This window comes from Phragmites australis, chromosome 20, assembly GCF_958298935.1.
Source record: "Phragmites australis chromosome 20, lpPhrAust1.1, whole genome shotgun sequence".
NCBI classification, from domain to species: Eukaryota; Viridiplantae; Streptophyta; class Magnoliopsida; order Poales; family Poaceae; genus Phragmites; species Phragmites australis.
In genome coordinates this window covers 2,167,710-2,295,127 of record NC_084940.1, presented here as the reverse complement: position 1 = coordinate 2,295,127, position 127,418 = coordinate 2,167,710, and the positions used below count along the sequence as shown (strand labels likewise).

The 127,418-nt window shown below is 43.7% G+C and overlaps 13 protein-coding genes, 1 non-coding gene and 2 pseudogenes across 20 annotated transcripts; 6 read left to right on the top strand and 10 right to left on the bottom strand.

The window, feature by feature from the left end:
• Positions 1-10,187: 10,187 nt before the first annotated feature.
• Positions 10,188-11,321, bottom strand: LOC133902023 (BON1-associated protein 2-like). Its single transcript, XM_062343593.1, has one exon. It carries the CDS (start codon positions 11,074-11,076, stop codon positions 10,429-10,431), a length of 648 nt encoding a protein of 215 aa, XP_062199577.1. The 5' UTR covers positions 11,077-11,321; the 3' UTR covers positions 10,188-10,428.
• Positions 11,322-15,125: 3,804 nt separating this feature from the next.
• Positions 15,126-18,127, bottom strand: LOC133901612 (heat stress transcription factor B-2c-like). Of its 6 annotated transcripts, XR_009906741.1 has the most exons (4): positions 17,340-18,122; positions 16,355-17,235; positions 15,745-15,983; positions 15,126-15,535 (listed from the first exon to the last, which is right to left on the bottom strand). XR_009906741.1 is itself a non-coding variant. In XM_062343030.1 (3 exons), the coding sequence occupies exons 1-3, from the start codon at positions 17,796-17,798 to the stop codon at positions 15,505-15,507; spliced, it is 1,371 nt and encodes a 456-aa protein (XP_062199014.1). In that variant the 5' UTR covers positions 17,799-18,122; the 3' UTR covers positions 15,126-15,504. The 6 variants fall into 6 exon arrangements, 5 of the variants coding, with proteins under 5 accessions (XP_062199014.1, XP_062199015.1, XP_062199016.1 ...); XM_062343030.1 differs by lacking the exon at positions 15,745-15,983; XM_062343031.1 differs by lacking the exon at positions 15,126-15,535 and having other exon boundaries at positions 15,555-15,983.
• A 1,814-nt stretch (positions 18,128-19,941) lies between these two features.
• On the bottom strand, positions 19,942-22,259 carry LOC133902465 (UDP-glucose 4-epimerase 3-like). The gene is made up of 9 exons (XM_062344060.1): positions 21,936-22,259; positions 21,735-21,784; positions 21,506-21,641; positions 21,262-21,363; positions 20,901-21,128; positions 20,659-20,740; positions 20,478-20,560; positions 20,293-20,384; positions 19,942-20,164 (listed from the first exon to the last, which is right to left on the bottom strand). Exons 1-9 carry the CDS (start codon positions 22,170-22,172, stop codon positions 20,071-20,073), a joined length of 1,104 nt encoding a protein of 367 aa, XP_062200044.1. The 5' UTR covers positions 22,173-22,259; the 3' UTR covers positions 19,942-20,070.
• Positions 22,260-27,749: 5,490 nt separating this feature from the next.
• On the bottom strand, positions 27,750-30,816 carry LOC133901825 (protein LEAD-SENSITIVE 1-like). The gene is made up of 2 exons (XM_062343336.1): positions 30,306-30,816; positions 27,750-28,681 (listed from the first exon to the last, which is right to left on the bottom strand). Exons 1-2 carry the CDS (start codon positions 30,397-30,399, stop codon positions 27,966-27,968), a joined length of 810 nt encoding a protein of 269 aa, XP_062199320.1. The 5' UTR covers positions 30,400-30,816; the 3' UTR covers positions 27,750-27,965.
• Positions 30,817-48,057: 17,241 nt separating this feature from the next.
• LOC133902617 (small nucleolar RNA U3) lies at positions 48,058-48,277 on the bottom strand. The gene has a single exon (XR_009906941.1). It is a non-coding gene; the product is annotated as a small nucleolar RNA U3 (small nucleolar RNA).
• Positions 48,278-49,691: 1,414 nt separating this feature from the next.
• Positions 49,692-68,173, top strand: LOC133902200 (ras-related protein RABA3-like). Its single transcript, XM_062343797.1, has 2 exons — positions 49,692-50,353; positions 67,524-68,173. Exons 1-2 carry the CDS (start codon positions 50,082-50,084, stop codon positions 67,999-68,001), a joined length of 750 nt encoding a protein of 249 aa, XP_062199781.1. The 5' UTR covers positions 49,692-50,081; the 3' UTR covers positions 68,002-68,173.
• On the bottom strand, positions 61,537-62,521 carry LOC133902202 (uncharacterized). Its single transcript, XM_062343799.1, has 4 exons — positions 62,439-62,521; positions 62,075-62,348; positions 61,887-61,974; positions 61,537-61,781 (listed from the first exon to the last, which is right to left on the bottom strand). Exons 1-4 carry the CDS (start codon positions 62,448-62,450, stop codon positions 61,649-61,651), a joined length of 507 nt encoding a protein of 168 aa, XP_062199783.1. The 5' UTR covers positions 62,451-62,521; the 3' UTR covers positions 61,537-61,648.
• Positions 68,174-68,571: 398 nt separating the features above from the next.
• Positions 68,572-71,446, bottom strand: LOC133902201 (rhodanese-like domain-containing protein 14, chloroplastic). The gene is made up of 6 exons (XM_062343798.1): positions 71,129-71,446; positions 70,980-71,026; positions 70,612-70,704; positions 70,151-70,289; positions 69,967-70,069; positions 68,572-68,958 (listed from the first exon to the last, which is right to left on the bottom strand). Exons 1-6 carry the CDS (start codon positions 71,316-71,318, stop codon positions 68,841-68,843), a joined length of 690 nt encoding a protein of 229 aa, XP_062199782.1. The 5' UTR covers positions 71,319-71,446; the 3' UTR covers positions 68,572-68,840.
• Positions 71,447-71,667: 221 nt separating this feature from the next.
• LOC133902321 (uncharacterized) lies at positions 71,668-73,529 on the bottom strand. Its single transcript, XM_062343917.1, has 2 exons — positions 73,521-73,529; positions 71,668-73,107 (listed from the first exon to the last, which is right to left on the bottom strand). The coding sequence occupies exons 1-2, from the start codon at positions 73,527-73,529 to the stop codon at positions 71,836-71,838; spliced, it is 1,281 nt and encodes a 426-aa protein (XP_062199901.1). The 3' UTR covers positions 71,668-71,835.
• A 2,924-nt stretch (positions 73,530-76,453) lies between these two features.
• LOC133901854 (uncharacterized) lies at positions 76,454-77,864 on the top strand. Its single transcript, XM_062343388.1, has one exon. The coding sequence runs from the start codon at positions 76,505-76,507 to the stop codon at positions 77,615-77,617; it is 1,113 nt and encodes a 370-aa protein (XP_062199372.1). The 5' UTR covers positions 76,454-76,504; the 3' UTR covers positions 77,618-77,864.
• A 1,924-nt stretch (positions 77,865-79,788) lies between these two features.
• On the bottom strand, positions 79,789-84,598 carry LOC133901853 (uncharacterized). Its single transcript, XM_062343387.1, has 12 exons — positions 84,109-84,598; positions 83,575-83,703; positions 82,893-82,985; positions 82,582-82,661; positions 82,300-82,413; positions 82,004-82,077; positions 81,747-81,823; positions 81,513-81,596; positions 81,318-81,410; positions 81,134-81,241; positions 80,931-81,005; positions 79,789-80,643 (listed from the first exon to the last, which is right to left on the bottom strand). The coding sequence occupies exons 1-12, from the start codon at positions 84,394-84,396 to the stop codon at positions 80,197-80,199; spliced, it is 1,662 nt and encodes a 553-aa protein (XP_062199371.1). The 5' UTR covers positions 84,397-84,598; the 3' UTR covers positions 79,789-80,196.
• Positions 84,599-84,602: 4 nt separating this feature from the next.
• Positions 84,603-86,875, top strand: LOC133902320 (uncharacterized; annotated as a pseudogene).
• A 138-nt stretch (positions 86,876-87,013) lies between these two features.
• LOC133901855 (protein TILLER ANGLE CONTROL 1) lies at positions 87,014-90,961 on the top strand. 2 transcript variants are annotated; one of them, XM_062343390.1, is made up of 6 exons: positions 87,014-87,668; positions 88,569-88,799; positions 88,967-89,033; positions 89,120-89,736; positions 90,211-90,338; positions 90,709-90,961. In XM_062343390.1, exons 2-5 carry the CDS (start codon positions 88,788-88,790, stop codon positions 90,292-90,294), a joined length of 780 nt encoding a protein of 259 aa, XP_062199374.1. In that variant the 5' UTR covers positions 87,014-87,668; positions 88,569-88,787; the 3' UTR covers positions 90,295-90,338; positions 90,709-90,961. The 2 variants fall into 2 exon arrangements, with proteins under 2 accessions (XP_062199374.1, XP_062199373.1); XM_062343389.1 differs by having other exon boundaries at positions 90,208-90,338.
• Positions 90,962-100,909: 9,948 nt separating this feature from the next.
• Positions 100,910-103,189, top strand: LOC133902238 (probable 6-phosphogluconolactonase 4, chloroplastic; annotated as a pseudogene).
• A 3,464-nt stretch (positions 103,190-106,653) lies between these two features.
• Positions 106,654-111,656, top strand: LOC133901366 (rab GTPase-activating protein 22-like). Its single transcript, XM_062342723.1, has 5 exons — positions 106,654-107,145; positions 108,290-108,425; positions 108,593-108,642; positions 109,678-109,731; positions 110,077-111,656. The coding sequence occupies exons 1-5, from the start codon at positions 106,922-106,924 to the stop codon at positions 111,314-111,316; spliced, it is 1,704 nt and encodes a 567-aa protein (XP_062198707.1). The 5' UTR covers positions 106,654-106,921; the 3' UTR covers positions 111,317-111,656.
• Positions 111,657-115,956: 4,300 nt separating this feature from the next.
• Positions 115,957-118,095, bottom strand: LOC133902222 (cytochrome P450 78A9-like). Its single transcript, XM_062343828.1, has 2 exons — positions 117,016-118,095; positions 115,957-116,937 (listed from the first exon to the last, which is right to left on the bottom strand). The coding sequence occupies exons 1-2, from the start codon at positions 118,027-118,029 to the stop codon at positions 116,320-116,322; spliced, it is 1,632 nt and encodes a 543-aa protein (XP_062199812.1). The 5' UTR covers positions 118,030-118,095; the 3' UTR covers positions 115,957-116,319.
• Between the last annotated feature and the right edge of the window lie 9,323 nt (positions 118,096-127,418).

The following is a 127,418-nucleotide window of genomic DNA, read 5'->3' as shown; positions in this document are numbered from 1 at the left end:
GATTGAAATTAGATAGAGAGGTAGATTGCTCCAAAGATGCCTTAGATTGAGATTCAATGCACTCAAATTTTACCTTAAACTCTTCATGCACCTTGTTTAGCAAATTGAATTTGCTCAATAATTACTCATAATTAGAAACAAAGGTAGCATGAATGCTATTGAGGGCATTGAATTTCTTAAGTTATTTAGATGGTTTCTTAAGGGTCCTTTGTTGCTCATTGACCAAATAAAGATGTTCATCATAGGAGAGAGAATCCTTATCAGATTCATTATCACTTACATCGCTATCCATATCTTTGACCATAGGTCACTTGTGTGATGACTTGTACGATGATGACTTGCATGATAATAGCCTGAAGAAAGAGTTTCTCTTGAAGAAGTGGATGGCGGAGCTCTCATCACTTGAGCTTGAATATTCATCTTTACTAACCCACATTCCTATGCTTACAAATATTTTGACTCTTCCCTTTGTCTCCCTCTTACTCTTGGTCTTCTTATCCTTCTTGACGTGATCAATAATTTTGGCCAAGTTTTTTATGGAGATTTGATGATCAATATTGGCTTTGATCTTCTTGATTTCTTCTCCACTTGAGAGATGAGCTTGACGACTTCAGGGTCCATTTCTTTATCACTTGATGTGATTTGCTCATCATCTTCATTGCTCTCTTTATCTTCATCTTCATCATTTTCGCTTGAGCTTGACTATTGCTCTTGTCTTCTCATCTTCGCCTTTATATGTGTGCATGATGTTTGCTTGCTTGTAAGGGCAAGGTTCTTGACGTCGGATGAGATAGAAGCTTCAACCTCTATGTTCATGATCATCTCATGGGCGGTGATCTTGCCGAGACTTGACTTGAAGTCTTCTTCTTGATGTCGTTGTTGTCGTAGATGGTGGAGATTATTAACTTGTACTTTAGAAAAAGAGTTTGAAGTATTCTTCTCACCGCTTGATCACCATCAATTTGCGTCATACCTAACTCATTGATCTCATTGACAAGATCATTGAAACATGAGTACATATCATTAGCACTTCCATGCGGTAGTTGTTTAATGTTATTGAGCTTAGTAACAAGCACATGATATTTCTCATTGTGCACATTTATTGTGTTTTCATGTATTTCAATGAGACTATTCTAAATATCATATGCATTGGTGAAAGAATAAATACGATTAAATACATCAATATTTAAAGATGATAAAAGGATACTCTTAGCCAATACATCTAATTGTCACTCCTTGTTGGTAATGCGAGGTCTCATCCCTTCCTCAGTGACTCTCCAAACATCTAAACCTTTAGCTTGCAAATAACAAGTCATAAGAATTTTCCAACGTGAGAAATTAGTATCGCTGAAATGAGAAGCGCTATGAGTATCCATTCCAACCCCGGACGTCACAACTCTAGGATGTTAAGACTATCAAGAGCATGAGACTCTGATACCAATTGTGAGGAACGGTGATATCCTAAGAAGTGGGTTGAATTATGACACTTAGAAACTAATAGCTCCAAAAATTTTAAAAGATAAATTTATCTCAATTTCTATCTAAATATACTCTAAATTTATCTATTGTGTCTATTATACTGCTCAACAGGATTGCAACCTACTCTAGCAAGGTAAATTACAAGAAAGTAAATGCGGAAACGTAAATAAGGTAAAGGGATAAACTCGACACAAAAGATTTTTATCACGTGATATTGATGGCATAAATGTCTCTCCTAGTCCACGTTAGAGCTCCACCAAAAATATGCTCGCGATCGGCACCTGATCATGACTTCAGAGCTTGAGCTACCAAGGCAAGGGTCTTTGCGTCCCCGTACAAGTATCTTGCCGCCATTCCATACCAAGTTGGAGGATCAACAAGCTTGTTGGCGAGTCACCAAGACTTCAAGGTGCTGACGTATCTCTTGGTACAAGTTAGGATCACTCCGTGATCTACTCTTTAGGTAGTCATCACCTAGCAATACTCTCTCTAGGTCTACAAGCACTAATCACACACTAGTCTTATGCTTAATTGCCTTAGATGATCACTTTAAGTATTTTTGTGGTTTAGATGTCTTCGCAAGTGTATATGAGTTTCTCTGGACTCTAGCAGTATGCCACACCTTCAAATGACTGAGTGAAGAGATATTTATAGTCTCAAACCCGTCAACTATCCATTTTCCCAATAACTCAAAAAAATTGTTAACACTGAATGATCCAGTGAGAATATTGGTACTAACACTGGATTATTCTGTGAGTATAACCTTAGAAACTAGTTGTTAGAACTTCACTCAATGCCTTTGTGAAAACCGAGCATTCCAGTGTACCTTCAAATCTATCACCGGACCTCCCGGTGAGTTATCTTAAGCTATCCTTGCCTTTGCATCCTCTCTGTGTAAAATGCTCCGGTGCATTTATCTTCAGAGCACCAGACCTTCCGGTGGATTTGTTCTTCATTCTTTAACACTTGCAATCGCATATGCAAGAAATGCTCTGGTGCTATAATTTGATGTGCACAAATCAAACACCAGACCATCCAATGGGTTGATCTTCAGTTTTCTACACTGTAGAAAATACTCCGATGTTACCCAGTGTAGATCATCGGACTATTCGTTGAGGTCCTCAGCCTTCTCCCTTTTGTCAGAATACTCCAGTGACTTCAATACACAAAGCATCGGATCATCCAGTGAAGTCATTAGCCTTCACTTTGTCTCTAGACAAAATACTCCGGTGTTACCCACTGCAGATCAACAGACTATCCGGTGAGGTGCTCAACTTTCTCCTACTTTGTTAGAAATATTTCGATAGTCACATGTCCTATTAACTGGACTATCCAGTGAGGATAAACTCCTCTGTACCGAATCATCGGTGAGACAAATTTTTCTAGGATTTTTCTAACGATCAAACTTTGTTCTGACTACGATGACCCCTTGATGTATTACATCTATAAAACCTACTAATTTATATTCTTGATAAATATGTTAATTCTAACAATTATATTATCCATAATAAAAAAAATCAAGATCATAATCATATAGGAATTTCCCGTTGTCATTCCTATGTGCCACTCGCTGCCAGACGTGCTGTAGCGGTGGAAGAAGGAGGCAGACGATTGCTGTGGAAAAAAGCGTATGACACAGCGGTAGAGGGAGCTGGATTGGAGGAGGCCCGACCAGAAAGGAGGGCGAACGTGGCGGGGACTTCTCACTGGTGGTGGCTGGGTTGGCTTTGAATCGAAAGTGCCTGGAACGCCATACGATCCCCCCGCTCCCCAGCCCGCGAAATGGTTGCCCCTGCCCCCACGTATGGCGCGGTGGCGCTCGACGGATGGGGATCGGACAGGCGCGGGACGTGCGGCGCACGGGACGGGGCGGGGGCATGAATGGGTGAGCGAGGAAGTGTGGGGTGGGGTGGGGTTGTTTTTTTTGGTTCGACGTCCGGGGAGGCAGCTCGTCCGCGGGACGGACGGACGGACGGACGGATTGGGTTGGGCTGGCGCGGCGGTGGTAGTAAATGCTGCGCGCGAGCAGAAGGCAGGGGTACGGGCACACGGCCCCGCCCCACCGCAACCCGCCGCGGCGCGCCGTGCCGAGCCACCCCAACTAACGCACGGTGCCGGGAGGTGGCCACCGCGTGGGCGCTAGCACAGTGGCATGGCGCACGGGTAAGGCGGGGCGGGGCGCGGGCTCGTGAGGCAGGGCGATGCGCTGCTCGGCGAGCACGCGCGCGTTGCAGATTACGGGCGTTGCAGATTTCTCATCTGGCAAAGGATGATGTTACGACCAAGATGAGAACAAACATAGCGTCAAGTTTGTTTATTGTCTGTAGCTTCTTGGTTGCTCTATTCCTGTTATTGTTTTTTCTTTCATAACCATTTTTTACTTGTTCTTCTCATGTACTTGCTGATCACCCTCAGGTGCTACTCTTCGGTTCAATCTTCTTATAATCTTATTTTCTCCTATAATAAATGACAGAGCTCTTATCACTTTTTCGAAAAAGAACCATTACAGCTAAAATTTCAATTATGAATATGTCCTCCCAAGAAGTTTCTATCAAATTTATGATAGAGCTTGTATAATAATAACACATATAGATACTTACTTATCATCATGAAAAGAATAAACGTTTAAAAAATGATTATTTGTTGAATTATTGTGGCTAGATGATATGATGGAACTATATGCTCCACTACAACAGAACATACTATCAGTGACGGTTAAAAATCATTATCAGTAACAGATTTTTAATCACCACTGATTACTTGACATTGATAATCAGTGTCGGTTATGGAGCTGACACTGAATTTTCTATCAGTGTCGGTTGATGGCTCTCCAAAAAATCAAATTTTTTTTTTTTGCAACTAGAGGAACCCGATCAGCCACTGCTCACCCGATCGCACCCGAGCTCACAACAGCTCTGCGGTTTTCACTCGCATGCAGTTCCCAGGACTCGAACTCACGACCTCACAACAGCTCCACTCTGCGCGCATGACCGCTTTAACCATCTCACATCTCATTCGTTACGAACTATAATAACAAAATCAATCCTTTTGACATCTTCTAATCGAACGTTTGAACAGCTATTTGAACATCCAAATAGTCTTAAATGAAAAGTTATCAACTACAAAGTTTTATATCTCATCGAGTTCTACAATGTTCATAAAAAAATTGTCTCTATCCGACCCCATATGAAAAAGTATGTTCAATCCGTACAGTGTTTAGTAAAACAGTCGATCCATGCTATGTTCGATAATACAACCATACTTTTACATATGGAGTCCGATTTCAACATTCAATCTCTATTTTCGAAGCTTACAAGGAGACACATCCGAAAGACACATCCGAAAAATACACATATTTAGACATGTACCTTTTTTGACCTTAAAAAGGCTCGAAACACCCTCGACAAGACTTCTGAAGTTTTTGGCCGAAAATTGATCTTCTCCAATTTGCTTGAAAATATTAGGAGATATAATGCTATATCTGAAAGTTAGTATTGCACAGACGTTTTATCAATCTGAGTTACCAAACTCATACTAAAAATATTTAAATTTACAGTTTTCAACTTTATGACTTTGTGTGTGACTTTTTCAATTATTCATACTAGTGTTTAACACTAGATCAACAAATAGTTTGTGGTCAAGTATGTGTGGTTTCTTTGACAGTGTTTAGAGGTTTATTTATGCATTTATATGGCTTCAAATAGAAAAGGTGATCAACTACAAAGTTACAGAGCTCGATGAGAGCTATAATTTTCATATAAAGTTTTTCCTCATCCAATTCCGTATGAAAAGGTTGTAAATTATTTAAAATAAGCTTTCATCGACCACGGTGATCGGCTAAAACTTTATTATGATTATTTAGATATTTAAACAATCTCAAATTAAAAGGTTTTTCAACTACAAAGTTGTAGATCTCGTCAAGAACTATAATTTTTATATAAAGTTTATCTTCATCCAACTTCGTATAAAAATATTATGAATTTTTTCCAGCTCGATAGCAATCATCATTGGCGGTTCGTGGTTAGAATTATCACTGATGTATCAGTGGTGGTTAGTGACTATAATCAGTACCGATACTAATGTATCAGTGATGGTTGTAGTTAAAATTGGCACTGAAGTCAGTTTCAGTGCCGGTTCTTAACGGCTCAATTATTATTTAAGCATGGGAGGTTAAGAATCAACAGTGATATAGTTTTAGTAGTGATTTTAGCACAATCGATACTTATAACGTGACACTTAAGACTAGTTATGTAATAGTGCTCGTATATACGTGGGCAGGCCAATTGTAAGTAACGCCCATACATCATAATGATAGACAAAGTCAGGAACTGAGTGTGGTTTACTACACTGTGTGTCACATCCATTTTTCATGCAATATGCTATGTTTACAAAGTCGTCGTGCTATATGCATGGTTCATTCAAACCGGAGCAGCGCAATGTCTGTTATACACTGGTCACTACTGGACTTGCATATATAATTGCGCAGATAGCGAGCTCAGCTCAGATGAGTCTGAGATGCTAGTAATAACTTTGACAAGAACTTATTGCAAACATCTACCACACTTTAAGTGACACTGATATTACATTCATGATGCGTTCTGTACCACTCCTGGAACCAAAATTTATTTTCTCATTTGGATCGATATGGACAAGCTAGGAGTACTATCATAAGTTCATGTCACAAATGGACTACCTCCAACTTTCAAACATGTATACAACTTGTTCTTCAAGGAAATGATTAACGGATCGACACACATGATTGACTTTAAGTATGGATGGGCTGCTAGCCTGCTACTTGTGATCTTATTATACAGCAAACTAGTTCAGTTTAATAGAGCAGCTAGTCTCGTTGTAATATTTAGTAAGATCATATTTGATTAAAAAGTAGTAACTTTTTATTATCTATCATGTTTTATTTAGACTCTTTGTATATTTTGCTTTTTAAACCATATGAAAATCGAACTGCTAATTTTTATAATTTTTAATTTCGAATTTAGCTATTTATTAGTTGTATTTGATATAAACTCTTTACTTTAATCTAGACCGTTAAATGCTCATAATAATAAGTGGTCTAGATTTTTATTTTTTTCAATTAATATGATAAATTCGTGTTCTTAAGAGCAAAAATGGTGACTCTTTTTAACATTTAAATAATAATATAACTAGCAAGGTGCCCTGAACGAATAGCATGGTTAGTCTTGTTGTAATATTTTATCACTATAATCTTTGATTAAAAATTATTCTATTTAATTTTTTATGAGGTTAGTGTCATTTAGTTACAAAATGCATAAAATTAGAAGAAGAAATAAAAAATATGTTAGTGGAAAAGAAAATTATTTATGCTCCAAATTTGTATCCGAATCGTATACATGTATTTGTTCGATCCGTATATGTTTTGATCAACTATCAAAATTGTGCATAAGGTGTAAGTAGCCTAATCAAAATAAGAATAGGTTTACCTCACCTATGTGTTGTGACTTGCCTGCTGCCTACTTGATATGACGAACTTGAACTCACAGTGCTTCTTAATCTATTATCTTAATAAGAATTTTGAATTTTTTTTCATTATTTTTCATTGTGAATTTTAGCTATTGATTAATTGTATTCTACATAGACTCTTTATTTAGGTATTTGATTTTTATAATAATTTTATCCTTGATATGGATTTTTTTTCTATTCTTTCCCCAATTTTAATTGTTATTACTTTTATTTTATTTGGACTCTTTATTTATATATTTTGCTTCCCAAACTGTATAAAATTGAATTGCTATTTTTTCATAAATTTCAATCCCGAATTTAGTTTTTTATTAAGTCGTGTTCCTGCGAATATGGTGACTCTTTTTAACATTTAAATAATAATATAACTAGTAAGGTGCCCTAAACTAATAGCATAGTTAGTCTCGCTGCAATATTTTATCACTATAATCTTTGATTAAAAATTATTCTATTTAGTTTTTTATGAGGTTAGTGTCATTTAGTTAGAAAATGCATAAAATTAGAAGAAGAAATAAAAAATATGTTAGTGGAAAAAAATTATTTATGCTCCAAACTTGTATCCGAATCGTATACATGTATTTGTTCGATTCGTATATGTTTTGATCAACTATCAAAATTGTGCATAAGGCGTAAGCAGCATAATCAAAATAAGAATAGGTTTACCTCGCATATGTGCTGTGGCTTGCCTACTGCCTACTTGATGTGACGACCTTGAACTACATGGTGCTTCTTAATCTATTATCTTATTAAGCATTTTGAATTTTTTTTTATTTTTCATTATGAATTTTAGCTATTGATTAATTGTATTCTACATAGACTCTTTATTTAGGTATTTGGTTTTTATAATAATTTTATCCTTGGTATGGATCTTTATTTTTTTCTATTCTTTCCCCCAATTTTCATTATTATTACTTTTATTTTATTTGGACTCTTTATTTATATATTTTGCTTCCCAAACTGTATGAAATTGAATTGCTAATTTTTCATAGATTTCAATCCTGAATTTAGATTTTTATTAATCGTATTTGATACAAACTATTTGGTTTCCAAATTTAGCTATTTATTAATCATAATTGATTTGGGTTATTTGGTTTAATCTAGACCATTATATGTCTATAATAATAAATAATCTAGATTCTTTTTTCTCATTAATATAATAATTTCATGATCTTGATAAAGAACACGATGACTCTTTTTTCTTTTTGATAATAATATAATAGATAGATAGATTATCAATATGTTGTGCTCCACAACGCCAGGGTACATCGCTTTCAGGATGAAGCCGGTGTACGTGTATCGCCACGTCGCTCGCTGCAGTGCATTAAACTGCGAGAGCAAGTGTGTCGTCGCGTGGTGCCGCAAGTTATTTCTCCACAAGAAAAGAATTGATTTAGTTTATCAGATGAATCGAGCTCGAAAATTATAACACATAGTTAATTAAGAAAAACCGGCAAAGATCTCAACCGTGGTGCCGCAAGTACCAGAACGTATAGCACGTCGTGTTCATGCTGCCGAGAAGTGAATCATTCGAACCTCGCAGGATTCAATACAGGTTGCTGGAACGGAGTAAAATCACGAGTCCCACTTGCCTTTCGCGGCGCAGCAGACGCGACGGCCGGACGCGCGTGTTCAAGTGGCTGCTGGCTGTCCGGTCACGACTCGACACATCAAGTCCTCAGCTCGGCGACGAGATGCTGCCGGGGACGTGTCCCGTACGCGCGAAGATCGACGCGACGTCGGCGAGGTGAAGGGTGAAGCCGCCGGCATGTGCATGCGGCGAGGACGGTTGCGGTTGCGCCATAAAAGGGGATGGGAAAAGGCGGTCGTCTTCCTCGCGGCTCGGTGCATGCCCCATGCCCAGTAACGCCGACGACGACGAGCTCAAGCCGGTTGCTCGTTGCTAGCTAGCTCCCATGGTGTAGGCGTGTAGCCATGGCCCATGCATTGTGCATCTGTGCTGGTGACATGATCAGATCGTGACGAGCATGAGAAGACTTAACCAACAGACTGCAGAGACGAGCATGCAGCCGATTGATCTCGCTGTTGCAACTCCTTTTTTTTGTTGGTTTTTAACGGCATTGCTATTTGCGACTTGCAGGGAAGGAATCAATCCAATGCTCCGCCTCCTCCGATGCCTCTGGAGTGCTTGTCGTTGGTGTGCGTTTCAGAGATGAGACTCTAACAAAGGGATCATCAGCCTGTTGCAGCAGCCATGAATGTGCGCTTTCGATCGCCATTGATTGCATGTCTTGGAGTGCGGGGACTCATTTATACGCTTTTGCCGAAACAGAGCAAAAGCATGAAGTTCGTTGCGGTCAGCAGGCCGGCGTATCATCAAAGGCATCAAGACTGAAGAGTGACTTGTATTGGGGCACACCGTCAGAAGAACTCTACCTTCTTCAGATAAATTTGTTGCCCCAGTTCTCTACTGACCCCAGTGACTTGTATTGGAGCTGATGGAACTCAAAGTGCAGTCTTATCAGATCTTCATTCTGATCGAAGAAGAGATAGGCCTGCGGAACCTAGCTTGCGGTCTGCCGGATATAGCATAATTTCACCGAGACGTCTTCAGTTTTGTATGCTGTAATCACAACATTTGTAATATTTGAATTTTCCTTCTTCTTAAATGAAAGAGCAGTGCTCCTGCTCATGGCTTCAAAAAAATAAAAAGGCGAGAGCAGTTTGAGCTCCTCCCGTACCATGCATCTGGGCTTTGGCTGCCATGAATTTCTGAATCTGGAAACATATTTGGGCAGCTTCCCTGGAATCAGAACACCTGAGGACTCCACGTACTGATGTACAAATTTCAGGATTGGTTCGGGGATGGACTTCAGTGTATCTGAATTTTATGGAATGAAAGTGAAATTCCTCTCAAAAAAAATCCACAGATCGGTCAAAAATTAAATGTATATCTAGCGTTGACTTTGACCGGAGACCATGTGTCAACGCAAGAGTTTGGTCCAAGTCCAGCAAACTGGAGCAGTGAAATCACATGCTAATTTCTTGCCGGTGCACGAATTTGGTCCAACAGTCCAAGCCTAACGGGCCCAAGAAAACAACAACACCACATGGCAATTTCCATGTGAACCATACTAGGATGATAACGGGAAATGCAACCTATCATGTGGTATATGTCTCGTACTGATACTCATTCATCTGTTAATTCTCTCATCTGTTTCAGTGATTTTTCACACATCTCTCCAACATAAATCTAAACACAAATAAACAGTTCTGATTATTCAAGTTCAAACAAGAACCATGATGAATAATTCAACACGAGCTGTTCTTCCTATCATTCGATTGAATCATCCAACGCATAAAACAAATCCAGATGATCCTGAAACCCAGTGAACAGTGATCCGAGACAAGATCAGATAGACGCTGCAACCCTGAAACCAACATTAAATCTAGCATTGATCTATACACAACCCAAGTTGTTGGCATGCCCAGTGGCTAGAACCCGACGGGGTAACCCATCACCACACCAGTCGGCGGCGCCGTCTTACCCTGATCCGCGGCGACACCACAGCACGAACCACTCGTGCCTGGGCCGGAGTCCGCGGCCTTCCCGGTCGCCGGCACCAGCGCTTTCCCCTCTGCCGGCGCCGCGCCGTCGAGCCTCTTGACAGTGATGTTCACGATGCCGTTGCGGCGGCGCAACCCGCCGGTGTCGAACAGCCTGTAGCTGAGGCAATGCAGGTGCCCGGGCGGGCCCACGGTGAAGTCCTCGACCGGCACCCGCGCCTCCGCCACGGACTCCACCCGCCCACCGCTCTGCGCCCGGCAGATCTCCACGTCCAGCGCGCGCGCGCCAGCCGGCAGCGCCACGCGCACGGCCTCGGCCCAGTAGGGGTGGCCGTTGCAATCGCCGTCCTCGTCGGCGTGGGTGCGCGCGGACGACGACGCGGTGTGGACCACCGCGTAGGCGCCGCCGCCCAGGGCGCGGCCGGAGCGGACCCGGACGGACTCGCCGGAGACGACGGTCACCTCGAGGGTCATCGGCGGCATCGGCATTGTCCCCTTGTACGCCATGGCTGCGCGCGGCCTCGACGATGAACCCTGTGGAAGATTGCAGTGCACACGACGGAGATGGGAGAACATGGCTCACGAGTCGCGACTTATATGGATCGGATAGCAACGGACGGGACCATAGATCGAGTCCGAGTCGTGTCGTCTACTAATATTAGGTACGTAACCTTTTTCATAATTTAACAGGCAACACCTATAATAAATTGTCTTTTTAGCTGTTTCGTAGTAAGATCATCTCCAACAGTTACCTCAAATCTTCATCCTCAAAATACTATTACAGCATCCCCTATCACTATTACAGCATCTTCTATCCCTAACACTGTAGCAGTACTGTATCACTGGAGAGAGGATCCGTTGGAGATGGATTTCTAGTGCTACAAAAAAACCGCAAAAACACTGTAGCACTAGAATCTTCAAATTTGGAGACTCCGTTGGAGATGGCCTAATCTTATAATTCTTCAATTTGCACATATAAATAATTCAATATTATAAATTGTACGATAATGATAATTTGCATAATATAAGTAATTTTATAGTCTAAAATTTTAGTTTACGACATTATTGTTTCGCGAAACAAAATATTTTTCTCTCTCCTCCATATTACTTTAAATACTACTCTACGTGTCATTACATAAATCCTACTTGCGCTTACGAGTGATCATGGAAATTTCATCCTCAACTTTTTACATGGTATCAAATGGAGTAATAATAACAAAGGACCGGATTAGCGTGTGGTGTATAGAAGGCGGAAGTCTCTATTCCGATCATAACAAAAGCCAAGATGACGTGACTTTTGGTGAAAAGACACACGGTTAGAGACTTTGTACTTTGCCAGAGCAAGATTAGGCCCCTGGCATTGTTCGTCATACCAAAGCCACACGACCGCGTCTCTGGTGCTCGTCGGAAGAGATAACGATCGGAAAAAGCGTACGCGTCTCTATAGGGCTGGCCTACAAGTCTACAACGATCTGACGTCGCGTCTTTATCTGATCCACTCCAGCATGCAAACCTCATTTCGACAATTTGGGAACAAAGCGTGGCAATGGCGTCTGGCAGGGGCGAAGCTTCAGCTGAAATGATTTAGGTGTCTCTTCATTATATATTTAATAATAATACAAATTCATATGATTAATATAAATAGGTTACTGATGAGTTTAGGCCTAATCTGGAGCGCGGAAGTTTCGCATGAACCTGCACCATTCCTAAAGAATTCCTATGAAATTGTCGTGGAATTATTGCATCCCTAAAATGTCGTGGCAAGCGTGTCACTCTGACTCATGTCACAAATTTGGTGAACATGTGGTTCCAAGAAGTACCCTTGCAAATCATACATATTAATATTTGACTATTTCTAGCAACATAGAAATTACATAAACAATGGCACGCACGCGCAAACACACCAAAAATGTGCAATCGACAGTTGAGATGGGACTAGAATGAACATCCAGGAAATGCATCTTATCCCCCACAATCCACTAACAGCGTTTTACATGGTATCGAATATTATCAGCGTATTAGAACCAAATCATATTCGGTCAATGCATAATTTTAGCAGATTTGCATGGAACGTATCCAATCCAACGACGCAAGTTCCAAACCTATAAACCTATTCGTGGGTTTTTATCTAGCGGTGGGGTCCTCTTCTCCACGAGGTTTAGATTAAGGCTATGTACGTGGAATTCCATTTAAACAAAAGGTTATGTGTAGATAACGAGTCAGCTAGCTTTTATGCCTCAGATCGTTGAAGCGCGCTCTTTTTTGAAACCGAACCGAAAAGAGAGATGTGGACGAGTCAGCTGGCTTTTATGCCTCAGATCATTGAAGCGCTTTTTTTTTTTTTTTTTGAAACCGAACCGAAAAGAGAGATGTCTCTTATATTGGTAAGAAGAAAATTCCGATGGGTTGAAGCTCTCTTCGATGCAATGCCAGCTCATTAAAGCTAACAAGCTATGAATGGATCCTTAGCCGAGTATAGTTTGCTAAAGGAAGTGTGGCTAACTAATTCTTTGCCAAAAATTAAGTGTACGACATATGGGTTAGGAGTCTAATAAAGTATCACTTATCACAGTTGTGATAGTTAATTAAATAATTACCTAAAACCTATCATATAACTAATCTTAAACGCAATAACTAACCTTACACGTAATAAATTTAGACGTTAACTTAAATATGTCCTCAACCGGCTTGCTGAAAAGCTCAAAATGTCTCATTTGGCTTGCAAGCCAAGTAGAGTTCAATAATTGAACAAAGAAAATACTCCACATGTTTACAACCTGGTAGATAAGTAATCTTATTCACAACCTGGTTTTATGCACGTGAAGGCTCTTATTTACAACATCACATCTTTTTTCGATAAAAAAAAGTTTTTATCGATCTTAGATCATTACATCAAGATGATACAATTGCACTATGAATATTTTTTATCTCTATATAGTCTCGATGCACACAGCCAAAAAAGAAAAGAGAAAACATAAAAAAATTAGCATAGGTGTAAAAAGGAAATGCTAAGGCGCTCCGATCCTCCGACTAGACTGCCACCCATACACTTGGATAAAACACTCACTGACCACACCTCTAAATGCTAACACGCCATTGTGATCGTATATTGAGAGTCTGATTTCTATAATATAGCCTGGTACGGAACCAGTGAGTACAAATTTAAAGAATCTACAAAGGAGATAAAATATATTTTTATCAAATAACATATCATTCCTGTATAACCAAAGTGACCAACAAGTAACTGCCTCCCCCAATAGAACTTTCGGTTTCAAATCCTTCATAATACCACGTAACTAAGTATCAAACATATGGGATACACTACGAGACCAAAAGAGTACTGAAACCGCTTGTATGATAGACCACACAGTGCAGTCAAAACGGCATTCAAAGAGAAGATATTTAATTATCTCTTCTTGGTGATAAAAACAACAATTCTTACTCCCTAGTCACTTGCACTTTGCCAGATTATCCTTTATCAAGACTACACCTTGGCGTAAGTACTAAAGAAAGATTCTAACTTTAAGAGGCACTTTCAGTTTCAAAATGTGTTTATTTAGAAACATCATTATGCATTAAGACAAGATAGTGAGATTTCACCGAGAACTGCCCATTCAAAGTTAAATTTCAACGAAACTCATCTTGCTCTCGAGTAAAGACAATATTAACAATTCGAGGAAGTAAAACATTTCACACTATTAATTTTAGCCCTATAAGGTTCCTTCTAAAAGAAACATTTGAAGAAAAGGTTTGGAGTATTTCTGTTATAGTATCATGTTTATTATAGTATCATATTTGTTCCTTATAATATTATAAAGACATGGATATTGCTCTCGCATAGGTGAATTTTCTAACCATTGATCTTCACAAAACCTAATTTGAGTGCCATCTTTGACAGTGAAGGTTATGAAGTGTTGAAAATCTCACTTCACCTTCATAAGACCGGCCCAAAAATATGAATCCTAGCTTTTCACTGGATCCGTGAGAGAGGTTTAGAACTCATGTACTTATTACGAATTAATTGTTGCCACATTTCATCAAACATGAGCAACTTAAAAAACCATTTACTAAGTAAGACAATATTCTTAATATCTAGATCTTGAATCACTAGGCCTCCTTGATCTCTGGATCAGCATAATATGTTATATTTAGTAAGACGATATTCTTTCTTTTAACCGTCACTTTGGCAGTAGAACCTAGAGAAAAAATAGTCAAGTTTTTTAAGCACATCCCTTGGTATAGCGAAAAAAAGACATCATATACATGAGTAGACTGCTGAACACTGAATTTATCAATGTCAATCGCCCACCAGTTAAAAGAGATTTTTCTTTTCAACTATTGAGTCTCTTCTCCAACCATTTCTCAACCTCTTCCCAATCAGCATTTCTCAATTTTCTATAATGAATAGAAATAACTAAATATCGCAAAGAGAATTCACCAATACCACAACCGAAAAACTCGATGGACTGCTCAAACATGGATAGGACGTCGCTAAAGTAAAACAATTTGCTCTCGTGAAAATTGATATTAAAACCCAATAGTTGTTCAAAAGCACAAAGCAATATCGTCATATTGCGAGCTTTTTTAAGGTCATGATCATAAAGTGTATCGTGTCATCAACAATCTAAGAAATGAGGCACCACTTCATAAATTTATCCATCTGCTTTGACAAATTTGATAAAAACAGATAACATATCAACTACAATATTAAATAACATTAGAAAAAGAGGTCACCTTGTAGGAGGCCTTTTTTAGCATTAGCTCTTTTTCTTTCACCTAAGAATTCCATCTATATCTACTATTAGGATTATTTTTCCAGACTAGTGTCTCCCGGAATTATACTATGCTTTAGATGATTCGGAAGGGCGACCAGCTGGCCTTGCAAATGCAACCACTGATAGCAGTCCATCATCCATCCTTCAGAAAAGTAAGCAAGGAACAATCCAGAAAGACGAATGCACTTTATTTCGCCTCAGCCTGAGCTACACCGATTGGACGACGCCCCTATATAATCCCACGCAGCATCCAAACCTCACTTCAAGAAATCAGGACCAAAGCGTGAAAAATATTAGGTGCAAATTGACTATCTGGTGCAAAGTAAAAACAATATAGGGCAACCGTCAGATTGTGATCTAGCGACTCGAGTTCAGTGGACGTTTACCCAATGAACACTTTTAAACAACCCCACCCCACCCACAAGACGTCAAAATCTGGACAGCTGCATTTAAGTGAGATGAACATTACCCTTCGAATCAGTGGAAGTTTCATGTTTCCACTTTTCACTCGATAACGCATTTGCACCTAATATTTGCACCTAATATTTCCCCGACTTCTAGTTGCCAATGACGTCTGCAGTTTACCTGTGGGTCCCTATAAATGCTGAGTGATCCCTCTCCGAGTTGACCCATAACAAATTTGGTGAACACGCGGTTCCAAGAACCAGCACCCATGCAAATCACGGTTACTCGTATTTGCAGCTGTTCCTAGCAACAAACAGAACAATCAAACAATCACAAACACGCCCAAACCCACGATCAACAGCTTGGGATGAGAACTGATCGAACAGCGTCCCGGAAATGCACTTCTCATTTCCACGATCCACAGGCATAAATACATCAGGGGCGCCCTGATTTGTTGATGGATTCTGAGTCTGAGATTTTATACACAAGCATCAGGGAAAGGGGCGTACGGATTACAACAACAACAGAGAGGAGTTTCCAAATCCCCAACTAGCCAAGCCAAAGAAAAACATTATTATTATGTCTAGCAGTGATAATTAGCTGCTTATAATACATGGTAATTAATTAATTAACTGATGCTAGAAGCTTCTACAGGGTGGAGCGGGCGGACTCACCTGGAGTTGGATCCGTCTTGGTCGGACCCGGCCCCTGGGTCCGGTCCGATGCAGGGCCGCGTCGAGTGGTACACGGGCGTGGGCCGGTATATGGGCCAGGGGTGCTGGTCCGGCGACTGCTCCTTGCTGCCTGAATGCGGATCCGACGTCTCCGGCTTCACCTCCGCGCCGGCGCCGTGGTCCGCCGAGTCCTCGCCGTCGCCGTCTCGCGACCGCTTCAGCCCGATGGATATGCCGAACAGCCTCGCGGCCGCGTCGGGTCCCGCGTCGGCTGCGAGGCCGGCGGCAGCAGTGGCCAGGGCCGGGCACGAGGGCATCAGCTCGAGTATCGCCGGGGGGAGGGGTGGAAGAGGGGGCACGGCCTCCGATGACTCCCCCGAACAGTTGACGACGGAGGACAGCGCCGCGGAGGAGTCGAGCTGCTGGGAGGTGGCGTACTTGGACATGAGGAGGAGGATATTATTGCAGAGCTTCTTCATCTGCCCGAGCTCGCGGGTCAGCCGCGCGTTCTCGCGGCGGAGACGCTCGTTCTCCTCGCCCATGTCGCCGGACGCGGACCTGCTGCCGCTCCCGCCGGAGCCTGACGGCGCCAGCTGGTGCTCCTCCGCGGAGCCGGAGTTGGACGACAGGACCTGCTCGTCCGAGGAGAGCGCCGGTGAGCCCGGCCGCGTCACCGGCAGCGCCATGGGAATCGGAGCTGCGGCCACCGTTACCACCCCGGACGCCGCTGCCGCCGCTGCGGCCGTCGCCAAGCCCTGCGCGGGCGCGGCTGGAGCCGGCGCCACCTTCCGGCGGTGTATATCGCAGAGCAGGCGCTTCTCCCCTCGGCGGAAGCAGTCGTTGGCGAACTCCCACCGGTCCGGCACGATCTTCCTAAATCCCTACGTCACAACCAAGCAAATTCCACATCACCGCCATGGCCCTCTACATCAATCCAAGCCAAGCCCCAACCCAAGGAGTCTAGTCAATCGAGCACGTAACGTACGTATGTGTTGAGCTGCCGCACGAAGCTGGAGAAGTTGTTGTGCTTGAAGTACTTGGGAAGAAGGTCGCGCGCGAACTCCGCTGGCCGCCACACCACGAACGTCGAGCCGTCGTCGTTCCAGGAGATCACGTCGTCCACCGCCATGTCATCCACCAGCTGGTACGTCTTCGTCAGGAACGGCGTCAGCAGCGACCTTTGCGCCGGCGCCGGGACAGGCGCAGGCGCAGGCGGCTCACTGGCCGCGGCCTCCGCGGCGGCAGCGCCGATCTGCTCAGCCATCTGACCACCGCCGCCCGGCCGGATCTGAGTCGGGGAAACCGAAGTTTCCAGATGCGGGAAAGCCGCCTCGCGTTGGGTGGAAGGTACGGAAGAAGAAGCCTTCTGGAAGCTTCGATTGCGGATTAGGAATTTTTTATAGTTCAACGGGAGGCCAGCACGAGAAAAAAAAACCCGACCCATTTTGTGAACCGGGCTGCGACAAAAAAACCACTCGACCGGGACTAAGCTAGCCAGGCGGGTGGGGCCGGCCTCATAGATATCTCTATGCGGCGGTGTTTTTGGCTGTCAGATCAAGCGTGTGTGTGTGACGGACGGCTACGATTGAAGATAGAGAAGGATTTGGTTCTCCGCGAGGTGTGTGGGGGAGCGAAAGTGCGCGAAGGTTCCCTGGACTTTTCGCCCCCCTTCCTTCTCGAAGGTTCAGGTAGGCGCCGGGATGGCCAGGTTGGAGGGGACACGTGTCGACCGTAGGGCCACGGATGCTGGATGTGATAAGATTTTTGTGCTGTTTTTTTTTTTCTTTCTTTCTTTCGTCATCGTGCGGCCAACTTTGATCATGGTTTGCGATCAAGTGTTCGGATTCATCAAACTTGAAATCTCGCTAAGACGGATAGTTTGTGATCGGCCGAAGCTCGTTTAGCAAGCAATATCCCTGGCCATATTTTCTTTTTCTTTTTCTTTTTTTACTTAAATGAAAGAGCAGTGCTCCTGCTCATGGTTTTTCGAAAAAAAAAAAAAGAAACTTCGAAATTAGAGTATCCATATACAGAGAATGGTCAAGTTTAGATATATGAGAACTACCTCACTTAATTTGTCTGTAAAAGAACTTGCATAATATTATGTCTTAACTGATTTTTATTATCAAAAAGTTTAGATGACTAATAGTTAAAGTTAGATAAAGTAATGGTTACTCGCATACAAAGATAATGTAGTGATGGTTAAAGTTGTATTAGATTGTGAAAAATATCAACTCAAATATAGGGTAGTGGAGGAGTAACAGAGTACTTTTACATAATGGTTGCCAACCAACTAAAGTCCTTTTCTCATTTTTTTTAGGCATGAATGATTAACAAAAATATGACCTATTCATTATCATTATATTGTCCACAGAAGTGCACGATGCCAGTCCAATTTAGAACATGGGATTTAAATTCTACTTATATTTAGAGTGGATGTTCCCTCACCTGCATAGAATTTAAACTAGCATTGAAGAGTCAACCTCATTCTTTTAACCACTTTTTTAGAGAAAAAGAAATGTAGTGCCGAGGAGTATAATAAGAATACTTATTTTTGAGATGATAATATAAATACTTTAGATGAAATGGATGGTAACCGTAGGGATGTGACCCTTTCTAATCTGCCTTTAGTCAACGCAAAAACAAGATATCTTTCTGCTTTCTCCTCGCGGAAACAGGAGCCACTGCCATAACCTTGCATCTCACATTTGTTACCCAAGCATTGACTACCGGTTATGTCAAATTTGTGTGTGGCGCTAATCGATTTAGGGGTAACACCGTAACAGGCTTTTAACGAAATTATGGGTTGCAAGAGATTAACCGTGGGATGGGGTTACTGTGCCTCAAATTGGAAAACGGGAAGAGGGATTATGGTTTGGGTGCAAACCAAAATGCATGACCGCTTAATTGTGAGAGTAGATTCTTAAAGAGAGAGGATTCAAAGTGTTGTTTGTAGATGACGTGGAGGCTGAAATAGAGAGAACTGAAGACGGCTGGAAGTTGTCAGAAGTCTTTAGTCGTGTTGCACTAGGATGTCCAGGGTACATCATTTGAGTTTTAAAAAATCGTGTTTATGAACTAGGAGCAGGAACCGAGGGTAATCCCATTTGTTTTCTCATTATGGTTCTAACTTTTCTTTTCATTCGATGACAAGAGCTCTACGGATTTTATATTATAATTATCATCTCATGACTTATTGTGAATTTATAGTGTTTAGTAGCATGGACACACTAAAAAGAGGGGGATTTTTTTACAGATAATGACACACTCATATCCTAACCTCTGCAACCGAAGAAATACGTAACCAATGATTATCGCGAAGATAAAGTAAATATAACAAATAGCCAAAGTTCACCACAAATAGCTAGCCAAAGTTCACCATAAAAGCAAAGTTCACTAAAATTTTGCGTAGCTTCGCAAACCTAGAATTTGCATATATCCTCAGTATGGTGCTGCCTTTTCTTGTGAGTGGTGAACGCTTAATAGTGTGAAGGACCAAAGGAAGTATTAGCTATACCATTCGAGCCCAGCTTATGGGACGAGTCAGTCCAAGCCAACCCAAAATCGTCCAATTACTATAAACCGACTGATCCGGCAAGAAGATATACGATATGAAACTTTGTAGGTACATTTGAATGGTTTGTACTTATTACATCTTCCATTTAAAGGTTTCAGACAAATATGGACAATTCGGTCCAGAGTTCTGATAATCCTCTTTACTTCTTTTCAGCATTGCCACAATAGCCATACGGGTTCTTCTTGGCCCAGTTCCACTGGTCCCTGCACATCTCGTCTACTCCATACTGGGCTCTGCACCAAGAAGTTCAGCTCTCAGTTTGTATTTTGTTTTGGCAAGAAATAAGAGCATCAATAATCAATTACTGACAAGCTACAAAATTTGGGAGAGGACAGGAGCTGTCGCTGTTCATAGCAATTACCTCCAGCCGAGCTCCCTTTCGGCCTTCTCAGTGGACGCGTAAGCCTCCGTCGCATCGCCGGGCCTCCTGGGGCAAAACTTGGTGGTAATCTCCTGCAGTTTTGCAGCCAGAAACGTCAGTTCCATCCCTTTCTCCCAGGGACCAGGGTCAGCAAAAACATGAGCCAGCCATGCACGGATAAAAACCTTGCCGGAGGCCTTCTTGAACGCCGCCACCATCTCGAGCACGGATGTGCCTCGCCCTGTGCCCAGATTGTAGGCCACACAACCTACCCAAAAAAAAAAAAAAATCAAGAGGGCCACGAGACAGTATGGTTAAGTGGATGCGATTGAGCATGCGTGCCCGAAGTGTTCGGCAGCGCCGTACCGAGGTCAGGAGTGTCGAAGAGTTTGTTCAGCGCTGCGATGTGGCCGTCGGCCAGGTCGACGACGTGTATGTAGTCCCTGATCTGAGACACCAAAACCAAAAGAGATTACGGCCAATTCAACATACAAATGCTACAAACTTTCGGTTTCCAACCAAAACCATTTTGCAAACTGGGCGCTGCTGACAGTGGATGTCAGCGACTGTTTGTGACGATTTCGTACGGGAGAAGTAGGGGCACCCACCGCGGTGCCGTCTCGGGTGGGGTAGTCGTGGCCGTAGACGTTGAGCTCGGGCAGCCTGCCGACGGCGACCTGCTGGATGTAGGGCAGCAGGTTGTTGGGTATTCCCTTGGGGTCCTCCCCAATCTCGCCGCTGCTGTGCGCGCCGATGGGGTTGAAGTAGCGCAGCAGGACGATGCTCCACTCCGGGTCCGCGCGGTGGTAGTCCCGCGCCATGTCCTCCAGGATAAGCTGCGGCAGCAACCGATGCCGTCAGGGCTTGCAAAACCGGCACGCGACAAGAGCGTCGCTGTCGCTGTACATCGATCGCTGTCAACGGGGCGTGAACCACAACGCGATTGGCAGTTTGGCGTCGTGATTCTACCTTGGTCCTGCCGTACGGGTTGGCGGCCTGCAGCTTGGAGTCCTCGACGCACGGGGTCGCCTCCGGCTCGCCGTACACGGTCGCCGACGACGAGAACACCATCTGCACGCAGCACGCTCGACGTCAGAGATGTCGTGTCGACACTCGACACCACGCGCGTGCGGTGTATCCTTGTCGCGAGATGCGGAGCATCCAGAACCTGGAGAAAGGCTGGGTTGAATGAGCACGGAACTTCGATGACTACCTTGTTGCACCCATGCTTCTTCATGGTGTTGTAGAGGTTGATGGTGCCGACGATGTTGTTCTCGTAGTACATGTCGGGGTGCGCGACGCTCTCCCCCACGGCCTTCAGCCCGGCGAAGTGGATCACGGCGTCGTACCTGGACATGGATGATCACAATGGACAGGTTGAAAGAATGACAGCAAGTGCTGCTTGGTTTGTAGAAGGACACTTTGATGCATGGATCAGTCACCTCTTGGCGGCGAAGACCTTCTCCAGATCATCGATGCTCCTCAAGTCCCCCTGAAACCAGGAAAGCATGCAGTCAATCATCTGCTAGGTGGAAGCCACGCATGGAGGAGGAGGAGAGGATTGATTTGCACGCGTGACGATGGAGCAAGAAAGGCATCGACAGGACGGCGCTGCTTAGCCGCAGGGGCGCGTGGGTACGTACGCGAATGTCGTCGAGGCGGGCGGAGAGGGCGGGGCCGGCGATGCGGCGGACGCGGTCGAGCGCCTCGGGGACGGAGTTGTGGAAGTTGTCGACGACGGTGACGCCGTAGCCCTGCTCCAGCAGCCGCAGCACCGTGTGCGTGCCGATGAACCCCGCGCCGCCCGTCACCAGCACGCTCCTCCTGCTCCCCCTGCCTCCCCCGCCGGCGTTGGCCTCCGCCTCCCCGCCGTTCGCCATCGACCGATCGATCGATCGATCCACGTGCACCGCCGCTTGCTGCCCGTGTCGTGGGGTTCTGTTGCGCTTGCACCGGCCGCGCTACCTGGGCCCGAGCGGATATATACCGGGTCCGGTGCCGCTGGGGCGCGTGCCGTGGCGAAAGAGGCCAGCCAACGCAACGTGACAGGCTCACGAGGCGGAGCGGCGGTGGAGCGGCGGATCAGATACCCATCGGGTGGACTAGTGGGCCTGTAGGGGCCACGCTGTTTCGTACTAGCGTTTGCGTTGCGCGCGTGCTGTGTGCATCGCGGTCGTTGATTCCCCAGAGGTCGTCGCTGGCCTTCGCGTGTTTCAGCGAGGCAGAGGCGGATCTTTTCAGGTGGGCGGGACGGAGAAATTCTATGTAACTGTTATAAAAATTAGTTTATGTAACCGATTAACAAAAATATTATATTAGAAGTTATAAAAAAATCAAACAAAAATATTATAGTGTAGAACATGCTGTCATCTATCATCTCATAATTTTTTTAGCTCGCTAATTCAGTATCCGTGCATTGCTCCGGTACCTTTATTCAATCGTGTTTGGTACTGTTGCGATGATATAAAATAAAGAGAAAAACTAGACTTATAAAATAGTTGTATAATCAAAAATAACTTACATTACAATGATACTCTAAATTGTTTCACCTAAACATACTTACAAATAAATATTAAATTATTCGTGTCAAACATAAATACACAAACGACATTTTGATACTACAAAATCTAATGACGTGGAAAGCAAAATTGCCTCCTTATCATCTGGCGATCTTTCGCATGCATCATATAGATCTAAATATCTCGACTATTGTGTGAATTAAAAAAGTCAGCAATAAAAAATATTTTGATTATGGTGTAAGAACCTCTCTGTAGACGATGTTCTTAATTCACGTCGCACTCTGCTTTGAGCACTTCTTCTTTTTCTTATCAGTCAAATTCTCCATAATAAATCCACATATACAGTAGTGAGTTTTACTAATCTTAAGTTGTACTAATTTAAGTCGTGCAGGTAAATGTGATTTGAAGGTCTAAATCATCAGATTGATAATTGAGACAATGTCTAACAATTTCCAATTTGAAATAAGCTCAAGCACTGCATGACATTAAATTATCCAGGTTCTTTTGTCTCTGTCGGTGTATCAGGAACCGGATGTCCCTGAGTCCCGAAGCCAGGTCAGCCGTCCGCCACGTGTCACCATCCCGCGAGGTCCCTCCTGTGGGATGAGAAAAATATAAGTTCCGAGAGAAGGTGCTCGGGGCCACAGCCTCTGGTCCCCGAGCACCCCAGTTCACCGATGACCCGCAGAGTCCAAGTACCGGGAAGAAAGTGCTCGGGGCCACAGCCTCTGGTCCCCGAGCACCCCAGTTCCCCGATGACCCACAGAGTCCAAGTACCGGGAAGAAAGTGCTCGGGGAGGTGCCCGGTCGCCCCCGAGCACCCTAGTCCCCCGACGATCAAAAGAGCTAAGTTCCGGAAGAGAGTGTTCGGGGTAGCACGTGGCAGCCCCCGAGCACTCGATTCCCCGAGGGGTCAGTGCAAAAGTGCTCGGGAGAGAGTGCTCGGGGTTGCACGTGGTGGCCCCCGAGCACTAGGTTCCCCGAAGGTTCGTGCGAGAGTGCTCAGGGAGGTGAACAGTACCCCCGAGCACTCGGTGCCCCGATGACCCAGAAGGGCCCCTGAGGGGCCCACCGATGAGGTGTCAACCAGTCAGAGGTCCGAGGCCGCATTTAATGGGCGTGCGCGGCCTGACATCCCCAACTGCTCCCGCCGCAGTGTCAGTCCCTGCCATGCTTTGGCAGAGAGGCGTGGGGCCATTAATTGCACGGGTCCTGTCCCGTACCATCCGGTGTATCTCGGGATAACGTTGCCAGGATCAAGGCGTTCCGCCTGCCGCCCTGCCGTGGCAGAGGAACAAGACAGGGTGGGCACGCCGGGTGCCTCTGTGGCTGCCCGGTGGGCCCTCTCAACGGCGCCCGTCGCCAGGGCGTCCACAGTGACGAGTGACCGGACGCGCGCCGCGTTTTTCCACTGCCCCTGTCACTTTGCCCAGAGAAAATGATGACGTCTTTCTCAGTCGTGGTGTCTTGGAACTTATGCCCATTCCTTCCTGTTCGGGGTATGTCGCGGCCGACGAGTGCATAAAAGGATCGGCATACAGAGAGATTGAGATATTGAAACACTGGAGGAGAGAACAATTGGAAAAAAAGACAAGCCCAAGCAATCGACCGTGCCACACTCAGACGAAAACATTGCAAGCATGCCTGAGCAGAGCTAGAACAAGGAGCCTCAAGCTTTTAGTTAGGCAATATATCCTTGTAACCAGATATATCCCTGAGGGATCCCCTCAGGGTAAGTAATTGCATACATACAGGAGTAGGTTATTACGCCCCCGTGTGGTCCGAACCTGCCTAAACTCCGTTGCATTTACTTCCGCTTCCATTTATTTCTCCGACGAACTTATTTAGGATCATCCCTCCGACCGAATCTTTAATCCTCCGACAGTCTCTTTGCAAAATTATGAGTTATCTCTAATCAGAATGATATTTTTAATCACAAGACAAATAAAAACTTTAATCTTAAGAGGAATTTCACTTGGCAAGTAAAATTTTGAGGGAAACATGAATCTTTGCATTTCAACCTAGTATCCATTGATTTAACCGGAAAACCTTACTACTATTCCCCTGCCAAACTAAATTTTTCGGATTGTCCTTTAACTGTATATACTGTTGGCGCATCTGATAGTACCCCTCCAAAAAGATATCATAACCCGTTATGCAGTTTATCACCTCATCTAAAAATGAGCAAATAATTTGCAGCAAGATGATGCGGGAGTAGGAACCGAAGCGGAGTTGCGGCGGAGATCGTGGGAGAGCAGGCGGGCAGACGATGGACAGGGATGCAGGACATTTGGGCGTGTACGCCAGGTGATGCGGGAGTAGGAACCGAAGCGGGACGATAGGAGGCATTAGGTTATTTTTAAGTAGGAGAGAAACAATAACTTGGATAAAGATTTTTTTGTTTTTTTTCCTCCCTGCACAAGTTGTTGTTTAAGTTCAAATTTCATGAGATGGTAGATGATAGCTTTCTCTACACTATCATATATTTGTTAAAAAAATTTATAACCTCTAACATAGGGTTTTGGTTGAGTTGTTACATAAATTGATGTGTGTAACGGTTACACGATAGAAATTTTCGACAGGAGGGGCTCAACCCTCACCGTCTGCCACTCCCCCGTACTCCTCCAATTTTTGCAAAAGAAGTAGAAAAAGAGGGAGATATGATGGAGGAGGAGGAAGACGACAAGTCTCTCTGTGATTTCGTTGCGTTCACCACTGCAGCAAAGAATGATGTTGATGAACACTAAGACCTTGTCTATGTTGTAAACGAATCCGTATGAGACTTGTCTATTGTGATAAGAAGAAAATCAACAGACTGAGTTGCTCGGTCAATCCAGAGGAAACCGAACAAAAACTACTGAACATAGCGGGTAAACTAACTGCCTAAATTAGGCGTAGAGTACCGGAAAACGACCCCGACATTTCACGAGCTACCTAGCTACATGGTCGACACCGGCGCCTTGTCTCTGTGACCGTCGGCCGCTTCGCCACCGAGCGATAACGCCTGCACGGCGGTGCAGCCGTATTCCCTGCACACTCGTGCCCATCACTGAGGTACGTGGATAACCTATGCAAAAGAAGGTGCAGTGATGTACTACAAAGACAAAGCACAAATGCTATGTGCCTCTTGTCATCAGCACTAATCGACTTTTGTGTTTTGTTTATTTAAAAGATCCGCACTGATCGACGCTGTAGCGCCAAGAATGTGAACTGGACCTCGCACTCCTGTAAAGAAATGAATTATTATGTCCACCTTGAGAGGATTCAGAAAGAAAAAAAAATGCAAGTTTCAGACCGCTGGAACCTGAAGCCGGCCTTGCTTATTCAGGCAGATGCAGAGGAGTGCAGGAAACAGCCACGGCGTTAGTGCCCGCATGGCATTCTTGTTCCTATCCTTTGTTCTTTCTGTCTTGCACGGTTGGTATACCTCTATGGCTAGCTTTTTTTCTGTAATGGCTAGAAAACAAGTTGCAAGACGCAAGCTGCAAGTCTGTCACAATAATTGAAGTCCTTTGAAATACATTATCTGAATGTCTGTATATGTAAGAAGAATGCAGCTCCGCCAAACAAAGAACAAAAGAGAAAATGCTTCTACCCCATACCTAAAGTGCTCAAGCAATTTAAAACTTCCTTTATAAAAAAGAGAGAAACTAGATAAACTGAAGCATTGTAGACCAACTGTTGGTCAGGACACACGCCACCTTGCAGAGCTTCTCAAAACATTTGGGCCAATTTGAGCGGCACAAATGGGACAACGTTTCTGCTGTTGAAGTTCCAGTGAGGCAGTGACATAGACCGTGATCTGAATCCATACAGATACAGGCTTCAATATGCATTGGGCCTGGACAAACAAAAGAAGCGAAAACAAACTGCAAATGCTCTTTTCAATCACCACATGGCAGTCCAGTCCGCACACATTTCCGGCTGAAAATTTTGAGCTAAAACAAACTGCTAACTTCCAATTCTGGATCAGTACAGGGACAAAGAACACTGCTAATTTGATCCCTCTTGCCCGAGTGAGTTCAACTCTGAACTAAATCCCAGGTATTTGGATCCAAACCTCTTTGTCCACATATGCCAACTCCTCTCCAGGTTTCGCAACTCATTTTGATTGTTTCTATTCTTACCTAGAGTAACTTTCACTAATCTGAAATATCATAAAACTACACACCAGACGTGTCATGAGGAAGGAGACATTATTTGCCAATCGCTAATCCCATGCTCAACCATACAAAATGTATAATACTCCTCACGTGATTTCCAGTAGCATCCCGTACTTACACACCAGTACAATACAAGTCAACCAGATCAACTGACAAGGAAGCCCAGTGCAGTTGAAGATAATATTTTCTGACTACCAGTCTGTACTCTGAAACAATGGTCCAGGCACTGCCACTTTTCTGGCTCAATCGATGCCCAGATCTCAACACACAACGTGGCCAATGTGATCCAGATGAATGAGAAAACAAAGAAAAACAGGTTGGTGGAGGGTCTACCAGTACCAGATCAATGATTAAAGGTAGAACACAAAGAGAGGTAAAAGGAAAGGCTATGGATGCAGGTAATTTCCAAAGGAAACAACAAGCATCTTTGCCCTGTAGCTACAGAACCTCTTCCACATGCAAAAAGGTGCTGAAGTTTCCTCTGTGAGACTGTGACAACATCTGGTAGAATCCGAGCACGCTGTCATTATACAATCATCAGGTCAGGGCGAAAGATCTACTCATACATGATAACTGATGAAAACAACAATGCCGACAGTTTGCCCTTTCCAGTAACTCCAGAAATGGTGGTCTCCCAGAGTCTGGAAGCCATCATTTTACAGACCAGTAAAGAATAAAACTGGTAATTGCAGCAGGAGAAAAAGAGCAGACAACATGACTTGCATGTGGGCTATCACAGAGCAAACAAACATGGAACAAAATCTAGATATAGTGATTCAGTAATCCAATTTCCATCGCATATCTAGTATATAAAGTAGTTCAACTGTTCATGTGAGGTGTGCACCAAATCAAATCAGAGCACATTCTGCAGGTACACATCGATACCAATCTTATTACAACGAAATATACTCTATTCTGAATTATCCACAATTCTGCACCAACTATCTGTGAAGGGCAGACAAGTTTATACTCCCAAACTGTATTGTCACAGTCACCTTTCGCGTTTCCTCTTCATAGGGAGCAAGGTCTTCACCTTTTCTGTTTGCTTGTTCACTGATTCTTCATCTTCAACAAGGCGGAAACCAAGGTGTGATGATAAATTCTCCACTTCAACTTTCGCTAAATCCTTCCTTACTCCTATGTCAGTTATGTATCTACCAGCACAGTACATGCCAGCAGTGATGGTGGCCATTCCAAGTGGACCAGCAGCGAAAAGCTTAAATGGACTGGAGAGAAGAGCTGCCAATGGCACGCCGATGGCAGAAGACGTTTGCCCACTAGTCCCAATGCCAGGTTCCTCAACAGGTAGAAGCCCGGTCTTGCAGTAGAGTGCAAAGTCTTCGCAGTTCTTCTCAAATATGTCATAGTTTCCAAACCCGTTTTGAAGTAGGTACATGGCTCGGGGAACGACAACCTCCGGTGGGTCTGATTGGGCAATGGTGCAGGTTCCTCCACGAAGCTTTGCAAGGAAAACTGCGGATGGCACACCATACTCGAAGCAGTAGAGGGAACCGTTGCGGAGAAAGCAGTCCAAGCAAGTGAGCACGACACCACTATTGGGCAGCTGAAATCCACAATCAGGGAATGTTGGGCACTCTAATGGAGCCTCTGAGATCAGGATGGAAGTGGAGTCGGATGAATCTGTACCAGATTCAGCTTCTTTCTTTCGTGTAAAATGGACTACCTTGCTTCCTCCAACATAAATACCTGCACATGAACAACACAACAAAATTTTGTTAAGAAGCATTGTAAAGGAATTTCAAAACTGAAGATTAATAAATTAAAATTGCTTTAGATATTGCTCCGTTTGTGAATAGCATGATGGAAATGAAAAGGTAATCCTTGAAAAACATCCACAGCCACACAAGAGATGTTATGCAGGAGAATGGGCCAAGTGGGGAAACAGGACATATATTTCACAAATATTACAGCTTTTTGATGCAGGTAACGCAGGACCCATACCTTGTCCTCCCTAGATATGGGCCTTTTGAGTGTTATTTGGCCATAAAGGACCACTGCAATAGGTAAAACACTGCATCTGACAATAAAAAGAATAGATTGTGGAGACACACAGTCCACATAGCACATAGTGACACGGTGTAGAAGTGTCCTTCACGCTTCCTAAATGGAGATCAAAGATCTATGCTGAATAAAAGTAAAGCGATGCAAACTAAAAAGAACCGTGGTAAATGCAGCTCGGGGTAGCTAGGTATCAAAGACAAGTCCTCAGATAAAAAAGTAGCAAAGACAAAAGGTAACGTTGATCTAAAAATCTCAACTAGTCAACATGACTAAATATAATTCAACAAATTAGCATAGGATACTTTGGTGATATGAGTTCATAGTAACTAAATTCTAAACTAGTCACTTATCAGGTTCAGTAAAGTATGGGTCAGCCTTACATCATGCTTCTATCCTGCAAGCAACCTCGAATGAGCAATAAGTAGGCTACTCCACACAAGAAACAACGAAGCGCAGATACGGACAGACATGTTGGTTAGCAGTAGGTGAACGACAACAAGTGTCGTTTGCTCCACATGGAACGCAAAGGACGCAGCATGTGGCATCCTAGCCATCTGGAAGCATTTATGGACAGGGTATGGGAGCTTCAGCTGAGGCCTCAATTCCATGCCTAACAAACTGAGGTCAGATGAGATGGAGTAGAAACATGGCATCAATATCTATCTTGTGTATCCCCCGATTTCCCCCCGTTACAGCGAGCTACTGCCACCAAGCTGATACCGTGACAATTCGTCAATTTCACAGATTAATGGAAGTGAGCACAAGAATTGGCATGCGAACAGGTGGAAGGAGTCGGTAGGGGGTTCGAACCCGGTCTTGCACACCTCATTAAAAACCTCCGATGAATGCCCCGGGAAGAAGATTCGGTGTTAAAAAATAAAATAAAAAGAATTAGCATGCATGGTTGATGCCTTGATGCGCATCTGCTACCAAACAAGCGATCGATGCGTCAAGCAGAGGGCTTTGCAGAGAAATTCAGAAAGGAAAGCAGAAAGCAGTAAACTTCACAGATTGCCCAGTTGCGACGAAACATGGACGCGAGGACACGCGCACTTACTGGTCGTACCGGCAAACGGACCAAGCAAAGCACAACCCTGACCGAAATCACACCGGCGGCGGAAACGCGCCCACATTGACCCGGCGCGGGCAAGAAATCCGGCCTACTTCACTCTGCACACTCGACGACTGAATTCACAGCGCCGGTGGGGCAACTGGATCTGCACCATCGGCGATAATTCGCGGCAGGGACTCGAGAAGCGCAGGAAACTGCGTCGTCACCGGGGGGAAGGGGGCCGAGGAGAGGGCGTACCGTGGTGGGAGTAGGCGTAGACGGCCCTCCAGGTGTAGATGTGGTCGCCGGGCCTGATCTCCGACCGCTCCACCCTGTTCGACAGCAGCCCCATCCCCGCCCCCGCCGCCACCCAACGTGTCGGTGCGCACTCCGGCCTCCGCGCCGCCACTGCAGTCCTACCCGTCCATGGGGAGGGCGAGCAAGCGGGCGCGCGTAGGGGTGGACGGAGAGAGTGGCCGAGTGGGCTCTATATAAGGAGGCCGCGGTGGAGTGCAACGAGGGGCGGGGGCGAGGCGTCGGGGGTGGGGTTTGGGGAGACGGCACGGTGAAAGAAAAGAATGTCGCTGTCACGGGGTACAAGGCACCACCACCGCCGAGTGCGTCGCCCTCGGTCGTTGGCCTTCCGCCGCATCTGGCTCGAGGCGAGCGGAGCAAAAGAGACGGAGGAGATTGTCACATGCCGCGGCGGAGTAGGTGAGCGCGGGGATCGGGATCGGCACGTCGCAGCGGGCCTTGGGATCTGGCCGTTTTTCTTCTACCGTGCCGCGTTTTTTTTTAAGCGCTGAAGAATACACGCAGTCACGCACCACACAGCTAACACGTCTAAATTAAATTAGATTAGAGATATAATCTCAGGTAGCACCAGCAACAGCGCGCCGCGTTTCCTGCTGCGCATCTAAGTTTGTTGGCTTTTTTTTGACTGCTGCGACTGCACGAGTGCAAGACTGCAAGAGCAAAACGGCGGCGCGGTGAGAAGGTGAAGAGTGGTGAGACGAGGCGCGCTAGCTGGTGCGGGTAGAACGAACGGCACGGGGTGGCTAGAGGGTACAGGACCGGCCAGCAACACCGGGGCCGCCGTGGCAGTGGCACGAGCTCCCACCGTGCCGCCGGTCACCTGATGCCATCGTGGATCGCTCGTAGTCGTAGGCTTCGCTTGTTCGGTCGCTCGTCCGAAGCTTCATGGATGGTGATGTCACCGATAACTGATAGGAATAACCTTTTTTTAGGAAAGAAGTTGCTGGTAATGATGAGAGCATAATGCATTGATCCCATTTTCCAGACCAACTAGACGATGGCTAAGAGGTAATGTATGATTCTAGCACCTTTCTCTTTTTCGAATCCTAATTTTAGCATGTTGAGATGCCCGCGGATGGGATACCCCGTCAATAGTCAGTCACAGGGATGGCCCACGAGAATTTGATGTGGACTAGGGAGCATGGTCCAAAAAACTGGTCGTCGTCCATCTTCCGGGGAATCAATACTGTATATTAAAGCTCCAAGAATTGGAGCGATGCTAGGGGCTTAAGCACTGTAGTTACTGTTTATGTGGGCCCTATGTATGTATATATGGATATGTATATACGTGTATGTATGTATATATGTATATGTATATTTATATGTATAATACAATTTTTTAAAGGTATAATAGTTATATTGATAAATCAGCTGAAATAATCTAAAATGCACAGAAAAATATCTAAAACTCAAAAAAAATATGAAACAAATTTTGTTAGGTTTGTATTACTGTCGTCTACATATTAAAATTATGTGTATGTACAAAAATAATATTGTTTTTCCCATAATTAAATGCATGTGTTAAATATTAATAAATTCATAAATAAATATGAGATGCCCAAAATTGGTGAATCTAATTTTTTAATCTTCTTTTGTCATGTTCTGTGAAAAAAAAAGATGCAACGTAAGCGTGCCAATCTGCCTAGTTTAACTTTTTATCACCTACCCGAATGACGCATGTCAAAACGCCACTCTACCGGATTCCTTTGCTCAAATAACACTGGCCTCATGTTCCCCTTATAAACAGTATCTGAGAGCTCAAAAAATGCATAAAAAAATATGTCGATTTTTGTACATACTCTATAATTCATAAGAAACCTATTTTAACTAGATTAATCTAAAAATCTTGTGTAGAATTCAAACTAAAATTCCCCAAAAGGTGCTACTTTTGCAACTTATTGCAATTTTTAAGGGCTCACAAAAATTCCCAAAAAATCTGAACAAAAATCACTAATATTCCTCTAATATGATGCATTAATTTCTACAATTATCTCCCACCCTAAGTTATAAGTTGAAAAAGTGAGTTCCTTTGTAATGCCCATTTATTAGAAAATGAGCATTAGTACTAACAAATAGACATTACAAAGGAACTCACTTTTTCGCCTTAGAACCTAGGGTGAGAAATAATTTTATAAATTAGTACATTACATTAGAGTAATATTAGTGATTTTTTCCAGATTTTTGGGGAATTTTTGTGAGGCCTTAAAAATTGTTATAAGTTTTAAAAGTAGCACCTTTTGGAGAATTTTAGTTTGAATTCTACACAAGATTTTTAGATGAATCAGTTAAAATAGGTTGCTTACGAATTATAGAGCATGTACAAAAAGCGACACATTTTTTGGTGCATTTTTTGAACTCTTAAGTACTGTTCATGAGGGAACATGGGACGGGTGGCATTTGAGCGAGTGAATCCGATAGTGGTATTTTAACGTGCGTCATCTGGTAGTGTGGCAAAAAGTTAAATATCCTCCATCCTCCACACCAAATCCTCATTGGCACAGCGTTGAACCATCTAGGTCGAACGGTCAATTTTTTATTTTTTAAATAAAAAATTACAAATATATTTTTCTATTTTGAATTTTGCAAATTTAATTTTTAAATTTTTTAAAAATATTGCATTCCGGTGCTCTGAAAGTTTAAAACATTATCAAAATAGTTATGAAAAATTATATGGTGACATGAGTCTAGATTTGTAATTGTCGATGCTCTGCGTTGCACCCGCAATTCTAAGCGGCAACGATCGGTGCATCAAGGGCTTTGGGGTATGCACATGTTACAACTTGAACAAATCCAAACAGCATAGGATATCATTTTTCTTATCCTCCCTGTTTTCCCTAGTCAAAGCTTTGAGGCAGCCCTAGCAATGTGGCTGTTTTGTGTGGAGATGTATAAGATTAGGCTGATGGTTTAGCGTGTAAAGCTTACCGAGACTTCAGATTGCTGTAGAGTTATACCGGATTTAGTGGAGAGCAGTTTGTTGAGGAGTAGATATGGTGTGCCCAAAGTTTTGGACCGAGGTGCCAGTGTGACACACTGACACAAGAGCACATTGAACCTTTTGCTCTGTGGAGATTTTGATCTTTTTTGTTGCTGGCTAAATCTACTTTTGAAGAAGTGAGGAGTGCCTGTTTGATGGAAAATCATATTTCAAGTTCTGGTATTTAGAGCCGGTAAGAAAGAAGGACCTAATCACTAAAAAGAGTTTGAATAACGTGATCTGCTTGGTTTTGCTTAGGGTTTGCATGCCTTGTTTGGCATAATTGTTGCATGCACCCACTGGAAGTACAATAAAGGTGTGACAAGTGATTAAAGGAAGAGAGAGAAGAAGCTAGTGTCTTCCATAAGAAATAAGCTGGGTACAAAATCCAATATGAAGAAATAGCTAAGAAATGCATTGGAGCTTGAGCACACAATCCAAGAGGTAAGACATCGGCAAAATAATACATTTGAGTGAATGTAATTTCTACAAGTAATATCTATATTTATTGATAGGTTCTACTAATAGGCACTAAGTACTGTGTGAGTTTATATTTACACTAGTTTCTAAATGATGTGAAAGACTAAGATATTGCTTTGTATTGGGAGTGACATAAGTATCGTTCTATTGAGTGTGTGCTTTTTTCCTTGTTATGCAGCTTGCTGTATCCATGAGATTTTCTTGAAGGTTCAACCTTTAGCTTTTGTAAGTGTCAGGTTGCTATAGACTAGGTTCTGCCTATGCTAAAAGTATAGTTTCCACGATTTTCCAGCCTCCGTTGTGGTGTAAACCAGAAACTTGTGGCTCCAAACCTTCCTTGCCCCATAGAAAATACCAACTCAATGACAATACAAGACGTTGCATGCAGAGCTGAAACTGTTAAAAGAAGCAATCAGTATTGCAGATCCTTAATGCTTGCTAATGATTTAGCTTGTATGTGCTGAAGTATTACGTAGGCATTCAGGTTTGGATATGTTCCGCCAATCCAGAAATCTAAAATTAATGGGGTAAGAAATGCAAAACTGAGTAGAAAATTGAACAAAATTTAGTTGGGTATTTTAGTTTGGCTGAGGATGCATGCGTCATGCCACGTTGTTGTCAGGCACCTTTATCTCACAAACCATCCAAGTTGCAATACTATCGCTTATTGTGTTTTTAGTGTATTTTATTGGACCATGTGATTGCCTATTTTGTCGTGGTTTGAATGCTTTCTGGAAATTGAGCGTTATAGAATGCCACTTGCACATTGGTTGTGAATTATGTAGTGTGCATATATTTCGCATTTTGGTATGTTAAAACAACTTGAAATCCTCTCAGATGCCTTCTTGTTAATTTCCCCTTTCTAGATAGTAGATTTACAGTCATCAACATCTGGAAATGATCTAGGCAGCTCATTTGAGAAATCATCATTCATGCTTCTCATCCAACCTCATTTGTTTGTTCATAAGCGAATCTATCACCAACACCATTTGATTGGCAAATGTTGTAATGAACAACAAATGAAAATTACTTAACAACATATAAGTTGAATTCTTAAACTGCTGATCAAAATCTTTTTGAATGTGCTGATTGGTGATCGCATTGAGCTGATGTATTTGCTTACGTTGCACTTATTTCCTTTCTATTCTGGCGTGCTTCTTAAATGGACAGAATAAACTTCTTAAAATGAACCGGTCATGCTCTCATATTGTCTCGCTCTTTTACCGCTGAAATGGCTGGAACACTCAATCCATTTTGTTCCAAGACCAAACCCGGATGGAATACAAAGTGAAGACTACATTCAAAATTTTGAGTAAAATACATGCAATGTCATTCAAGTCCCTAAACTCTTGAAGTGCCGATTTGGGTCCCTAAACTTGTTTAGTGTGCCATTCGAAGTCCATATCTCCCTAATCAGCATTTAACTGCCTATGTGGCATGCCTGCATGGCCACCTCTCTCTTCGCCATTCTCTCTCGCCCTCCTCTCTTTTCACTGTGCGCTGCCACCCTATTCTTCCTCATGCTACTGCTGTCCAACTCCACTGCTGCTTCTCTCCTCTTCCCAAATCCATGGTGGAAAGGGTCGGCACTGGAGTTGGTGGCTGCAGAGTGCGAGCGTGTGGTTTGGGCTCGAGCAAGGTGGAAGCGAGATACGCTTCGAGGAAGGAGCTATCGGTGGTGAGAGCCAAAGCGACGTGGTCCTTGCTCGATATAGGGGCTGGTGGTTGCGGCTTCATGTTGTCGTTGTCGATGCCATTGGGGAGCAGGAGGTAATCTGGATTCGGTCTCAGGTATCTGAAGCAAAGATCAATCAAACAAGAGTCGCGTTAGTGATTGGATCGAACAAGAACAAGGTTGAACATTTGGAATGGAGGATGAAACGAACGGCTAAAACCTTGCTTTATACGAGAGTTTTAAAAAAGAACATCATGCTCACAAACTGTAAAAACCGAAAAGGCCAACACAAAAAAAAATGACAAAGTTCATAAGAACGGAGCCAACACACAAGATGAAATCGATTGGTTACTTGTGAACTAACCAAGGTATCCATGGAATGGGGGGCAAGAGAGGAATTTGATAGGGCGTTAGAGATAACCAAACAAAGTTGGCATATATTAACAAAATCCAGCTGCAAGACGAGAGAATCAGTGGAGCACACAGATCAAAAGGTAACCTCGAGCAATCGAGAAAATAAGACACATGAACAGAGAACAACAACAAGCAAGTACAAGGGAGAGACCTATTCAAATCAGTCGACAGAAACCTGAACGATGCAACAAACACACACCAAGAGTGGAAACAGAAAGAAAAAAATGCACCTTGATATCAAGAATGAGAACACCAGTAACACAAAACAAATCACCGCAACAACAACAATAGCTGGAGATGGGACTATGGATTCATGTGGTGCCTCGTCATGTCCAATGCCGAGGTGGGTTTCGACGGGCTCGAGGACACGACAGCCTCCACGGTGCCATGCATCAAATTGGCCGTCCTCTACTCATCTTCCCTCCCAGTTCTCTAGTCACGTACAATCTTTCTCCTCCTACCTCTGCGTGGACATATTGTGCTTTGTTATATGGAGCGTAAAATTTGGACATGATTTAGGTGCTAAAGTTGTAAACAATAGCACCTTAGGACATGATTTATCACACCCGGTTTTAACAGCCAAAACCAGATGTGGCTTATGTTTGTCCAGGATGTTCAACACACATAAGAACGTCACAGGTGAAGTAACAAAAGCAATACTTTTATTAAATAACGTTAAACTCTTACAACAATTGACATATATTGTCTTCTATGAAGATATCTACAGCGGAACAGAAGCACTGGTGCCCAACAATACCGCAAGCAACCGACCGAAAGACACGCGACTAGAACGTCACAACCTCATCTTGATAATCTTCAACATCTTCACTCACTGAGCAGCAGCACACATGTCGCATAACATAGGGAAAATAGCAAGTGTGAGCACATGACGCGCTCAGCAAGTGTGGGAAAGATAATGATATGCAGGCTTATATCAAGAATAGGCTAACACATGGTATATTTACGTAAATGCGAGTAATAAAAACATATTTGGACTCAAAAATATTAAACAATTATTAAGTGAAAGTAACCTATACAGTCTAACACACAGCATACAAAGCTCCTCACCTTGCATACAATAACCGTCTAGTACTCCCTGTACTATAACCAAAATCACAATCATCTAGTACTCCATGTAACAGAACCATAACCACAACCAAACTCATAACCATAACCAAACTCATAACCACAACCCATAATCACAACCCACTAATCATGTGAGGATTCAAGTCTCTCATAACCGTGAGCACGGCTGTTATAACAGTTTTTACACTCTACAGAGGTTGTCCAGCTTTCCCCACAAGTCGTGATTTCCATGTTGCCGTGTTAGCTAGACACTTAACACACGCCAGTGGTGTGTCACCCGGAAAGTCACTTCAAAGCCGTTACAAAGTTTCATCCAGTATGTGCATGCCCGCTAGGTTTCACCGTCGTCAAAGTGGCATTCACACCACCCAGAAGCCCCCTTTTGCGCCTTGTAGCTCCAGTAAGTTTTCGCCCTTCCCTTCCACTACACATCTCATACCACTAACCAAATAGTTCTGGCATTTGCCGTCCCCACACAACCACTCTTCCGTTTGGCACGCACAAAGCTGGGATCCACTAATTAGTAGGCTAGGTCTGTCCCATACCAGGTCTCATGGTTGGTACGATACTTCTTGGGTTATCGCTCCACGAACCGGTCCTTACTTAGGTCACTTGAGCAAACACTAACCCAACATCATAACTTCATCATCATCGATCCAACTTTGCTCAAGGCCTAATGTTCCATGTTGCTAAACCATTAACACATTAATAACCATTGTTGCATATGTTCATTAGTCAAGGTTATGACACTTCTCAACATCCCAAAAGCATGGCTAAGCAATCTACCCACCAAAAATACCTAACCATAAACTATCTAGGTTCCAAGGAATGATAAGGAAAAATCTAGGAAAAACCCTAACATAGGTGACTACCCATCATATTGACATTGCATGCAATTTTGTAAAATAAAACATTTAAAAACATAGGTTCAAGATGATCAAGGACACTTTCCTTTTTCCCAATGCTACTCAGTGTTGTCGAAATCTCGGTCTTGAAGTCCCTCGAACTGCTCTGGAACGTTATCGACTAATCGCGAGAATTACCGACAAACAACACAAAGCAAACACTAAGAACAACATACCAAACATCATTAAAAACACTTTAAAAACACTATGGTTGGATAGGGATGATTTTAGAAACATTTAGACACAAGAATCGCCTAAATCGGAATTAAGATGAAAAGAGAACGGGCTTTCGGAAGATGGATTAGACTGAAAGGAAATACTGATTTTCCGGAACTATCTTCCTATAGGAAAGGTTTTATCGTACAATCACTGTGTCAGGCTTGACAACATCATTGCGCAAGATTCAAGAAGTGTAGGGCAGACTAGACTTCACTGACTAGGCTAAGGAGAAAGATGTGGTGCTGACTTGGCATGCTATGCAAGTACCATCTTAGATTAAAGAAGGGATACGCTGTGATCTAGTATCGACCACCTATGATGGATCAAAAAGGTCGAAGGTTGCGCTTCTAGGTTAAGGATAGTACTGGTGATTCTATGTAGCGGTGGTGGTTCGGGTTTCGTCGGAGATGGCGGTCGGGCATGTGGCCACTGACATTGATGTCGGCTTCAGTGATGTTTCAGTGAAACGAGGGAAGCATGGCATACAGCGTGGAAAGATTAACTCAGTGGTATGGTTGGTTTTGAAAAGGCTCATCCAAATTAGTGGCAAAACAACGATGATTGCTTCTAGGTTTGGTGGTGACCGCGAACAGATGCATGAACGAAGACGCTAGCGTTTCCATAGATTGGTTATGAATTTTGAGGAACCGTTTGAACAAGGATGTTCATATAACCCGATAACACAATGCTATGGCATGAGTTTTGGTAGATCATCCACTGAGAGGAAGAACGATCAGCATAGATGAAACGGGTGATGGCTGCGACATGCTGTGGTTGGCAATGGCGTCTTGGTCGTGTCGCTGCACAAATGGGGATGGGCTCCTAGGGTAACGTAAAAGACTCCATGGGACACGCCGTGACGTGGTTGGTGCATCTATACGGTTTTCGGATTGATGGGGGACGTGAATGCAAATCCGGTGCGCGCGCAGAACGCGTCCAGAAACCAGACAGCGGGTACGTCGACCTTGATTTCGATAGTTTGGCTAATCTACTGGCCAACCTGGTTGGTGAGGGCGTGGGGAACATCATGGGACATGCACCGGTGAAAGGGCTTGGTGATTTGACCTCTGGTCGGTCGGGAACGTCGATGCCAATCGGCTACAGCGTGGCTGTCCACGACGGCGACGAACGTGGCGGCGTAGATCGTGCTTTGGCCGGGGCTAGGGCTTGGTTAGGGACTTAGTATGATGTTAAAACAGTAGTAAAGGAGGAGAAGAAGGGGTCCTCACATTGCTTTGATGATCGTGGAAGGAGGAATCGCGGAGAAGACGATGTAGCGCATCACGGGCGGCGGCTCCAGCGACATACGGATAGAGCAGCAGCGACTTCTAGGGTTTGGTGGCGTGGAATAGGGTTAGGAGAGGGCGTGCAACTCATATTTATAGGGCTAGGACCGGCTGGTTGAGGTGGAGTCCAAACCAAACACGAATCGGATTCGAGTTCGAGTCGGTTACGATTTCTTTTTTCGCAGCTCTATATTCCGAGGATGATATCTCCATCGTCCGGACACCAAATTGGACTTTTCTTGATTCTAAATTATAGTACTCGAAAAGATCTACAACTTTGGTAGTCATTGGAACTTCTGAAAATGTCATTTTAATTTCCAAAAATGCACCACAAGATAAAGTATTTGAACTCGGACTTCTCTGCGCAGCACTGATTTCGGGGGCTGTCGGAGGATGAACTCCTATCGCAGGGATCCCGAGAGACCTCTTTTTAAAGATTCGGCCGGGGGGATGATCCTGAACGAGCTTGTCTGGGAAATAAATGGGAACGGAAATAAATGCAGTGACTGGTGGTGGGAGATGATCGACCTAGTGCAAGAAAGATGGGTGCACCGGGATTTAGACAGGTTCGGGCCGCACGGGGGCGTAACACCTTACTCCTGTGTGAGTGTTATATCTCTCCTTGAAGGGAATTCTTCAAGGATGTATCTGGTTACAGGGGTGAGCTGTCTACAGAGAGCTTGAGGCTCTCGTGTTCTAGCTTGGCTTGAGCTTGTTTGTGATGTTCTTCGCCTTTTGATCTGGGCTTCGGGTGCTTCTTGAGGGTTGTCGGGGCTTTCTTGCCTTGTTCACCTTGTTTTTGGTCTGTCTTTATGTGTTCTCCATTCTTTCCTTTTATAGGCGCGCCGACCTCGACTTATCTAGAATGGGAAAGAGGGGGCGCGAATGCCAAGGCGCCACGGAGAAAGGCGTCATCATTCCGTTTTGGCGAAGTGACAGGGGCGGTGGAAAAATGCGGCGTGCATCCGACCACCCGCCACTGTGGATGTCCTCCGGCGCCATTAAGAGGGCCCACCGGGAACCCACAGAGGTGCCCAGTGCGCCCACCCTATCTTGTTCTTCTGCCAGGGCAGGGTGGCAGGCGGAGCGCTTCGATTTTGGCAACGTTATCCCGAGGCACCCGGGTGAAACCGGACGGGACCTGTGCATTTAATGGACCCACGCCCCCCTGCCAGAGCATGGCAGGATCTGACACTAGGGCGTGGGCAGCTGAGAATGTCAGGATCTCAGGATATCAGGCCGCGCGTGCCTATTAAATGCGGTATTGGGCCTTTGACTGGCTGACACCCCGACGATGGGACCCTTTGGGTCGTCGGACGATCTTGCGCGAACCTTCGGGGAACCGAGTCCTCGGGGGCTGCCACGTGCAGCCCTGAGCACTCTCTCCCGAGCACTTGGGGGAGACCTTCGGGGAACCGAGTCCTCGGGGGCTGCCACGTGCAGCCCCGAGCACTCTCTCCCGAGCACTTGGGGGAGACCTTCGGGGAACCGAGTCCTCGGGGGCTGCCACGTGCAGCCCCGAGCGCTCTCTCCCGAGCACTTGGCTGTTTGGATCATCGGGGGACTACAGTACTTGGGGGTAGGCGAAAACCCTTCCGAGCACTTCCTTCCCGGTACTTGAACTCTGGGAATCATCGGGGAACTGGGGTGCTCGGAAACCAGAGGCGGCGGCCCCGAGCACCTTCTCCCGGGACTTAGCTTCTTCTTATCTTGCAGGGTGGACCTCGCGGGATGGTGACGCGTGGCAGATGGCCGGCCCGATCTCGGGACTCAGTGACCCCTGGTTCCTGATACACCGACAGGGGCCATAACTCCTAGCTTCATTATCCAAAAGAGGACTTCCATAGGTTCAAATCGAAGCTCTCGACGAGACCTACAACTTTGGTATTGTCAAGATTTGCATTTGAGACCTTTTTAAACTGGAAACGTCATGCGAAGATGAGGCTGTCCAGGACTCCGCGAAAATTTATAGATTTTATGGATCCTTTGTTGGGCCATCTAGAAGACTTAGCTAAGGGTTTGGACTTGAGCAAGATTGAGCCCAAATACACTTTAGTTATATCTAGGATTTAGAAAAGAATCTTTTGCAGAGAAATTTGAATAGAGTTTGAATTTGAACTGAGTTTGGAGTGAATTTAAGATAAACGAAAAAGATGAGGTTGAACAAGAATAGGAGTAGATAAGGAATTTGAATTTGGATTTGAGTAGAATTTAAGAAAGATGAGTGATTGACTTTAAACAAGAATTTGGATAAGATTTGAATTGAGCTGGAGAAGGATCATGTATGATCAAGGATTGAATAGATGATGAATTCAAAGATTTTGAATTCCAACCATTAAAATCCTTAACTTATTCACTACTGAGTTTTGTAAAACTTTTTCAAAATCTTTTTCACTTAAAACACCAAAGAGAAAGAAAAAGGAAAAAGAACTCTAATGCATTTACCTGGCTCCTAGCAAAACTCAGCATGCAATGCACACAAAAATAATAACCTATATTGATTGATTGATTAAGAAAATAGGTTTTAAACCTATACTACTGGCGAAACTATTCAATAATCTTGGAAAAATTTAAAAAGTTATAAATTCTGAAAATCAGGGTGTTACATGATTCTGGTGCGATGGATTTGCGTGACTAGATGTATGTTTGGAACATATTTGTTTTTGTGACACCCACACCCACACATACCCACACACACTTTTGTTCTTTCTTTCGAGGATGCGCACACATCACACACACCAGTACACCACAGACCACATTTGTTCTAGTTTGGCATGTGGTGAACACATGCATTCTTGGAAAATATTTTTTTTGTGTGGCACACATCTCTAAGTGTGGTTTTAGTCCTAGTTTTCATTTCGGCTTCTTACGACGAGCCATCCATGCTACTGCATGTAACATTGGACACCCAAACTTGTTTGTGCGTGGCACATTTGTCATGTGTGGTTCCTACATTTATTTTAATGTGGCATTTAGGATTGGTTGTTGCTAGGTCCTGTCTTCCTTCAGGTTCGTCAAGCACCTTGTACGTTGAAGTTCACCCTTGTGCATCAAGCCACTGGGTGTCCATTTTTCTTATAGGCCACTTTGGATTAGTTCAATATTGTATTATCCATATCTTTTTTCTTTGCCTCTCTAATGCCACCCAAAGATACCAAAGTGCCCCTCCTGCTCAAAGAGTGAAGTAACACTCACAACCACAAGAATTGCCCTGCTTTAGGGCATTGCATCCATGTCAGTGAGGGTGGCTATCTGCTCAGCTTCCAGCTGGTTGAGCATTCCAATTGTTATGTCATCAGCATTGTCCAGATCCACCTCTGCTTCCCATTCTCCTCTAGTATTGGTCCTTATGTTTTCGGGATTCAAACGAGAGAAATGGGATGGACACTGCCCACTTTGGGTGCTTTTAGAGAGGCAATGAAAATAGAAGTGGAAGGAAAATCTAAAATAGTCCAAAGTGGCAAAAACTTATGAAAAAATGTGTGCGGTGTGTCCGGTGGAAAACAATTGAACCCTCCTATGAGTAACCACGAACAGGCTGAAAATAATTAATTCTTTCTTCCTAATACTACTTTGCTTCACAGTTCACCTTTATGCATCTTGATACTCGAGGATATGTTCTTTTACTCATTCATAGATAGCCCTATCTGCGTGGCTACTTACTTAAGCAGACAGGGAAATTTTTATTTAGTTGAGTTGTTTTCCTTTGCTTTATTTCATGCCTTGTGCATTATGAACACGATTATGTTCTTATGCTATTTTCATTTACCCACAGGATGTAGGTTGGCTTGGTATTTGCCTAGAAGAAATGAATTTGTCCTTTGGCCGAAAGGGTAGAAATTAATAAGAAGGCACACAGGTGAAAATTGGTGCCCATGGTTCTCTTAGACATTTGGTTGGAGTTGTTTGCCCCGATTCATATAGCACGGTGAGTTGGCTAGAGTATTTACTGGAGAGCGAATGATCATGTGATGCAGTCCCGCCAACACCGGCTATTCCTTGCACCTGGACCTTGGACTTACCGGAGCAAACAAATGCCCAAAATGATTTTGAGTTGGCTAGAGTGAGCGATTGGTGTAGATTTACAGAACTGCATGCGTGCAGGAAGTTCAAGCATGTATTTTCCCTTCATAGATTTGTAACACGAATTCTAATCACTGAGCATTATTCTTGCCATGGTTTCCATTCAGGCCACAACATTCTGCCTGGAATTGTTGGACGGGCGGTTGTGTTTATTCTCCCGTTTCCCGTACTGATCTAGACTTGGTTGTTGTAACAAAGACAATGCCTAGGTGTATTGACAAACGAACCAGCATATACAATATGTGCCTCCTCCCTCTCATTCATACCGCCACGCGCCCCTCGCCGCAAGCTCCCTCCCTCCCTTCCTTCCTTCCACGGTGACCCCGGCGCAGGCGAAAGCCGAAACCGGCAACTCGCCGTCCTATAAGAATGTTCCTCTTCTCTCGTCGACGCCTCCCACCCGCATGCCCAAAACCCCTAAACCCTAGTCGTCTCTGATTTTTTAGATCCAGCACCAGCAGCGACGACACCGACCGGCCGCGAGGAGGCATGGCCGGCCCGAACTCCCACAAGCTCTCCACTTCTCCAACGACTGACTCAACCCAGCAGGTCACAGTGATCGTGCCGCCGCCATCCCAATGAGGCGCTCCTGAGTTACTTGTGAACTAACCAAGATGAAATCGATTGGTTACTTGTGAACTAACCAAGGTATCCATGGAATGGGGGGCAAGAGAGGAGTTTGAGAGGGCGTTAGAGATAACCAAGCAGAGTTGGCATATATTAGCATAATCCAGCCGCAAGACGAGAGAATCAATGGAGCACACAGATCAAAAGGTAACCTCGAGCAACCGGGAAAATAAGACATATGAACAGAGAACAACAACGAGCAAGTACAAGAGAGAGACCTACTCAAATTAGCCGGTAGAAACCTGAACGGTGCAACAAACATGCACCAAGAGTGGAAATATAAAGAAAAAAAATGCACCTTGATATCAAGAATGAGAACACCAGTAACACAAAACAAATCGCCGTAACAACAACAGTAGCCGGAGACGGGACTATGGATTCATGGGGTGCCTCATCATGTCCAATGCTAAGGTGGGTTTCGACGGGCTCGAGGACACGATGGCCTCCACGGTGCCATGGATCAAATTGGTTGTCCTCTACTCGTCTTCCCTCCCAGTTCTCTAGTCACATACAACTTTTCTCCTCCTACCTTTGCGTGGACATATTGTGCTTTGTTATACGAAGCATAAAATTTGGACATGATTCAGGTGCTAAAGTTGTAACAGTCTGACCTGGTGATGATGGCACAACCGCCTCTGCCACTCGACCCACCACCCGCGATGCTGCAGCAGTAGCCTCCACACGGTGGCTCGATGATGATGGCACAGCCACCAATGCCGTTTGGCCCTCCGCCCGTGATGGTGCACCAGCCTCCACAGGCTGATCTGACCATGATGGCACAGCAGCATTTGTCTGCTCCATCGTGCAAGCGTCAGCGCCTTGACCAATACGGTTCGTGATCAACACTAAAGTTTAAGACTTAAAGTTATTCCAGATTACTGTTTTTGTTTAAGTGATAACAGTAGCAGTAGTAGGCGTGCTATAATAGCATGTGTTCAAGTTGGTGTAGACTTGTTTGGATTTACTGAATAAATTCGAGAATAGAAGTCATTAGCATAGCAGGTAGTTGACTTTTAACCTATGTTTCCTGGTACAGTTTTGAAGTTTGAAGTAATTCCAGGAAAATTAGTTGTAGCAAGGTGATCTATGAGATTTTCATGATTGGATTGTAACTTCTTTAAACATTGAGATTAGTGCAACCTATCTTTTGGATTTGTCAAAAAAATATCAGGAGGTAAGTGTCAGTGTAGCACATATGCATTTTTTTGTTGAGATTTCAATTTTTAGGTTCTATTTTCTGTTGTAAAGAACCTTGAATGCATTTTTGATGATCAAAGTGATTATAAAACCTGAATTTAGAACCTGTCAATAGCGTTAACGTGGATCTGGTCGGTTTTTTCTTAGGGTTTGCTTTTTCCTAAATTGTTTGGCGCACTTACATCATGCAGCTATTGAAAGTGTTTACATGGATCTGGTTGGTTTGGTTTAGGGTTTGCACTTCCCTGCATTGTTTGGCGCCCTTACTTCAAGCAGCTATTAAACGTGCAATAAGGCTGTCTCGTCATTTTTTTTAGAGCTCAATCGCCTGTCATGTGCTCCAGCTTGAACTTAGCAAGAGTGTTACGGATTATCTTGTGGACATCTGTAGGGATATTTGTATGCAGAGACATGTATGTAGTCGTCGAGCTGCACGATTGGTTATACAACTTTTCATCCTCCTCAGATGGCTTCTTGTTATTTTCTCAGTCAAAAACCCCTTACAATTATCAATATGTGGCATGGGAAATCAGCATGTTTGTCTAGCTGAATCATTGATGTGATTTATCAATATGTGATAGCTTCTTCATGTGTTTGTTTCTATTGTGCTGCTTCCCTTTTTTTATTATTTTGGCTTGCTTCTTAAATGGAAGTAAAAAAAATCAACTAAATTCAGAGTTTTTTACATTTCCCAAAAATGTCTTATGACTTGCTTCCTTAAGATTCTGTTCGATCCCATAGATCGTATCTGTTCAACTAAGATCGTGCTATAAGTAGCGCTTCCTCTAGGTAAACAGCCGAGGTGGTACTAATGTTCGCATCCGGCTTCCCTACTCCGAAGTCGATGGGCGCATCGCTAGCCGTGGACTCCTACCACGCAGCTCCCGTGGGCGGCCCAAACCGAGCACAATTGAACCCGTCAAAATGCCCATCCATCACGGGCTACGGTTTTTCTGAATTTTTTTATTTTTATATTTAAAATGGTCAAATCTAGCAATTTTAAATATCCATTTAAAAAATAGCACGAATAGATGTACGCCACCCTTATAACAGACAACATGTAAAAATAAATAAAAATGCAACATTCCATTGTTCTCAAAATTTAAAACACTAAATTCTGAATAAAAAAATGATGCAGATGCTGCTGCTAACTAGCTCTCGCAAATTTTTTGAAAAAGATAAATTTTAGCTATAGTTTCTATTTTTTTCAAACAATTGCCTAAAATTGCTAATTTTGAAAAAATAAAATATAAAAATTTCTGCTCTTCTTGTGGGACGTGGGCCTTGGCACATGTTGGCGTGGGCTAGGCCGCGGATCTCATCTCTCGGTGGCCGCCCGGGCAGCACGCTTCACGAACCAACTGCCCGTCTCGTCGCCGGCGCCATCGCCGCCACCGGCGACCACTGGCTCCATATGCCGTCTACGGCAAGCGTAGTACGACGGTACGCGTACTTTGATACTCTCCTCGTGAAGGAAGCTGAGGTACATGGCGGCTCCACTGCTTACTGGTCATCGTTGATTCAAGTATTGCTCTCCGAGGACAGTTGAGAGGCACCGGGCAACTGCTTGCACGAAGAAGGCGTCGTCATCGTGCAGATGGTTGAGCGGTTGAGCCTCGCAGAATGGCTTTTGTTGATCAGAACATGCGTTCATTTCCAGCTTCCAAGAACGTATCGTGACAGTGACTAAGCATCAGAAGCATCAGAAGCTGATGCAATTCTCGTAACAGCAGTGCCCGTTGTATGATTCAGCTTGGTGGCTACTTGCTAGGGTGGTGAGATTACCAGGCACTGATTTTGCCTCCCATGCTGCGCATCTACGTGCATGATAAGCTCGCTCTGACCTCTCAGCGGTACTGCATGTTGAGCCGGTCCTAGCGTTAGTACTATTTAGTAGCAAGGGTACGCCTTGCCTTGCCTGCACATCGTGAACTTGTATTAACTAGGAAGAGAGGCGCGGCGTGTGTGCGTGTTTTGATTGGACGGCGGGTGAGGAAGACCGGCCCGGGAAGAGGGGATCTCCGGCGGCGGCTCCTCGGTCAGGCAACTGGCTGAACGGATCTGAACGAACCGAGCCGGGCCTGAAGTCGCGGCGGGGTTCGCGGGTCACGTGCGCGTGGATGCGGGGCATCGAGCCGGGGAGGAAGACCGGCCGAGAAAGAGGGGAGAAGATAGATGATGTGCAGGCTTCTCGGTTGTTTCTGCATGTTTGGCACGGTTGCCGGCCCATTTTGTTGTAAATGAATTCATCTAATTGGAACTGTAACATGGTTTTACATGGATACTGAAGCTCGTCATGCTTTGTTCTTCGGAAAATGATACTATTCCGCTGGTGCTAGAGTTTTGGCTCATTGTCCAAACCAAAGTATGCTAAGGCTACTGTACTGTATCACGATTTTTTTTTGGACAAACTATGACAATTTGTTTTCCAATTTAATTGTGGAAAAATTGTAGTTCATCACATCATGTGGTAGCCATCCAACCCTTCAGTTGTAGAGCATGATCTTGAATGTACAAATACAGTGTTTGTACGAGTAATTAGTTGCGTAAGCATTGAATCAAGGATGGACATTGAATAGATAAGCAACGAAAAACAAGTTACGGGAGGGAAGAAAACGTGTACAATATGGATGGATAGGGAAAAAATTATAGGAAATAAAGTAGTGAAAAGTGAAAAAGAACTGCGAATTGAGGTAGGGGTGAAATAGATATAAGCAACGAGAAACAGGGGGATAAAAAGAAATTTGGTCTGTCAGACAACCTCTGGGCCACCCTGAACTGTTTTACCAGCCAGGAACGATCCTCTACAGCCGTCGGATGACACCACCAGGTGGTGCAGCCTAGCCGTTAATCACGCTCTAGCCCAGAGGTCACAGTGCATCAACCAGACTTTAGTGCTTGCCTCCTTATTGTAAAGGATGCAGCGGTACGATCCTATAGAACAGATCCTGTTCAAGTAAGGTCGTGCAATAAACGCACAGCTCCTCGTTTATAAGCAGCGCTTCCTCCACTTAAACAACCGAGGTGGTACTAACGTTCGCATCTGGCTTGCCTACTCCGAAAACGATGGGCGCATCACCCACCGTGGACTCCTACCACGCAGCTCCCGTGGGCCGGCCCAAACCGAATGGACAGAGCACAATTGAGCCCGTCAAAATGCCCATCCATCACGGGCTGTGGCTCTTCTGAATTTTTTATTTTTATATTTAAAATTTTCAAATCTAGCAATTTTAGATATCGTTTGAAAAAATAGCACAAATAAACGTATGTCACCCTTACAACAGCCAACATGTTAAAAAAATATAAATACACTATTCCATTGTTCTCAAAAATATAATTACAACAGGCTGAACTTTCATCGGAATTCTGAAGTGCAATATCATGAAAAAACAGTATTCTCCTCAGATTGTTCAAGACAAAATGGGGTTAAAAAACTCAGCTTTTCAAGAAAGATAAACCAGGATGGCTTGATATCTGGTAGACTTTTCACTAACTCCAAATACCTGATTCACCAGCCATGATTTTTTTAGAAAAGAAAAAGAAACCCAGTTTTTTAGTGACACTTACCATTCATCTAGTTTGGTCCCCTGATTTTTCTAAAAAAGGAAAAGAACATGCATGTATGTAGTACGATCGCCGCGTGATCTTGTGATTGCGTAGCATACGGAGCTAACGCGATGACAGAGACCTGCCGGAGAGGCCTGATCCGTGACGCAATTGCGCACCGGCCACCATGATCCTGACGTTCGGATCAATTTATCCGGGAACAGCGCAATGTCTGGACCTCCAATTTCTTTGCTTTCTTCTGGGCGACAAAATTGCATCCGATATTTTGACACCTGAAGAGCGGTTCAGAATTCAGAATGATTGTTGCCGTATGATCAAAGCTCGCATCCGATATTTTAGCACCTGAAGAGCTACCTTAGATTCATCAAACTTTCACTGACACAGCTTATGGAGCTTGCAATCGAATCTCTGAATTCTCCAGTCATGCATAAGCTGTGACGTGAAACCTTTTTAAAAAAAAAAAAATCACTGGGATGTGAAACCTGATGAGCTGAGTTGGTCAGTTAAAATCCCCAACCACTACTAAACCGGCTTAGTTTTTCGTTGGTCAAACAGATTACAGGTGGATTTATAGAGATTGGGCGCAGTACAAGCTGCAGGAATTCTGGGTCTTTGTCAATTGCAAGGCATGGCATGCTTATAGTTTGACCATGTTTTCTTTGCAAGAGAAAAGGTAAAGGATCTCCATGTAGCCTATGGTCTTCTTAGGAAGAAAGCAAGGTGCCCATTTGCATGTGCTCTGCGTGTGCGTAGGATCAATGTCCTTGAAGCTCTGCAACAAAGGTGAAAAGAAAAGGATGATGCATATCTGAAGGCTAAAGCCAAACAAAAAGGATGACAAAGACTGGGAGCTGGCCTCCATTATAACACTGACAGCCAAGGCAGAGCAGGATGATGGCTGCCAGTGTCAGCCTCCCCTTTGCGCAGCAACCCTTCCCTCCAAAATCTGGACACGCGGGCACGCGCGCGCGCGCGCACACACCAGCTGACCAGCAGAACTGACACTGCATGCCATCTCTCGCCACGCCTTGCCGCGTCCTGTCCTACTCTCACACGCTGCACAGGACAACCACAGCCAAGCTCTCGCCTTCTTGCTCGTAGGCGCGCGGCGACATGACTGCAAGAATCGAGAAGCAGAGGTAGATAAGGATCAAGAAGGCAGGGTTGGAGGATCGGAGCAAGCCCGCCGGGAGGGAGGTGACGATGGTGGGGCGGGGGAAGGAGGAGGAGGATGAGGAGGAGGAGGCGGCGGCGAGGTGGGAGGGGGAGAAGGAGGCGGAGATCGACTACGTATTCAAGGTGGTGGTGGTGGGCGACTCGGCGGTGGGGAAGACGCAGCTGCTGGCGCGGTTCACGCGGGACGAGTTCGCGCTCGACTCCAAGTCCACCATCGGGGTCGAGTTCCAGACGCGCACGCTCACGCTCCACCGGAAGCGGGTCAAGGCGCAGATCTGGGACACCGCCGGCCAAGAGAGGTACGTGCCGTGCCCATGAAACTCCGGTGCTCCGCCGCCGACTTGCCATTCGTAAGTTGCCTGATGCGGAGGGGAGCGGTTTACATTAAAATGCGCGCAATTCTGCACAGATTGCAGATGTGAGTTTTTGCCCATCTGAGCTCGTTGTCAGGCGAACAAAGTTTTTTTCAACAATCGTAGAAGAACTGTCCCTTGTATTAATTAGAAGAGGTTCCTTGATGGCTGCAAACAAAGTTCTGAAGAGCTAAAAATAAAACAGGTGCAGGGTTGGGATGGTGGCCGGTGGCCCTTCGACTCCCCTTACAATTAGGTGCGCTTGGCTGTGGTTGTCCTGTGCGGCGTGCGTGAGGAGGGAAAAATATTACTGTTTCGTTGAAATCATTGTTTACAGTAACATTTTCCCCTCCATCTTCTTTATACAAAATTGTGGTCTTATGTTGCTCCAAAAATTCTAAAAATTTTTGTACGTGTTTCATAATTCATTTGAAACCCATTTTAATTAGATTCACCTAAAAATCATGTGTAGAATTTAAATTAAAATTTTCCAAAAAGACTACTTTTATAACTTTTACCAATTGTTAGGGCCTCAAATAAATTTCCAAAAATCTGGGACAATTCACTAATATTCATCTTATGTGATAGAATAATTTCTAAAATTATTTTTAGCCATAAGTATATATGGTGAAAAAGTGATTTCCTTTGTAATGCTCTATTTATATGTATTTTTATTATTTTATGTGAATAGAGCATTACAAAGGAACTCACTTTTTCATATAGATTAGGGTAGAAATAATTTTAGAAATTATTCCATAACATAAGATGAATATTAGTGAATTTTTTTAAATTTTTGGAAATTTATTTGAGGCCCTAACAATTGTTAAAAGTTATAAAGTAGTTTTTTTTGGAGAATTTTAGTTTAAATTCTACATATGCTTTTTAGATGAATCTAATTAAAATGTGTTGCACATGAATTATAAAATACGTACAAAATTGTTTAGGATTTTTAGAGCAACAGAAGACCACAATTTTATATAAAGAAGATGGTATGGAAAAATATTACTATGAACAGTAATTTCAACGAAACACTGTTTATTCGGCCAGTAACCGCCTACCAGAGGGCTCTTAGCCCCTGCACACTGCATGGACTTCTTACCATTATCTGATCGGGCGGTTAGGGTCTAATCACCTGATAAGAGGGTGGTACGTGTCTATTTTTGTAATTTTTTCTATCAAAAATCTATTTATTTAAATATTAATGTTAAAAAGATATTAAAAAAACTTGTGATTAAGCCAACCACGTACTTAGTTGGGCCCATACAACCTGAGAGTATATTAGCAGGTTGAGTCACACGAACAAAGTAGGTGCATGTTTGGCAGAGGTCATACTGATCTATTCTTTTGGTAAAGTGATTTTTTTTATAAAAATGATTCTATGATTGAAAGTGATTTTTAATGATTCTTTAAAATAAATTCTACGATTATATGAAAGAAGTAATTGAGGAGAAACTAGTTTTCTCAGCTATCAGCATCTATTTAAATTTAAATAATCACTCTTACAAAATCACTCTAAAAATTAAAAACTATAAATTATCGTTTGATAAAGTTCACTAATTTTACTCTATGAGCTAGTTTAAAAGCTCGGCTAAACGTGTGCCACGCAGCGGGCTGGTGTGCATTTGCAGCTTCGTCTTTTGTTACCTCCAAGCTTTTCCATGGTTCGGCCGTGTATATGAAAAGCATACTTGTCCAGCTATTTTATTTAGGAATAAGTCTATTTTACACCGCTAAACTTCCTCAGAAGTCATCTCTAAGTTGCTTCCAAAGGTGGACATGATGTCAGCTATTTCTCTATTAAATCCTTTTTTTCAAAAAAGAAATACATATAAAATTAAGCTGATAGGAATGCAGTTTGCAGAGTGCGACGTCCATGTTTTCTAATCTAGAGGGTAATGCTGAGTTGCTTCCAGAGAAATGTTGGTGTCTATCTGCCTATCTCAATCCAAAAAATAGGTTTCAAAAGGGACATCAAGATAATTGTAACACCCTGGTCTGTTAGTAATTACTAGTAACCGTGCACGTGCGACACGCACGAGCAATTGTATTACTACGGTTTCTAAAATATGCGGACACCTTTTATATTCTGAGTTAACATAAATCAAGTAACCGAATATTTAATAAAACACTGCTAGTTTAATTTAATCATGCTGCAAATCTGCATCTACTACAAGGAAAAAAACATCTAGTACAACTCCAATATGTCTCACCACTGCAATACGTCTCCATACACAATATTCTTTCCTGTGGGATCTATTTCTTTATTTGGGTTAGTAAGAATCTAAATCGTCTGCCTTGACACACATGCAATTAATAACGTTGCGACGAATGCATACATATGAAATCAGTAATATTGCAGCGGGAGTCAAAATTTTAAGCAAAATATGGTGTAGAAGTTTACGATCACATATTATATTATTTAAGCAAACCACGGTGTAGAAGTTTACGATCACCTATTACAATTGTACGTAATTGAACTCATGAGAAAGAACTTATATAAAGGAGAAAATATAATATCACGTGCAAATATAATATCACAAGTATTTTATCTTTGGAAACATCGAATGCCTAATGCTCTTGACAATTTTTCGTAGAAGGAGGGGATGTCGTCTTCACGTTCGTTCCTGTTATATTTCAGTAAGTTTACCAAAAATTGCTTCCTTAGTTGACTGTCGTTACCATCCTGCATATGCATTTCATGTCGATAACAAGGATCCGTGCGAATTGTGCACCGTTGTGCGTTGGAGAAGACTTACTCTATGAATTGTAGGTTCTGGCCTTTTCTCCATTCTATGTGCGCTTGAACTCGAAAACGAAGAAACCAGAAGCGTTCCTACAGCACAATTAATTATTATATTTGCAATTCACAAACGAATCAATTATAGTGAGGTTAGAAGCAAGATACCGATCATGAAACCGAAGAACACCATTCCAATACATCTCTGTACACAATATTCTTGGTGCTTTTCCCCATGGCATCTATATCTTTATTTGGCTTAGCTAGAATCCGTGTTGACTGACGTGATACACCCCTCGATAATGCAACATACAGCTGTCCATGAGAAAACACAGGCTCGGGTAGATAAATACCAACATTAGGAATGGTTTGCCCTTGAGCTTTGTTTATAGTCATTGCAAAGCTAAGGCGGATTGGAAATTGTTTCCTCTTGAATCTGAAAGGGAGTGAAATGTCCTCTGAGGGGGACAAAGGGATCCTAGGAATGAACACCCTCTTTCCAGCATGTTGCCCGCCAACAATCTCTGCATCAATGGCATTACGTTGGCAGGCTCTAACCATTAGCCTTGTTCCATTGCAGAGACCGTTGTGAGGATCAAGATTCCGAAGCAGGATGACTGGACAGTTGCTTTTGAGTTTAAGCAAATGTGGTGGCAATCCATTTGGTGTGATTGAGTTCAGAAAGTCAATCGGATAGTTTTTTCGTGAATCATCATCGACGGAATCAAAGCTGTAGTATACCGTCTCCTTGCCTGGAAACCTATCTATCATAATTGCATTCAGCTCATCCACATGCTCATTCTTAGTTGAGAGGATAGCACGTGCACTCATGTAGTCCGCTGACGTAGAATTGTTCTGGAGATCTGGGAATACAAATTCAATGAGTTTGTCAATTGATTCTTCTGCAATACTATAACCAACCACGATATCATTTGGGAGACGCACATAATCATCACCAATCGTCTCTTCTGTTCCGTTGCCGATCCTAAGGAGGTATTCGGAGAACCATGGGTCAGACTGCGCCCTCATATTCCGGGTTAGCTGTATCTTACGTATCTTCTCCCATATATAAGACCTTTGTAGTGTAGCATCAGTGATCTGTGCCCTCGTACCACGTGTCACCACTGGAAGGACCTGCCTAAAGTCTCCTCCAAATACCATGACCTTTCCACCAAAGAGCTGCGAGCATCCCATTATATCCTGGAGAGACCTATCGAGTGTTTCAACAGCTTGACGTTTGGTCATGGCAACTTCGTCCCAGATTATCAAGTGTGACCTGCGAAGCAACTCAGCGGTACCGCTCTGTTTGGTGAAATTACACATGTTGTTGTCGGAAAGCTTTATGGGGATCTTGAACCTGGAGTGGGCGGTGCGACCACCGGGCATGATGGACGCTGCAATACCAGACGTTGCAGTTGCAATGGCTATCAGACCCATTGAACAAACCTTTGCAAGTAATGCCTTGTACAAATATGTCTTTCCCGTGCCACCTGGACCGTCAACAAAGAATACCTGGCTCGTAGAGTTGATTACGTGATCCATTATTTCATCAAACCCCGACCGCTGCTCTGTGTTCAGTGTATTAATAAGATTCAGATGTTCTACATCTACGCCCACCGACAATTCCTCTAATATTTCTCTCAATTGATCGCTATAATAATCAGCTGTATGAACAATATAATAATAAAATATTAACTAAACCGTTAGTTAACATAACAAAATATTTACAATACAGTGTTAGATACATAAGCACTGACATAACTATAAGAGAACTGCCATTTTGTTATGTATTTACCAATAAATCATGACAATTGACAAAATAAGCGAAAAAAACGTAAAACACTACGCAAGGACATCACCTGAGTCGTCAACCTCCGGAAGACCATAATTCCTTACATCCTTGCCCATTGAATGAACCACGTTTCTAATATCCCTAAGCACCAGTTGCTCAACCATTGCTGCATCATTGTGTGTACGACGATAATCTTGGGACATTGCTTCAAAATGATTTTCCCATAAGCCACGGATATTTGTCGCCTCGCAGAATACAATAATTGTCGCAAACAACCTTCTCAGTGCACAAGGCATGTGGAATGTAGTGGACTCAGCCAAGCATTCATCGAGGGATCTATCAGTCTCTACGAGCCCTATCATCTCGCACGCTTCTCTGAAGGTGGAACATGTTTTCCCATGTACAGTACGAAGGTTCTCGTATGAAGTTGCGCCTCTCACATGGTTGAGGAGCACACGTAAATAGTACCTCTCCCCTTCAGCAGGATTTGCATACACAATTCTCCCAACCTGCGGCCTCTTTACCCTTGCCTGCCAGCGCTTGTCGGGCTTGATCCACCGGAAGTGCTCCGGGAACTCTTTGTATAACAATTTACGTGCCTTGCTATCCACCAGGTTCATCTTGAAATACTCAGTAAGCATTGACCTCTTAGATTTCTCCCGGTTCACCACATCATTCAGGTTATCAGTAGCTCTGTATGACACAAATTGCATGTTTGGCAGATGTAGTTGAAGTTGCAAAACAGAAGGAGATACGGCATACAAAGGGAAACCAAATATCCGATACACGGCCTCAGGGGGAGTTATGAACCTTGCATCCCTGTATTGTCGAATCTCGTTGATTACTGTACCGTTTTGATCTTGTGAATCGACTGAGAAGGATGCACGATCATGGCCTTTATAGACATATTTGTATAGGTACTTAACTGCCTTGATGCTTGAACAAACTTCGACATTAATATGGCAGTTATACCGCATAAGCAGTGTGGGGTTGTACGGAACCACCCATCTATTATCCAATACGGCACCCCTGGTCGCCACTCGACGACCATCTTCCCTTCTCCTATATATAGGATAAGAGTCTTTTCCTTGCTGTGTAGCTAAACAGAATTGTCTAGGATAACGAAAACGGCACTGTCCGTCTATCATGCAGGGGCAATTTTTGTTGAGAGCACCACATGGTCCATGTAGCATGTGCTTGATAACCAGAGCATGCAATACAGGGTACTTGTCAGGATCAGGAATCTCTGCTGAAATAACCTTGTCGTAATCATCGGGACTGCTTAACTTACTGTTAGGGGCCATAATCAATAAGAAGTGCTCATGTGGCAAACCCCTCTTCTGAAACTCCGTAACATGTGCATATGATCCGACCTCACCCAAGTGACTCTTCTTGATCAAAAAATCGTGTAAATCACGCAGCTTAGCCCGGTATACTCTCGCAACCAATTCTGGTCTATCTTGTGGTGTCTGGCATGGTAATAGTTGCCTTGTTATCTCCTCCCAATGTGGATTGCAGGTCATTGTGACAAAGTAATCAGGTTTCCCAAACCGGGTCACTAAAACCATTGCGTCAAGGAATCGTGCTTGCACGTCTCGATCTCCTCCAGGGAAAGTCCGTGGGAGCACAATTCTTAGACCAACCTCAGAAGCACGCACTTCACCAGCAGCAATTGTATCTATAATACCCTGTCCAGTATTATAATAAGCAACACATTAGACAAATGGAGGACATGTGTTAATGATACAATCTCAAATAAATAGGACGACATGTACTACCTGGTACAAATCTGCACGTATGAGAGCTTGATTCTCTGGTTTCGAATACCAATCGAGCCTCATAGACTCTATCTTTATGTATATGTCAACTACCCACTGCTGGAAAAGACGGCGCCCATGTAACAGTATGTTAAATTCCCCAAGCCTGATTTGCAACTTGAAACAATAATATTCCCTAGCACTGACATGTTTGCTGGACTCGTTACAACCATCTGCAAAAAACATAAACTCAATACCATAGTCACAAGGGGCTAAGAAAATTATTAGCTATTCATGCAAAATTTTAAATTTGGGAAGATAGGAAATAGCCTACGGACCTTCCTCGTCCCTGTTGTCATCATCATTGTTATCATAATTGTTTGGCCAATCTACTGGTTCAGGGCCTTCATAAAGCATCTTACGTTGCCATCCTGTTTCGCCACCAGGGAAAAACAAAGGATAGGCCAACGGATCGTAGCACCCATGGTATGCCCGAATATACCGAGGTCTGTCAGCTTTTCCATACACTATAACACTTCTATCGAAACATTTTTGTGGATCATTCCCTTCCATCCAGATAGCAGCAACTTGTGAAGCTGTGGGGGCATTGTACCTTCGCTGGTCCAATGTAATATCCGTGTTCAGCTCAATCCTATAATCATGGAGGTTTGGAGCAGAACCAACATTCTGAAAGGTCTGCACATAGGGGTTGTGCTCTAGTATCCTCCGTATCTTCCGGATCAAATTGATATCAAGACCAGGAGACCTCTTAGCTCTGTGTTCCATTGTCTCATCAGTATCATAGAAGTAAAGCTGTAGGTGCCGTGGACCCTTCCCACCAGGTACCAGCTGGTCCAAACGGTGATATAGCTGACCATGTGCACGAAATGTATATATACCAGTTCCTGCAGCAGTGCTGACTCGACGATCAAGTGTAACACCAAGACTTGTAAAGGAGAAATGAGAATTGAAATATCGTATGTGTTGTCTGAAGTATTTTGCATCGTCATCATCAAGGCTAGTATACAATCGTCGCAACTCATCCGGTACATCTGGAATGAAGATTTTAACCTTCCCTTTCCTACAACAAAAAGCAAGTCCCTCATATTGGAACCGTTTGGCTCCACAATACGGGCAGTTCTTTGCATCCCTCAAAACATGATGTTTCTTTGGAAGATTTTGGTAGATGCGATCATACGGATCATAACCTTGAATACCCACACTATCAGGACCTTCCACCACGTATGATTCAAAATCAACATCTGCACAAATACAAAAATATATATATGGCTAGGTTACATAATGAATCAGATAAAGCAACATATTATACGGGACTGAAAATTGCTACTTTATGTTTTTACCTTGACCATGATATAACCTCCCTTCTTCATCATCGAATTCATCGGGAATATCCTGGTCTGCCTCGAATTGCTCTATGGGTTGAAAGAAGCAGTGTTAGAACACATTAAAATATATAACTGACGAATGTATTAATGGATAATGTGTTACCTTCATCTGACGAATGTAGTTCCAGTGGTTCAAATATAACTGAATCATATAGTTCATTATCAGGATCTGGTCGATAATCAACATGTTTCGAAGGACCATGTGTTCCAATTGTGTTGTGCGTAGTATTTGATTCTACTTCTTGTTGATTTTCCACGCGAGCACTGGTTCTTTTCTGTTGGCGGCGAATACGCAGGATGTTTAAGTATTCTGATCTACGCTCATCTGACAGCTGTGCATACCACTGTCGACCCTTTTGACGTTTATGGTCCAGCTCACGACCAAAACCCCGATGGTCACTGCTCGTGAAACTTTCAATGCCACTGTCAGCTGTAACTGTCAGATAATACACTCAAATTAGTTTCCCTATTAAATATATGATAGATTATTTGTGGTAAAACAAAACCGAGTAAATAAACCATCACCATACCTGTGGGGTTCATCGGTTCACATGAAGAAGGTTCTCGATCATTAACATTGAAAACATCATATTTGTTTTTCTGGCGGTCTAAACGCTTCTTCTCTAAGTATTCAACCTTCTTATCCGCAGGCATTCGGGCATACCACGACCCATTATGAGGAGACAGATGATCATGATCTACGACACTCGCATCTAGTTTGTTTTCTGCACCCATCACAAAATTACAACCGGATCGACTATGAACACATGTTTTTTTAATTTTTCATGCAATATATGGCATGCTATTATACCTTTAACCGGAGTGCTTGTCATGTCTCCAAACGGGGTACGTATTGCACATGGCATGTGATGTAACTTTGTGACAGTGGATTTTCCTGATCCAATTTTATCGATGTCCAATGCTGTAACCGAACCATATGAATTATGAATTTTTGACCGTTGGTAGTTATCATTTCGGCGCAACCAACAAGTATCATCGCCAGGAGCAACATTTTCCTTATTCCATGCACTGAAAGATTGCCCACATACACTTGGAATGCCTGCAGACACAACACAAAAAAAAACATGGTATGCTTAATTAGATCGCCTAGAAAAGCAAAGGTGTTGATGAAAAACCAAATAATGAATTCATGGAATTACCTGTTGTTGTCGAGATAGGATTCGATGATTCACGGCAATCTGCAGTGAGAATTGTTGAACCATCTTTCTTATTCTTACGCCGCTCGCGATTCTTTCTGAGTAATTCTTCTTTCTTTTCTACAGACATTTGCGCGTACCGCTCCCTTTCCCTCTGCCTCTTACGTTCTTTAGGATCTATGAGCGCTGGCTGTGTTGTGGATGTCTTGGATCCACCACCTGAGATGTATATGTTGGGGCCATCTAATGAACAATCAAAACATGCAAGTACTGCTTTAAACATAGAACACTATACACAACGTATTGTAAGGTAATGGAATTACCATGTGTTACTGAAAGTGAAGTCGACTCTTGATGACATTCAACACCAAGAAGTGTCACATCATCCTTTTTTTGCTTACAAGATTCCCGCTTCATTTCAAGTAACTCATCTTTCTTATCTAAAGTAATTTGTGCGTACCGGTCCCTTTCCCTCTCACGCTTAATTTCAAGCAACTCATCGTTCTTACGTACATCCATTTGCATGATCCGGTCCCTTCTCCTTTCACGCTTTATTTTAAGGAACTCTTCTTTCCTATCTATAGACATTTGTGCGTACCGTTCTCTTTCCCTTTGTCTCTTACGTTCTTTGGCATCTGTGAGAGATGGTTGCGCACTGGACGATGAAGACCCACCCACACCGTTAATATCGGATCCTTCTAATAAAAACCCAAAAATATATTTGGTCAGTAGTTTACATATGAACTTCACAAATTATATCGAAAAAGAATCGCTTAAGACAGATTATGATCAACATCACTTGTAATACCGATGATAGTCAGGTCATTAAACGTCGTAGTATAATCAATTCGCTTCCAAGACGACATCTGCGAGAAAGGATATCTGACCCTTAAATTCAGGAAATTTTCTAATGCCAAATTAAATAAATAACTAAAGGAAACAGCATGACGTCTAAATTTCCACTACTACATCATGTCTAAAAGAAGTATGAATTTAATATCTGTTGCAAAGGATAGACCAAAAAATATGATGCATTCAAAATAATGAAACAACATCCATTGTGAAGGATTTTAATTTGGTAAAGAATGGTGCTAACTGGCTAACGGAATCAAAACAGCAATTCTTCTGATCAAAATAGAAATACATGTAACTACAAATAATTGAATATCATCATGAGATAGAAATTATACGTATCTATCACAATATGTGAATATATGATATTGCGATTTCATTTCACAGCAAGGCTAGCTGTGTCTGTATCGATAAGAGATAAGAGAGAGAGATAGAGCAGGCAAAAGGATGTTAATTGATCATGAGTATTGTTCGTCGACGGTTGTATTCTGGTAGCAACCAGAATAGGGAGCCGAAGCTTTACAGACGAGGACTTGAGACGTAATGAAAGGTATATGCCGGCCAAGGTTCCTCACATGAATCGCATACGGTCGTATTTTTCATACAATTTTTAACGCACACATGTTGCATAATGTACTACGTTTATGATTCTTTTTTTAAAAAAAAATACGCACACAAGTTTACAAACCCAAACATCCATGTTCATATTCTAATATCCGCCAAATTGCAGTTACAGATAATGTTTTCATATATTAATATCCGCAAAAGTGCAGTTACAGATAATATTCTGATTGACAAGTAAAGACACTATTTGGTGTTCATGAATCGAATGCACGTACACAATAAACATCTGAGATTTTAAGAAGGATCAAATTTCAGACACGTGCATTGACTACAAACAACTCGAAATGTCAGTTGTTACTTGTTATGAACCATTGGCAACATAAGAACATAATCACCTTAGTTAATGAAATTTATTTGGATGTGTTCAACAACATTTCAGACCAAGTAATTGTGAGTAATCATTGAAAACCTAAGAAGAATATAGAAATCACGATGAAGCAAACCTCTAAGGAATCAATACAAAATAGCATGTCCGATTGTAAACTACAATCATTATAACTATCTATTATTATCCATTACAAAACTATACGAGGAGATTAACTTGTAGCCATAAGTCTCCAACGTAGGTCACACCACTGTTGCTAGGTACGCCCACCTTTTTTCAATAAATCTGTTCACGAATCTGTAGTCCCTATTGCCCCTGATTAACGACCGCTGGAAGGCTGCACAATCCGAACAGAGATGTTTAAATTAACTATATTATAGGGTCAGTTGATAATTCCTATTTCAGTAATTATGTTCATGTACAATAATTTTTAGATGGCTATAGAACTACTCACCCTGTAGTTCACGACTGTCAAGATTATTTGGATTGAATGTAAATATCGTGTGATCTGAAGTCTCCAAACACCCTATCATAAAATGAACTTTCTTAGTTACTATGCAGTTACATAAGTAGAAACTATAAGGTGGGGAATCACTCACTGTGTCTCTTATTCAATTTCAGCATGGTCCCAATGATAACGTGTTTATTATTTCCCGCAGATTGCAAGCTTATCGCATACCGCTCTAAAAGCTCACACCAAATTCCAACAACTATAAGGTTGAACCTACAAGTTCACAATAAAAAACAAATGATGTTATGCATGAAATTATTATCTCTACTATATAAGACTTGACTTAACAAATTTTCAATTGATATCAACAAAGTATACCTTGTGTCCATTAGTATGACCTCTCTGTAGGGTTTACTGCGACCAACGTGCTCAAGTTTACACCAGTGCACAACAACTCCGGCTACATCTGTATGATGTATTAATTAATTATATCAGTTTATTAAATGAACACTCTTGCTTCTCTCATTATAATAGATAAAAGAAAATATTTCACACTTAATTTTTACCTACAAACGTCTTGTTAGGACGTCGGTACACTTCATGGATTGGCATGAGATGCTTCGGATAGAGCGGAAATTGAATAGGCATGGTATACGACTCAACTCTAGTGCGGTCGTTCAAGACACACTCATACCGGTGCCCAATATTCCGAAACTGCATCGCCTCCTCCCAGTTAGGATCGAATCTCACTTCATGCAGGGTATAAATGCACCCTTCTGCGAGTAAAGTGTTGAATCTCTCAACGTTGTTGTTCAATGTAATTGCTTCTATTTTGGATCCCTTAAAATTATTAAATAACCAAAAAGTTAGGTTGTAATAATATTTCTTATAACGCGATTGTTATCTCTATCCATTAGACAAGTGACTTACATTGATATCCATGAGAATGAAGTGTTGGCTATCACGATGACGAGAGGGGATCGGGAACTTGACATCTACCCTAACAACGACACTCCATAATCTCTCCAAATCCAAATATTCAATATCATCGAATAATTTGAATCTGTATAAAATTACATGTTAGCCTTATTTTGTTTATAATTTATTTTAGCTACATGTTGATAGGTGAATATAATATAAACGCACCTAGGCGCCACTGGCTTGTGAGAGAAGTTTGCATACGTTCTCTTTCGGCTAAGCTCCATAGGGCTATATGTTTTTACAAAAACAGACTACATAATCGCATAGGCCACAAAAGAACACAACAAACGTTAGGGATTCAAATAGCAAAATAGCGAGGTGGAATATACATTTGTATCCTCCAACCTTTTTTTCTGAGAAACCAGTCTAAGTACATCTACAGCTACTGTTATGAAGAAGGCAACCGTGCAAAATGCAACACAGTGTTCAGGTAGCTCCTTCACCCCTCCCACCACAGTTTCAATAATTATTCATTTCTTTTCCACATGCAAGTGCTAGATAGTTCAATAGCTTAATACATAGTTCAACAGCCATTTAGATAGTTCAATAGCCTAATACATAGTTCAACAGCTTTATGCAAAATAATAGAAGCAGATAAGGAAACCATAGTGCTCATAAGCGTCACATGGATCATAAGTCATAAGTTACAATAATATGCTGACAGAGCATGACAAAAAAAGGAGCTCAGATTTTAAACCATGCCATGCTACACTGTTCCATGGCCCATGGCACAGCTTAATACATAGTTCAACAGCCATTTAGATAGTTCAATAGCCTAATACATAGTTCAACAGCTTTATGCAAAATAATAGAAGCAGATAAGGAAACCATAGTGCTCACAAGCGTCACAGCAATCATAAGTCATAAGTTACAATAATATGCTGACAGAGCATGACAAAAAAGGAGCACATATTTTAAACCACAGCCAGCCAAGTTCCAAGACTGAATAAACTGCTTTTATTGTTTAAAAAAAATGAGGCTATGTATCACAGAAATTAATCATCTAGGAAAATAACATTGCAATTCCAATTGAAAGCAAGAACTTACTTGAACTGGTGTAAATGCGAAACTTGATTTCAACCCTGATTTTGGCCCACAACTGCCACAATTCTTCTATTTGAAACTGATATGAAGCAATATCGAAAAAAAATTAATGATGAGACAACAGATTGTGAAAGGCATTAAGAAGATTCGAAATACAATCAACTCGTTGCAAAGAGCAAGAGAATGTAACTAAGTTCAATGCAGCATGCATAAAAAGCAGATTTTATTGCGAATGGTACATAGTGCAATGAATTTTTGTGTGAAGGTAACGGTAATAACTTTAGCAGATTAGTATACAGAAGAGAAGACGATTGGTGCAGAGCACCTAGCAGAGAATAATCACTTTCACAAAAGGAAGTGTTAAACATGAATCTACGAGATTGCTTGGAACATTACACATGTCCTTAACCATCCAAGCATGAATCAGTATAGTGCCCTAATCTTGGATGAATCAGTATAGTGCTCAGTGTATCCTAATCTTGGATGGTTAAAGAGAGTCTCATAAACCTGAATCTAAGACATCTAAGACAATTGATAAAAGCATGAATCCAGATTAAGGAATGACAATAGTCAGGTACAACAGAGAAAAACATTACACACCTCCTCAGTGAAAGGTCGACTGAGGTATATCCAAATAGTAAATCAGAGCTTTATACCAGCACAAATTTGTTTAATGTAAAATGTGACCTGGCCTCTCTGCAGCACAAGAACACTCCAACTCACAGCCCACAGTCCATGACTCCTGCACAATGTAATGCATTGTCAAAAGGAAGAAACCATATGGCATCGGCTAATGGTGACACTTCTTCAGGTGAAAAGTCCAATGAGGTATATCCAAACAGTAAATCAGGGCTTTGTACCAGTACAAGTTTGATTAGTGGAAAATGTGACCTGGCCTCGCTGCAGCACAAAAACATTACACAATGTCACGTTTACTCGAAATGAATCCACTACTCGAACTTGTTTAATTTACACTCACTACCATACTGCTTACTCTAGCGGCCAACCCACTATTGCCAACCTTATTCTACATTGAACAACACATCAAGAGTGACCAAATTGTCTATAAAGCCATGGATGGACCTACAGAAGAAAGTTGTATTGTGTAGAACAGAGGTTCACCGCCGCTATTCTGGTCACAGAAGGCATCAAAGTTGAATGTTATACCTAATATCATATATAGAATCCAAAACCTGTCTATGAGACTTGATGCATCTTGCCATTTAGTCAATGCATGAGATGACCAACAATTATGAGGCTAATAACTTAAACTTGATTAAGCTGAGTTGTAGTTTAAAATTCTAAAAGTACAAGTATAAAATTCTGCTACAAAATCAAATAATCATTCACAAGTATAAAATTTCAACAAAACAAGCTATGAACAATGATATCAGTAGCAAATCTATCTGATAAGGACTTGTCAATATATAGAACAACACTACTGCAAGAAGTGAAGCAGGATATGCAGCCTATATAAAAAAGCTGAAATATAAAAATTCCACACCCAACTCCATATAAAAACTGAAACCCTCTCATGAAGAAGGTTTGCCTTAAGCCAACATCTTCAGATTTTTCATGAGAGTTAGGACATGAAACATTCTGAAGATTCTCATAGCACATACACAACTCAGATGAACACTTTGAGATCTATTTTTGATCGATTACAACCCATACCTGTCAAGTCAGAAGAAAACGACTAAAAACTAAAATTTCTAACATCAAATCTCCCAATCCAACTGAGTACCCTTTGATGAATTTACAGGAAAGCACGGCATCAAATCTCCCAATCCAATAGCTAATGATATGTAACATGCTTTCATGTAAAATAGCTAATGATATGCAAACAGATCAAATGCTATTAGTTGTGCGGCATAGCAGTGGACATACCTGAGAAAATGCATCAAACGTCAGTTCTTCAGGATATTCCTGCTTGTCGTCCGGCGCTAGATGCAGCGGCTCCCCGGTATCTTGCACTCCCCGTCAACGCAAAGCAAATAAATAACTTGCATATGTACTCAACTCGGCAGCCAAGGCTACAAGCAAAAGATGTTATTTTTTGGAAGGTAGGATACGAAGAAATTACCTTTTCCATATACGGAGAGGTTGGATCTTCCGGGCGGATCTTCCAGCGGCCATCGCGGGGGCGGATGGATTTTGGTAGGAGAGATTGGATCTTCCCGGCGGATCTTCCAGCGGCCTTTGCGGGGGCGGATCTTCCAGCCGGCCATCAGGGGGGCAGATAGGGAGGCGGGTGCTCCAGGCGGCCATCACGGGCGGGGTGCTCGGGGAGGCGGCGTGGCGCTCGGGGTGGCGGCATCGCGGGGGCGGATCTTCCAGCCGACCATCACGGGGGCGGATAGGGAGGCGGGGTGCTCGGGGAGGCGGCGTGGCGCTCGGGGTGGCGGCGGGGGCACTCTGTATGCGAAAACACAGCAGACGGACGGTGGGGGCACTCTAAATGGCAGGAAGGCAGGACGGACCAGGGCAGAACGCGAGGGAGCGAGGAGGAGCGTTGGATTGTGTCTGAAGGGTCTGATGAGCGTGCTCGACACCAAACACGTTCGTGCCTTTATAGTTTAGATGTTGGCCCATGTGATCCAGATATGGGTATGGTGGGATTAGTCCCACCTTAGATATTTAGATAGGTGAGAGTTAGCATATAAACCATTGTATTCTGAATATAACACGTCTGGATTAATATTTTTATATGAAACGAGAATAAAAATATAAGTCTATACATATAAAATTAAGAAGATAGGAATGAAGATTGTATAGTGTGAAGTACACGTTCTTTATCCTGGGGGTGATGCTAAATTGAAGGAGATGATGTCTATCTGCCTATCTCTATCCAGAAATTAGGTTTTAAAAGGGACATTATGATAAGATAAGCATGCACTAACCTTAGGCCAACTCCAGCAGCACATGTATCCAGTACTACAGTACTCCGCATACAGTACTCCGCAAAGTACCGTACCACCGGAAATTGCACTCCAGCAGCTACCTCATCCAGTACTACAGTGCCAAACAGTGACGCTACAGTGTAGCAGGACTGTAGCAACACTGTTCGCAGAGGCTGACAGCGGGTCCAGAGAGAGAAAAAGAGGAGTAGAAGATAGGAAATGAGGTAGCTGCTGGAGATGAAAAAATAAGGGATACTGTAATAGTATTTTTGAGGATGAAAATTTAAGGTAGCTACTGGAGATGGTCTTAGGCAGTTAATTACTGCAGATTTAAAAGCGAGCGAAAGCTACGCCCATGTTAGCAATCTGATGAGTTGATGTCATGCTAAAGACAATTCTTCAGAGCATATAGATACGCCGGCCGCACTGAAAGTGATCTCTAAATGGACCGCCATTTCATTTGCAGAAAAAGACTGACAATCTTAGAATCTGTTTGGCAGAGCTCTCAGATCAGCTTTCCGGCTGGAATCAGTGTGAGCTCTGTTAAACAGCAGTTTTTAGTTCTCTGAGTGGAATCCGTGGGAGTGATTATCTGAAATGAACTAAAAGTTAGGAAGAAAAAAACAGTTTCTACTGATTCACTTCCCGCAAAGAATCACTTTTTCCATATATTTTATTTTAGAGAATCACTTTCAGCCACAGAATCACTTCCTTCAAAAATTCACTCCCCGTAAAAAATTTAAATCAGAGAAAACTCTACCAAACAAACCCTTACTTTCATTCGGATTGGTACCTAATGTTTTCACCGAGCTTGTTCTCCATTCGAACTATTGTAATCAGGGCATGCTCGTAGCATACTCATTTTATAGAATAATTTTGTGCTTCTCATAAAATTCCGGTTCCAAGTGTTACTCTTGGAAAGATAGAAAACTTTTTTTTATAAATTTCGGCATATAGTAAATGAAACCATGTTTGAATTAGAAATTTCACCGGAGGCAGCTCAGTTCTAGCAAGAATGGAGAATTTTTTCTGTGTTCGGAACAGTGCCTTAGCTTCGATTGGCGTTTTTTTGGGCCGTGCATGCGTGCAGGTACAGGGCGGTGACGAGCGCGTACTACCGCGGCGCGCTGGGCGCCATGGTGGTGTACGACGTCTCCCGCCGCGCGACGTTCGAGCACGTGGCGCGGTGGGTGGAGGAGCTCCGCGCGCACGCGGACGGCTCCACCGTCGTGGCGCTCATCGGGAACAAGGCCGACATGCCGGCGGCCCGGCGCGAGGTGGCCGCCGACGAGGGCGCGCGCCTCGCGGAGGAGCAGGGCCTCTTTTTCTCCGAGGCGTCCGCGCTCACGGGCGACAACGTGGAGCGCGCCTTCCTCACGCTCCTCGAGGAGATCTTCGCCGTCGTGTCGCGCAGGGCGCTCGAGCTCGACGAGGCCCGGCGGATGCGCGGCGAACAAGACAATGGCGACGGCGGCGAGGTGCTGTCGCTGAAGGGGACAAGAGTGGACGTGGGCTCCATCATGGAGACCAGCGCCATGAAGAGGAGCTCGCAGTGCTCCTGCTCGTGACTGACATCACGAGAGTTGTTGGTTCTTCATGTTGTTTTCAGATGCACTGATATTCTAAAAACATTTTGAAGAAGTTCACATTCACAAATTACAGATAACACTCTTGATGGTTTAGTTATGTGACGAATGTAAAGCATGGTACGTATAAAACGTTCTTCATTTTTTGATTGTATCTGATCCATTCTTCTTTGATCAATTTTTATTAGTAGCTGCAAAGAAGAGACGGATTTGTCGTCAAACTCGGCTTTTCATAAAAAAAACCCTCAGTTTTCCACAAGTATGATCACCATTTTCACCATCACTTTAGTTATCTGCAACTTGCAACCCTGGGGACACATCTAAGGAACACCATGATTCAGGTTCTCCATTGTAGCATATAAACAAAGCTTCTACACACATGACATCCGCAAAACAAATTTGATATCAGGGGACCGGATCCTATAAGCAGATAACTATGATATTGTCAGAAGAGTCTACCAATGAACTAGTAAAACATGATCCGACAAACAAAACCCCGAAGAAAATATTTTGTCTCCTTTGATTACTGTAAAATAATATTGAATTCGAGACCCAAGAGAAATTATGCTTCTTCTCACTTTTCTCCGAGTCAAACTAATGGTCATCACATTGTCATACTCAAGCATCATACGCCGACAAATTGACAATAAAGGTGCCACAATAAATCTAGGACAACTTCATATTGGCAGGAGGAACACGAGACATCTTAATCAGGAAAAACGATCTAGATTTGTCAAGACTACCCATGAAGCACATTATTACAACTCATCAAAACTCCAGCATATGAACAATGACGTGGTAATAAGACAGGTCTCACTTGCTCATTCTTCTCCTTCAACAGCTGGTAAACCTTCCTTGAACCATGTGTAAAGTCCTCCATCCAGATGGTACACATTCTTGTAGCCATTTAGGACCAATAGGTATGCTGCTATCAGGGACCTGACAAGTCAACCAGAAGAGATGATAATTATATGCTCCAAAGCAGATATGTATCTTCCTCTGAGAGAACAGTACAATATTTAGAACAAGTCAATGTGAGTATAACATACATGATCTTGCCTCAAAGTAAACTCAACAGCTACCCAATTAGACTGGAACAAGTTGCACTTGCTAGTTTTTTTACTTAAGGATGCAACTGCAGAAATACTAAATTGTCTCAAGATGCCATTTTCGTTTTTCAAACTAAAGTGGAAGCTGTATGTGAAACCCATGTACCATCACAAATTAAATATGTGATTTGTGACAAGTGATTAAGTTGATCGATTTGCATCAAACTGCTACCGCTAAAATTATGGCTTACCCTTGCAGACGTTAAAAAATGAACTGCTAAAGCTCAGCAGGACATCAGTCGAACACACCATGTAACGAAACTATCCATAAATTGGAGAAAGAGATAAATTTAGCTTTAGATTCCACGAACCTATAAGTAATAGCCCATTAGACTATGTTTGCTCATGCGTAATATAAAAAGAAAAACTCAACCAACCTAGAAGGAACTAGGTGGCTTTGCATATAAGAAGAATTGAGCACCCAAATTCGAGTTAAAAAAGACTCAAACCTGGGTGATGGGAATATACACCTCCCACCTCCCACCAACCTAGCTAGGCTCGGTTCCTTGCTCATGTGTAATATGGTAGAGCTTGTAAATTGTGTGATTGCTTTCAGCTGTCTGCCTGACCAGATCTGTTGACTGTCATTGCATGAACGCTATTGATGTTTGATCCACTTCTACCATGCATTTTCAGAAGAATAACTAGAGTGCTGTAAGCATCCATCCATAAATAGCATTTTCAACGGTTTCTTCATTTCATTGCCAAAGTAACTAGACTAGTTATGGTTGCACCTAGATCTCAGAGAATAATCTATTTCTTGAGAGGGTATTTTAAATATTCAGAATCATTATGGCCATCATATGCTAATGTTAGAACTTACACAACATTAACGTACCGAGATTGTTTTCCATCTGGGAAATTTTGTGTCGGCTTCAGTGTCCCTCCTGTAGAACATGCCACGATTATCTTTGCATCTTTACCAACTTTCGCATCAACGCCTGCACAAAGACAACATATGCTGCTGATTGCTGTATCATACACGAGTAATCAAACAGCAGCAACAACACTTACTACCGTACTTTGTAAGAACTCAGGATTCTCTTCTGTTCCGGCAAATATGCCAAAGAACGCAAATGCTGCACGCCTTGCAATATCCCATGCCGTCCATTCCTTTATTAATCTATATATTTGTACATTGATGGCACCAGGTGGATGAGCCTGCATAAGAATAAAATCCATAAAAATTATACAACTGCCACAAAACCTTAATAATCTTCAAGTAATGAACTACAAACTCCATGGCATGAAGCCACACATAATATACGGCAACAAACTTCATATTGGAAGAAATTATATCCAATAAGTGTTGCTGATTAGTATGTGATCTTTGATACACATTAAATTTGCTAAAGATCGTATTTTGACCTAAGAAGTGGCAGAAAAGATTGTAATTACACGGTAATGTAGAGATATGTTATTGCCTTAAACTTGAGAGTTGAAATTGTGGTGTAATCATCTAGAGACAGTAACTACAAGATACCTCCTTAAACTCTGCTTCTGGTCTCACATCAAGAATTACAAAGCTGTTCTCCTTTTGAAGGCGCAGTGCTTCCTTCACATCAACCCTGCGCACCTGCAAAAATAAACAACAGCAACAAATCTGGTATGAACGGGAAAATGCTAAGCATGGTAGAATCACCATAAGCTAACAGTGAATTAATAAATGAATCACAGAACTAAGGTAGATAAGTTCCTATAAATCACAAAGCAGGCCTATTTCATTTATAATCTATAATTTTTCAACCTGCACGCATGTAGTTCAAACCCTCATAGAACCAAAGGTTAAGTATTTCGTACAAAATTAAAAAAATATTTACAGAGGAAATGGGTACAAGTGGTGCAAGATACCCGTTTTTCTACTAGGAGTTGCCGCTTGATTCTCCAATCTTCTTCAGCTGTAAGGAACCAAAAGGAATGGAATGAACTAACATCATGAACAACGGAATAAACTAACCATTGCATGATAACCAAAAAACAGGTGAGGATAATCACAGTACCAGGAGTCTTTGCAGGCTTAGTGGCAGCACAACATATCCGTAGCGAGCTCGCAGCACGCTTCCGGTGGAGTTTCGCGGCCTCTATGGGACGCCAGGAATGGCTAGATGCAAAGTCTGAGCAGGAATATATCCCTGATGAGCAAGCAAGGTTGCTGTTCATTACAGAGCTAGCTGCAAGCATTGTTGGCATGAGAAAAGGAAGAAGCAAAAACTCTGGAGGACTCGAGACAATTAGAAGAGGGCTTAGCTCCCAACTCCTAAGGTTGCATCCTGTTACTGAAAGGAGATATTTTTTGGATGAGGAAATGTCCAAAGGACCCAGTGGTTTTGGATGGGATGTAGCTGCATATCTGAACTAGTGGTGGAGGTTGCGCAAGAGCTGAGATTGACAATCTGGATTCTGGGCAGTAGCTTGCCCTGACCCCACCACACCAACAGTCTGGAAAATACTTACCTCTGTGTTTCTCATCCATGACATACTTTCCAATGTTTGGCCAAAAAAATTCTGCCTTCTCTGGATGTGCAAAATTGAAAATTCATTTCTGCAAATTCTGATCTTTATTGGCAGTCACAAGTTACGACCTACAAATGGGAATACAAGATGCCCGAACAGACTGTTCACCTGAAAACTAAATCAAGAACTGCAAGAGTACACCAAAACCCGGAAAATCCCCGCTATGCTTCAGCTCAGCTTTGCTCTGCTCTGCTCACTCACTCCAGTACCCGTCATTTTGCTTCTCCTTCTCATCCTCCTCCTCATCTACCTCCTCGCCAATCTCCATCACCGTCTCCCTGAACCGCTTGACGTCATCCAACGCCGCCTTCCGGAACAACCCAATGTCCACTGCGCCAGCCACCATATGGTAACCCCTCAGCTTGAGCTGCTCCGGCGGGTCATTCGACATCGCAAATCCGCCCAAGTAAGCTGCATTGCCATCCGAGGCCGCCATCTTCTTCTTCCTGGCCTCCAACACCTTCCTCTCGGCCTCCCTCAGTGTCGCCCGCACCTTCCTGTTCCCGGGGTCCCACAGGTAGCCCATGCTGGCTGATAGGTCGAGCGGGCCCATCTGCACGACGTCCACGCCGTCAACGGCGGCGATGGCATCGACCTCCGCGATTCCGGCGGCAGTCTCGACCTGGCAGATGATGAGGGTGTCATCCTCGCAGCGGGAGAGGTAGGAGTCGTCGAGGCCGTAGGCGGAGGCGCGGACAATAGGGTGCGCGGCGCCGCGGATGCCGCGGGGCGGGTAGCGGCAGTGGGAGACCGCGGCGACGGCGGCGGCAGGGGACTCGACGGCGGGGAGCATGAGGCCCGCGGGGCCGAGGTCGAGAGCCTTCTTGGCCCAGACGGGGCTGGCCTCGGGGAGGCGGAGCACGGCGGGGGTGCGCGCGGCGTCGAGCGCGCGGAGGCAGGCGAGCGACTCGGGGATGCCCCCGGGCCCGTGCTCCATGTCGACGACGACGTAGTCGTAGCCGGCGAGGGCAGCGAGCTCGGCGAGGGTGGGGGAGAAGGAGAGGAGGAACAGGCCGTAGAGGGTGTCGCCAGCGGCGAGGCGGGACTTGAGGGAGGGAGTCGGGGAGAGGAGGTCGGAGGCCGCCGCAGCGGAGATCGCGGGGCAGGGACGCCGTCCGCGGCGGGGCAGAGGGGTAGCGCTGCAGCGGGACAGGAGAAGCGAGGGGTTTGTTTGGGTTTTGGGTTTGGGTTTGGGCGCGAGGAGGAGGTGGGAGAGGGAGGCGGCGGCGGCGGCGGCCATGGCGAGCGAGGCCGCCAGGCGGAGGGGTGCCTTGGTGGTGGTTTGGTTTCGGGGATCTGCGACTGCCGAGTAGCGAGGCCAGGGTGTGCCGTGTGCGGCCTCGTGGGAGTGTGACTGTGTGAGTGACGTGTCACGTGCTGTGGAGCGTGACTCTGCCGCTCTGGCTTGGCGGCGTGTCGGGCGCCAGGGACGGCCGTGCCGTTGTGGCTTTTGCCTCTTTCGTCTCTTTCACAATGGAAGTAGGGACATATTTGGTTTTGAACACAAATGTGATACATGTAAATGAAGCTAAAACTTCAGTATGTCAAATTTGGGCACCAATTTGATGGCCTAGGTTTTGATAGGTCTTTACTTAAAAAATGAATTGGTCAAAGTGCTACCAAGCCCAAATTTGGTCAAAGGCTTAAAGCTATTAAGTTTTTAGAAAAAGTTCACATTAATTTCACTATTTGTAGTGTCCAGATAACCTTAAACTTTAAAATTATTTATTTAACTTTCTGAATTTTAAATACTGGATCACATAACCTTTTAGAATAATTTGCAACAACGATTTTGATGATATGGCTACCATATCACATGCTTTTGCCACGTGACTATCACATCACGTGTTTTATAACCGGGTTAGCTTAGGCACTAACAGAGTTCATCGCATATGGTATGAGTCGTCCAACCCGAGAGAGATGACGATGGGAGGGAGAGAAAGACAGAGAGAGGTCGATAGGAGGGACGAAAGGCAGAGAGAGGCCGACCGGAGGGATAGTGAGGCCGACAGGAGAGGGGTGAGCGAGAAAAATATGATATGTGGGCATGTTTGCCGCGTGTGCACTGTCATAAGCGAAAATGACATGTGGACATATTTGATTTTTAACACAAATGTGCTACATGTAAATGAAGCTAAAATTTCGGTATGTCAAATTCGGGGTACCAATTTGGTGGCCTAGAGTTTGATAGGTCTTTACTTAAAAATGAATTGGTCAAAGTGCTACCAAACCCAAATTTAGTTAAAGGCTCAAAGCTATTAAGTTTTTTAGAAAAATCCAAATTACTTCATGATTTATTCATAGTATCTAGATAACTCTTAAACTTTAAAACCGTTTATTTAACCTTCAAACTTTAAATACCAGATCATATAACCTCATGTAATAGTTTGCAATAATGATTTTGATGATGTGGCTGCCACGTCACCTGTTTTTTCACATGGCAACCACGTCATCTCTCTCGCGCGCACATTTTGGAACCGAGTTAGCTTAGGCACTAGCGGAGCTCATCGTATGTGGCATGAGTCATCCAACCCGAGAGAGGATGATGGGAGAGGGAGAGGGAGAGAAGCCAGCGGGAGGGAGAGAAAGGCAAAGAGAGAGAGGCTGACAGGAAGGAGGAGAGCAAGAGAGAGGTCGACCGGAGGGAGAGTGAGGTCGGCAGGAGAGGGGTGAGTGAGAAAAATATGATATGTAGTTATGCTTGCCACGTGTGCACTGTCATGTTAGAGAAAATAACATTGTGGGCCATCACATCAGTGAAATCGCCGCCACATCAACAAAACTACCGAGAAAATAAACTCTAGGAGTTATGTGATTCTGTATTTAAAGTTCAAGGGATTAAATAAATGATTTTAAAATTCAAGTGATTATCCGTATATTAAAATTAGTCCAGAGAGTAATTTGTATTTTTTTTTCCTAAGTTTTTTACTAGGCACGGTTCAACACTTTTGGATAGCAAACCAAGCTGTGTTAGCGAAATCTCAGACAACAATTTGTTCGGTGAACACTGAAAAGTATCGAAAATGTTTGGATTCTGAAACCTTTTGGGAATCCTCAATATCTTTAGGGGAATAATAACTTTTGAAATAAAAAGATTAGAGTGAATTTTCAAAAGCGATAGTTTATGGGAAGTACATGCTGTCGTAACATTAAAATTGTAGAAATACGAATCCGTCCATCAAAATTTAAATTCTATTGTCTAATCGTGGAAATATGAATCCGTTCATTGTAGTTTAAATCCTGATGTCTATTGTTTTATACAGATACAAGTGTTTTTCAGCAGTGATTTTTGTATGCACATGGCTAATCGGTAACATACTCAAATATATAAGTATGATGTGTGTAGGTAGTGGCTTGTGCGACGTAGGTTCTCTTGTAATTGAAAAGAAAAAAAAAAAGCTCTTGTCTCATAAATATGGGATTCTACAGTGAAGTCTTACATAAGTTAATAATTATCATTGTATATGATTATAGTCACCTTAGCTGTGACTTTAAAGTCATTCTAAAAAAAGAAAATCAACTAAAAAGACTTTCAGTTCAGAAACAAATACATTGTTTTAAATGAAAGGTGTTTTTTAAAATAGTAAAGATCTTTGTGGCTTGACTAAATTTGGTCTCTTATCTAATACTACCATTGATCAACAATTAGATTTTATAGCTCTTCTCATGTAGAGATGATTTCACCGATGTTGAACTTAGACAGAATATGTACAATAAATTTTGTCTTTTTATTTCTCATTATATATATATATATATATATATATATCATATTTTTGTTTAAAAATATTTGAAAAGCTAGATCATTGTATTCTTTGCGCCACCAATTTTTTTCAAAAAAAAATCATGACTATTTTGAGAGTAACGAAATGCAATATTTTTTATTTTTATACCTGTCACCTGCTTCTCAAGTTACATGCTGCGACATAGTTATTTTTTATTTGGTCTTGTAAATGACTTTAAGTAACTCCTTCGTACCTGGCTCCAACTTGAATCTTTTTATCGTGGTTCATCCATGGGAGTTCAAGGACATATTTAGTTGGCATAAAAATAAGTAGCAAATTATTCAAATATGATAAAATATGCAATGCACGAGGCGTTAAACGTGTTTATCGTGATTTACGTAATATATAATATAAAAGCGTATTTAGTAAGGGGGCATACTAGAATATTTTATATTGAAAACATAGTTATAATGCATATATATTTTGGACACATCAGTTGCACACCGCCATCCACCATGCGGTAGAGCACGATGATGGCGTCCCAGAACCAGAACGGCCTCGGTGTGGCATCTGGAGCAAGACGCTGAGCTAAGACAGTTAGAGCGGGCCACACCAGGTGAAGAGCGCGACACTGGAGGGCAGTGAGACGGAGGTAACTATGAGCATGCCGAGCAACAGCAAATCGAGAGAGAGATCAAGATCGAGACAGGAGAGAGAGGGAGAGAGCAAAAGAGGACAGAAGGAAGAAGAAAGGGATATCGAATGATATGTGCGCCCAACTTTTTCTAATGGCTGATTTTGTGATTTGTTTTCTCTTGGTATTGCCATGTCATAAAAAAACAGTCTAAGGAGAAAAATCAAACTGAGGCAAGACTGGGGGGGGGGGCAAAATATACGTCTTCCATCATAATAGCGAGTGCACTAGGCCACGGCCCATGGGCCACTAGTGGCCTGTGCAGGCCGTTGTAATGCCGTCGATCTGATCGATCATGTGCTACTGTTTGGCGCGGGCCGTTGACTAGTCTTCACTATCGTCGCCTTAGCTCTAGGCGGTTTTTCCTCCAAAAAAACATTGAAAAGAAAAGAAAAAAAGGGAGGGGGCTGGTGGGGGACGGGGAACCAAACCATTACACGAGAGAAATGGCAACGGAGAAGCGCCAGCGCCGCCACTCACCGCCGGCCGCCACGCCCGGCGCCTCCTCCTCCCCCTCGAACCCCGATGCCGCCGCCGTATCGCTCTCGCCATCCCCCCCGCCGGACCTCGTCCCGGACATCGCCTGCCGCCTGACCTCCCTCGAGGACTTCTTCGCCCTGCGCGCCTCCTGCCGCGCCTACCGCGCCCTCCTCCCGCCATCCCGCGCGATCCTCGCCTCCCAGCCTCCGCTCCTCCTCGTCGCGCTCTTCCCCTCCTTCTCCGAGGCGCTCTTCCACCTCCCGCTCCGCCGCCTACACCGATTCCGCCTCCCCTGGGGCCATCACCTGCCCCAATCCCGCCACACCCTCATCTACGCGCACGGCTTCCTCGTCACCGCCACCACCGCGTCCGCCCAGTACCCCCCGAGGCTCTTGCTCCTGCACCTCTTTTCCGGCGAGCAGCTCCGCTTCCCCAAGGTCCCCGCGCCGTTCACCCGCGTTATCCTCTCCGACGACCTCGCGGCCGTCCTCTTCCTGCCCGGCAGGCCCACCATTCAGCACTGCCATCCGGGGGACGCGCTCTGGCGCGTGACCTGCGCCGATGCGCCCCACGTGTTCCACGATATGCTCTTCGTCGATGGCACCCTCTACGCGCTGCTTGGCCTCCGTCTTGCCGCAGTCGAGTTGTTAGATAGTTCGCTGGAGTTGTCCTTTCTTGGAGAAGAGTTGGATGACGAGAGCAGGCCGGCGGGAGACCGATTCACGCTTGGAGAGTGCGATGGTGAGGTGCTGCTCATCAGTGAGGACCAAAGTGAGATGATAGTGTTCCGTGTGTTTCGGTGGGTGTCTGGGGAGGGGAAGTGGGTTCTGATTAATAGCTTGGGCGGACGGACACTCTTTCTTGGTTTCCATGGATTTGCGGCCTGTGTCGGTCCAGATTTCCCAGGAATTCGAGGCGATTGCATATATGCAGTTGGGCCGCGCTTGGGTGAATGGCATGAATACTCTTTGGCTGATGGAACGTACGATGTTCGCTATGCTGAGTATCCAGGTGCAGCACCACTGAACAACAATTCACCTGTCAGACCTCCAGTCTGGGTCTTCCCCAGCTTGTGTTGATGCAAGCCTGAGAATTCTTTCAGAGCTTTGTGGAACATATGAATTTGGCATGAAGTAAAGCACGGTTTGCTTTATCTCTGAAATTGCAGTTGCTTAATCTTAACATGTCATTTCTGATTTCTGTAAACAGTATATTGTTGTACCTATGATTACTAGAATGACATATTACCAGTTAACTGTTTTTCTATGGAGAACGGGCTAATTGTTACTTTTTATTGAGATAGAGAATACACTTGTTGATTTGGTCCGTAAGAGTCAATAGTTTACATCTTGCTTGTAAGTGAAGATACGAATATGATTTATATATGTATTACGCGCCTTATAAAATCTTTTTAAAGCTCTTTACTTCTGTCTTGGTGTATTACCGGGAGATTGCAGCAATTATGACTACATTGGTGTGCCTATAGTTAGAAATTTTGTATATCGCTGTTAAGTGTGTTTATTCATAAACTAGCTCATAATATGTCTATTCATAAACTTGCTCATTGGTATGCGGAACCAGTTTTTTTTAATTATTAAGGTATTAATGTGTTGGAGTACTTTCCCTAAGATCACTTGTATGGTTAGATTCATCTTATATAATAGCACCTGGCTTTAGTAGGATTAGGTATTTCAGCAGACGCTTAGGAAAGATCACGAAGGGCCAGCCCATATTTTTACTAGGAGCAGGCAGTTCAGCAGAAGATGCCCGAGTATGCATATTAGTATATTACAGAAAACCTGCCAGATTACCACCACAGAACCACCAAAATAAGTGTCTTACAATGAGCGGACACAACATAACAGAATCAAACCTGGGAAAAAGGCAGAAGATTGTAGTTCAAACCTGCTCAGGTATGGAATTCTTAAGGATGTTTACCTTTAAGTCTTGCATCCATAATTCTCCAGCAGTCCTGACCAAACATTTTGACCACTGTAAATTTAACAACAATTAATTAGCACCGAACTCTCACCAACTTTTCTCATTTCAAAGATTATAGAAATTCTACTTTCCAGTTCTTCTAAAAAGACCATTGGAGAGTCAATCAGGAGAACTTTCAGCCTTTGCTACTGTGGCACTATGACACTGTTTACTACCAACACCTTAAATACTCCAACAACAGAATTTTTACTGACGATACCAGAGTAAATGGTTACAGGATTTTCGGATGGTGTATGTTTAATCTTCGCCATATATTCCTCTCAAGAAAAGAATTCTTCTCATCTGTAGAAATTTTCTATGGAATTTTGCATGTTATAGGTGATATTTAGAGAAATCAGTGTTATCCTACAGGAATCTGTGGCAACTGCTAGTTGAATTTCCATATTAGACTAGTGGCTTCCTTGGCTTGTCAGCTTCTTAATGGATAACGTTGCAGCCTGCAGATTCTGCAAAGTTGGTTTTGTTCTATGGTTATAAGACCAGTTATCCATCCATCAAATAGCATGAAGTGTTACTCCTTTTTGTAGATGATATCTACCCTTAAAACTAGGACTCCTAACAAGTTCAAATTGAATTACCGGCTTCGCTATTATTACCTTAAGCTTATGCCTGCGTGGTGTTATCAGGTATTGCAGTTTGCTGCCGCAGATGAGCAATTGTTAGTCTGGTTACTCGCTATTGAGAAATTGATGTGCTCTAACTATATCCCAACTTTTGACTGGTGTATGGCATGCCGATCTCTGAATGGGCGTGCATGGTTTTTCTGGCTCGTGTTTAGTGTTCAGACTTCAGAAACCCATAATTCATTCAATGCTTTTCAACTACTTGTTATCCATGGATTGATTTTATACATTTGGAGTCTGCTGACGAGTATGCAAGTTAGCAATTCCGGATGCAAAGCTGCTGAACTTGTTCTTAGTGATATGTACAGACAAATCACTGAATGCCAACTTTCCATGCCAGATAGGCCACCTTGTCTTTTTCTCAGGCTCTTGTGTTGATGTCAGATTGTTCAGAAACTTCAGGTGAGCAACAGCGCGTTGAGAGACGATGACGACCCATGTATCTTCTTCACGAAAATGGAAGACAAAAACTTCACTCTTATCTGTCAACGGAGTCGTTCTGCATCTGTGCAACAGTTCTTATATGTCGATGCAGTCGTTCTACTGTTCAAAGTATTTCCAGAGGCCATTCGTTTGCTAGAACGTTTGCCTACAAAGATGCCTTGCCGTGCCGCGGATGACAAAAGTATGAGGACCGCCGGTGTGCATTATATATTCGAATAAATTGGAATTCACAAAGTACATAAAAAATGAAATCTTATGAGACAGCACCATTTGCACAGTTGCATTATACTCCCGCTTCAGGGTCATATAGCAGTTTCAAAGCTTTCCTTCCATACCAGTAGCTATCTAATTAATACATGAAAAAGAACACAAAAGCACGAACAAAATGGTAAACCGTACTGAAAATCCAATGACACAGCATCGTTTGCATAGAGCGCTGATTGCATCATCACCGGAGAAGCATTATCCTTCATCGTTATAGACACTCATAGAGGTTATATCGCAGTTTCATTCAAGATAAGTTGACCGAAAGCTGATTTCTGCTTCCAATCTATCTGGCGAAGTTCATCACTGATTGCCCACAGAGATTGCTACCGCTTGCACTTTGCTTTTGCCATTTTCTTCCTCTTCTTCTTCTCGGCCTTTGGGATCTTTGTCTTGCGAGCTTCTCTTTTCTCTTCCTTCACTTTCTTCTTGTTCTCCTTCCTAGCAGCCTTCATTTCCTCCGGTCCCATCTTGGGATTAGCCTCGTGCCATGAACCATCTTCATCAGAACTTGAACAAGATTCACTATCGTCCTCTTCATCTTCCGCCTTATCCTCCATTGAGCACTTATTTTGCAGGTCCAAGGGCTCTTCCACCGTATTCTGTGGCAATTGTTCTTGCTGCTTTTCAGTTTGCACGTTATTAGTCCGCACAAATCCTAACAGTGGCTGGTCATAAAGCTTATCCGCTGTTGGCTCGTAACCAAAGGATGAGCGCTGCATCATTGACATGTTGACTATATCTGCCTCGCACTGCTTCACAAAATCCAACGTCTATGCAAAGAAATCGAGTGAATTAGTAGTAAGCCATGTAGTAGAAACATTAAAAGGATTAACACACATAGTTGCAAACTGATATGAGACATCTGGGAGAGATCACACCCTACAGACTACAGCCAAAACATGTGGAACGTTTTCCATGTGCTCTTGATGAATGATGTGTAGCAAAACATAGAAAATGAAAGTTTGTTCTGACAGCAGGATCTGCTACTTAAGATGCTAATCATTGAAGGTACACTTAAGACAAATATGAGCAGATGACAAGATTGAATTAATCTTACCTGCACAATGACAGTTGGAGAAATTTCATCATCATTTGCAACTGTATCTTCACTTTCCAAAATCTTTTGCTGAACCTGTGATTAACATAATATTGTTAACCCATGAAATTTTCTGCCCATCAAGCAGCATGCATTATCATGGTGGCCTGTAGAAAGCTATGAATACACTTGAAGATTGAAAGGTGCTCAAACATCCAAGATACCTTTTCTAGGTAATCATCGACATCTTCATCAGCAATGTTTTGATCAATAACAAAATTAAATAAATCTGCTACTGTCATGACGGCGACACCTCGTTTTTTAAAGAAGTCCTGCGTACAGTGTATCGTAAATCAGACATAGCAATTTATGAAAATCTGTGTGGTGATCTGTTCAAGTTCCACATACAGTGACATGCAAGCAATCTTCCTTCAAGAAGTCCAACGCTGAAGGATGATCAAGGTCAACTGATTGCGAAACATCAATGATATACAAGTGACCCTGCACAACAGGCAAATTCGGAGGGAAATAAGAACCAGTAGTCTAGAAAAATGAAAGATGCGATATGGAAAAAGAAGGCTTAATTAACAGGTGTTCAACTACCTCAAAATAAAGAATGTTGTATTCGCTCAAATCACCATGGACCAGCTTGCACTTTTGGTAAAGTGTCCGCATTGTCGTAATTATCTGAAAACAAGGTGCACTCAGTATATGAGAAAACTAAAAATGATACACGAACTGAAATATAATAATGAGAGCTTTTGCCTGTCTCGATTCTCTTCACCCCAATCTAGTGTAAGATAATATTTATCAAATGTTTCCAGACATATTATGTACCTCAAAGTAACTTTCACGCAACTTGTCATCAGAGAGAGCAGCATCCTTAAGACGAGGAGCAGCCCAACCTCCTTTCCCTGATGGATAGACAAATAAATTTATTAGATAACGTGTTTTGACAATACAATTAAAAATACTTTTGTACTGCAAGCAAGGTAAGCATGCTCCCAACCCAAATAATAATGAAATAGAAATACACCATTGTTACATGGGAAAGTAGTGAAGTATACAATAGACAAATGCGAACATAAATTTACCTATGAATTCCATCACCAATACATGAAGCCTCAGGAGTAATGGTACCGGGCATCGGATTCCAGCTGCTCTCACTCTGTAATGAGGGTAACAAAGAAATGGATGGATTCAAATATTAGAACTACTGCATCACCTGTTTACCTGACTTCCAACGGTTATTCAACCCTTTAATAAGGTTGTTCTTTGCTAAAAAGCATTTTTTTTTTGCAAAGTTTAACCTAAGATGGGAAATATAGGGAGCAGAAGAGATTAATAGACAGAGCGATAAACATGGCATGCCATGAAAAATAGATCTCACCGTAGAAGATTTCTCATTTCCTTTTCAGCCCAGGTCTTAACCATTTTCCGAGGATTATGCTTGCAGTAACCATGTCTAAAACGATAATCTCCTTGAACATATCGGTCTCTATCCCTGCAATTAACAATGAAACAGTTTCTTAACATGCATGCTTTTTCAGATGATTTTTTTACAAGTAATAAAAGGATAAAGAGCATATCCGCATAATCAGCATTTCTGCAGTAGGTTACAGCAAGCATCTATAGTTGGAAACAAAAACAAGCATAGAAATTCAAATCTTACTTAAAAACAAGGACAGAGGTTTTATAGACTTTAATTGCTAGCTCCTGGCCATCTGTCTTTGTTGCATGATAGACATTTGCCTGCACATGGAAAAAAAGGATTAATATTGACTATGTTAGTAGATATACTCAATCAGGAAAAAAGAGAGATGCACTAGCAGGTCAAGCAGCATTCTCTATCTTTTTCTACAGCTCAAGGATCTGTATATTCCATTTATTATTCTCATAATGTTTTTAGGTCCACATTGAAGCGAAATACACAAATAGAACAAAACCAGCTCACTAGCATATGCACTGCATCTCAATAGTTACCTCTTTCCCTGTAGAAATGCAACCATTTATGTTATTAAAAACACCACGGTTTAACATCTTGAACAAAACCATGCGTGTTCTTGGGTCAATAGCCTGCATACAAACAAAAACCATCCAGTGTGCAAAAAAATTACTTTACTGAAATATAAGTCATTAGATAAAGATAAACCAACTAATCCACTTCAAATGCACTAAGCATCGAGAAGAACACTTCTGCCTCTCAATACTACGTATACAGCAAGCAATAGCTAGTAAAAGTGGACATCAGATCTGATGAAAATTTGTAATCAGCAAATAATTAAGATTATACAGACTGAGAAATTTTGATGAAGTGGTCAACAGTAGTCCAACAGACATAATATTATTGACTGTTGGTAATCGGAAATGGAATGGGTTTTGAAAATGTTGCGACTAAAGGTAGAACAGGAGGTGAAATGAGCTAATGCAAATTCTTATTCCTATGTGTGCGTCCAAAAAACATTATACAATAAATTTTGATTCCTTGGATATTAGATACACGAAGAAACTTTCAAACCAACCAGCTTCAATTTAACAGGAGAGCTAGCTAGGTTCAAAGGGGATGGAATGGTACAAAAGGATTATGCAGGTGCCAACAGAACATGTTCAATTCCAAAAGGCGCAGGACGAAACAAAAATAACCCAGAAGAGAACAATTACAGACCTGTTCCACTGTAGCACGATCAGCCTTCTCGTTGTTCCTTATCTTCCCAATTGCTGTCTCCCTTATACTGTCCCTGATTGCAGTAGTTACCGAATTCGACATCCCCACATTCATCCTACCTTCCCACTCCTGAGTCATTCAGAATCCATCACATGAGATATTGAGCACAAAAGACCACAACACTCGAATGTACATATCATGCACATCTCCCTTATAAGCGCTCTATCGTGTTTACTATAACCATCTTTTAGACGCGCTCCATACTGAGATAGAATGTAAATTTGCAACCGATATAGTTCAATACATAGCTAGCAACGTGACGCCAGCATTGCGGATCGCCCCGTCGTTTAGTAGACTCAGTTTCTAATCTAATTCTAAAGTGCAAATGTTTTGTTAGCTATTACAGCATACAGTTTTACACACGAGACAGGAAATCCTCGACCCGTATAGCGCATTAGCGCATCTCCAACATGTGCAGCAGCACAAACAAAAAAAAAATCTACTACTCTGGAGTGAGGAGTTGAAGCTGCATACCTCCAACGGGGTTGCGCGGATGTGGGAGGCGAGCTTCTGGGTGCGGTTGGAGAGTGGCTGGAGGGGGCGGGAGAGCACGCCGCCGTGCGCGTTCGGCCTCCGCGCGGCGGGCGCACCTCCAGAGGTCGAGAAGGCACCGGAGAGCCGGGTTGAGCCGTCAGCGCCCTCCGCAGCGTCGAGCCAATCCAGGGCATCGCCCACTTCGGAGTCGGAGACATCTTCCGCGTCGGAGTCGGACCACTCCTCCGCAGGGTCGGGCTCAACGTGATGCATCGTCGGCGAGGGCATACTAGCTCCGATGGAAGGAGTCCCGGCTCGTTGTTTCGCGTTTCCGGCTGCGAGGAGACGACAATGACGAGTCGCGGCGAGCCGTGGCGGCGGTAGAAGCGGGAGAGGAGAGCGAGCGAGCGAGAGGGTAGGGAGAAACCCTCGTCAGAAGAATTCCAGCTTTACCCCTGTACGAACAAGAAGGCCCAGTACGTTTCAGGCCTAAAATGGCGGGGCAGACCCGGCCCGACAGAGGGGTATCCTGACGTTTTCTTGGACCGGGCTCGAGATCGAAGCCCAGCTGCGAATTCTTTTATTTTTAAATTAACTAGTTTTTTTGCCCGTGTTTTGCACGCGGCGGGACGCGAGCGCTGCGCGCGCGGGACGCGCGGCGCGGGAGGGCACGGGAGCGCGCGTGGAGGTACGGAACGTGGGCCCACGCGCACGATGATAGAAAATTAGCAAACGTTTAAGTAGGCGAACCCCCTCGCCGCGCGGCACCGCCGCGGCGTCCGTGGAGGCGTCCTCGTGGGGTGCGCCCCCGGAGAGGGCGCGGGCGGAGGAGGCGGCGGCGAAGGAGACGGCGCAGCGGCGTGGCTGAGCTCGGCTGTGGGGGATAAGGTGGACGAGCTGCTGCGGCGCGAGGAGATGGAGAACCGGTCGCTGCTCGAGGGCGTCGAGGCCGCCGAGCGCCGCCGCGTGGAGCGCGCCCGTGCCGCGCTTGCTGACATCGAGCGGCAGGAGGCCGCCGCGCGCCTCGCCCGCGAGGAGGTCCGCCGCCTCGAGAAGCGGCGCGACGAGGTATGCCACTATTCACCGCGACGTGCTTGGCCTCCAACCTGTTCGTTGTTTTGCCTGATCAGCGAACGATGCCCATGCCGTGATGCCCGTGACGGGTGGCCGAGGTGGGTCGCTCACGGTAGAGCAACTTCGCCTGACCAGATGTACCCGCAATCGCGTCCAACCTCCCACACTGCTGCACGGAACCCACTGCCGAGACGTAGCATGAACCGGAACCACATAGTTCTGGTGCGATGCGATGTTACTGTGCTAGTGTGGCCCTTAGATGGTAGGTGATTGCCACTGTTGCATTTGAGCTGATGTGGTACCAAATATCTCGAGGAATTATGCTATTTATATAACCAAACAATAGGACCATTGCTTTCGGTGCATCTGTGCAGGTGATTCAGGGAGGTAATCCCTTCGTGCCAATGCAGAGAGCTCTGGCTATATATATATATACCACCAAAGAGATTCTATTTCTAAAAGCCAACTAGACAGCTTTAACATTGTATTGCCTTCTACTGAACTGACTTTGCAATCCTTCTTGGGTTCAACATGTCCTTTGGACATTTCTTCGGGTAAAAGCGACAAGCATGAGAGCCATAGTTCATAACTTGGAAGTTGCATCTTGTCTGCTTGCTTCATCATGATGTGTTATGCATATCCAGTTTGATATTCATTCTAAAAATGAAAATAGCTTATTTCAATCATGTCATTTGGTCTGGTAAATTAAATATAAATGATGCTTCTATGTTTTTTTGGGCAAACATAAGGTACCAATAGCATCTGTCATGTGACATCAACTTTATATGACATTGAAGGCTGAATGATTATTGGTTGTGACATCAACTTTATATATAATACAGTTCTGCAATCATTGAAATATCTTCCTTCTCGTTGCCTGAAGCTCCGTATGAACTCTTTATTTCTGAATAATGTGCTTACAATACTGCATTGCATAAACAAGATTGCAGAGTCCCAGCGGGAATTGCTACAGGCAAGAGAAGTGATTGATGAAGCCCAGCGTTCCTTGTCTTCTAATCTTGAGGAAGGAAGCTTTGGAGATGTTTCAAGTTGTGATATTGATGAAGATAGTGAGAGACTAGAATCTGTAAAAGCTGCAGCAGTTTCCTCTGTAGTTGGCGTTCTGGCTAGTTTGCCCATATCTTTCTATGAAGTCCACAATTTGCCACAACTACTTCTTCAGTCATCAGTTGTTTTCATAAGTTGTGCTTTGTTTGGAGTCACATTCCACTACGCCGTTAGAAGAGATCTGAATAATATCCAACTAAAAACAGGGGGCTCCTGCCGTGTTTGCTTTTGTTAGAGGTAAAACCAGACGACATCGTTTCTAAAAGCCTTTCTTCACATATTCCTGAGAATGCTCATTTATTTACTGGAACTAAACTGTCTGCAGGCCTTGCTCTGTTAGAATCTTGTAGAACCGTCGAGCTGAGTACTGATACCTTAATATCAGTTGCTCTTGATGGTGCAGTTAGTGTGGTTGAGAACATTTTCATATTTCTGCCTGCTGCTGTTGCACTGGACTACTGTTTTAAGATGAGATTTTTGAGTCCCTTTCCTACAAGAAAACAATAGCTTTGGTGAAGAATATGTACAATCAATAATGATACTGATTGCTCCGATGACTAAATGTAATACAAATGATATATTAGATTCATCACATCAAATATTTCCCTGTGCGTTCAAAGCTTCATCAAGTCCATCAAATAATGGTTTTTACTCGATAGCTGGATCTTCACCTATCTCCTCAGACTTATGTGAGATAGATAGCACATAGCTTTGCGAGCATGAATTTTGCTTCTTTCTTGAGTGTCTCTACTCTTTTTAAGGATTGGCATAGATAACTTGTCTGTTTGTGTTCATTTTGTATCATTGATGATCATCCCCGGTAATGCCTGTTTCACAATGGGTTTGATAGCAGCTTTAAATGAAATGCTGCACAGCCTGGTTTATCCTTCATTATGTAAAGAGAATTCGCTACTTCCTGTGATCATCTACTGTCTCTGTATTCTGATGTAGTCACGTGAGAGAAGCATTGTTTGATATCTTTATTCAGTGTGTTGTATCTGTCATCTACATTGATTAATGCTTACTGTACTGTGCTTGTCTATTAGTACTTTTCCATTCATTTCACAATTGTTGTGAAACAACTAACTGATGAACTGTTGTGTAACCTGACACAGTATTATTCTGGTCTCTCAGTGCCAAGCCGGATGGATCTGGGTGACATCATGCATTATAAATATGGGTCCGCAGAAAGGTTGCACTGTAGACAGATGGATGCAGAACAGACATTTTCACTCTTATGAGCCTCGGCGGCATGCACCTAGGGTTCTTATTTATCATCCATCAATGGTGCTGGACACGTGTGACCTGTAGGATCTTGCTGGCTTCGTGAAGAAGACACATAGGTCTCATCTCCATACTTAATATTAGTGGTGGGGATGGTGCAGGGAAAGTGCCTCATGAACCATCATCCGGACAAGGTTTGCTTCTCATATGCTCTTTTGTTATTATTTTGATGATATCCTGATCAACATAGTATTATCATCCTCATCCCCACTGCATTTGCTTAGCTTTGGAGTAAGCAGTCGCATGGGGTCTATCATAAGAACATCTTTGAATGCATTGTATGTGTGAAGCTAATCAGAGATGAGAGAAATATTTAAAACTACTTGCACATTTTCTTCTTGTTATTTAAGATCTAAAAACTAATTTTGTTATGAAGCTGATCCCTGAAGTTCTGCAAGCTGTTTAAGACAGTCATCTTTTAACATTTTTCTGAGATTTGCTACCGAAAACTTTTACCTCTACAAGCCTACAAATTGCATATCGGTGCCTCTGCCAGCTATTACTTGTTCATGTGCAACTGTAGCTGCCACTTGTCCGTGCCATCAGATGCCACAATAGTATGATGTGCCATCAGCTACTTATGCTGTTGCCGCCCTTTCAAGTGGCTAGTGCATTATATGCAGTTCATGAACATATCGTACAAAAAAAAAAAACAAGTGAAGGCATGTGCAGTTTACTGTTAAATGATAGAATCGGTGCAGCAGTACATCTTGGAAAGCTGGGATGATGAACATACGCCAACTCTTGACACCAGCTTAATCTGGAATTCATCAGCTGATAAAGACTATTCTTGGTCTAATCCTGTCTGCCACGAAAATACGCCTACTCATTCCATGCCATGGCTCTGAGATGACTACTTTGTTAGCAGTTTGCATGGTGTTAATCACCAATTAGGCATGATCCATTCTGTTGATGGGGCTGCTACATGCACATGCTGTGTGCCACATTTTGGTGGCTGATTGGCTGGAGTCTTTTTGAATCGTTCTCTTACTGTTGCGACTAATGAATCTCTGTCCTTTGATCACTTTGAACAGAATGTAGCATGGGAATCTCACAAGTTTGCATATCTACCTCAGTGAAAGAATTTACTTCAGTTGAGTCAGGCCAAGCCAGTTGCAACCAAAAGTCCATTCTTTTGTCTCCTGGACCATTCAATTATGGGACTAGTATCTTTATATAAAACCATGCCATGCTTTTGAGGGTCTGAGCTACTGTCTGCCATTCTGTTCTGATTTCAGATTGGTTCTAGAGAGATGGGTCTAAAGGTACTCGATTTAGCTCATGCTGATACACACTTTTTTGGTGTCTAATGTATGCTGCAGACTACATATCTTGCAGTTTTTATCTCTCAAGCCGTCTCGTGAGACTCAAGTCACTATTCTTGTATTAGTTGATATTGCTAATGATCTACATGTTCTTGTGACATTGCTAGGTGTTTAATTGGCTGAATCAAAAGATGCATTCTAATACCGAGTACTGGACGATCCATGGGAACAAAGGTAAGCATGTTAGGATACCTCTTTTTTATGTAATCATACATTTCTTTGTTGTTATTTTGTCAACTTTCCTTTCTGGAATGGAACAGCCATGGAGGAGAAGGAAGATTCTGTGCGTCGGAGTGTGGCTGAGAAGGACACTGAAGCCCTACTGCTCCGTGATGTTCTTCTTAACGGTATACTTGCAATTGGCACATTTGGTCACCACGTAGACTCCCTCTGTCCTGAGGCCTGCATTGAAGGTGGTGGTCTCATCATGGTTGAAGATAATTTGGAGGAAGAGAAATATGAAGAGGATAGGAATGATAAGGTCAAAGAAGACACATTGGCTACAGCACCAAGTGAACCATCACCTGTTGTTGAGCCTGTCAAGATGCATTCATCATCGATGAAAGAAGACAACTTCACGTGTTTTGTAAAAGAAGAAATCCTGATGCATGAGGTGGAAGATGGGGGTGTTGCCAATATCCAGGAACGACCACTTCTGATGGTAGAGAAGGTGGAGAAAGTAAGAACTACACTTGCTGATTTATTTGCTGCAGAAGCATTCTCATCAAGTGCTCCAGGGGAGACGAATTACCAGAATATCACCATTGCTGCTGGACCGTCCACTTCAAAGCCTACACCATGCATGGAAAAGATGCATCAGAAGAAACCAACAAAGCCAATACCAAAGCCACTGAAGGCTACAAGAAAATTAAGTCAGGTGTGGCTTTCTTCGCCCATGCCTTATACGTTTTGCATTTATGCTCATTTCGTAGAAACATTGATATGAATCTTTCTACTCCAATTGCCAACTTAATCAACATTGGATGGCAAGATGAAGTACTCCAGGTTCATCTGACATGAGAATCCTCATATGATCACACCCTATAGACATACATACTCAGTATCCAAAAAGAAAACATGCTCATGAGAAGAACTGTGTTACAGCCTTAAAAGTTGTGCCATATGTCCTGCACTTGTAAAGTTACATTAACTCTTCGTGATGAACCATCTCTTGCTATCCTGGAAGTAGTCCAAGTTTACTTGTCCCGTGGACGCTTTTCTCCGCATCACGGAGATGTTTTACTGAATGGCTAGCTTAAGCAAGCATGGTGTCTCTAGCCTATCTTTATAATGAACTATCACTTACCTTCCACACATTTGTTGGTTTTGCGTTCTCTGTGAAAATAAGAAGGTCATGAGGAAGATGTTAGGGAAGAAGATCCACCCAGAGCAGCTCAACGGGCGTAGCAATGCAGAGAGCCCTCTTACTGCATGATTCCTACTTGCCTAGTCTTGCGGACAAGTTTGCTTCTCTATCTGGTAATATGCTTCCTGGAGTTTATTTTTTCAGCTGCATTACGGTATCATTAGTAAAGGTTATATGCATTACGGTATCACTAGAATCCATCCTGTATTTTACTACAGGTCTGCAGTAGATAATAAATTGTTGGTAAGTGTATATTTGATTCTAGAATGTAGAGCCTTTACTTTTTTATATAGATAATAAGAGTCTTTTCATTTAACAATATGAAGCCTAGATTCTGGAGAATTCTGTAGCCTCTAAACTCTAAATGTGCATATTGGATCTTTGGGTGGTCATCAGACTGTAGGATTCGTAGGCAATGGTGTGGCACTCTCCTAACTTATGTTTGCACTTAGCTTTTTTAATAAGCCCTTTTTACCTTTGCAGGAGTCCTTGGATACCTATGCTTCGGATTCCTTGCCCGAGAGAAACATCCATGCGTTGCGTCGACAATGTTGAAGTACTGTTTTGTTGAGTGTTTCGTCGCCAGTGAAGAATATCTTCTACTTCTGTTTCCCTATATTGCATATACATTTGCATTGTGGTGGCTTGTAAAATGTCGTTCTCTGCGTACTGTCCGTGCCGCGTTGTCTCGTCGTCGTGGTAAAAGTAATAATAAACGTGTACTTATTCGTTTGCATGATCCCTTGCCCTTGGACGCATGGAGGTCGTGTCTGCATGCAGTCGTCCGTTCATCCGTGTCAGGTCGATGGCCATGTGTAAACGGGCCACGCTGGTTGCAGCACACACCTCATGTTCCTCCTCTGGAGCCAGCCCGAAACGGCAGCGACGCAGCGGCATGGCCACTGATCATTGCAAGCGGAAAAAGGCAGGCACCGGGGCGTGAATCTCTCGTCGTCTGCGCGCAGATGCATGTCGCGATGAGCAGAAGCAGACGAACCGAGTCGGAAGCGGCCGGTCGCCGCTATCGCGCGGAGCAGTGCTTCCCCATCAGTGCCCTGTCGTCGTTGCAGCTTCGCATTCGACCGGCGTCCTCATCATGCCGGTTCTGAATCTGAACCTAGTGCCTTTTGGTAAAGTAATTAGGTTCTCCGTCTCCGTCGGTGGCGTGGCTTTGCATCAGTGGCTACGGCGCCGTCTCTCGAAAGGATGTGGATCCAACGTATAGTTTCTTGCTGCAATCTATCTATTATATTATTACTAGTATAATATTCGTGGGTTATAACAGTATTCATGTTTTGAACGTATATCCAACTATTACCAATGCATGTCCAACTATTACCTTAATAAATATGTTTCGAACATATATCTTACTATTACGATAGCATATCACTCGAAAAAAAATTATAATGTGTAAATATACTTTAATAAAAAATAACATGCATCATAGCGATATTCTCAATTGTCTGTTCTAGAGTTCATATACATCATAGGTTCACACAACATCAATATTGTAGCAAATAGCCTTCAAAATGATGTCATATGGAATACTTCAGCCTCTATTAGGCAATCATCGATGCTATCATCAGCCTCGATAAGACTTCTTTTCGCAACAACTTCTAAAATGGCAGGGTATACACCACCATCCACAGCCTTTAGATACTCATATGAAAAAACATCTGCCATATGATTTAATAACACCTTTAAGTAGTATCTTTCTCCCTCCACAAGATGTGCTGAGATGATTCTCCTAAATTACATGTTCCAGAAATTCCCTATGTAGTACTCTTCATGCCACAGGAAGTTCCGATTCACCTTAAAATACCTGATCAATAGGGTTTCCGAGGCGCCTTGTTGGTTCAAAACTCGACGTACGTCTGTGTTCTCTTGGTAAGACACGAGATGCATGTTCAGGAGATGAAGTTGCAGTTGCAGCACGGGAAATGTCGAGGTGTAGAATGTACAGCCGGTTGCGCCTGCGACGAACTTTGGCGAGGAGGCGGCGTTGGCGGTCCCAGATCCGCAAGATGCCATCCTCAATCAGCACTTTGGAGCCGCCCTCGTCCAGTTGGCCCATGCTGATGATGTTGTTCTTCAGCCGTGGGATGAAGTAGACACCGGAGAGCGTCTTGTGCTCTCCGTTCTTCCCGGTGAACAGGATGGTGTTATAGTTGCAGATATCGACCACCGAGCCATCTCCGAAACGGACGGAGCCCACCACACCTCATCGAGCTTCGCGAAGACATCGTGGTGACCCGTCATGTGATTGGTGGCACCAATGTCAAAGTACCAGCCCTCCAAGTGGCCGCCGTCATCGCTGGCATCAAGGTGGACTTGCGCGCACGACTCTTCGAGGTGGACGTGGCTTGGCAATGGATCCTGCGCATCACTGAGAGCGCACACATGTGCCATCAAGAGCAGTCCTTGGCCCGGTGGCCATAGTGGCCGCAATTGCGACACTTGTCGTGGGAGAGATCGTGCGCGACCTCCTTACCATTGGAGCCGTTGCCTCCCCCTTTCTTTCGCGGTGCACGCGCACAGCAATAGGCATTGCCGCTGCCTGAGGACCCTTCGCTCTGCTTCCGCTCCTTCATGCGCGCGAGCCATTGCCCCTCGGTGAGGATGAGCTTTCCGCCGACAACAGGGGATTCTTCCTCCACTGCTTTTCGCCTCCCAATCACTTCCTCCTGCATGAGCGTCGAGAGATCGAGAAGAGTCTCAATGGACAGAGCAATCTGCGAAATTTTTTTGGGGCAACATGCAGATATTTTTCTATCACCTTCTGTTCTTCAATTGTTTCTCCGAGCGTGGTGAAGTTGGTGACAAGGCCGGAGAGACGCATCGCAAAATCGTCGATCTTCTCCCCGCCGCGGAACGTGATTGTTGCCGACGCGCATTCCTTCCACAACTATTGCACCGAGGCCTTGAAGACGTGATTGTCATCGACGCGTATTGATTTGATAGCATCACAGGCTTGCTTGGCGCTCATTTTGACAGCGGGAAAGGGGCGTAAAAAGCCCAAAATCTAGTGCCCGAGAAAGAGGGAATGGCATTGAGTCTTCATCCTTGGAAGAAGACGGGAGTGGGACGAACAGAGCGTGCCGATCATTTCCTGGGCACGGTGCGGAGGGTGGCCTCCAGCGTCATGCGATCTTCCTGGAAATCCGCATCGCTAAACTACACTGCATCCCAAAGGCAACGAGCTTACAACATAACCTTCATGAGCAAGCTCCAGTCGGCATAGTTGCTCCATGTGAGGATCGGGTACGACGCGTCGCCAACCTCCTTGACCACATGTTGGATGACCATATCGCGTCCATCGACGTCTAAAGTATCTAGGCCCCTATTTTATGTTTTGGTAATTAATGACAATAAGAAATTTATAGACTAATATGTTTATTTGAGTTATAAAAATGTTAGTCACAAAGGTGTTGCGAAGCTAGAAGAAGTATGTATGAAAAATATGAAAATGGCTAGCTCAAAGCAAAGGTATAATTGTAGGGTATTTTCTTTTACCGGTCAAAGAAGATTAGGGAAGAAAATTGATCAGATTGATAGGATAAGTGTCGTACTATTAAGAGGAGTTGATGTGAATTTACTTGAGACATCTAAAGTACTGCAATTACTCAAACTTGTATTTCATATAGAGTGAGAAATTTAGTTTGAGAGAAACCAAACAAAGTAGACCTTTTAGTATTTCTGAGTTGTGGCGGTCTGACCGCCGGAACGGCTGGTCTGACCGTTGTATACAAAAAAGTTGTATAGCCATTGAACGACTGGTGGTCTGACCGCCAGTGTCGCAAAAGTGTCAAATCAATAGAAACGGTTATATTTTGGAGTGTGACCTATATATAGTCACTTGGCTGGTTCAAGGGAGCGAGCAAGCACTTCACTACAACTCATTTGAGCTCTTGCCTTCCTCCTCTCCCTTTCTTGGCTTAGTAGTTACATTTTTTAGAGTGTGAGAACATCTAGTGCATAACTTTGAAGAGTTTTAGCATTGAGACACTGGTGATTTTTTAAGCAAGCGTCATCGACTTGTTACTCTTGGAGGTTGCCGCCTCCTAGACGGTTTGGAGGTTGTTGCGCCGTTGAGTTCTTCAAAGAAGATTGTGAAGGAGCCACGATGATGATTGTGAGAGACTTTGAGCACGCCTTGCCGGAGAAGCAAAATGCTACCCTAGTGGAATCGAGGTATTGAGTAATTCTTGTTCTATTCCGGTTTAAGATCAAATTACTCGGTGTGAGCCCTTTCTCGTGTGAAAATTGGATACTTGATAAAGAAGCGGTTAGAAGCTTGAACTCACCTCAACGTGGATTAGAGGTGATCAGCAAATCACCGATACCACGAGATAAATTTCGTGTGTCATCCTTTGAACTATTTACTTTCATGCAATTTACTTTATGCAATTTATCTTCCTAGATAGAAATTGTTGCATGTCACTCTAGGATTGCAAACCTTGACATAGCTCTTAGTTGTTTTCATATTGCTCTAGTGATTTTTAGTTTGTTTCAACAAGTTTGGTTGATCGCTTAGCAATTAGTTTTAAAACTGCCTATTCACCCCTCTCTAGTTGGTATCCTAGATCCTACAATGTCTTGGTCTCACAATCGTCATGGCGGCGGCGATGGGGAGCAACTGCGGTTGAAGCGCCGACTGGGACTCAGAGCCGCACCACTCGTAGGAGTCGACATCACCGGGATTGATCAACCCTAGCTCTGGTATCAATTATTGGATTTGATCATGCGAGAGGTGGGTTGAAAGAACACATGCGAGCACAGACTGGGCACAGAAGTTTTCTTACTGCTAAAAACTTTTCATGGATTTAGAAGCTCTAAAAGCTTTTCTCATTACAACCAGGGGTCAACCCAATATATATAGGCATGAAACCGACCTACTTTTACTATAGTAATCGATATACTTTTCGCTACAATAACCGATGTACTGTTGCAGCAGTAACTGACATAGCAAACAGATTAAACTAACACAAACCGGCACACAAGGATTAACTAACAAGTGATAGAGAATTGCAGGCTGTGAAGTATACATTAAAACATGATCAGGTTATTTATAGAAGGAATTTAGAAAACTGAGTTATAAATACATGGTCTATCTCTGACAACTATATGTGTGCCATTAATATTCTTAGTTGCAAAATCATGTATGGTGCCGATCTCAAAGAAAGCTAAATGGTAAGGGGGGTTTACCCGCATAGTGCCCGAAACAATGGTGTTGACCAGCATCCCGTAGATACAGAAATCACAGGAGATCTGGATTAAAAAGATTAAGTAGAAATAAAATATGAATAAAGGTGTACAGGAAGTTTAACCTTGAACAATCTAAATGCTTACCTCGAAATATGAACGAAGATGGAAAGAGATTAGCTTATTCCCAAGGCTGTCTATACTATCTTCCTAACTCTATATACGTCATGGAGAACATCGCTACTTATTGAAGAACAATGTCAAAGGACAATTTTTTATTCGTTGATTGTTAAAACTTAAAATAAGGTCCAAACAAAGGGAAAATAGGTCTTGTAGCAATGTAGCTAAAAAAGGAGGCAGCTCCAGAAACATGGTCAAATAGATAGCAAGGATACAATCAACTAACAATGTTTTAGCATACCACGTTTTTTCTGTAACCAATTTGGTGTAATGCAGCTAATGGTTATACACCAAATTACAGCAATAGGCAATGTATGGAATGATTAAATCTAAAAGTCAATCAGAAGCATGTACCATGCTTACATTAACTCAAAGATTGGCCAACAAACCATGAAGGTGGCACAACAGTGCTCTGATGGCGTTCCCTGCAAGGATTATCATGGTTCAATGACAGTATAAATTATCTCAAGCACTCAATTGACCAAAATAGCTTTACTTTGGTTCATTTAGCATTTCATTGCATCATTTCCCCCTCTAATTCAGCATAAGGCTTTACACAATGCTAGTAAGCTTCTATCATACTAGTAAGGTAAAGGATCACAAATAACAATGCTAATACTTGACGTGAAATATCACTTTAGACTTCTATCCTTTTTTGCACACTGAAGCTAGTAAGCTTGATAGACCCTTCAAGCAGCTGAAGAACTAACTTGCTAGTTTTTTTTCTTAAACATGTAGGTGAACTGTGTGTCATTGTATTAAAAGTAAGAGATAAGTTGATTACAACGGTGAGAGTACCTGCATAAAAAACAAAATAAAAGACAACTTGCTAGTTAAACCTTGGCCAAATAGAATAGTGATAGCATCTTGATTGCTAACACATGCAAATGACCATAATTGCTGCCATGGACCAAAATTGGCATGCATATCATACTGGTAATTGGAATATAAAACTATAGCTCCAAAAGAATGACAACGCAACAGCAAAATTGCTGGACCTGCAAAGCCGCTGCCTTAAGCGTAGGCAGTGGCGTACCAAGCAAAACCCTATTAGGAAGCAACAAAGCATCACGTTGTTTGCATTCACACGATCGACCACTACCACACCACAGATGGACGTAGAGCAGGGGAAGCATGCGACGACTCGAGCATGCAGTGATGGAGGATAGGCCAGGCCAACTTGCGCCGTGGCCCTGCAACCTTTTTGAAAAAAAAGCATCGGGTATGTAGCCTAATTTTGTTTAGGCTAGAGCTTATTTGACCCTAGCTACCTGCCAGTTAAGAACAAATGCTGCTAGGTACATAACAAGATATAAAATGGCTTTCTTGTCAGTAGCTTGCTAGTACATATTGAGAATCAAATTGTAGGTAAGTCATAATGAAAGACTTCAAAGATGAAAAGTGTTAAAGAGTTTATCTGTCGTGGCTATCAATATGAGACTATGGCTGCCTGTAACTTTTGTATATATATACAATACTACTTTTTAGAGTTGTTTCTAGATACTATAATGTATAAATCTCACTTAAATATATATTTTAAACCAAGTATGGAAAATATCAATGTATTAATCTTTGATGGCTATAAATTATATGCCATATATTAGTTCAATGGTTTAGCACTTGAATCATTTTTAAATTTATTTTGTTATTTAGCCTCCTTGAAATTTTGGTCAAGCTCATCGCCGCGAGCATGCCCACAAATGAGAGATGGATACGGGGAAGGGGCAGTGGGAGAAGCATGTTGTCAGATCCTGGAAATCAGAATCGACAACAATCAAGAATTGGACCAATTCAGCCTGATCTCCATCGTGTGGGTAGGATTTGGCGAAAAACTGATAACCCTAAGATATTGGATGGTCGTGGAGGAGCAATGGGCTTTTGCGGATTCCTCATAAGGCCCGGCTCTACGGCTTGTGCGGCTGCTGGCCTCGTTGACGTGAGCGCGCGTATGAGTGGGGGCGAGGAGTGGAAGAGATGCGGCGAGCAACGAGGGAGAGGATGGATAACCTAACGAATGGGGGCGTGGAGGACGTGTGGTTGGAGGAGGAGGTGGGGGCAGTTTTGCGGGGGGGGGGGGGGTTGGTTGGAAAAGAGACATGCGTTGTTTTGTGGAAGTTTTTTCGGTTTTTTTATTTGGTGGAGTGGAATATAGGGAGCGGAGTTGGGGTGAGCACGACCAACTCGTGCTTATATTGTAGATATTTGAGTGTTAAAATGAGTCACTATATTCATTCTTAATGTTACAAAATTATCATGTTAATTAAAAAAATAATCTAAACCACTCATTGTTATGAACATCTAACTATCTAGATTAAACAAAAGAGTCAATATCAAATTTGATTAATATATAGCTAAATTCGGAGTTAATTTTTTTGTAAAATTAGCAATTCGATTTCCATACAGTTTAGGAAGCAAAATATTTAAATAAAGAGTTAAAATAAAATAAAATAAATAATAAAAGAGACTAGTTTTTAATTAAAATATAGTGTGACAAAATATTATAGCGAGGTTAACTATTCTATTAGCGTAGTCATCTTGCTAGTTGTTTGATTGGTTAGTGTTTATTATTTATTTTTTTAAAGATCACGGCGAGCTAGAGCTCAAGCCGAGTATATATTAAAAAGAAGAAGGGAATTGACCTAATTTATAAAGGAAATCGGGTCCGAAAATCTTAACAAATGCACGGTTTTAGAGAGAAAATTCGGCACTTTATTCCAAGACAATAATACGATCTCAACTCAACAGACGACGCTAAAAAAAAGATAAAATAATATAGTGAGGTTAACTATTGTATTAACGAGTTAGTGTTTATTATTACAGTTGATTGTTGTCGTTATTACTGAACTTGGTTTGAGTTAGTGTTTATTATTACAGTTGATCGTTATTACTGAACTTGGTTTGAGCGCTTAGATCTTGATCGGATAATGAGAACAGTTCTCTGATGAGAGCAAGGAGCATACATTCAGTGTAAATTGTTGTGTTCCCTGCACTAACAGTAGTGACTGTAGATGACACGTATCCCTCACACAAAGACTAGGTAGCACTATATTTGAGCGTGATGGCTCTGTCCACTGTAATCTTTAGTGCTAAAGTATTGAAATCTATTGCAACTTAGTGTTGTCTGGGATAAGCTTTGGACACTAGTGTTATAGTACAGTCTATAATGGTTGCTTTAGGGGTGCTACTTGTAGGCTTCTGCTATCAAGTGAAGATTTTCACCGAATAGCTAATAGCGTGAACACTTGCCAAAGAATGGATAGAGCTAGGGCTAGGATAGGTCTCAATATGACCAGTCAGTCTCAATATGACCAGTCGGATCCATAAGGGGATAGGGGAAGCCCCTTGCTGGCTGGAAAGGAGGTGGAGGAGGGGATGAAGAAGAGAATGAAGGTAGAGGAGAAGAAGAAGGAAAAAAGAGGAGCTCCTACATTTTACAAATACATTCGTCGTTGAATCTTATAATAGAATTAGGGCGAGGCGATGTGCAATGAGGGTTATTGGTTGAGGGATTAGATAACAACAGTTGTGAGGCAAGCTTGGTTAGGCATGATGATAGGGGCAGCGACACGAGTTGGTGGGGTTAACATTTTGCGATGTTAGGTAAGTGTGTGGATTATTTATTTTTTGCATGAGAAAAGATAACCCAACTTATATCTGTTATTTTGGTTTGATCAGTTTTGCTGTTCGGTACTGTATCTAGAACGTTGGCTGCTGCTGCAATAGCGTTGTAGTGCAATTCGTAGCTTGCTGCGGCGCTGGAAAGTGGCATTGCTGCATCATCGTGCTCAAGAAAAGAAATTTGTATGGTAGCTTATAAATAAATTGGATGGATTTAAACTCGTGAAGACTTATATACAATTTTGTTGCGCGTGAAGCATTTTCCCCGTACTGATCGAAATAAATCTGTACAACCATATTTTAAGAACACAATATTTATTGAACTTAAAATAATGTTTTTAGTGAACTTATTTATCTTTTTTCTAGAAGGAGGGGAATACATTAATTTGTCAGCACGATACATCCCAGATTACATACAGAACCTTGAAAAAGTAAAAATTACATTAAAGTCCCTACATGTCTTCTTCTTTCTATCTAATGAGCTTTGCCGGTGAACCACTAGGGAGCACCGCAAACCAACAACTGGAACAAGCCTTCCTACCGAATCCAACAAGAAAGCCCCAACATTGGAACGCCGCAAAAGCCAACGCCCTGGAGTGACGGGGACACATCTAGAGTTGTGAAAGAAAATCGACCCATTCGTCGTCGCACATAGTAGAGGGAAGACATCGTTGTCGCCACCAGATTCGGAGCTGGAGGTCCCGGAGATAACCCCGCAGTCGCCGAAGACAAGTTCGACGACCCAGAAGCACAAGTCAACCAAAAGGGGGGGGGGGTCACACCTCCCCGATCACATAATCAACACAAACAGCAGCCACACCGCTACAAACCTGTCAAAGTCATCACAGGAAAGCACATCAACTACAACAGCTCTGTCATGGACAACCTTAACGAGCAAAAGCCAGACTTGCGTCACCACAGCGAACGACAGCATCTAAAACCCTACCCTTACCTACCAAAATCTACGGCTCATATAACTCTACTAGCTATATCCGGGCATCAATCCATCCGATCCCCTCCCACTCCAGCGCCTCGAAAGGCAGCCGGAGGCAAGGAGCCAGCAGAATCAACGCCGGATTGAAAATCGTATGTTGTTCGCTTTTCTGGTACTGTATTAGAGGAAGAGTACAGAGAGAGCCGAAGCTAGGTCTCTCTCGCTCTTTAGTGAACTTATTTATCTTTACTATATAAAACATATGTTGTTACTGTGTCACATCTTTACCTACTCTCCTTCTATTTAATAAAAACCTGCAAAGTTAGAATAATTTACCCATTTTTTTATCCATCTTCAGTTTTACCGTCTCGTTACCGATTATGGATATGAGATTTATTTTACTAATGAAAATAAATAAATAAATTAGAAGAAAAATTAGCGAATAATCTTCTCATCCTTTTTCGGACCCAATCTAAAATCAAACTACGTCATCACAATGTATTCGTTCGGCGGTGCTCCCATGATACATATACATTTCTATATAGATATTTTTATTGTAACACGCGAACATTAAAATTCTAGACGAACCGAAAATACCGAACAAAGAGCCATAAACTGTGAGGAACGACCCCCCTAGTTCAATGGAAAATGAAGAAAAGCCGTCCATCTCGATCTGAACGGCACAAAACATGGCACGCCTCTCCATCCACTTGTCACCTTTACCACTAACCCCACATCACACCCCTCTTATAACAAACCACCACCATGTCCGTCTCCGCCGCCGCCGCTGCCGTCTCCGCCTTCCTCCCACCCCTCGCTCGCCGCCGGCGTCTCGCGTCCCTGCGATCAGACCCCAACAAATCCGCTCCAAGCCCCGTCTCTTATCCTCCTTCTCACCGTCCCCCATTGTCCCCGCCTCGGCCATGGCCACAGATGTCGCCGCTCCCGCCGCCTCCGACGTAGGGTCGAAGAAGAATCTGCTCATCTTCGACACAGAGGAGGACCTCGCGGTTTCTCTGGCTAAGTACACCGCGGAACTGTCGGAGAAGTTCGCCGCCGAGAGGGGCGCCTTCACCGCCGTGCTCTCCGGCGGATCCCTCATCAAGGCGCTCAGGTACTTGGACGGTACCCCCACCCCCAAAGATCGCGTCTTTGTTGGTTTCCCCGAGTTTCTTGGATCACGTAAAGATCTCTCCTCGTCGTTGGTTTCGTAGGAAGCTGACGGAGCCGCCGTACCTGGAGTCGGTGGACTGGAGCAAGTGGCACGTCTTCTGGGTGGATGAGAGGGTCGTGCCCAAGGACCACGAGGATAGTAACTACAAGCTCGCATTGGATGGGTTCCTCTCTAAGGTATTCTCCGCAATTTCTTGACTAAATATTGTTCTTTCTGCAACTGTTGGTTGTACTCATTTACTGATTTACACCTTTCTAATTATCTGATCGGGTTATTGGAAGACATAGTCTTGTAGTTTATAACGATGGGGAGCTATGCAAGGAATAGGATTGTGCGACTGCGGATTACATAGAAAATCTATATTTCTGGAGATTGAGTTCATGGTCGTTAGTCCCTCAACAAAATATCAAGGTAGTTAGTCGTTATTTTAGGATCGAAAGAACTATTGGTGGTGGTTATTTAGCCTTACTTTGATACAAATACTTGGTGGTGGTTATTTAGCCTTACTGTGATATATTTTCAATAAATTGAGCTTTTATGCATCGTGAAAACTATTGCAAGCATTTGAAAGCGCATATGGTGTCCCTCCTATACATTTTGATGGAACTAGTGTCTCTCAGCCTATACTCAACGGAACTATTAAAATCCTGTGCAGCTTATATACTAAATTAAACTATAATATTTAAATCGGCATGGTATTTCGGTATCTAGGTTACAATGCTACTCAGAAATCATTTGCATGTATAGTTTCACTTCATACTTGTGTAAACTTCAGTTTCCGAATCATCAACACAAGTAATGTGCAGCATGGATATAGTAGAACTCAAACCAAACATACTATTATAGATTGCATGAAACAAATGTCTGGTACTCCCATACTCATCAAAATTTGGGTTTGCATATGGATTGCATGACTGTTTCGTGAAGATTTGTGTTTTCATCCTACTAATTCTGAAGCATCCTATTAAAATCTAGTGATACATTTTTTGCGACTAATTTTGTTGCAGTTGAAAAGACATAGCAGTAATTGGTGCTGTCTTCCAACTTTGTAGGTTCCAATTCCTACCGGGCAAGTTTATGCTATAAATGATGCTTTGTCAGCTGAGGGAGCTGCGGATAACTATGAAACTTGCTTGAAGCAGCTTGTTAAGAATGGCGTGATTGCAATGTCATCGGCAACTGGGTTTCCCAGGTTTGATCTCATGCTTCTGGGAATGGGTCCTGATGGCCACATTGCCTCTCTTTTCCCAGGTCACCCTCTTGTTAATGAGAACCAGAAGTGGGTCACCTACATCAAGGATTCTCCCAAGCCACCACCAGAGAGGATTACATTTACATTTCCAGTGATCAACTCATCTGCATATATTGCGATGGTGGTCACTGGAGCTGGGGAGGCTGGTGCGGTGCAGAAAGCACTTTCAGACAAGCAAACTTCATCTGATCTCCTGCCTGTTGAGATGGCTGTACTTCAAGATGGAGAATTCACTTGGTTCACTGACAAGGCAGCAGTGTCCATGTTGCAGAGCAAGTGAAGCCCATGGTGATCGATAAGCTTGAAGCCTTTTTATCTTAAATAAATGATCTAGGAGGGCATGCATAGATGCATTCCTCCTTCATGGATCACTTCTAAGGGAAACTTGAGCCCTTTATGTAGTATATAGTTCAGAGTAATGTGTTTCAAAGACTCCTCTGGTATCCAGCTTAGTAAATAACCTTTTTCTGAAACATTGCTCCACGAGTATTTAGTTTAGTACCTGTAACCGTGTTCAATTTTCCACAGTTGATTGTTATAGCTCCATGCTTCCATCAAAGAGGCAATGTTCGTTTAATTTTCTTACCATGCTTTTATGCTGTTACTGGCATGTCCCGGATTCCAATTATGTTTTTCAATGATCGTGCCAGTTTAAATATGAATCAGTGATCAGCTCCTCAGCATTCCCAGTGATTGATTCATCAGCATATCTTGTAATGGTGGTAACTGGAGCTGGGAAATCTATTACAGTCCATGATCTCCAGCAGTGGGGAACCCAATTTGACGCAGGCCGGGGGCTTTCGTCTTCAACAGAGAACCGAGGGCCTACATAGTTGCAGTTCAAGAAAAATGGAGGACCTGAGCCCTTGCGCAGTGCTCCTGTATTATTCGGACTTCAGAGTCAAATGTGTTTCTGACACTCCAGTTTTCAGTTGAGCGAAGAACATTTGTTGGGGCATCGCGCTGAAAATATTTACATCAGCTGTAGTAACTGCAGCTGTTAGCAGGAGCACTTAGTTTCTGCTGTCATATACCTCTCCATTCATGCTCCCATCTGGGGACAATGTGTACATTTCACTGCATTTGAACTAGTTCAGATAAGCAGTAGTGCTGCTCTTCTTGCTCTGCATAAGTTTCCTGACACACACTGGCATGAGATTGCAAGGGACTAGTTACTCTGCTAGGTTTAGAAATGCAGTCTTGCAAATGCTAGTCTGCAGAAGCCCTCCCTCGCCATCGCCCCCGTACGTCGCCGGCACGGCGCAACCGGAGGCCCCATATCTCGTCCCGCGCGCCCCCATTGACCAAACGAGGGCGGGGGATTGGCGACGCCGCTCACATCGGAGCGACGGAGCCGCCAGCGAATCGCGCGCTTCCGGTCCTTTCCGTAGCATCTCCTATGGAGCTTGCGCTCTGGACGGAAGGTGTGGCGGCCGTCGAGATGAGCTGTGGAGGAGGAGCCAAATAAACAGGAGGAAGAGGGCTTATTTGCCCAGGTCTACCCTCAACCAATCGAGGGCATTCCCTAGCAAACTAACAATAAACTAGAGAGCAACCAGATCCTTCTGCCTAACATAAGCCATGCATTTGTGTGTTGCTTGGCCTCTAGCACTTGACTGTTTATGATGCTCTAATCGCCTGGACCAAAAAAAATACTAGCATTTCGAGTCTTAGAGCATCTCCAATCAAATCCTTTTCTCACCCTCTATCCTATATTTGAAGAAAAAACGATGAAAATTGATCTCCAACCGACCCCTATCCGACCCCTTTATTTGAGGACCCCTCAAATCTCCTCCCTCACCCCTTACATTTAGGGGCTTCTTATCCAACCAAAATAGAGGTGATTCGAATATAGGGGGTCAAATATGAAAGGTCGGTTGGAACATGTTGAGAAATAAGAGATGAAATCTGGATAAGAAGTCCTTAAATAAAAGGGATAAGAGATCAAATATGAAGGCTTGATTAGAGATGCTCTTAAGCAGTTAATCGTAACAGCTGAGCTATGATACAAGCAAACCTGAGCAGCTCGACTCTCGTGTTCTCAGCCCAAATCTGCCCATCATTTTGGCGGTCCAACCAATGCAACGCGCGCATCCAGGATTCAGTGCACGGACACCGATGGGCCGGCCGCGCCAACCAGTTCGTCCATTGCATTTGCAGCCATGGTCCTCGTGCGTCGTCGCCACCTGCCGCCGCATATGCAAGCAAGCTCTGAATTCTGTAGCAGGACCACATGAGGGCATGAGAACGGAAAATTCTATTAGCTTTTGTGCACATGTGAGCTATTAAAATCGTTCATTTATATTGAGATTTATGTTAAGAAGTTAAATAAAAAATTATGATGTAGATAAGAAAATCAGATGAGAGATTAGCCATATGTGCGTAAGGACGTGCAGGATTGCATTTCCCCGGGCATGAGGCCGCTCACGACCTGCTCCAGCTTCTGCGATCCACACCACAGCAACCTGACCTAACCCAATTACCTAATCATTCCAGGTTCATGTGACTCTTTGTCAAGGCCTCTCATGAGCATGACAGAAAGAACATGGCCTAGAACGCAGGGCAGTCTACGTCTAAGATCTAACCATTTTAGTAGCAGCAAGCAGCATCGATATCGCCATCTTCTTTTCAGAAACTCAAAAATAATCACCCCTGCATCATGTTGTGGCCGGGGATTCTTCTGTTGGTTCGTATAAAACTGGAGGTCGCATGGCATGGTCGTCGGTGCAGGGGACACGTCGCTCATTGCGTGCCGTTGCTGCCGTTGGGATATCGGAAATTTGCCGGTTCTATCTGCAGCAAATGATGCGAGCTTGCGTGGGCTAATTGCTCGATTTGCAAGGAGATTAGCTTAAACATGGAAGAGATGTTGGTCATCTTTTTTCTCCATATATTTTGTAAGGCTGGGGAGAAAGAGAAAAGTAATTAAAGGTGTTGGTGAAAGAGGCGACCAGGGCAGAAAATGGAGTCGTTATAATCACCAAAACGACATGACATATTTGCTTTTCATCATAAGGTCTTGTGCTTTTGGTGCATGCTTTAGTGCCAAGGCAATCCATGTAGCACATTCCAGTTTTGCATGCGGGTGAACATTGCACATCAATCTTAACTTGAACAGATCACCCACATAATATGCTGCGTAATTACAAGTCTTCCATTTTGGATCAGGTAAAGTCCATGGAAAAACCGTAGCAATACCGATAATCATTTTGTAAGTCGTTCCGTAGTTTTTTTTTAAAAAAAAATTGGGCATCAATCATGAATGTGTATGGCCTATTCTTTGCTCGTTTCAGTGCAGTCTTTCTAGAACCGTGTTGATTCAAGAACCAACGACTCGTTCAAAGAGTCGGTCCACGACAAGTATTTCCGTTTTTCAAGAGCAAAATATTTTGATTGTGTGGAGCATAGGTGACCCATTGCAAGTTGAGAGTTTCCACGAGCTAAACGTGTCAGCTACAAAGTCAATCCGTCTCTGTTACGTCCATAGCTTGGTAACCTCACACTTCGTCTACACATTGTGCATAAGAAATGGTCAAGATATGGTTTTTTAGATAATGCGTCAGAATATGTCGAGAAATGACTTGGATTGCAGAAATTGTTGTGATCTTTTCTTCAACAAAATTCTCAAAATTAACTATATGGATTAGGTCGTACGAATACTTCGTCATAGGTCAATACTATGTATTACAGTTTCTTAGAAAATATAGGACGTTGGGTTTAAAATCGACGTATAAAAAAAAAGAAAACTAGTGAAATAAAATTCGCATATCAAGTGATTCAATTTCCTTCTTCAAAAACAGAGAAATGGATCCAATCGATCGGATAAACTTCACCAAATGTTGACCGTAAAAGCCTTCTAAAAAATCCTGGAAGGCAGTATTAAATGATGGAGCGTTGAGTGTCCTCCCAAGGGGTAGGTCTATCATCTATTGCCAATCACTGACGTGTGGACCCCAAAGCGCCCCGGTCAAGAAGGACCCCACATGGCAGGTCCGAACAGGTCCCGTTAACGCGCACGGCACCCACCCCACTCTCTCTCTCTCTCTCTCTCTCCCCCCCCCCCCCCCTTGCGGCTCTTGTTGGCGTCAGCCGCGTCGCATGCTCTCTCTCTCTACTCTCTCTCTTGTTTCCCTTTGCTAAAAGCTTAAAGCAAAAAACAAAAAAAACAAATCGGACAGTATTGTGACCACGCAGCGTTGGGGGCGTACGCCGGCGGGGGGAGATCCTTCGGTGACGGGGGATGGCGGCGGGGAGGAGGGGGCCGGGGGAGTGGTGGCGGTAGTGGCGGGCAGTGGTTGGGTGGGTGGGGGTTTGGGAGTAGGTGGGTGAGAGGGACATGAAGGCGCTGCGGCGATCCAGTACCTCGTCCTCGTCGTCGCCGACGGCCGCATCCTCCCCGCCGTTGTCGTCTTGGATCCACATCCGGTCGCTCCTCGTCGCAGCCGCGTCGTCGTCGTCCTCCTCCTCCTCGGCAGCGGGGAGCACGGTGGCCGTGGCGTCTGCTGTGGCGGCTGCCTCGTCTTCGTCCTCTCCGGCGTCGTCCTCGCCGCACTCGGATCGGTGGGTTTCCCCTTCGGATTGACGAAAAGCGGCGTCTTCAGTTCTTACATGAGGTTCATTCGGATTGACGAAAAGCGTCGTCCTCGCCGCACTTAGGAGTATTTTTTTTTTCCTCTTCAGTTCTTACATGAGGTTCATTCGGGTGCCGAGCTTGCTGTGATGTAATTGACGGTCTGAAGGCGGCTTAGCTGCTCAAGTTAGGGTGTTTACATGCATCGATCTAGTAAATGCTTAGATTGCAGTTTAGAGTATGCAATACGTGGAGTAGCGGCTTGGCCTAGGTGTGTGCGCACTTGTGCACATGCGCGAATGGATTCTGCCGTCAATTGATTGCCGCTACCATGAATTTGTAAGTGCAGTGTCTTTGTTTGCAGCTGAATGCTGAATGACAGGATGCCTCCTTTCTTGTTTCAGTATCTAAATGAAGATCTCAAGGGCTCTACTTCTATTTTATTGGCAGATATAGTAGTCAATTACAGCTTATGCAATTGCCTCAAGGATTAGTTCACGGTGTGATGTGGTTTGCTGATTTGATCAACAGGCTACTTCTAGTAAACCAACTAGGTTACCAGGTTTTAAAAATTGCTTCAAGTCTGTGCTTATGCTCTTACGAAGTTCTGTGGAACAGTAGGCATTATTTACCCCTGATGACACCAGATATATTCTTGGGCTTGAATGTAGATGTTAGACTTGCATGTTATATGTAATCTGACTATGTTCGGCTAACATATCTGAAATTAGTTCGTGCAGTGGACAATAAAACCATCACAAGCATTGCCCAGTTATTGTATAAGTTATAACGATATATTTTTTCGGCAATGCAACTGGATGAACTTATTTCCATATTAAGTTTATTTGATAAACTGATCAGATTCATTTTTTTTTCCTTTTTTGTGATTTAATCTCTTTCTTACATATGTTGTATTGAGTTTAGTCTTGTGTGTTCGAATATTGTTTAAAGGGGCATTAATGAGGACTTGAGCTTTAGATGGACCAGTGGATGTAGTATGTGCATCATGACACTTAAGCATGTTATTGTATAATTAGCTTGTCAGCGGGGTGTGCTGACTCTATTTATTGTCAGCCCCATGTCTGTCTGGTTATGCCATTTGCTGAAAAAAAAAATTGCCCTGTATGTTTACAGGGGTGGTATTAAATCTCCATGGTCTCGAAGGAAAAGAAAAAAGGCACTTTCTCGTGAACAGTGGGACAGTCTGTTTTCGGCAAATGGGAAGCTTCTTGATGGAGGAAAGAAGTTTCTCAAGAAAGTTCGCAGTGGGGTAAGTTATTTATTTTCCATCCATGTCATCCGGATATATGTAACATCTTACTTGTCTATTAATTGTTTCTAGTACAAGATATAGATATTTGTACTAATACTGAAATACTTTGCATCTTACATTCTAATTAAAATACTGACATAAATGTCCCTCTTTTATTGGATCAGGGTATTGAACCAGGTATTAGGGCTGAAGTTTGGCCCTTCCTACTAGGAATGTGAGGTTCTTGATCTCTTTTATCCATTTAGTAATTTATATCTGCCCATATCTTTGTCCAGGTTTAACGTTACATCTATGCGCGTTGATACTCTCCAAAGCATCTTAAAAAAATATTGAATTCAGATTCAGCCCCATGAATTTGCAGCGGGCAGCTGATTATTGGCCTAGAGCCGACTCCCTCTTTTTGTCCAAATTTGAACCCAGGATAATTAATAACTGCATTCTATGAACTGATGTCAATTTGGTTTTATGGGTACTCAATATATTACTAGTTCGTGCCAAACAAATGATATCTATTTATAGTTTTTAACCAGCTGGTATCTATTTATAGTTTTTAACTAGATCAATCTTGAAATTTCAATTTTATATAAATAGATTTTCCCGAAACCAATTTATATAAAGAAATTTAAAGGTGATACTTTGTGGCAGCCTTTTTTTGGTAGAAACCCGTAAAGGTTTAAAACCTGTCTTCATTACTTTCCTGTTAAGAAATATAACTCTATGCGATGTTATTGAATGTATGCTTACTATCTTGCTTTTGTTAATGTGTTTGCATTGTGCATCTGCATGGGTAAGTGGCATTTGTGTGTATGACATGCCTACAGTGGCTGCTGCTGTGACCAAAACTCTTACCTTTATCATTGGAAAGCTAGGCATTTTGTAGTGTTCATATTAAGAATATGGCTTATTATCTAGTCAAACTGGAGTATGGGGCATTCAGTCATATTTAAGTTTTGTATTAACTGATATTGTGAAAATATATGTTACTCTGCTGGCGCCATATCTAGAATATGAGTAATCTATCTTGTAAGAATGTGATGTTGCAAGATAGCCTCAATTTGTGGCTGATGGAAGATTCTGTAAATGCTATAAATATCAACATATCATGCATTGAGTATTCTCAGCACAGTATGGTGTCTAGTCCCTTCAACTTCTTTTCATCTAGAGGAAAGGTTTTTGCTTGTATGTTTATAATATTATGCTTGGTGACTTCATATCCTCGGAGATTGACCTTGTCGGATACTGTCTGCAGCTATGATTTGAATAGCTCTGAAGAGGATAGGAATACTGTCAAGCTCAAGAAAAGGTAACATATTCATCACTGTAAAGCCTTTTTTCTTTGGTGTTAATGAATACTTGCTTTATAGATGTATTTGAAGGCCTGGTTTGCATTAAAAGTATACATTTGGCTTAATGCACCATGTTTCCATGAATTAAGACTTAAATGGATATCATGTTGCACTTTACAAGCGTGCATTAACGTATTAACTTTTTACTCCCCTTACTAGTTTTGGTAAAGGATGACATTGTAATTTTAAGAGAATAGCACTAGGTTATCCTAATGCCATTGATGTCCTATCTAATCTGTTAATAAGTAACTTTTTCTGAGGTGATCTGTTATTAATTATGGATGGACACGGCTTTGGTACAGGAAAGAGTATGAAAAGCTGAGGCGGCAGTGCCAACAAATTCTGAATGGCTACAAGGGAAATGGATTAAAGGCGATAACTGAAGTTAATAATGAGGAGTGTTCTGGTTTAGAGGGTACTGCTGAAGGATCAGAATCTCCTTTTTTCGAAGGTGCCAATGTTGTAAGTGCTTCTGTGTCACTTGAGGAGCTAAAACCTGAACACAGCGAGGCTGAGCAACCTGAGGACACACCCTATATTGTCGTAGAATGTATGGAGGAAGACGCAAATGAGTTAACTTATGCAGATCCATGCATAGCAGAGTCAGAATCTTCTGACTCTGAATCATCTGATGAGGATGACCCTGGAAGGATATCTATGTATGGTGAGGAGAATTGTGATCCAGATCCTAAATTTACTAGGAGCACTTCATTCAAGGTGGATTTTTTTAGGTCTAGCAGAACCTCAGAGGACTTTGCCACATGGCAGCGCATCATAAGGTTGGATGCTATCCGGTCCAACACTGAATGGATTATGTTCTCCCGTGACCAGGCTGAAGTTTCCAAAGAGAGAGCATTGCAGTGTGCAGCATCTGTTGGGTTGAAAGATTATGATCACTTAGAGCCCTGTATGATTTATCATGCCACTCGATTAGTTGGACTGCTTGAAGCATATGCAGTCTACGACCCAGAGATCGGCTACTGCCAAGGTATGAGTGATCTCTTATCACCTATAATTGCAGTGATGGAGGATGATGATGAAGCATTTTGGTGCTTTGTGGGTTTCATGCGGAAAGCAAGACACAATTTCAGGCTTGATGAGGTTGGAATACGAAGGCAGTTGAAGATTGTCTCTCAGATTATCAAACGTAAAGACTCGCACCTGTATAGGCATCTGCAGAAGTTGCAGGCTGAGGACTGTTTCTTTGTGTACAGAATGGTGGTGGTTCTCTTCAGGAGGGAGCTCACTTTTGAGCAGACAGTGTGTCTGTGGGAGGTTATGTGGGCTGATCAAGCAGCCATACGAGCCGGGATTGGGAGGTCCACCTGGGGAAGAATAAGGCTGCGTGCTCCGCCAACCGACAACTTGTTGCTTTATGCCATCGCTGCGTGTGTCCTGCAGAGGAGGAAGCTAATAATCGAAAAGTATAGTAGCATGGACGAGATATTGCGAGAGTGCAATAGCATGGCTGGGCAGCTAGACGTCTGGAGGCTACTAGATGATGCACATGACCTGGTTGTTAACCTTCATGATAAAATTTGATGTGGGGTAAGTGCTGTTCTTTGTTTTCGCGGCAGAACAGATGTAGACCTCAACAAGAAATTTTGAGGTATCTTTACTGCCTGTTGAAAGTATTCTATTATCTGCTATTCGTTCCTGGCACAGAACCCACTTCTAGGTATGGAGAATGTTATAACTTAGAGCGAGGACTTGAGTGTCCTCGCAAAGAAAAAGCTGAAATACTGTTTGGTGTTACTGAGGCACTGTAAACTATTCATTGTTTAACCTGTTATAGGTAAAAACAGAATTTCCATGGATGGCAGTTCATCCATTTTATGCATCAATGCTCAAGCTAACGAGTAGAAATGTGCATGGTCGTATAGTTCATTGATGTAAGAATTTTGTTCGCATTCCATGCTTCAAAATGCTCTCGTATGTTTGGCTGGTGGTCGAATTTGCCCGACCAACATCACCAAAATTTGTCATCAAATCGGTTGCGCCAAAGAAATGAACTACAAAACCACTAGCGGGAGGACATCGCCAAAATTTAACAAACCAAGTTTGGACCAAAATTGTTTAAACTCACTAAATTTTGGAAAGACGAACTGTTCATCCATTAAGGTCTAGATATTATAGGGTCTTGTCACCTAGATGATATTTGCACCTGGTCTATTAGATAAAAAAATCCATTAAGGTCTAGATATTATAGGGTCTTGTCACCTAGATGATATTTGCACCTGGTCTATTAGATTCCCCAATGGCCTGATCTGCTTTTCTTTTGGTGCAAACTTGCACGCGTGTTTTTTTTATTTTTTTCGAAGACAAACTTGCCGCATGTTGGATTCGACCCGGAGTGACAGGAGCATCAAATGGTCCGATGAAGCAGACTCTGATGTGATCTTGCCTGAGGCAAGGCTCCGCATAATTGGGCCGGCGAGCACAAGTTGGGGAAAGTAAAATTACCCTCAAGGTACATGTTCTCAAGGTATTTACGGTAGATACCTTGAGAGCATGGCTTCTGTTGTCGGATTCGTATTTCAAATGCTGAAAATCTTTTGATTTTTCGTTCATCGCCTTGCAAATGTCACGCCGTTGCGATGAATCATAGAAGTCAGGTCATAAATTAAGCTGGCTAAGTTATCCGTTATCGAAGTGTTTTTTTTTTTTTTTTTTGCCTTTTCAGTAGAAAACTGTGCAGGTCCTCAACCACGTGTAGGGGCGGATCCCAGGGGTGTTGGGGGCTTGAGCCCTCTATCCCGGACATATTTGAGAGCCTCTGAACCTTCTTACAAATTTTTTATATGAAAGAGAAAGAAGAGTAGAAAAGGATGATGAGGAGGAAAAAAAATAGAGGAAGAAAGAAGAAGAGGTTAAGTCCCTCTAAAGTTTTGCTCGGGAACCACCACTAACCGCATGTACCTTCATCAATGGACGCAAAAGCAACTCATACACCCATTTCGCAGGAAACAGTTCATTTCCCTTATGGTGTCGATCTTGCGTCAGTGGATAGTCTTTTTCCAGCGTTTCATCAGCAAGAACCTCCCTGTTTGTCCAATCAGCAGAAAGTTGCTGCTGCACTGCAAGTCTGCAAGTGCTGGCGCATCGAGCACGCGACAGGATCGATGATATTTCCAAGGAGCGAAGATTTGAGGCCAGCCGGAGCCGGGTTTCTGCATCCGCCGAACTCAACCCCAAACCATTGCAGGAGACGACGTCGTTTCGGACGACGGCGACGTGCGACAGCCGGCCGACAAGGCACCGTGCTCCATTTCCAGACGCCCTGCGGGTGAACTGTACGACAGAGAAGCCTGAGCAATGAGCATTCCTGATGGTTGCCGCTACTGCTACCGCCACTGTTGATTAGTGCTCGCATTGCATCTCCGATGGAGATCAGAAAATCAGATCGTGATCCAATGCCGATCCGATTGTTTCCTTGCAACTGTCAAATCAGAGGATTGCCATCCTTTATTTCCCTGGCCCGGTACGCATGAATGATGAGATATTTACCGCAACTTGCCGGCCGATCTTTACCGCAACTTCCCGGTCGGTCATTGCTTCAACTTGGCGAGTGGCTATGCCTATGTGAGTGGCTGCTGGACCTATGTGAGTGGCTGCCGGACCTATGTATGTTGGGAGTTGGTTTCCAGTTTGCGACTCCCTGACCTACTTCAGATGCAATGCAGCTGAGACCGCAACCATGGATTGGATTGGCTGCGCTTCCGATCAAAGCGGATTTATTTAGGATACGATGGCCGAGATCAAAACGCCAACAGGGACAAGAGTCGCATGAGCAAGCCGGATTTGATGATGCCTTGTCCGCGCATGGCCACCTCGGTGGGATGACCTCGTGCATCATTTTCCCGCTAATCCTTTGCTAGTGAGACACGAGGTGGCGATGGAAAAATTTATCGCATTCCTTAAACAAAACTGCCGAGTGAGATTTGGAGCAAGGTCGAATGGCCATTCACTCTCGGGTCCCTCAAATCAAACACCTTCTTAAGATTTTTCGACATCTCTTCTTTAGTAGGGATTGGTCGTCGATTGAGCCCAAGTTGAGGACATGCAATTCTCCGCCACTTAAATTCCGAGACATTAAGCTGTAGAAATTGATTCACAATTGCAAAAATGAAATTGCTTCATCTTTAGCTACATCGAGATGGATTTGAAATAAGATTAAAAAAAAAGATGGATTTGGAATCCATGACAATTCAACAATGTAGATCTGAATTGTCAAAAAATTAGTAGAACTAAACCAACTTAGCTAGCTAGTGGAGCAACATTATATTTCACTATCACCATTGATCCATTTGCAGAAGTAATATCTGCTCTTATCTTGGGAGGGAGTCGGTAGGCAATCCTTTTCAGAACCGTAGTCGTGGATGTCACTCACACCTAGTTCTTCTCTTATCTTCTGTGGTCTGCATTGCCCCTGCATGCAAATGGTGGCTGCCCTAACAATGGAGGAGTTGACCTCTCTTACAAGTTGCACTGCTACCTCAGCTCGTCACACGTGTGGATCGAGTGGTAGACCTAACCGGTAAGCTCGTTCCGACAGCGCTGTCCACGCACTCACATGCCACTCTTGTCCTACACGATGTGTACACTTAAATTCACTGACAAGTGACAATTCCATAGAGCAGTAGTACCACTTCATCCAAATATTGTTGTGCATCCGGTAGTGTATATATGTAGTATTGTACTAGAAATCCGTTATAACTAACCTGCTGTGGCTGCTGGGATACGCCCAAGAGAGCATATTCTCCCTGCACAGGACCATGCCAGAAAGCATTTTCGCTCAGCTCGTGTGACATGGACATGAAATCGATCGATCTTTATATTGTGCACCTACTTAAGTTTCGTATCTTGTCCAGAAAGTGGCATATAATGTCTCAAGCTCTTGCACATTGGCTGCTGCAGATCGTCATCTAATCCTTTTGAGATGAGATGGGTCGATAGGCGCGACAATGAGTGACGTATTAACACAAATAGCGAGGGAACTGCACTGAATGAGCGCCACCGGCTTGGAGTTGACAGGCAACTGTGCATGAAAAGAACCTCATGTTGAACGAAAAGCACCGGGCTTTTGAGTGTTTTGAGATGCATTGTTAAGTATCTGTGCTATGAACTACCGGGCGGGGCAAGTGCACATGTTGGGGATCAACCATCTCACCAGGTTGTAGTCGTGGTGTTCCATCAGTCTGGTCATTTCTCAACCATCTTCTCCGAATGTTTTCGGGAGCAGTACGTGATCGGTTCTCTTATCGGAACTTCCATAGACTACTGAGACACCTTTGTTTGCCCTGCCCAATACTGAGGTTCAAATCTCATTATCTGTAATCAAAATGTTGATTATTGGGGTTCTTTTTTTCAGTGGCTATTTACAGTTCACTCTAAGGCTTACTTGTACATGTTTATGATATTTGATCACAGCAACTTCCCTTGATTAATGAACGATTTTCTTCCTGAGAGAGAATGTGAGAAATGCTATCGATAACGACATGCCAGTCTCAGCTGGTGATGAAGATATGTTCATGTTGTGGTCCTGGGGCCTACATCTGAGTCGTCGTGGACAATGATCTTGTGACTTTTCTTGCATTTTTTACTGAATTGAACGGAGCACAAACATTTTCGCACAGTGGAGCAGCCACCATGAGGCAGGCAGAGGATATTCTGCCGACTCCGAGCTACTACTCACCAAAAGATCACGCGTCAGGGGGCTCGCCGTGGAACAGCAACCTCTATGTGCAAGTGCAAATCAACCATGGGCCAGCAGCCAGCTCCGGGATTGTAGCGTAGCGCGCAACTTGAGCTTCGATGTGGCTCATCACAGACAGCTCGGCAACTTTTGCCGGGGTGGGGGATAAGAGAGGCACACGCCTGGGTAGGAACGGCCGCGAGGTAGTTGTCCGCTTTGCCGCGGGGAAGAAGGAATTCCTGGTCGGCAGCGCGCGAACAAGCTGCTATGCGCCAAGCTGACGCCCTCCCCAGGAAAACGAAACGCAGAAGGTCAGAATGATTTATCAGTGGGCTGCGTTGGAGCTGATCCGAGTATGGAATCTGGTGTCGTGGATATGCTTGGTAGAAGTAGTCAGGTACTGCCATTCTGTTCAGTTGTTTGATGGTGCGAAGCAAATTCATTTGTAATTCTGAATTCGTTCATCAGGACTGTTCTTTAGCGAGCATAAGCAGGAATGATTCAGGTCCTCATATTCAGGCGTTGAAGACGATTATCCTTACCAAATACAAGTACTAAATATGATCTACAACTCCATAAAGACTATATATATACTAATATACATACATACATTGCACCAGCATTTTAAGAAGCACTCCACTTCTGCCACACATAAAAAAGAAAGCGGAGGAAAAAAGAAAAGTCCAAGCAGTACAAACCAAAATATCACATTTGGCACCTGGTTGATTGGTACATCTATCAACCAGGTGGAGTAGTAGTAGCTAGAAAGCTGACCGGTGGCAGCAACGACCCCAAAAAGCATATGCTGAGAGTGAGACCCCCACTGACTAGGTCCGTCTGTCCACGATCATCACACCGCTCGCCGATGCCTCGCCGTCACCGCCAGCGGCGCAGCCATCTCGCATGACAGCCTCAGCACCTCCGACAGGTCGACGCCGCGTGCCGGGTTGGGGGAGGGTAGCAGCTCGAACTCGTGCAGCAGCGTGGCGAGCCAGAATGCCACGGTGGCCATGGCGAGACTCTTCCCCGGGCAGCTCCGCCGGCCGGCCCCGAACGGCGCGAGCCTAAGATCAGACCCCATTATAGGGAGCTCGGTCGAGCCAAGGAACCGGTCGGGACGGAACTCCATCGGCTCGGCCCACACGTCAGGGTCATGTGTTATGGCCCACATGTTCACCATGGCAGTGGTGCCAGCAGGGATAAGGAACCCGTCCACGTGTACATCTGACGTGGCCAGACGTGCCCACGAGAGCAGTGGGCCCGGCGGGTGGAGCCTGAGTACTTCTTTGATCACAGCGTGGAGGTAGACCAGTGACCCCGAGTCAGACTCGGTGACGGCCCGGGCAGGTCCGACCACGCGGTCCAGTTCGTCGTGGACACGAGCCTGCACGTCAGGGTGCAGCACGAGCCTGGCTAAGACCCACTCGATCAGCACGGCCACGGTGTCCGTGCCACGAAACACCATTTCCTGCAGAAATATAACGTGCGCCGATCAGAAACTGAAACATGCGTACATGTCGGTACAGTTCTGGATTCAGTTACGCACCCAAAGAACGGCGATCATGTCGGAGTCGGCGAGCCGATCGTTGCCTTGCAGCGAGAGCAGGACGTCGGTGAAGTCCATGGCGGCGGGTGGAGCCAAGCGGTGGTCATGACGGGCGCGGTGCTCGTCGATGATGCTGCCGACGAAGCGGTTGACGCGCGGGACGAGGCGCGCGCACCTGGCCCGGGTGCTCTGCAGGTCGAAGCGCGCAAGCCAGGGGAGGTGGTCGGACCAGTTGAGCTGGCCCAGCAGGTCGTATCCTTCGTCGACTAGGCTCCTCAGCTCCCGGGTCTCCGGGTTTTCCTTGCCGGGATCCAGCTCCAGATCGTAACGGCGGCCGAACACCGACCACATCACGTTGTGCAGGGACGCGCGTCGCAGGATGCGCCGAACCTCGACGTCGAGACTGGCGGCCGACGCGCCCGCCAGGGCGCTGACCATCTGGCGCGAGATCACCGCGCGCTGCGCGCCTGAGGCCGCGACCTGCCACGGGGAGAAGAGGTGCGTGGACGCCACGCGGCGAAGCGCGCGCCAGTATGCGCCGTGCGGTGCGAACCCGATGGCGCGGTTGAACAGGAGCCTGTACGCCGTCTCCTTGATGGGCCGGTCCGCGAACGCTGGGCTGTTGAGGATCTCCCTCGCCACGTCCGGGTGCGCGGCCACCACCACCCGCGTCTCGCCGAGGGAGAACGCCATCAGCCGCCGAGCGCGCAGGCTCTCGGCTGCCGCCGCGAGCTTGCGGTGCGCCAGTCCCGTCATGAGCCACATGCTCCCGATCACCGGCAGCCCCCTCGGCCCCGGGACGGCCGCGCCCCCGAGCCGCAGACCCCGCCACATCCACCACCACCTTCCCCACGCCGGCCCTCCTGGGAAGGACCAGTAAAGGAGGCAAGTGACGAGGAGCGCGAGGGCGCAAGTCAGCAGAAAACCGGCAAGGCAGTGCGGCTGATCGCCGCCGCATTTGGCGGCCAGGGACATGTACAGCAGCCAGCTGCCACGGTCATCAGGAGTCGCCATGGCTCTTCTTGTGTTTCTCTCTCTCTCGTTGAAGCTTGAAACGGGTGTTCAACTTGGGAGGCAAGGGCGAGGTGAGGCGCCATTTTATAAGCGGAAACGGTACCTGGGGCTGTGCTGGGATTTTCATCGTGAGTATATTTATTTTTTAGTATAATAATTATCTTTTGTCATTACATTAGTTAGATGAAGGTATTTATAGTTATATTTTAATCATCCTAATCACCATTGCATTTACGTACCTTATCTATAATAATATTTTACTTAATACTAGAAATTATCTCTGAATATTGCTAAGATGTTATATTCAATGTATATTTACAAAGCCTTAATCTCATTAAACTCGACACATGTGTCAGGTTTCCATACAGGGTTGTTGGTTAATTCTTTAGGGTCATCATCTTCTGAAATTATTGTTATCATACAGGCTACTTTTTGGTAAGCCTATGCTTTTTTGTCGAAGGTCTTTTGTTGTATCTTTTTTCCTTTGGCCTTTGTCGTATTCCTTTATTCTTCGGGTTTTGTAGTATACTTTTGTCCTCCAGGTTTCGATCTATGCTCTGCACCTAGGCTTCAGCCTTTGCCTCGGATCTGAGCTTCGCCGTCCGAGCTTTGCTATCACCTTCGCCTTTCAGTGTTCTTATTTTTCATATACTTACTTCAAGATCATCATTTGCATCTCAGACCTCCGGTCCTTCATCATACACTATTTAACCTAATTCTTGTAGAGCATAAAAAATATTTCCTTACTATTTCACATTCGAAGTTGACAGGCCAACACGGTGCAAATGCAATAGGCAGCATTAACGGCAGTAGCTAGCGACTGGCGAGAGGTTAAACTCGAGGCGTTTTTTTAGCGTGACAAGGCGAGATATTTCCCTGCTCGTGCGTACTCCAATGAGACCGCGGGGAGGTGGGCCGGCGGCGGCACGCATAACGGAACCGGGGGGGAGGGCAGTCGCGGACACGTACGGCTACAGGAGGTAGGTGTGCCTGCGTGGCAGGCCGGGGCCTGAGGGGCACGTGATGCCCATGCATGGTCAGCATGGATGGGCGCCGGCGGGTAGCGAGATGCGAGCTGTGCGGCCGGGTGGAGCGCACATCGTTCGTGTGACCGCGTGGTGCGCGCGCGCACGGACCGGGGTATCCGTTCGCCTCGCGCCGTCACGCGCCCCGCGCGGCGTGCGCTACCGTCAGGGGCAGGGAGAGTACGGATGCTGTTGTTCAGCCCACCAATGAACCACTCGGTCCAGTCTCCAGTGTTCCGAACGAGCCGCTTCAAAACCTGCCTCAAAAAATTGCTACGAAGCCACATCGAGCGCGGGTACGAACAGGCAAATATATTTTCGAAACTTCGGAGCTAGGACAATCGCGGGCAGGTTCCTACGCATTATTCTGCCCGAACTTCGCCCGTGTGCATAGCAGAAGCAGCAACCCTAGATACACGGATCGGGTGCGACGACCGTGACGTCCAAACGACAAGGAGGGCCCCCCTGATACATTCTATACTCTCGATCTCTCAGTCGGCGACTCCATCAAACAAAAGGGAATTAATAACCAACGCCATGGAAGGAGCTTCAGGTTTCCAGCGTCCATGGCGGATCGAATGATCGATCTCCCTGTCAACTGTCGAGATGTCACTTCGTCACTACACATAAAAATTTCGCACGGAGTAGTATAAAATCCAAGTCAAGTGCGCGCCTGTCATGCATGCTGGCAGACGTCGGCGTCATGTTTGCGCTGGCAGACTCCACGGTGCTTCTGCAGAGCTTCCTTGCCGTCATGTTGTGCTTCAGACTTGGTGGTCTCGATGTGCCCGTTCTCTCAATTCCGTTTAAAATTCTCGATCACGTAAGGGTGATGAGACTCTGAGGTAATAGGTGCCAAGAACAACGCTGCTGTTCGCGTCCGGGCGACTCGATGGTCACTTCGGGTGTTGTGATTTATCAGTTCAGATTCTATTACTCGATCGGCAGACTGTTTTTCTTTTCCTGGATTGACATGTACTGCAAACTAGCAAGTAAAGCATCTAGCATACTTGGTGTGGGTCACGGTTTCCCAGCATCCACAAACCTTACTAAGATTTTACATCACAAAACAAGTAGCAATAGGACGATGATGAGTGAACAATGATCAGGGTCGTCACATCCACAAAACTACTTTGGGCACTAACGCCACAGTGCCACACTTATCATAGTTTTTGCCAAAATAACACGGTTCTCCGGTTGGCTACACAACCAGTGCAGCACCAGCAGCACGGCACGTACAACAACAGATTGCCAGCCCAAGTCAGGCGTGAATCAACGCCAAGTCTTGCGTCTTGGATCTGTCTGTTTCCCTTCTGGGCTATGTTGAAAAGGTTGGCCGTAGTCAGCCGTCGCCATTCCAGTCCGGGCAGTGGTCGCTGGAGACTGGAATAACGGCGGCCGGCCGGCCGGCGGCTGCGCGGAAAAGGTTTTGGGACGACGATCCGGCCAGCGAGGCCGGCCGTTGGATCCGCTCGGCGGTTGCTGTTCAACGGCTCGCAGGGAGTCGAAACGGCTTTGACGATTCCAATGTTCTATTGAAACGTCACGTTCAGTACCAGCGGCACTCTTCCGGTCACCCAAGTAAAGAAGTGTGTCGCCATCGTTGTCGTTGCTTCCGCAGATTAAGTGATGCATTTACTTGTAGACTTGGAGTCCGTTTTTATCCGTCCGTTTCAATTTGCATCTATTCTTTGCTTGAATGAGAGGGTGCCATTCTAGTATCATCGGTGTGGATAAACTACTTAAACTTTGGATTACACATCTTTGTGACTATTTGGATATCGTCACGTGAAAATAATGAGTACATTTTTCCTGGTCTTTTTAGTGTAAAGCCATACTGCGAATTTACAGTAGAAGTTATGATACAGTTATGTTTTGAGATGATGCCAAGCTATCAAAGTATAGATTTCACTTATTTTGTGACCGGAAAAAATAGAAATTTGTTGAGTTAGTCCGATTACGTATATAAGGCATGCTAAGTTGAGGGATTGCAATAGGGAGTTTGACCCCTTTCCCCTTTTTGTTTTGAGAGGGAGAATGGGCTAGAGCTTAGGAAGAACTTCAACTCTTGGCACACTCTGTAAGCTCGTTTAGGCTCCAAAGGCTGCTTTGTCTTCTAAGGATTTTGTTTTGATTAACCCCTGGATCCCATATTTGTTAAACTAGTTTGAAAATGACTTGATAAACTAGTTTGAAAATGACTTGATAAACTACTTTGAGTCATCTTGGTGACCATTGCTTCCTTAAAAACAATGTTGATGAACGGTTTATTTATTGAAGTAAGCAACGGCCATGAGTAAAAGGTAGAAGAATACTCACAAGACTTGTGGATATGGATTAGAACAGTTCTAATTTGGTCTATAGAATAATGACCAACTCAAGATTATGCCGTAGATATGCTCTTTTTATTCTTGTATTTTAATTCCTGCACACAACCTTGCTTGTTCAACTGATTGCTTCTATTGTTCGAAAACTTCTCTATTACTCTCATAATCAAACAAGGTTATTAAAATCCATTATTATTAATGCACCAATGAGCTGTGAGTGGTTATGCTCTACAGATACGTAAATTTAAGACTAATACTTGTGCACTCTATGTCAGCAACGAGTTTTCAGGTTCAGGATCATCAAAGCCATCATCTGTCTAGCTTGAGATGCTACGAAATGGATAAAAAAAAAAGCAACTATTAGCAAGAGGTTTAGCTTGCAGATAAAAATAAGAGTTCTTCAAAACTCAGTGGCCAATATGTTTTTTTAGCAAGAAGCAACCCTTTCGTCAGTTGAGGCCCAACTGATTTTGCAGGGAATTCAAGTTTCACGAGTAGTAGTTTAAATCGTTTAGTGAATCGCTCTCCTTCTAAATCCTTTATTTTATTCAAAGTAGCTTATAATTTTTTTATAGGGCGAGTGAATGGCATGCGAGAATTTTTCTATAACTAGGAGGACAAACAAGAAACTGTCTGCAAATGTTGTCAAACATACTAAACAAGCGAGGATCAACCGATCAACAATGATATAATGGAGTAAGTGAATGATGAATCAACAAAATAAATTTCAGAAAGCTATTAGACAAAATACTAATATAAGGTTGTACTTATTAGAGATATATATTGCTTTGTGTAATATCTCTAGATTATAAGGGGGTTCTTGCATATTGTCACATGTATTGTGTATATAAGGGGAATACAAGTTGCTATTTCTAACATGGTATACATAGTCAAAATTTAGGGTTAGGGTTCTTCCTCTCGTGTGTTGCAGCTTCACGCTTCTTCTTCTCCAGCCATCGTCCGTCCAGATCTGCTCGGCGCAGCCCTGATCCGGCCAGAGCCCCTCCGCCAAATCTCTGGTCGCTGCAGACTTCCCTCCTGCCGCCGCTGCTGCTCCTGACGCTCTCGAAGTCGGGCTCGCGTCAGGATCTCATCAGGACACGTCATCATAGCCCAAATTCATCACGCCTCTGTCAGATTAGGCGGTACCGTCGTCTGTCCGCTGCCGATCGTCAGGCTCGACGCGTGCCATCCCGCTACTGCCTGACACTACTCAACGCCGCCGGTTGGAGTCGTTTGCCGGCTTCCGCTCTTCGTCCCCAAGGCTACCACGGCTAGCTCCACCCCGGCTCGGCTCTGCCCCGCGTCATCCGGATCCACCCTATGCCTCGCCAGATCCGTTTCCCGCCTGGTCGGATCTGCCAAGGGTCGCTATTGCTCTCTGTCATCACTGCGCTGCCTATCTTCACCTGCCAAACCTCTCCGCCGGCCGCCTCTCTCTCTCTCTCTCTCTCTCTCTCTCTCTCTCTCTCTCTCTCTCTCGGTTGGACCAAGCCGGACTCCTTATAAGGAGATCGAGTCTGGTCTGACTCGGTAAAAAAAGAAGAGCAAAAAAAAGTGCAGCAGCTAGCCGCTTTCTTTGTGCTCTTGCCGTCGACCGCCGCTTTTATTTGCGCTCTCATTGTCATTCGTTGCTACTCATTGTTGCTCGTCGCTACCTTTGCGCTCTCACCATCGACTGTCGCTTCTCCTTTGCGCTCTCACTATTGTTCGTCATTTCTTCATGATGTCGTTGAACACAGTTTCAGTTCCTCGTGCTCGGTGATATTTCATGATGCTAATTATTAGGACTTTATGTAGCATATACGCGTTCACGTGCACAACCTTCATCTTTGGGGTGTTCTTTGTGGCGATGTTCCTTGTCTGCCTTCCCTGGAGCCTCCGACGGAGCCTGTGCAACTGATTGTTGACAAAGGAACAAAGATAGCTATTGATATCACCACAGCTGATAATGACAAGGTTGTCTCCGCCTATTCGGAAACTTTGGAGCTTTACCGTGACCGATTGTCTGACATTGCTCAGTGGATGGATGATGATGCTCGTGCGACATCTATTCTGATTGCTAGTGTGGAGCACAGGTTTTCTTTTGACATTGTTGGATTCTCTACTACCTTTCAGATGTTGACTCATCTTCATTAGACCTATGATCCATCAGCGGATGTTCTCTATCTATCTGTTGTTCGCTAGGAGCAGTCTATTCAGCAGGGTGATACCACAGTTGATGCTTTCTATGCTCAGATAACATATGTGTGGCGTTAGTTGGACTCTCTTTCTGTTGCTGGTTGCCACTCTTATCATGCTGCTTGGATTTGCATGCTGAGCGTGACTTTCGATGCCTTCACGAGTTTTTGACTCGCCTTCGTCCGGAGTTTCAGCAGCGTCGGGCTCAGCTGCTTGCTTGACATCCTCGTGTCACACTTGTTGAGGCTCTTACGGAGCTGCGCTCAGAGGAGACTCGTCTGTGTGGTTCTGGATTGCTGCCACTTCCTTCAGTATTGGCTGCTTGTCCACCTGCTAGGCCTACGTCTTCAACTACATCATCGTCTGCTGCTCATTCGACTCCTTCACCACCTGCGCCCACTTCAGGTGGTGGTGGTTGCCCTCACTGCGCCTATTGTAGCAAGGGGCCATGTTGAGGCGAATTGCTACCAAAAGAAGAAGCATCTTCGACGTTCCTCTAGTGCTTCTACCTTGGCTACCTCCTCAACTACCTCTTTGACCGACAGTCAATAGGAGATTGTGACACTGCTTCGTCGTCTAGTTGCTACCTTTGGCTCTGCACCGATAGGTTCTGCTACTTTCTCTTATGTCACTAAGAGACTACATTCTATGCAGCCAGGTACTTCACCTTAGATTCTTGACTCAGGAGCATCTTTTCATATGACTTATAATTCTTCCAGTTTGTCCTCGCTTCATCCTCTTCTTTCTCCTATTTATGTTACCGCTGATGGTACTTCTCTTTCTGTTGCTGGTTGGGGCACTCTTAGCACTTCTTCTTTTAGCGTCCCCTCTATTGCTCATGTTCCCCAACTCACCATGCAGCTCATATCAGCTGGTCAGCTTATTGACCATGGTTGTCGTGTTATCCTAGATTCTGACTCTTGTTGTGTTAAGGATCATCACACGGGTGTTCTGATTGGTACTGGCCCTTGGCGCCATGATTCTCAGCGTCTATGGGAGCTTGACTGGCTTCATCTTCCTTCCACCACCACCGTCGGTCTTTCTGCTTCCTCAACTACTAGCTCCTTCCAGCAATGGCATCATCGTCTAGGTCATATTTGTAGGTCACGTCTATCTTCATTAGTTTGTCGTAGTCTTTTTTGGTCTGTTTCAGGAGATGTATCCTTAGATTGTCAGGGTTGTAAGCTTGGCAAACAGATTCAGCTTCCTTATCCTTACAGCGAGTCAGTGTCTCAACTTCCTTTTGACACTATTCATTCAGATGTGTAGGGTCCGGCTCCTTTCATTTCAAAAGGGGGTCATATCTACTATATTATCTTTATAGATGATTTCTCTCGTCACACTTTGATTTATTTCATGTCTTTTCGTAGCGAGGTGTTATCTATATATAAGTGTTTTGCCACTATGATTCGCACTTAGTATGACACTCCTATTCGTGTCTTTCATGCTGACTCTACTGGTGGATTTTTGTTTGGGCATCTTCGTTCCTTTCTTACTAAACAAGTTACGTTGTCTCAGTTCTCCTGCCCTGAAGCTCATGCTCAGAATGGTGTTGCTGAGCACAAGCATCATCATCTCCTTGAGACTGCTCATGCACGTATGCTTGCCTCTTCTGTTACACCTCATTTTTGGGCTGAAGTGGTCTCCACTGCCACATACTTGGTCAATATCCAACCAACTTCCGCTTTCAAGGGTGGGATTCCTTTCGAGCATCTATGTGGACGCCTTCCTGACTACTCCCTCTTTGTTTTTTTTGGGCTATGTTTTTTACGTTCTTCTTGCCCCGCGTGAATGTACCAAACTGACTGCTCAATCTATTAAGCGTGTCTTTTTTTTGGCTATAGTGCTAAGTACAAGGGTTATAGGTGTTTAGACCCTGTTACTTGTTATATGTGTATTTTTTGGGATGTTACTTTTGATGAGTCTCATCCCTTGTACCCTCGCCCCACGAAGCACTTTTTCAGCATCCTTAGTCGAGCCTATGTCTTTTCTCACTTTTTTCTGCCACACCTGTTTCTTCTTCACTTCCTCAGGCACCGTTGGCACCCTCTCCTATTGTGTCTGCTTCGGTACCTTCCATGCCTTTGCCCTTCTCATCTCATGCTCCTACTACTTTTGGTTTGGTTGAGCCTTTTTCTTTCTACTACACTCGTCGTTTACGTGCTATCTCACATCATGCTAAGCTACTTTCTGATGAACGATCTCCTTCTAGTGATTCAGTTCCTTTCTCTCCTCAGTGTTCTCTTCGTGATCACCAATCGATTCGAGCTCCTGATCGTTTTAGCTTTACTGTTGCCATTCCTGCTGAGCTGTCTTCTTATTGTGAGGCTGTTATTCATCAGGAATGGTAGCATGCGATAGCTGAGGAGCTTTCTGCTCTTGAGCGCGTTGGCATGTGAGATCTTGTTCCGCTTTCCCCACATGTTCGCTCTATCACATGCAAGTGGGTCTATAAGGTTAAGATTCGCTCTGATGGTTTTCTTGAGTGTTATAAAGCTCGTCTTATTGCCCGTGGTTTCCAGCAGGAGCATGGTCGTGACTATGATGAGACTTTTGCTCCGTTAGCCCACATGACTACAGTGCACACTCTTCTTGCTGTTGCTTCTGTGCGTCAGTGGTCTATCTCCTAGCTTGATATCAAGAATGCATTTGTTAATAGTGAGTGACGTGAGGAGGTCTACATGCACTCATCATTAGGGTATTCTATTCATGAGGGCATGGTTGGTCATCTCCGCCGCTTTCTCTATTGCCTTAAGCAAGCCTCTTGAGCTTGGTTTGAGCGTTTTTCTTTTGTGATCATTGCAGCTAGTTTTTTTACTAGTGTTCATGATCCTACACTCTTTGTTCATACTTCCTCTTGTGGTTAGACTCTTTTTCTCTTGTATGTTGATGATATGATAATTACATGGATGATTCTGAGTATATTGCCTTTGTGAAGGTTTGTCTCAATGACCAGTTTCTTATGTTCGATCTTGGTTCTCTTCTCTACTTTCTTGAGATTGAGATTTCTTCTACCTCTGAGGGCTTCTTTCTGTCCCAAGAGAGGTATATTTAGGATCTTCTTCATCGTGCTTCCCTTACTGATGAGCGCACTATTGAGACTCCTGTGGAGCTTAATCTTAAGCTTCGATCATCTGATGGTGAGCCTCTTGTGGACCCCACTCGCTACCACCATCTAGTTAGGAGTTTTGTTTACCTTGGTGTCACTCGTCCTGATATTTCTCATACAATGCATATCTTCAGTCAATTTGTTTTCGCTCCTACTCAGCTCCCCTATAGCCATCTCCTGCGTGGTTTGTGCTATCTTCGTGGGACTATCTCTTGTCATCTCTTCTTTCTGCGCTCCAGCTCTTTATAGCTCTGTGCTTATTCTGATACTACTTGGACTAACGATCCTTCTTATCGTCAGCCTCTTTCTGCCTACTGTGTTTTTCTTAATGGTTCTCTCATTGCATGGAAGACTAAAAGATAAATTGCGGTTTCTCATTCTAGTGCAGAGGCTGAGTTACGGTCATGACACTGTTGACAGCAGAGCTCAATTGATTACGGTGGTTATTTGAAGATTTTGGTATTTTTTCTCCTGCACCTACTCCTCTTTACTCAGATAATATAGGTGCTATTAGTATTGCTTGGGGTCCGATGAAGCATAAGCTCACTAAGTATATTGGTGTTTATGCTTCTTACAAACGAACGCATGTACATATGAGGTGATTGTTGTTCAATATGTTCCTTCTGAGTTTCAATTGTTTGATTTTTTTCATAAAGTCACGGAGTATATCTCAGCACATGCTTTATCTCTTCAAACTCAGTGTGGTTGATCCCCTATGTGTTTGAGATAAGTGTTAGAGATATATAT

Excerpts from the sequence above, each read along its gene's own strand:
- LOC133902023 (XM_062343593.1), bottom strand. The coding sequence starts at position 11,076 with ATGTTCTCCCATCTCCGTCGTGTGCACTGCAATCTTCCACAGGGTTCA.
- LOC133901612 (XM_062343028.1), bottom strand. The coding sequence starts at position 17,798 with ATGGGTCGGGTTTTTTTTTCTCGTGCTGGCCTCCCGTTGAACTATAAA. Across the intron at positions 17,236-17,339 it reads TGCGGCAGCTCAACACATAC|GGATTTAGGAAGATCGTGCC; the intron begins GTACGTTACGTG and ends GTTGTGACGTAG. Across the intron at positions 16,151-16,354 it reads CAAGACGGATCCAACTCCAG|ACTCAGAATCCATCAACAAA; the intron begins GTGAGTCCGCCC and ends ATAAAATCTCAG.
- LOC133902465 (XM_062344060.1), bottom strand. The coding sequence starts at position 22,172 with ATGGCGAACGGCGGGGAGGCGGAGGCCAACGCCGGCGGGGGAGGCAGG. Across the intron at positions 21,364-21,505 it reads AGAAGCATGGGTGCAACAAG|ATGGTGTTCTCGTCGTCGGC; the intron begins GTAGTCATCGAA and ends TGCTGCGTGCAG. Across the intron at positions 21,129-21,261 it reads ACCCGTACGGCAGGACCAAG|CTTATCCTGGAGGACATGGC; the intron begins GTAGAATCACGA and ends TTGCTGCCGCAG.
- LOC133901825 (XM_062343336.1), bottom strand. The coding sequence starts at position 30,399 with ATGGGGCTGCTGTCGAACAGGGTGGAGCGGTCGGAGATCAGGCCCGGC. Across the intron at positions 28,682-30,305 it reads CTACGCCTACTCCCACCACG|GTATTTATGTTGGAGGAAGC; the intron begins GTACGCCCTCTC and ends GTTCATGTGCAG.
- LOC133902200 (XM_062343797.1), top strand. The coding sequence starts at position 50,082 with ATGGTGGGGCGGGGGAAGGAGGAGGAGGATGAGGAGGAGGAGGCGGCG. Across the intron at positions 50,354-67,523 it reads GACACCGCCGGCCAAGAGAG|GTACAGGGCGGTGACGAGCG; the intron begins GTACGTGCCGTG and ends GCATGCGTGCAG.
- LOC133902202 (XM_062343799.1), bottom strand. Across the intron at positions 61,975-62,074 it reads TCCTAACAAGACGTTTGTAG|ATGTAGCCGGAGTTGTTGTG; the intron begins GTAAAAATTAAG and ends TACATCATACAG. Across the intron at positions 61,782-61,886 it reads GTCATACTAATGGACACAAG|GTTCAACCTTATAGTTGTTG; the intron begins GTATACTTTGTT and ends GTGAACTTGTAG.
- LOC133902201 (XM_062343798.1), bottom strand. The coding sequence starts at position 71,318 with ATGCCAACAATGCTTGCAGCTAGCTCTGTAATGAACAGCAACCTTGCT. Across the intron at positions 71,027-71,128 it reads TAAGCCTGCAAAGACTCCTG|CTGAAGAAGATTGGAGAATC; the intron begins GTACTGTGATTA and ends GGTTCCTTACAG. Across the intron at positions 70,705-70,979 it reads AACTCCTAGTAGAAAAACGG|GTGCGCAGGGTTGATGTGAA; the intron begins GTATCTTGCACC and ends TTATTTTTGCAG.
- LOC133901854 (XM_062343388.1), top strand. The coding sequence starts at position 76,505 with ATGGCAACGGAGAAGCGCCAGCGCCGCCACTCACCGCCGGCCGCCACG.
- LOC133901853 (XM_062343387.1), bottom strand. The coding sequence starts at position 84,396 with ATGCCCTCGCCGACGATGCATCACGTTGAGCCCGACCCTGCGGAGGAG. Across the intron at positions 83,704-84,108 it reads TCCGCGCAACCCCGTTGGAG|GAGTGGGAAGGTAGGATGAA; the intron begins GTATGCAGCTTC and ends TGAATGACTCAG. Across the intron at positions 82,986-83,574 it reads ATCGTGCTACAGTGGAACAG|GCTATTGACCCAAGAACACG; the intron begins GTCTGTAATTGT and ends GTTTGTATGCAG.
- LOC133901855 (XM_062343389.1), top strand. Across the intron at positions 89,034-89,119 it reads GACGATCCATGGGAACAAAG|CCATGGAGGAGAAGGAAGAT; the intron begins GTAAGCATGTTA and ends GGAATGGAACAG. Across the intron at positions 89,737-90,207 it reads CTACAAGAAAATTAAGTCAG|AAGGTCATGAGGAAGATGTT; the intron begins GTGTGGCTTTCT and ends TGTGAAAATAAG.
- LOC133901366 (XM_062342723.1), top strand. The coding sequence starts at position 106,922 with ATGAAGGCGCTGCGGCGATCCAGTACCTCGTCCTCGTCGTCGCCGACG. Across the intron at positions 108,426-108,592 it reads TCAAGAAAGTTCGCAGTGGG|GGTATTGAACCAGGTATTAG; the intron begins GTAAGTTATTTA and ends TTATTGGATCAG. Across the intron at positions 108,643-109,677 it reads TGGCCCTTCCTACTAGGAAT|CTATGATTTGAATAGCTCTG; the intron begins GTGAGGTTCTTG and ends TACTGTCTGCAG.
- LOC133902222 (XM_062343828.1), bottom strand. The coding sequence starts at position 118,029 with ATGGCGACTCCTGATGACCGTGGCAGCTGGCTGCTGTACATGTCCCTG. Across the intron at positions 116,938-117,015 it reads ACATGATCGCCGTTCTTTGG|GAAATGGTGTTTCGTGGCAC; the intron begins GTGCGTAACTGA and ends ATATTTCTGCAG.